A 143,019-nucleotide genomic window follows, 5' to 3' on the forward strand; every position below is an offset into this window, starting at 1 on the left:
GGCTTATTCTGCTCCAAAATATGAGCTTTAGCTATTTTGTAACAGAATAAGCTATTTGTGACAGGATTTGTCTAAGCTTTCAGCCTGACCTGCCTTACAGGGCTATTTTGATAAGAATTAAGAAGGCCAAAGTTGTAAGCCACTACAATCCCCAGTGGAGCAAAAAGTAGAACCTTGTAGCTTTAAAAGGGGCTTGGACAGATTTATGGAGGAGAAGTCGATCTATGGCTACCAATTTTGATCCTCCTTGATCGGAGACTGCAAATGCCTTAGCAGACCAGGTGCTCAGGAGCAGCAACAGCAGCAGAAGGCCATTGCTTTCACATCCTGCATGTGAGCTCCCAAAGGCACCTGGTGAGCCACTGCGAGTAGCAGAGTGCTGGACTAGATGGACTCTGGTCTGATCCAGAAGGCTAGTTCTTATGTTCTTATGTTCTTATACTGTTATGAATGTTATTAATATATGTCTGTAGCAATAATTCTTCTTTAGGAATAATTCTTCTTTATATGCGATTGAAGTAAGTTTGGGGTGCTGTGAGGTTTCTGGGCTGTATGGCCATGTTCTAATCTACCCTGTTTCCCCGAATATAAGACATCCCCTAAAAATCAGACATAGTAGATGTTTTGCTGAAGTGCAAAATATAAGGCATCCCCCGAAAGTAAGACATAGCAAAGTTTTTGTTTGGAAGCATGCCTGACGAACAGAACACAGGAAAAATAAGACATCCCCTGAAAATAAGACATAGCGCATCTTTGGGAGCAAAAATTAATATAAGACACTGTCTTATATTCGGGGAAACACGGTAGCAGCATTCTCTGCTGACGTTTCGCCTGCATCTGTGGCTGGCATCTTCAGAGGATCTGAAGTACGTTTGTTAGGATTTACACTGAATACTGGTTCATTTAAGTGATATGATAGTTTGCTTATGATTTTTGCTACGTATAGTTTCTAACGTTTATTGAAACATCCACATTTTATAAAAAGGAAAGAATACAATAGTTGGCGATTTTTTTAAGCTGCAAAATTCCAACAGCGGAAAGAGATGTGATCAGAAAAGTTCGTAGTCAGAATCTATATAACCTTAGAGTTGCCAGCTCTAGGTTGTGCAATTCCTGGAGATTGGGGGGTTGGCGCCAGGGCACTGGCGTAATGCCCATTGGGCAAGGTGGGCAGCTGCCCAGGGCATCACCTTGTGGGGGGCATCAAAATGCTGGGTTCGTTTTTGGGTATTTTAGTGGCTTTCCATTTTTGGCCTGCAGGGGGCGCAGTTTTTAGGCTAGTGGCACCAAAATTACAGCGTATCATCAGGAGACTGTCCTTATGATACCCCCCAAGTTTGGTGAGGTTTGGTTCAGGGAGTCCAAAGTTATGGACTCCCAAAGGGGGTGCCTCTATCCCCCATTGTTTCCAATGGGAGCTAATAGGAGATGGGGCTACAGTTTTGAGGGTCCATAACTTTGGCCCCCCTGAACCAAACTGCACCAAACTTGGGGGGTATCATTAGGGCAGTCTCCTGATGAGACTCTGAAAGCTTTGAGACTGTGCCTTCAGAAATGTGCCCCCCCACAGCCTGCAACCCCCATTGACAGCAATGCAGAAAACTCAATGCAGAACAAAGATTCTTGGGCAAATTTCTAGGATGTTCCTGCAGGGGGTGCATTTTTGGATGTATCGGCACCAAAATTTCAGGGTATCATCTGGAGATGATGGCACCCCCCCAAGTTTGGTGCAGTTTGGTTCAGGGGGGCCAAAGTTATGGACCCTCAAAACTGTAGCCCGCATCTCCTATTAGCTCCCATTGGAAACAATGGGGGATGGGGCACCCCTTTTGGGAGTCCATAACTTTGGACTCCTTGAACCAAACCTCACCAAACTTGGGGAGTAGCATAAGTACAGTCTCCTGATGATATGCTGAAATTGTGGTGCTGATATGTCTAAAAATGCATCCCCTGCAGGCACCAATGTCCTGGTGCAAAAAGAAATTTGGTCGTGGTGGAGTAGCCGCCCATGGCGGGGGCGGGGGGGGGCATCCAACTCAGGTTTTGCCCAGGGCTACAGTTTTCCCAGGGCTGCCTCGTTACACCCCTGCGCCAGGGGAAAGTTGGGTTGTGGCATTGGCCTGCCTTACAGCACTGTTGCAAGGACTGGAAGAAAATAGACCTAAAGAGCTCTGAAGCCTGAAACAGTTACATGAATGCTATTATTTGATGCAGATGGTAGCTCCTTTCATGCGTTGTTTTTTCAAAGCATGCTTCTAACTTCAGAGCTGCAGGGAAAAGAAAGGCAGGGGAAATCTTCCAGTTGCTTAAAATTTTGTAAATACCCATGGCGAGAAGTACTTAAGCTCAGTTCCAGATGCAAGAGCCAAGCTATTGTGTACCAAGAAAGTCTCCCAACAGCTGTGGAGTTTTGAAAAGCACAAAGAGAGCCGTTCAAGGATTTTAACTAGGGCTAATGCGAAGCCGACATGCCAACTGATTAGCTCATAAAATCTCTCTTCGCTGGCAAATGGTGACAGGACGGGGCACCTGGCTCTCTTGCACTGCCGGACCTACAGTGAGCAGGGTAAATGTAAATCCAATTCCAATTCCAAAGCCTTTATTGGCATTATAAATTACAGAGTTAGTAAAAAGGTGCATTTATCTACTAACTGAGACATTCAAATATTAAAATACATTAAAACAGCGTTGAACATTCACAACATTCATGCACACATAAAATAATTTAGCCATTGCTACTATGTAGGCAATGATTGCGCCTTACCAAATAGTTCCTCAAAAAACTTGCAACATTCTCACATACAAGATCACAGGAACCGTTGAGTAGAAAATTCATAACAGATGGTAGCCTAACATCGTTTGAGCTCTCTATCAATGGACAGATGTATATAGAGCGTAACGACTCGTACATTGGACATTCCAATAGTACATGTTGAACAGTCTCAACAACGGCCATATTACACTGGCATAACCTGTTCTCATATGGAGTGTTATTATACCTGCCAAGAGTCATAGCGTTAGGCAGAGCGTTAAAACGAGCCAAAGTGTATGCTCTGCGATGTTTGGGGTTGCACAAAATGTACAAATAGTTGGCACAATGGTCTGATCGGACAATTCCCAAGGCCTGTGGAGAGCAGCTTTTCCCCCCCTCCTGCACCATTCCCAGTTTCTCTCTTTCGACTAAAACAGATTTGATTTCATTTTGAATTCTGATGGCAGACATAGTTTGGAACTGGTCAGCTGTTAAGCCCATGTTGTTAAGTTTCTTATCTATGTCAGCCAACCATTTCACAGAAGCAGATTCTGATAAGAGTTGATGTATAAAGCTATTGGGTTTGGGCTCAAAATGAATTTGGGTCCAGTACTTAAATGTTCTTGTCCACGCCATCAATTCCATGCTATTTTGTCCAGTTTCTCTACGTAGGGTGTCATAACGGACACACCTTGGTGACCCTAAAATTCTTCGCAAAAAGTATGCCTGTACTGACTCGAAAGGTGATTTAATTTGAGTAATCCATATTGGGGCTCCATATAATAGCTGAGGGATTATCTTTGCATTGAAGATTTTCAGTGCAGCGGGGACAAATTGGTGTCCTTTAGAATAGAAAAATCGGAGAATCGCTGCAGCGTTCACCTTAGCTTTGTTCTCTACTTGTTTGCTGTGGGGGACCCAAGATAGGTTGTAGCTGAATAGGAGCCCTAGATATCTAAACTGGCTTACTTGCTCTAGGACATGGTTGTTCACTTTCCAGCTGTATTTACGCCTAGATTTTGCAAAGATCATAACTTTTGACTTGTCATAATTGAGCGTCAGCTTATTTACATGACAATAATCTGCACTGCAGTTTAGTAGGCGTTTTAAGCCTACTTGGGAAGATGACAAAAGAACAGCGTCGTCTGCATAGAGCAGGGTAGAATATATGTAGGGAACCCTAAGCGTGGTGGATGGCCATCGATTTTGGTTAAGGTTGCAGGAAGTCATGAAGAAATAGACAAAATAGACTGGGTGCCAGTGGGCAACCTTTGTTTAACTGCTTTATTAACCTTAATTGATTCTGTTAACGTGCCATCTCTTGGAGTTCTTATTTGGCAAGTTGTATTAGGTAATGGAAGGCAGCTTTAATTAGAGCTAAAAGTCTCTGATCCATGTTTAGGGTTTTTAATTTATACCATAAAAGTTCCCTATCTACCGAGTCAAAGGCACCCTTCAAATCTAGAAAAGCAGCATAAAGCTTGCTTTTCCTTGTGCCTACTCGTATTTGCTTGCAAGATGTTGGAGAATTAGACAGTGATCTAGAGTGGAATTACCTGCACGAAACCCGATTTGCTCTGGGCGGGTAGCTGGTGTTGGTCTGTCCAGCTCTTTAATTTTTTCAGTAAATAATTAGCATACCTGAATTTGCCTACGATAGATAAAAGGCTGATCGGCCTATAATTAGAGGGACACTGGGGGTCTCCTTTTTTGTAGAGGGGTACAACGATCGCCTTTAGCCAGTCCTTGGGAATCATTAAAGATTTGTTGATGCATGTAAATAATGAGGCCAGCACTGGAGCCCACCAGTCTGGATCAGTTTTAACATCTCTGCTACAATGATATCGGGGCCAGCTGCTTTGCCAGACTTTAGTTGATAAATTAATTCAATAACCTCTTGCCTGTTAACTGGGGCCCATTCAGACTGGAAATCCTCGCCTGGGCTAATGCTTGATCTTTGGTCAATCTCTTGGTGGTATAGAGAATTCCAGAGTAGTGTTTTTTGCCATAATGAAGGAGTGATGTCAGCTGCTATTGGGAGATTTTGACACATGCCCCTATTTGTTAGTTGCCAGAATTGTTTTGTGTTATTGGATAGGGTGGCATGTAGTAGTTGCTCCCAGTTGCGCTTTATTGACTCTTGACGTTTTATTTTAATGAGGTTGCGTAAAGTCTGTTTGAGACTGAACAATTCAGGAGGTGGGAATTTGGCCTTGGAGGCCCTAAATCTGTTGTATATGATCCGGATCTGTTGATTCAAATATTTACACTCAGTGTCAAACCAATCTCTGCCTTTGAGATTCCCCTTCCTTCTTGGTTCCCCTAAAAGGGACACCAAATATGTGACAAGATTTTCATAGTTTCCTATACTGTTGCTAACATTATCTGCATTAACTACTGAGGCCTAAAGACTTGCAGGTGGTATTGCTTAGCGCTTCCTTGGTTTTATTACATGTTTGGATTGACCATCTTATTGTGGGAGTCGTGCTAATTACCTTATGGTTTGAAACTATGGCAGTAGAGGTCTCTGCGAGGGAGAGGATGAGTGGGAGGTGATAAGCTGATCATAGAATCCCCTATCCTAAAGGCTTGGAGACTGGCTAACAAGTGTGGAGACACGAGTATATAGTCTATTACGCTGCACCCATGAGAAGAGATAAAAGTGAATTCACCTGAATTTGGAAACTTATTTAATCCATTTAGCCAAAATTTGTTGTGTAGAAGGGCCAATTTGGCTAAATGGAGCCCATTTGAGTTGGAATTAAGATCCTTAGATCTCCTTGCATATGGTGTAAAATGTAGCTGAAGGAGTTCTTGATCTATATCTTCTTGGGAGCATAATTGGATGGGATCGTTTCCTACCCTGGCGTTAAAATCCCTGCCACTACTAACTCTGACTGGGGGTGCTTGGCTTCTAAGTCACCTATAAAATTTGACAGTCTTCTCCAATCACTGTCATTAGCTACTAGCCCATTTCTTGGGGGGAGGTAAACATTCACTAGGATAAAGCTTTTGTTATTATACAGTATTCTGATCGCCTCTTAATTGGTTCCACACACATCAAGTTCAGTTGAGGCAATTCCTTGAGATATAAATGTTACTAAGCCTCCTGATGGTCTGCCTCTCTTCTTTAAAGTTGAGGCCTGGAGTGCAAATGATTTGTAACCAGGAATATTGATTGGGGGGGCATCCATCTCTCCTGTAAAGAATGATATGAAATTGGGTGAGGTAGTGGGTAAATTCAGAGTTCAATGTCTTATTTGCCCACCCAGCAATGTTCCAGGAGATGATCTCAAGGCCTGTTGGCGGGACATTTGGTGGTAGTAGTCAGTCTGTAGAGTTCAACTTCCCAATTTCTTCATCGATATGGTGTACCACACATCCGTTTCTATTGCTGTTGTTTAAAGAGTTTGCTCACTGGAAGAGAGAGGGTCTGGGAAGTTGTATTTCCCATGCTAGCCCTATACAGACTGCAAGTGACCTCTGTGTTTGAGTCCATAGCAACGTCTTTATATGATGGATTATTGGACGCTGCTTGTTGAAGTAAAGGTAAATCTTTATCCTTGTTGAATGCCTCATAAACTTCAGGTTCAGGTAACTCCTTGTCCTTCTTGGATGCCTCAGAACTTTCAATTTCGATGATTGCTTCTGTTATAAGAAGGGATTCCTCGGGGCACTTAGTTGTACTTGTAGATGGTGGTGGCACCCTTGCCTGCTGTGCAGATTGTAGGGAGTCGGACCAACTGAGTTCAAGTAGTTAAAAGTGTGCCCATGATTTGTGGCTGTTACTTTGGATCAGTGAAGGATATAACGCATCCATGGGTTTTGGGTCCACTTCCATTCATACACCATATTTTAAGAGGGGCTTTGACAATTGTTGTTGCTTTTGATTTGGAGTTTCACGCAAGGGAGCTTCACGAGCTAATGTTGCTGGAGTTAATGTTGTTAAAACTGGGGTGTCAATTGTCAGTTCGTTCTCATCCAAAATCAGGCCACCCCTGTCCTGTAATGTCTTCTTTGGTCCTTCTTCTCTTTGTTGTCTATTTGATATCCCTGTGGTGGTAAGTCGATTTTCTCCCATTCGCTCCTCTGTTCCTGATTGGGATAGTGAGCTGTTGATCAGAGAGAGTTGTGATACCAATTGATTCCAGTCTTTCACTAAACCTTGAATTGGGAGACTAAGCATTGGTACTGTATTCTTAGGTTCCCTTCCAATCAGCTTATTCATCACTGAGTCTTTAAACATTCTTACCACCAGGATATCATATTTTTTCTGCAAGTGCTCTTTAATTTGGAGCAGTCTCTTAGGAGTCTTGCTTTGCGTAAAGGTAAGAGCAAGCCTTCTGTAATGACCCATTTTTGGGAGTGACTCAAATTTAGAAAGATGTAAGCCTCCAGGTTTACACTGCAACAGAGAGCTTAGTGACTGCCTGATTGAATAATGACTGTCCCAACGGTTTGCATTCAGACTGGAGTCACCAATATACAAGGTCACTTGCCCCACTTGCAGTACTAAGGACTGTGAGTTGTGCCAAAAAGGGCAGCTTGGTTTCTGGTCCTTAAAATAGGTGTTGAGTTTTCCTCCTATTGACAGAAGTTGCATACTAAATTGTTCCATTGTTTGACTGAGCTTGTCCAAGAACTCCAATTTAGCTCCTATCTTGTTAAAGTTATCTAAAAGGAGTTCCAGGGTTTTGGAAATTAAAATAGCTTGACCGGAGATAAGATCAGACAGTAAAGAGTCTTGCTTGGTAGTGTTTAACTCCACTCCATGGAGCGGGGGAGCGAATGACTCATTTAAACAGTTGTCTTCTCTATGCTGTTGCGCTTCCTCTAGAACAGCAAACCTATTTCCATGGTCCGTTTCAATTATAGGTCTTTCTTGCAAATAGTTGGCTATTTTGCTTTGTTTTTTCTTACTCTGCCCAACTGAGTTGGGGGAAGAAAGCCGGCGTTTCCTATTCCCCATGCCGTTTCCAAGCTCTACTGTTGCAGCAGTGATTTACAACGGTGATTTACAACTGAGAGCAACTCATTAGCCGCTAACACAGCGTATTCAAAGCCCCTTTCAGCTTGCAGGTATTCAGAGCTTTTGCAGAGTGGTTACAACAGAATAGTTACAACAGTTACAGCAGCTTAAATTTTCTTAATGGCTTAGTGGAAGGGCTAATAAAGATAAGTTGTTAAAGAAAAACTTGCGGAGGAGCTGGAAGCGTGCATCCACTTCGCCTGCCGGAACCGGAACCAATCCCGTAAATGTAAATCAAAGAGTGACAAAGTGAAATGCGAAACAGGGCTGAGAAAGAAACAGGAGTCTTGGGCACCTTAAAGACCAACAGGTCCCCTCTTACAAAATTCCCTCCTACATATTCTCTCCTTCACATTTTTCTGCACATGACTTCAACAGTTGTGGATCCCCCCTCTTATTACTGATGACTATTAATATTAGACCTATTTATGTCATTTTTTAAATATGTTGCACCACTGGGCTCAAATCACTCTCCCTGTATCCTCACATCAGCTATGGCAGGGGTAGGGAACCTGCGGCTCTCCAGATGTTCAGGAACTACAATTCCCATCAGCCTCTGTCAGCATGGCCAATTGGCCATGCTGGTAGGGGCTGATGGGAATTGTAGTTCCTGAACATCTGGAGAGCCGCAGGTTCCCTACCCCTGAGCTATGGGGATCTATTTTTTAAAGCACTCCAGAGGTCTAGACCAAAATGACCACAGTTGGGCATTATTTGCTCTGAGCAGTGATGGGATTAAAAAAAAAGGCTGTTGGGTCTATGATGAATGTTATTCCTGGGGAAAAATGGAAGTGAAATCACGCCTCTCTAGGAATCACTGGAAACTCTGTGGTAAATCCATAAAGCTTAGGGTGCTCCTGGAGAAAACGGAAGTAACTTCTGTGGAAAACCTGAAAGTGATGTCAGTTCTCTATGGAATTGGTGGAAACTCTGGAGTCTATATATTGGGAATGCTTAAAGTGGTATAGAAGGGTATACCCCCTATTTTGTATACCATGCCCTGGTAAAGGACGGGAAATAAATGCAAATAAATAAATAAACTTTCCATGCAGATTTTGACTTTAATGACCACTCCTTTATCCTTGGTTTGAACAAACTGACCACAATAATTCACAACTGACGCAACAAAAAGCTCCCTAAATTTCTTGTGCTCCAGGAGAGCAATCCTAAGAAGACCTACTAAGAAATAAGTGCTATTTTATTCATTAGGGCTGACTCCCAGGAAAGCATTGTTAGGATGGCAGTCATCGTCACTCTGACAAGCAATGCCAAGGCCAAGGAAAGAAAGAAAGAAAAAAGATAATTGCTATGAAACGGGGTAGGAGGGAGAGAGAAGGTTCATTCCTGAATTAAATATTTAGTATAATCTGACAGAGTGGGTGAAAGCCGAGTAATGCTGCAGAATGGCTATAAGGAGACACTGGAGAGTGATGGGTTTAAATCCTTGCCCACCTATGAAACTCTCAGAGCAGCTTTGGTTTGGTGATTCTCAGTTTAATGTCTCAGGTTGTTAGGACAATAAAACAGAGGAAGCCCATGAATGTTACTCTGAGCTACCCGGAGAAAGGGTTTGTGATGGAGGACCAGGTATCCCAACCCTCAGATCTCTCAGAGTTTGCCAGCCCTCATCGGGGCACCTTGGCCGGCAACCCTAGTCGATCATATGATAAACATACAGCCACGATAAACTTCCATCACCCGGCTTCAGAATTCTATAATGCAAATATTTATTGGTTTTCTTCTGTTGCAACTGCCATAATGCCCCACAAAGAATCCTGGGAGCCATGGCTTGGTGATGAGCTTGTTTAATAATTTATATTTTAGATTTATATCCCCCACCCCCAACAGCAGGGCTTCGAGCACGTAACAACATGCAAAATATATATTTAAAAACAGATCATTAACCTTGCACACCCTCCTTCAAACTGCAGTTCACAAAGAAATGTGGAAGTGGTTCATATTGTATGCTTGCACTGAGAATAATAAGTTCTTGCTCTACGCAGCCTTAAAAGCAGAAGGAACCTGGCATGCCCAAATCCATGTATTAACTTTTCTTTGAAAGAGTGAGGGAAATACTGTTGACTTCTCAGATTCTGTTCTGAACCCAGAAAACCTTATGTGGAGGAATGGACTTATGGTAGACTAAAATTAACAGCAGCAAACTAATGCCTGGATTTTCTCCTGCCTTTTTAACAGCCCTTGGTCTGGGGAAAATCAGAAGTTGTTCACAGCTGCTCTTAAAAGTGCAAAAGCTAGAACTGGCCTCCAAGTTGGCAATCCATCTCCACCCCAACTTTTGAGAAGAATCTATATATGCCTGGCTCCCAAGAGGCATGACTTCTTTTAGCCATAATAAAAATTGTAAGAGCTACCGACACATGAAGCCGGGGAATTTGCCGTGTCACTGCATAATCTCTCAGTTAGCAGTGGCTATGCTTTCACCGATGCTGTCCCCTCCCCAGAATTTGTTCTGAATACTGAGGAATATGGGACAACGAGCATGTGCAAAGTATTCTCCTTCTCTGGGATGCATTGGATTTGCCAACGAAAGCTTCTGAACTAGTCAAATTCACTCAGCAAGAAGGTCTGTTCTGAGCACTATCCCCCAATATGGCTCCTGTCCCATGTTTCAGGTAAGTGGGAAAGGCCCTTGCCCTGTGGAGCTTGTGGCTGGCAGCTGAAACACCTGCTGGCAGAACAAGGGATAAGCCGTGAGCTTCCCAGAAGTATAGGTATCATGCCAAGGATAAGAACCTAAGAACATAAGAAGTAAATGGAAGGATGGAAGTAAATGTGGCACTTTGGGTTGATAGTAATTGTAAATGTGGCCCTACGTGAGTCATGGGCTCATTCCGCACATGCAGAATAATGCACTTTCAAACTGCTTTCAGTGCTCTTTGAAGCTGTGCGGAATGGAAAAATCCACTTGCAAACAGTTGTGAAAGTGGTTTGAAAACACATTATTTTGCATGTGCGGAAGGGGCCATGGAGTCAGCACCATTGTTCTCAACCATGAAGGTGCCAGCGAACTCTTCCCTTCTTTTTAAAAAATACCCTTACAACCTGGGGCTAAGCTAAACAGGGTCAACCCTGGTTAGCCCTTGGATGAGACATCAGCAAGGAGGTCTAGGGCTTTTACATACAGACAGGCAATGGCAAATCCCCTCTGTTTGTTCCTTAGTTTGAGCATCTTCTGGGGGTCATCATAAGCCAGCTGCAACTTGATGGCATAAAAAGTAGGGAAGTTCTTAGAGATGCTGAACAGAAAGAGAAAGGCTAGAGGTGAATAGTTGCTAGAAATCCAGGTGTCAACCATGCACTGATTTGAGCCACTACACTAAAACAATTGTGCAGTGTGCTCTTGTGAGTACATGTATTACCTATTGTGAGATCTCAGTGCACCACTTTGCAATAACCAGTGTTTGGGTTTCAGAAGCTTTATGGATTAACAGTCATTACGATAATTTTCAGTAATGTTAAGTGGTATATTTTCAGGTATGCAAATAGGCCTTATCTTGGTTCCTTCGTTGTCTTCTTGCCCTGATTTTGATGCCTCGTGGCTCACTGCTGAAAAAAGGTTGCTGACCCCTAGTTTAAGGGTTTCCAGCTTTCCACTTCTCCATGCTAACACTCTTCCAATGGGCTTGTTAACAAAACTTCATTGCCTTGTAAAGTAGGGCATGCCCCTAAGCCGCAAGCGAAGCGGAACTCAGCCAGCCATTGTAAATACCTGGGGCAGCTGCAGAGGATGGGTTGACCTATTTTTCTCAAATGTTACAAGACAGGTTTACAAGATGATCTCCACCCACCACAAATATATTCATGGGCCCCATAACATGTCACACTAGCAGGCTGGCTCTTGGCCCCATCATTTTTACACCACTAACTCAAAACACTATGTCCTGAACTTGGTTTTGTGCCACATCTCTGCTAAGGCCACTCCTGGCTGGCCTTTTCTTTGCAGATGATTTGTGTTTGACTTTTCTTCGACCCTGGTTCATGGCTCAATCCTTAGCTCTGTAAGATATTCTGCTGCGTGTTTTCTGTGGCTCAGTCGAAGAGCATCTACTTTGCATGAAGAAGGTTCCAAGTTTCAATCCTAAACATCTCCAGTTTAAAAGGACCAGACAGTAGGTGATATGAAATACCTCTGCTTGAGACCCTGGATAGCCACTGACAGTCTGGATAGGCAATGCTGACTTTGATGGCCTGATGGTTGGGCATCTTCATATGTGCATATATATGTGCATGGCTGCCATTCTTGGATATACAAAGTAATGAGTTTTAGCATGTGTGCAGAGTGCTTTCCCTTCAACACCAAGGCTCATTCCGCACATGCAGAATAATGCACTTTCAAACTGCTTTCAGTGCTCTTTCAAGCTGTGCGGAATGGCAAAATCCACTTGCAAACAGTTGTGAAAGTGGTTTGAAAATGCATTATTTTGCGTGTGCGGAAGGGGCTTAAGTAATCACTGCTAGGCCTTATATGAGAGCTGAAATTAATTTGCTTCTGAAAGTTCTGTGTGAATTTGTGATGGAAAGATTCACTAGACAGCCTCTGCAGGGCTGAAATACTTGACCTGTATTCATTGAATATGTGATATCTGTATTTGACTTTCAGTGAGGTCAAGTGGAGGATTGCAGTATTTAATAGCTGACATGCCATGCTTTATCACATGTTGGTCAAGGTAACATGTAGCTCTGCATTTTCAAATCCTTGGAGAAGAATTCAAGGCCAGATTCCTATTTTATGACTGTTGTGATAATGTTTGTGATCAATTGCTGCTCCATCAAGTTCACAGAGGACATTTCTTAGGAATGTGACCCCCGTAGGTGGCCGTGGGTATTTTGGCCTGTCCTTGACTGTCACCATTTAGAGGCCCATACATTTCAGACTTTACCTGTAGCAATGATACCTTGTTTATGTGCTCTTAGGGGCAAACAGGCCTGGAGTAATAAACCTTTTTTTTTGGTCTGTATTGATGATTCTGCTAGGATTGGCAACTCCAGTTTGAAAAATGTCTAGACATTTGGAGGAAGTGCTTGAGAAGGATGGAGTTTAGGGGCAGGAGGAAGATCAACAAGGATGTGATGTCACTCTCAGGTTTCCATTTCTTCTAGACTCTACAGTGTACCATAGAAGCTGCTATTTCCTCCAGGGAAACACTGTAGTCTGGAGAGAAACTGTAATTCTAGGTACTCTTTTGAAGTTGGTAACCCTAGCTTCTTCAGATTGTGGGTGAGGACTTCTCCATTACAAAGAAAAAGAACAATCCACTTACCTCAAGCATTGTCAGTAGGTGTTTCCCCACTCACCACGATCCCCCTTTTGCTGTGCGCTGCTCTCAGAGCGTGTCATTTCTGGTGCGCGCCCGGGCATCCCAAAAGGCGCTGTTTACAAGAGCGCCAGGAATGACGCGCGCTGAGGGGGTGCGACAGCGGCAGCATTGGGGCAGCTGCCCCTGTAGTGGGGAGTGCCAGGGGACCCCGCGCTACTTGAGGAGACTAGCGCGGGGCTTACGGTAAGTGGGGAAAGGCCCAGGGAGAAAGTTTTAAATCTTGCCTTGTCCCCATGTACCAGGTTTTTATGAGTAGGGAATTTGTTCATAATGTTACCATGCCAACCCATGATGGGTTGTTTTAAGACAACAGTGGTCCATTTTGCAAAACACAAAAAAAGACATCTGTGGGACATCTTAAAAAGATGCCTCTTTTCACTCACTACATCCAAAATAAGACGTCTGGGAAAATGTCTTAAAAAGAGGTGGCTTCTGGGTGCTTTCCAGATAGTAAAGACATTAGAGGGAGAAAGAGGCTGTTTCCTGCTTGACTGTTTTGCTCTCTGGTCAGTTTCATCCTCAGTTTGTGCCCGACATTTTGTGTGCAGCTGAGGGGGCATCATGTGAAGGAACGGGGAAACAAATCCAGTTCACCAGATAAACTTTTTGGGCTGAAAATGTGCCCAGGATTGGAGTCTGCAGAGCAAATATCCTGGGACAATCTTCAGCAAATGGCTTCTGTTCTAGCTGGTGTCACTTTCAGAACTGGAACTCAGCTGATGGAAAAATGACATTGGGGCTCAGTATGTGGAATAGTAAGGCTGTATACAGAGAAAGGGTGGTGGAGAAAGTCACTGTGTTCCTTCTGCTATTCTATAGGATGGCCCAAATACCCCACTTGAGATGTGTTTGGGCAGAGTCACATTTAAAGAGCCAAATCTGCTATCTTGTTCAATCTTATAGATGACTTTTCAGACTCAACTCCTAAATATTTTTACCTGGTTCTGGCTCTGGCTCTGGCTCTGGTTCTGGTTCTGGTTCTGGCTCATTCCGCACATGCAGAATAATGCACTTTCAAACTGCTTTCAATGCTCTTTGAAGCTGTGCGGAATGGCAAAATCCACTTGCAAACAGTTGTGAAAGTGGTTTGAAAATGCATTATTTTGCGTATGCGGAAGGGGCCTCTGAAGAGTCCTGAGATGAAGGGATGGTTATCTATGGCTCATTCCGCTCACGCAGAATAATGCACTTTCAAGCTGCTTTCAGGGCTCTTTGAAGCTGTGCGGAATGGCAAAAACAGTTGTGAAAGCAGCTTGAAAGTGCATTATTTTGCGTGTGCGGAATGAGCCTCTGTTTCCTGGAGAAATGGAGGCACATCTCAAGGTAGCTTAAGAAAGGTCAGAATTTTGATGGAAAAGGAAGTGCAGATGTGCTATGTTCAAGCTGATTTGGGAGAGTCTCCAAGAAGTGCCACAAGGCCACAGCCATGGGCTACCATTATTTCCAGTATCCAAAGTTCCTAATAATAACAACAATTACAGCAACTGTAATAATATGTCTAGGGATTTGTCTGGCAATGCTCTAGAACCTATTTTTAAATGCCAAATAAAGGTTGTTGTTGTTCTAGGGATTTGAACCTCATTTCTCTTGCCTTGGGGATGATTCACACCCACCAGTATATCAATCAGTACCTCATATCTCTGTCACTGGATAGCTCATAGAGGAATGTGCAAACTGCTTCCACTGAAAGAAATGCATATATGGTGGTGTCACATAATTCTGTTCAATCTTTGGCAGCCAGGCTCATTCATTTCATATATTTATTGGGTAGATCAATACTCCCACCTTTTGATTGTAACATAATACTCAAGGTGGCTTCCATTAACCGAGACAAGAAAGAAAGAATGAAAACATTTAAAAAAGTCTCAAAACCATCACTTTAAATAACAACCACCCTAGCCTTCTCTAAGGATTTCCAATTTAAACCCAGTTTAAAACAGCCACTGCTGGCAGCAATCATGAAATCTAACAGAAGACCCAGCAGCAGCAAATACATTTGACAAGATCAACATTCACAGAATCGTCAGCAAATTGCACACAAGCTGTTTCTTGGTGTGGCCGTTGTGGGAAGCCAACTTATACTGGCTCAGACTCCAGCCAGCCCGCCCAGTTTGCTGCGACAAGGTCAATAACATTAACCTAAAATAAAAATATGGTCTGAGGCGGAGTCCTTTTCCAGCTCACCTGTCATCTTAACTGACAGGCCAAAGGTCAACCTTAAGACCTTTGGCATCCAAAGTGAGTCCCCTGCCACGGAGCGTTGTGGCCCCTGCGCTAATGATGCACATACCTGTAGGAACTCACCTCTCTTCTCATTGGTATCACTTAAACCATGCTTTTTCTTTTGATGCCCCCATCTGTCTTTCAGTCTCCATAATACCTGTATTTTCATCTCTTCACCTGGGCCCTGAATCCCCTTTAGTCTCAGGCAAGGCTGCCTCTCCTTGGCTACAGGTGAAAGGCCCGGTGTCAGCACAGGCACGTTGTATTGTCGCCAGCATCTCGCTGCCCTCCCTTGCCTATCTTTGGAAGCCTGCCCGGCTTGTGTCTGCGCCTGTGACACATGTTGCCTTCCCCTCACAGAGCGAGAGATTAGAGCTGGCCAGAGCAGCCTCGGCTCTTGCAGGCGCAACCGTCAGACTGAGCTCAGGGAAACTCGGGCTGTTTCACAACTCTCCTCAGACCCAGTCTGCACAGTTCGGGCCACGGTAGAAGCAGCTGGCCTAGCACAGAGAACAATGACACCCGGGCAGATGGATGCAATAGCCACGAAGAGAGAAGGATCGGCAGCAGGGGACCGGTCGGCGGCTTTCTTTCCGCCGCAGCCTTCTGTTACATCATCAGCTCAGAAGGGTTTCCCGTGCCAAGGTAAGGGCTTGAGGAACACCTTTGTCTCGCGACTGAGATAAAGGTAACCTCTGCTGTTTTCCTGCTGTCACTTTCTGTGTCTGTCTGCCTGGGGAAAGTATTCTGTTTTATATAACCAGCTGAAATGATGGAGCTGCAAATGTTTTAATTCCACAGGACGCTTTTGTACATCAGGGGGCTGTTGTGCAATTTAACAGGGTGCATGTTCTTGTTAATATGTCATTCTATTTGTAAAAGTTTCAGGTGGGTAACTGTGCTGGTCTACAGTACAACACCAAGACTTGAGTCCAGTAGGACTTTAAAGAGCAACAAGATTTCCAAAGTATGAGTTTTTGAGAGTCAAAGCTGTCAGATACAGCATCTGTGTAAATTATGGGACTGTTTAAACCACTTAGTTCTTTCGTGAGTGCATGTTAAGATGTGGCATGATCCTAGCACTTGCTTCCCAGAAAATGTACCCAAGATTGTGAGCTTCAATACGCCACAGTATATGTGTAATGGAAACACAACATTCGGAGACCAGATAACGGATGACTTCGTCATTTGTCCATGACGGTGATAGCAAAAGCTTGGCACCGTTACTTGGAAGTAAGTTTAAGTTTCTGTCTAAATGCACTGTTGAAGGCTTTCTCAGATGGCTGTTGTGGGGTTTCCAGGCTGTGTGGTTGTGGTCTGGTAGTTTTTTCTCCTAATATTTAACCCGCATTTACGACTGGTATCTTCAGAGGTAAGTCATGATAAGATATGTTTCTCTCCATGGTTCTTTCTGTGCCATGGAGAGAAACACATCTTACTATAATACACCTCTGAAGATGCCAGCCATAGATGCGAGTGAAATGTTAGGAACAAAACTATCAAACCATGACCACATAGCCTGAAAAACCCTCAAGTAAATTTCTAATTGAAGTTCAAAATCACCACTGATCTCCTTCAAAATATCAGTACCTATCAACTGACTGTTGATTTTAAAACTTATGTTCAAACTGGGGGCTGATAAATACCCAGGTAAACACAAGATTGTTGTTTTGAAAGCGTTGTAGTGTGGGTGGCTGAGGTTTTCATGGCCATTTTCAAATCTGTCTTTCCCACTTACCATTATCTGTATCGTATGAATGTATTTAAAACATCATCTGAATTTCCCATATCTGAATTTCTCAGGCTAGTCCAATCTCATCAGATCTTGGAAGCTAAGCATGGTTGGCCCCGGTTAGTACTTTGAATGGGAGACTACCAAGGAAGTCCACGGTTGCGACACAGAAGCAGGCAATCCAAATTGCCTCTGCCCATCTCTTGCATGGAAAACCCTACAGGGTCTCCATAATTTGGCTGTAAATGGACCGTACTTGCCACAATCACAGGAGCAGCAGTGGCGTAGGAGGTTAAGAGCTCATGTATCTAATCTGGAGGAACCGGGTTTGATTCCCAGCTCTGCCGCCTGAGCTGTGGAGGCTTATCTGGGGAATTCAGAGTAGCCTGTACACTCCCACACATGCCAGCTGGGTGACCTTGGGCTAATCACAGTTCTTCTGAGCGCTCTCAGCCCCACCTACCTCACAGGGTGTTTGTTGTGAGGGGGGAAGGGCAAGGAGATTGTAAGCCCCTTTGAGTTTCCTACAGGAGAGAAAGGGGGGATATAAATCCAAACTCTTCTACCCCGTTTGTACAGTTAAGGCTCAAAACCCCCAAATAGAATTGATGCTCTGTACAATGTTTCTTATTATCCCTCCCCGTTACTGTTGTTTCTCCATTTCCAACTTTCTTTTCTCCCCCCCCCCCCTCCTTCCCTGCCATGATCAAAGTTTAGATTGTAAGATCTGTGAAGCACCATTTTATGCTCTGTAGAAGATCTTGTACACCAACAATGCTGTATAATAGAGGGCATCAAAATTCAGAGGAAGTGATCGACAAAGCCCCATTATAACAAAAGCCTCTTTGCAAAACTGAAAATATACAACTTCTCACTACTGATGATTGATAGACTGACTAACTATCCATAAAGTTTCTGCAGCCCAAGTGTTGTTTGTTGGCAATCTTTATATCCTAGGAAGTGATACAGACAATATGTAGCAAGTACAAAAATGAGAATTCTGTGCAGTTTTTTTTAGTTCACTGGCATAAAATTGGGGCCATTTGCATACTTGTAGTCTTCTTTGCATTGAGTGTACATTCCCTTCAGGTGTGATTCTCACATTTTCCCCACTTCTCAGATCAGAGAATCCCTGGGTTTTTTTGCAAATCTGTTAATGTGAGACTTTCTCTGGCTTTGCAGGGAGAAGGCAAGAAATCACTAGGCATTAAACTTTCTTCAGGTTTTCTTGCTCCTCCATGCCTTTTCCATCCACACAACAGCAGGTTCTCCCACTCTTTAGGCCACCATTTCAAAATGATCAGAAGGGCTTTCTTTTTAAAAAAGTTTAATACTGAAGGTCTATTGCTAGAATGCTAGAACCTTGAAACGTACCTTGAAATTTACATGGTCTAGCAAAGTAATGCTAGACCAAACACAGCATTCCTCCCCAATCCCCCCCAAATATGTGGCAGGCAACCTCCCCAAATGGAGGTTGCATGGAAACAAGGAAGGGGCCGGTCGGCAAAATGGCATACTGGCTCAGCTAAGGACACTTCACAGGGGGAGAATCTCAGGTATAAACAAACAAAAATACACACAGGAAAACCCCACAGCTAAGCAAATGGTATGTAGCGTCTACATAAATGACCTGTATATGGTTTCCTGGCAGCGAGCTGTTTATTCTCTTTTTTTTGTACACCACCTCTTATAAAGCTCTTTAGTCTCATAAAATATTGTTACCTGCCATTTGCTTCAAACACTGGCTATGTTACCGTCTCACCCAACCCTCCAATCTATTCTAACTTAAAGCTTTGATTTTCTTGTCAATACAACCCTACTTGGTTTCAGACTGAGCCACATTTGGTTCTAGAATCATGGGTTGTGAGCCCCAGTGTAGGAAACAGTAAAAACAAAATAACTGAAAAATTCATTGAGGCTCATTAAAGTGTTTATTTTTTTTTTGACTCTGGTATCATTTTAAATGATGCTGTTAGGTTAACAATGACACATTTTTATTTATTAGTAGCCCCCCCCCCCCCCCCCCAGTGGTTTGGTACTGTTTTCATCAGAGTTGGTATATTGCACAACCCTTTGGGAGCCTACTTGGCCCAGAATAGATAAAATCATTTAAACTGAAGATATCAGATAACAGAGTAATTTTAGGTGTCTGCACAGGCGGCCAAAGGTGTGATTTCTCTCCCTTCCTGCGTTCCCATACATGGCTTGTTTTCATTTTACATAATATAGCAGAAATAAATACTTAGAGAACAAAATATCTCCTGTTTCTACAGAGAACTATACTTTATCTGGCAGACCACACTATGTATTTTGTAATGGACTAGATCCAGCCAGCTTTCCTTCTAGTAAAAATGAAGGAATAGGGTCCCTTTGACCATCAAAAAGACTATACATGGGAATCGTGGGACCTTTATGGGCGAAACCCTTAAAAGCTGGAGGCTGTGAGAAGAAAGAAGAAAAGCCAGTGGGCTGTGCTCCAATTTACCAGGGGCAATCCCATTTTGGGGTACTTGCAATTGATTTTTTTACTTTACTAGAATTTTTCAAGTTTACTTCCCCCCTTTAGATAGAAGCAAAATCTTTATGATGAACAAGCTCCCCAGGTCTCCCTCTCTGTACACATGAAGTTTTTTATTTCTGCCAGACCTTCCAAACTTTATATTTTATATTTGAGTTTCCATAAGAAATCACCATATTTCCAAGTTTCCCCTGAATATGGTTTTTCCCAAACCTGTTTTTGATATTTTTGGGATGGATGTAGTTCAAGCACATTAGTGTACAATATGGAAGAAATGGTGTGGATTTTCTTGACTTACAAAGATCCTGATCATATCAACACCGTTTCCACACCATCAGTCCTTTGCCACTTCCATTTTCCCTGCATATCCCTGAAACATTGGAGGATTTTTTTTAAAAAAAATCAGCAATTGCTACAGTTCAGTATACAGTCTCTGGAGTTGAAAGTGATGAATATAATAGAAAAGTGTGTGTTCCACCATTTCACTTTGGTGTTGGCGGCATTGGCAGTGTCTCTCTTGAAATGGAACACGAAAGTATCTTCCACGTGTGACCGCTGAAAGGAATATGTTGAGATGTGCCTGCATAAAGGCACGTCGTAAGAAGGGGATAAGAGATCAGTGAAATAGTCAAGCATAAATCCGTGTGGTAAGATCCCGTGAATCATTGGTGAGTATGGTCTTACAGGCTGCAATACTATTGCTTGTTTTTCTGTATCAAGGACTCTTTGCTTTATAGTTTGGAGAATCAGGATTTCATTTAGATTAGTAAGGCAATCCAGGGAGAAATCTAAAATCTTAATTTGGTTAAGTACCAATAAGTCCCAACTGGAATGGTAAGAGTCTGCCAACATATGCCACAACAAACTACTGGGTTTAGTTCTGAAATGGAGGTGTGTCCAATATTTCACGGTCAATATCCAAATTGGATGAAATAAGGTTTAGCCCCAGTTCCAAGCACGAAGTGTAGCTTGGTGGAGATAAAGCTAAGATCTGGTTACTCCTAAATGACCTATGTCCTCAACGCTCTAATGATGTAGCTACGGTTTTCGTCTTACTTGTACCCAGCAATTAGTCATTCTGAATGTATTGTTCAATGTGTTCAATTTAACTGATGCCTAATAAAGGTAACCGAACTGAACGGAGCTATAGTTCTGTAATGATATGGTGAAGGAAAGCGCCTCTGAAGACCAAGGCTCAGCCTACAATGATATGGCACTATGGCAATGAACTACAACAATAAAAAAGTAAGTCCTCTGGTGGAGTAGTGGGAAGGAAATGCAGAGAAAATGGTGGCCGCTACAAGGGTCTGATGTAGGTTTGCCAGGTCAAGCCTGGAAAATGGTGGAAATACTGGGAACGGGAAGATAGCAGGGCACGCAACTGCAAGTGCATCTTTATTTCACTTCTGGAAAAAAAACTAGAAGTGACGTAGGGTAGCTCTAAAAATTGTCGAAAACTCTGTGGTAGAATCATAGGATTCCAAAAGCTACCTTATATTAATTCTGGTGTTTTTTTCCCCATAAGTGACATAAGGATGTACTTGAGGTTGCGTTTCAAAAAATTCCATGCCCAGGTATAGTCCGGAGTTGTGATGGGTACTCCCCTGCCCCTACCTGGAAACTATCAAATCTAGGTTGATGGAGGAAGGTGCTGCTTTGGCATTTGCAGGAGCAACGAAAGCAACGCAGAGAATCCTCACCATGCGGCACCCTGCCTGGCATTTCACATTCCACAGCTGCCGTGGTATATTTTGAACCTGTATTATATTACAGTTTCAGGTGCAAAGCAGCAAAACCTTCTTTTGGATTTTAAATCAGTGGGTGGCAGGATTGTAGAATAAAAACATCCAGTCCTCTGTTGGTGGAACAAAGCCCTCAGCAATGTGTTATCAAGGATGGGTAGGTAGTGTTGCTCTGGAAGTGCTCTGAGATATGAAAATTGCTACCAGTGTGTTATGTTTCTTTTCTGTGGAATGTTGGAGGGTATGCATTGAATGTGGAGTGATTGGTCTACTAGGAACAAGCTTTCACTGGTCTGCTCAGGGACATATCTCGTCTATGGGATTACTCCCCATGTTCCAGAGTGGAACCCTAGCAGTTGTGGAACTCTTAACAAGATCTAACACCAACAAATTCAGGTTGGACCTAGATTTTTTTGAGTCTTCAGATCTTGCTTGCGTGAGATCCAGTCTGGCGTAGTGGTTAGAGCACTGGACTAGGCATTGGTTCAAATATTCATTTCTCCTACAGTCAAGTCAAGTATTTATTGTTTGAGCCATTGGCTATAACAATACAGAGATACATTTAAATTAAAACAATAACTTAGTTTTACATTAAAATGTAAATTATTTGTATTCGCGATCTCTAAATTAAAATGCCCCATCAAATACTTTCCACGTCAGATGTTTTTGCAGCTTCTTCAGCTAGTCTAAGTTAACCTCCAGTACTTTGGAACATCAGTTCAAATTTCAGAATTCACTGATAAATGTGGCTCAGTCACTCCCTTTCAGCCTGACTTCTTGTTGGGATAAACCACGTGGTGGGAATCATATAGGTCACACTGAGGCTCATTCCGCACATGCAGAATAATGCACTTTCAAACTGCTTTCAGTGCTCTTTAAAGCTGTGCGGAATAGCAAAATTCACTTGCAAACAGTTGTGAAAGTGGTTTGAAAACGCATTATTTTGCGTGTGCGGAAGGGGCCTGAGTTCCTTTGAAGAAGAGCAGGGGAGAAACAGATAGATGTTAACCATGACGACGTCTTTGAAAATGAGCAAAGGGGTTGAGGGTGATGGCTTTAGGATTTAATGCTTTGCCTTCCAGAAGGTTCCACTGAAAGGCAGAGAGAAGCTGAAAAATAACCCCATTTTTTCCCTGGGGGTATTCGGTCTTGGCAGGCAGAAAGGAAGAAGAGCCAGTCTTAGAGCAAGAATCCATTAATAAGGGCAGAGTGAGGAAGGCGGATCTTGTTGCTGTGGGTTGTTGTCAAAGCTAAATGGCTAATTGGGACCAGAGATGGATTAGACATATTCACAGAGGCTCAATCTATCAACACCTAGTCGCTATAGTGGTTCAAGGAAGATTAAACCGATGCTTTGGCCACAGACAGCTGGAAGGCATGAGAGAACAAAAGCAAAAGGAATGGGAAGCCAACAGCAAAGGAGGCAATGTGTTTATCTTGGACCGTCTGGTCGGTGAAAAATACTGAAAGAAAGCTTTCCAATGACAAAGGGCCTCTTATTCAGGCTTAAGTGTTCCAAGCAAAAAATAAAATAGTGGGAAAAAAGTTGTCACATGAGCCAGCAGATGAGTTTAGTGTCCTTTGGAACAGAGGAGCAGAAATACACACTGTGTTTGATTACAACAAGCAAATGTTATCTGTCATGCTAGTTTGAGCGGGAGCTTGGAGACAAGCTATTTCAAACTGTCCGGTTTCGCTTCAAGGAGGCTGCTGAGAAAAATATATTCTCACTCAGTGGATGTGTAACGTTCCCTCCCTGAATTATTTTGCCGTGTTCCATATGGTTAATTCCCCACTTGCTGAATCAACCTAGGTTCGACCTTGGTTTGACCTTGGTACTCGCACAGCCACTGGGTCCGACACGGGTCTGTCCCAGCTTTGCCCCCTCTGACTGTCAAATTTCTGACTCCATCAGGGAGGTACAGCTTTTTTGGCGAACCTAGGTCGAACTCAGGTTGAAGCTGGTAAAGTGGGGAATCGTCCTATGTGTGGCTGTGTTTTTCTCCAAAGAGGAACTTTATAGTGCATTGAGCACAGCCATCCTGAAACATCCCCAACATCCCTGTACTTCTGTTCCCCAACATCCCCATACTTCTGTTCTAAAGAACAGTGGTTAACACATCAGTGCGATGTGTTAACACATCAGTGGTTAACACCTCAGTTTGAACATTGAGCTTTTCTGACTGCAATCATTCATGGGGGAGGGGGCAGGGAGGAGAATGCCCCTGTTTTTGTAGAATTATTTGCTGACCGATGGGGCAGGTGGCTGCTGGCACCTTTCCCCAATGGTCCCAACACTGTCCAGAGTCCTTGTAGTCTCGAAGGCTGGACCCACAGAGTGTGAGATTCTGTCTCAGCAGGGGCTCTAATATCGCTGCGCAAGAGCAACCCAGCACCCATTATCCTGTCAGCAAGGTTATCACTGGAAAAAGAGCAAATCCATGCCCTCCCCAGGAGTAAAAAGGCACCCTTTTCTCCCTCTCTCTATTTACTGAGTGATACTGCAGCTACTGCTGTATAGAGATCTAAACTACCTAATCGAATGCCAACGCATCTATTTCTTGAATAAAGTCAAGACAGGTGTGATTTCTAAAACCAGAGGAGCTGGACATTCAAGCCTGCCAAAGGACAGTCAGTGCCTTATTCGTGCTGTCTTAGTTGGAAAATGGGCGATTTATGGCTGCTTGGAAAACACTTTTGCTTCGGTTGCTGTCCTGTATATCTTGGCTGGGTCACTGGTGCATCCTAGGATTATATAGTCTTACAAACATCAGCTAAGTGGTGAACTTCTTATAGAAGCACAGCAGTATATTTTGGACCAATGTGCTACCACCCCCCCCACAGGTAAGCTCAGGTATGGTGCATTACCACTATGGTGTAGTAGTTAGGGTGTCAGAATAGGATATGGGAGACCCAATGCTATTGCTCTCTCTGCCAGGTGAACTTGCTGGATGACCTTAGGCCAATCACTGATCTCTCAAGCTAATCTATGTCACTAGGAGTAAAATGAAGGAGGAATTGATGTTGAGTCCCCACTGGGGAAAACAGTGGTATATAAATTTCTAAACAAATGGTGTAGTGGTGAAGAGAAGAGGACTCTAATTTGGAAAATCCAGTTTGATTCCCCCCTCCCCTACACTAGTGGCAGACTCTTATCTGGTGAACCAGGTTTTTTCCCCACTCATCCCCATGAAACCTGTTGGGTGATCTTGGTCCAGTCACAGTTCTCTCAGTCCCACCTATCTCACAAGGGGGCTTTCCCCACTACAGAAGGGAGCTAAGGTTGACTCAGTTCCCTTCAGTGGAGGGCGATTCCAGGCTGTCCCCACAGCAACTGAGTTGGCCCCCTGGAACCGAGCTAAGTGGGCGGGATCATCTTGGTGCCTGTTTTGCTCCTCAATCGTGATTGGCGCTTTTGTTACGGCGGGAAACGGGAGTGTTCTTTTTTTTTTTTACAGTTACATGCCCGCCACGACTCTTCCGTTCTGCGCATGCCACAAAAGCGGCTCGTGATTGGTTGAACGGATGAAGTGTCATTTTGATGCTTCTCCACTTCAAAGCTTCAAAGCAGTATCGACCTTTTTCCGGCAGAAAAGTGTGGTTCATAACTGCGACAAGGATGTCACAGTTCTGAGGGGGGGGGGCGGGGCGGGACAAAACAATGTTGAGCTCGGTGGCAGTGGGGATTCACTGAGGTGAACCCAGGTAGAAACCAGTTCAACGCTATCAGTGGGGAAAGCCCCAAGGCGTCTGTTGAGAGGAGGGGAAGGGAAGGAGTCGGTAAGCCACTTTGAGACTGTTTATGGTTGAGAAAAGTGTGATATAAATCTAAGCTCTTCATCTGCTTTTAAATCAGTATATTCTTCTGGGTTGCATCTGCATCAGAATGTAGCACACCATATTGGCTGACTATGCCCTTTGTACGGATTGGGATGTCAAGAGTTAAAAATCTGTTTTCAATTTTTTTTTAAAAGATGAAGTATCACACACATTTTGTCATATCTGATGCAAAAGATGAGAGGGTGTTTGTGGCCAGGCACCTCAGCAGGTTCAACAAAGATTGCCAGTTCCAGGAACTCACAGGAAGTCATATGCAGAGGTGGAATCCAGCAGGTTCTCACCAGTTCCCGAGAGTGGGTTACTAATTATTTGTGTGTGCTGAGAGGGGGTTACTAATTGGGTCTGCTTTTCCATCTCCACACCCTCGCCTCCCCGAGAGGCATACTGCCTTTGAACGTGAAGGTTCCATATAGCAATTGTGACTAATAATATAACTCCCTGAACTGGGTTAATCCCTTTCAGGTACTGCAATTCATTGATTCTCAGCCTTTCGTACCTTTTATCTCCCCAGTCTCTATCAAAGAACCTGTGTGTTTCACCATTGCTGTGTTCAGATTTGTGAGTTGGGGCATTTTCTATAATGTGATGATGATTTAGAAATGACCTGGTGCAAAAAATTTTTGGGGGGTCGTGGTGGGGTGGCTGCCCATGGGGGGGGGCATCCAACTCAGGTTTTTCCCAGGGCTCAGGTTTGCCTAGGTATGCCTCTGCCCCCTTTGCTGAGGGGGGGCTGGCGAGGGAACCTGTTACTAAAATTTTTGGATCCCACCACTGGTCATATGGGTTCGAAACCTGCTCACCCCACAACATCAGCCCAGCTCCTCCACCAGTCAGACTCAGCCCCATGTTCTTCCAGATTACTGCTTTTAAGGTGTGCCCTTTTTCCTTCCCCAGGGAAGGTGGCCCTGCCTAGCCCCTTTGCAAGTTGCAGAATGAACCTCAACCCTCCCTGTAACCCAGCTGGCACTCTTATCTGGTCCACTTGTGGTCCCAAATGCAAGCCATTGTCTTCCCAGCATGCTGGTGCTCTACCATACCTGCCCCACAGGTGTGCACCTGAGGACCGGCTCTACTTGTGCTGCAAGGATGGTCTCCTCAAGTGACAATCTCCCTGCCTCCTGTTCCTGCAGACACCTGTAGGAGCCCTTTTGATGAGCTGCTGCACCACAGCATAGCAAAATGGAGTTAAATAAACCTTACCGTGTTTGACGGCGGTGAAAACGATGATGATGTTCACTTGGTGCTATCTTTTCTCATCTTTGCTTTGCAGTCATCACGGGGAAAGAAAAGTAGTGCACCCTCTTAAAAGGAGACTGGTCAATAAGGTATATGTTACCTTGAGATCCTATTGTAGATTGAAGGGTAGGAGAGAAATTTACACAGACAGATATACTAACAAACCTCTCTGGTCTGAGAAAGAATAAGCCAAAGCTACTCAGCAAGCTTGATGGGGATTTTAAGCTATTGCAGGACTCCCAACCTCTAGGTCCGTGGTGGCGAACCTTTGTCACTCCAGATGTTATGGACTACAATTCCCATCAGCCACTGCCAGCATAGCCAATTGGCCATTCTGGCAGGGACTGATGGGAATTGTAGTCCATAACATCTGGAGTGACAAAGGTTCGCCACCACTGCTCTAGGTGGCCGCTGGAGATCTCCCACAATTATAGTTGTTCTCCGGATGAACTAGATCAGAAAATGGCTGCTTTGGATGGTGGGCTCAATGGCATTATATCCTGCTGAGGTCACTTCCCTCCCCAGACTCCACCCCCAAAACTTCCAGGTATTTCCCAACCCAGAGCTGGCAATCCTAACCTATGGTCTTCCCATAGTGCACTTGGATTCTGTAGCCAGTACATCCCAATGGTTAAACAATGACTGAATGGAGAAAAGTCAGCCTCGCTGTGAGTTGAGGAACACAGCAATGCATTGTCAAAGGCTTTCACAGCTGGAATCAAGTGGCTGTTGTGGGTTTTCTGGGCTGTGTGGACATGGTCTGGTTTTGCTTCTATGGCTGGCATCTTCAGAGGCATGTCATGGAGAGATGTGTCTCTCTCTACGGCACTCAAACACAGTTGCAGTCCTGTAGAGTTGGTACGTATTCAATGCCTCAATAAACTACTGAGGAGAGTGGGGATCAAGTGCAGAATGAGGGAAGGACTGCAAATCACACTTGGCGTTTTCTGCTATGAATCATTGGTAATATTAGCTCGGCAAGCATGCCTCATTCCTCAGAAGTCAACGCACCAATGAAATTGGGAGATGTACGCATCTCCGCAAGAAAATGTTTCAGAATTTCTGAAGCTTCAGGTGATTTGTCTGCCTTGAGTTACTTACTGGAAGATTTCTCCCTGCTTGTTTTTTCTTTAAATCAAGCAGTCTTAGAAAGGAAGATGAAGAACTTGGCTGTAGATGGTAAGACGGTGACTTCAGGGAGTGTTTTTCAGTGCTATATACAGTTTCTTGGCTGTTGCTGGGTTAGCAGCAAATCCCCATGTTATGCCTGTCTGTGCCGGTGATTTTTACAGTGCTGGATTTGCAAGCTGACTCATTGCTGCTGGGGGTGGCTTGTTCTCCAAAGTGACTAATGCACCATATAGCTGGGGAGATGGCCTCACCCCACAAACTGGCCCCTGCTCTGTCATCTTCAAGGTGATGACTCTCAACTGGGATGATCAAGATGGTATTATTGAAGAGTTTCACGACTGGAATCAACCGGCTGTTGCGGGCTTTCTGGGCTGTGCGGCTGTGATCTGGTCCTTTTTGCTCCTAATGTTTCACAAGCAGTCATAGATGCGGAAAACCACAACAGACATTATCAGGAATCCATGCCCCAACCAAAAACTAGGCCTGCTGCTTGTGATAACATTATCAAGAATCTATGCCCCAACCAAAAACTAGGCCTGCCTTCTGATAACATGGGGAGCAAAAACAGGCAATTGTAGACAACCTTGAACACACCACACTTCATTCTTCAAAGAAACTAGGCATGGTGGCACTTCCTGGACCTAGCTAGCATGAGTGCAGGAGATGATGGGGAGCAAAAACAGGCAACTGGACTTCCAGCTCAGCAATTGTAGACAACCTTGAACACACCACACTTCATTCTTCAAAGAAACTAGGTATGGTGGCACTTCCTGGACCTAGCTAGCATGAGTTCAGGAGATGATGGGGAGCAAAAACAGGCAACTGGACTTCCAGCTCAGCAATTGTAGACAACCTTGAACACACCACACTTCATTCTTCAAAGAAACTAGGTATGGTGGCACTTCCTGGACCTAGCTAGCATGATTACAGGAGATGATGGGTTTAGGCTATACCTGTTGCCCAGGGTTATCAACTCCTGGTTGGGAAATAGCTAGATATTTTGGTGGCAGAGCCTGGGTGGGGGTGGTTTGGGGAAGCATCTCAGTACAATATAAAGTCATACAGTCAAGCCTCCAAATCTGCCTTTTTCTCTGGGGGAACTGATTTATATTGTCTAGAGGGGTGTTGTAATTCCAGGAGATCACTACTTAGAGCACAGGTGTCAAACTCGCGGCCCTCCAGATGTTCATGAACTACAGTTCCCATCAGCCCTTGCCAATGCTCATGTTGGGAGGGACTGATGGGAATTGTAGTTCATGAACATCTGGAGGGCCGCTAGTTTGACACCCCTAACTTAGAGGGTGGCAACCCTACTATCACCTCTTCCTATGTTGCCACCAGCCAGGAGCAAACAAAGCCCCAGCAACATGTAGAGCCACTGTGGTGTAGTGATTAGGAGCAGTGAACTCTAATCTGGAGAACCTGGTTTGAGTTGCCACTCCTCAATATGAGCAGTTGTCTTATCTGGTGAACCAAATTTGTTTCCTGCTGGGTGACCTTGGGCTAGTCACAGTTCTCTCTGAACTCTCTCAGTCCCACCTACCTCACCAGGTGTCTGTTGTGGGGAGAGGAGGGGAAAAGAGTTTGTAAGCCACCTTGAGTCTCCTTACAGGAGAGAAAGGGCAGGTTATAAATCCTAACTCTTTTTTTACTCTTCATTGTGCTGTCCCAAGCATGTGCTTGAATGGATCAGGGTGAGGATTTCAGGGCTTCCTTTGAAAATAAGTAACTGAAAAAGTGCTTTGTGTAAGATTCCTGGACAGAAATATATAAAAAACAAAACAGAAAAGAAGATGTCCTGTTTAGGACATTTGCGTAATATATGGTTATAATATATAGGCGAATAATAAATGGTTAAGAAAAGGTTTAAAAAAGGTTCAGGAAGTTGAAGGATTGAGTTGAAATCTTTTGCAAAACGTGTGTGTCTTTTGTTTGTTTTATTTTGAGTTCTAAGGATACAGAGAAGTAGGGTTGGCACTTATTTAGAGTAGTACATATTTTTAATTACAAAAAAGTGGAATTAAAATTGTATACAAAATTGAAAATATGATCAAATGTGGCCAAGGTTCAATTCTCAATATTTAGTATTCTCAGTCTTCATTTTGGTCCACAGACCATTCAGAAGCAGCGTAAAACAGATAAAAAACAGATAAAACACTTATATAAAATTATCTACAAAAAATTGCTCCATATATCACTCATTCTAATATATCCAACAGCTAAAGGGCTAGAATCTTAGGCTGATTCCGCATGGGCCAAAAACAGCGGTGTGAAAACGGTGTGAAAACAGTATAAAGCCTTTAACACCATTTTAAACCCTTTTACACCATTTTCACACTGTTTTCACATTGCTGTTTTTGGCCCATGTGGAATCAGCCTTAGTACATTGTACACTGAATGCTTTTTCAGTTTCATTGCAGAATGCAGAAACTTCACCCCAGAAATGGTTGTTTGTTCTTTCTGCTCTGAGAACATTTTCTCATAAGCCAATAGAGGTTCCAGTAAATCCAAGCCTGCCCATCATCGAATTGACACGTCTCAATTGCAAAATCAAATCTTGAAGGTCTTTTTAAATCTTAAAACAGTTTGATATAAGCTGCTTTCCAACATGTCTTGCTGAATCCATTCTTTCATGCATTGCGCTTCTTTAACAGCCTCAAATCCAACCATATCCCAAACAATTGATGTTGCAAAAAAAGAGAATACCTTAGAAGACATGTTTCTATTTTTGTACTTGGAATGTATGGTACTTCTGGTTTATGCCTAATAAAGGTGATTGGATTGGATTGGATTGGATGTTTCTATTTTTTGCTAGAAATTTTGAGGTAGGAGAATATGGTTTATTCCTTCCCCACCTCCCTCAATGACTTTCAGTTTTAAAATAATCTTGGAAGCAACACACAAATGGCAACAGGCATTAACAGTATAGAATCAAATGAATGTGGAAACCTCTGACAAGTGCCAACCTTAGCTGGACTTCTAACATGCCTGGGATACAGCACTGTGTTTTCCAGTATACCTTAGCCTGCTTCTCCCAGGCACTAGGCTTGTATCTCACTTGCAAAGGTCTCCTAGGGATCTGAATCTGCAGAGTCATTTGCTAACACACATGGAAGAGGCATGAAGGGAATGTTCCCTTGCGGTGTGCAGGATGGTAAAGAGATGCCAACGGGCTGGCTTGGGTCCAGTGGTTATTTAACAATACTCTTCCCCCTCCCTTCCCAGTTTTCCAGCCTTCAGCAACAAAAGAGATGGACGGCTGGATCAAGCCAAAATTCCCCTTCAGCTACAACTAGGGTTTCCAACCTCCAGGTAATGACTGGAGGTCTTCCATATTACAACTGATCTCCAGGCAACAGAGATCGGTTCACCTGGTGAAAAAAAGAGACTACTATGGCATTATACACTGCAGAAGTACCTCCCCTTCTGAAGCCCTGCCCTTCTCAGGCTCAACCCCCCAAATCTCCAGTTATTTCCTAACCCAGATCTAGCCCCAACTCATATGCAAGTGAAAATGCAAGAATAAGAACATGGCAGCAGTTTGCACTGGTTAAAAGAAGGACTGGAAGGGAAGAACTGCTGTCGCATGGTTGGGGAAAGCTGGGAGGAGAGAGGAAACCCAAAGAAAGCAAAGCACATGTTCCCTTCACTTTCCCTGAAAAGTCACCCTTAGGCCCCTTCCGGACCCACAAAATAATGCATTTTCAAACCACTTTCACAACTGTTTGCAAGTGGATTTTGCTATTCCGCACAGCTTCAAAGAGCACTGAAAGCAGTTTGCATTATTCTGCATGTGCGGAAAGAGCCATAGGCTGATTCCGCATGGGCCAAAAACAGCAGTGTGAAAATGGTATGAAAATGGTGTAAAAGGGTTTAAAATGGTGTAAGAGGGTTTATACTGTTTTCACATCATTTTCACACCGCTTTTTTTGGGCCCATGCGGAATCAGCCTTAGAGAGCTTTCGTAAATCACAGATGTTCTCAGATTGCAGAGTGGAGTGAGTTCCAGAGAGGGGAAAATGTTTGTGTAATGGAGAATCCAACCAGAAGGGAACACAAAGGAGATAAACAACACGACAAGTAGCCTTTGATTGCTCGTTCACACAGCAAAGTCATCCGACAATGCTACTGATGTGACGGACACAGTATGTGTAAATTCCCGCCCTAAGTCTGAAGTATGTATTAAATTCAGTGTGTGATGTTATTTGTAAGGGCCTCCTTGTATTATGGTGCCTCCTTGTATTATGGTGCCTCTGGTGCCTACTTTTTAAAAATGCTAAATCATTTATTTATGCAACTACAAATAAAAACGTAAAAATCAAATGCAAATACAATCCCCCTAAAAACAACCACCCACTGAACTACCCCAACTAAAGGAAACTCAAATCTAAATAAACGTTTTCTGGTGGCTACCTGTAAAGCTTTCAGTTGGAGGTGAACTGCCGCCATGCATCGAATTTTGGTTTTCAGCCTGCATCGAAAAGCATCAAAGAAAGCATGGATTTCCGCACAGTGATTTCAGCGGTTGCTTCTGTTATCTCTTTCCTCCCCCTCCATTCTCCCTGTAGGTTCTGTTAGTGAGGAAGACACCAGCTCAGCTACTAACGTGGAAGACGATGAAGATAACGAGGAGTTCTTGGAACAACTCATGACTCTGACCTCTCGTGGCTTACCTCAGCTGGAGGTTGAGGAGAAATACAGCACTGTCAAGGAACTGGGCAGCGGCTCCTATGGACATGTCTTACATGTCCAGCACCACGAGAGAGGTAAGGCTGGTCAAGGACCAGAACAATGCCTTGGAGTCTCTATAATGGTGCAATCTACGCAGCATTATTCCAGTCTAAGCCTATTGATGTTAGTGGATTAAGGCTGGTGGAACTCTGCAAAGAATAATGTGGCAAATGTCTTTTACATCCCTGTCTTTGTCCCTGCATCTCCTGGTAAGGAGGTTTGTTCTGTCTCTTGAGCAGCAGGTTGACCAGAGGCAGAGGAAGACAAGGTTTGCACACCTGTCCAGCCACCCAGTTTAGCTGCCTGAAACCCCCCCCTAAACATTGGCCCTACTTCTTCACCCTCTTATCTTTTCTTCCAAAGATGAGTGAAATTCCCTGTCAGAAATATGAAAGTAAATATGGGGGACTTCTACACTGGCATTGAGTTGACTGTACTTTGAGGTTATTAGAAGAAGAAGAGTTTGGATTTATATCCCCCCCCTTTCTCTCCTGCAGGAGACGCAAAGGGGCTTACAATCTCCTTGCCCTTCCCCGCTCACAACAAACACCCTGTGAGGTAGGTGGGGCTGAGAGAGCTCCGAGAAGCTGTGACTAGCCCAAGGTCACCCAGCTGGCATGTGTGGGAGTGTACAGGCTAATCTGAATTCCCCAGATAAGCCTCCACAGCTCAGGCAGCAGAGCTGGGAATCAAACCCGGTTCCTCCAGATTAGATACACGAGCTCTTAACCTCCTACGCCACTGCTGCTCCTTAGAATATTAGAATATCTCCCCCACCCAGGCATATCTACACTATGGGTTTAAGGTGATTTAAGAACCAACCTCTGTTTCAAAGAACTTTGGGCATGTAGTTCTGTGAAAACTGGTGGGTTGGGGGTGGTGGTGTGTCACTAATAGATGCTTTCTAAATCCACAGGACTTTCCATGAGAAGGCATAAAGTGGTATAAGATGAGTAGACATTAGTAACATAGCAATATATTTAGATTTATTGTTATGTGTTCTGTTGTCTTTTTAATGGGGTGTTATTTACCAGGTTTGATGAGGAGAACTCTTATCTGGCCCCCTTCCGCACATGCAAAAGAATGCGTTTTCAAACCACTTTCACAACTGTTTGCAAGTGGATTTTGCCATTCCGCACAGCTTCAAAGAGCACTGAAAGCAGTTTGGAAGTGCCTTATTCTGCATGTGCGGAAGGAGCCTTGGTGAACTGGATTTGTTTCCCTGCTCCTACCCCCTGCCTGCTGGGTGACCTTGGGCTAGTCACTGTTTGCTCAGGACTCTCTCGGGCCCACCTGCCTCACAGGGATGTCTGTCATGGGGAGAAGGAAGGGAGTTTGTGAGCCGCCTTGAGTCTCCTTACAAGAGAGAAAGGAGACTCGATCCAAACTCCTCTTCCTCCTCCTTAAATCCGTATCGTTGAAGACTGGTGGCAGCTCTTAAGCTCTCAGCCTGAGCTGAGATACCAAAGATTGAAGCTAGAACAGGGGTAGGGAACCTTTAACAATCAAAGAGCCATTTGGACCCGTTTTCCACGGGAAAAGAAAACACTTGGAGCCGCAAATAATTTTTGACATTTAAAATAAAGATAACACTGTATATATTGATTTTTTTTAACCTTTTACTCTGCTCATTTTGAGAAGCGCATGGATGCGGCAAGGATGGGGCCAGCGGCTTGGCCTTGCCGGCCACCGGGAAAGCACCTGCCCCGCTCCAACGGGGCAGGCGAGAGGGGAAGCCCACGGCACGGCCCAGCTGGCTGCAGGCAGTTGGTGCGCCCGCCCTGCTGCCTGCAGGTTGGGCAAGGATGGGGCCAGTGGCTCGGCTTGTGGAGCCGCAGTGCAAGGGCAGAAGAGCCGCATGAGGCTCTCAAGCCGCAGGTTCCCTACCCCTGAGCTAGAACCTTCTGCTTGCCCAGGGGATGCTCTACCAGTCAGCCACAGTCTGCCCCGACAAAGTTGTGACCTTTTTTTGTAAAACAACCGGGGACCGTCAATTCAAGGGAAATTACTAGTGAAAAAGAGAAGTGAACCAGATTCACCAGCCAGCATCCTCATTTCCAAGCTGGAACTGATTCTAGCTTTGTTGAGTCGTGGATCTAGAATTAAAAAAAACAGGGTCTGGGGCTATGGCCCTGGCTCCAATTAAGCCTTGGCTCAGGTTCAATTGCAGCTCAAGTCCAAGCTGTTTCCTGGCTCACAAGTCTTGCAATTAATTAGCTGTGTCATCCCAGGCTTGTGGGCAGCTGCCAACAAGCAGGTGCTGCGCTGGGCATGCCTCGGAGACCCTCCTGGCAAGGCGCAGCAGTCAGAGCAGCAAGCTGGCTAACCTTGAAGCACAGGGTCTTGCAGCTGTGGCAGTAAGAACGTAAGAACCTAAGAACAAGCCTGCTGGATCAGACCAGAGTCCATCTAGTCCAGCACTCTGCTACTCTCAGTGGCCCACCAGGTAAGAAGCAAGGGAAGAGCCAGCCCTATCTACAGGGGACGAATGCCCTATTTTGAGGATGCAAAACTACTGACTCCCCCACCCCCTCAAGTCATCTGCAAGTCATCTCCTGTTGCTGTGCAGAGTTCAGGAAATGTTCTATTTTTCCCACCCGATGGTTAAACCTGCCACTCGTGCCTGACATTTTGGGGGTGCTGCAGGGATTCTCTGTGCCTGCCCCTTTTTGCTTAAGGTTTTCCCGGGACATTTGCTCTGCTGGCTGCACTGCTGGGCACATTTTCAGCCCGAAAAGTAAATGGTTGTACTTAGCTCATCATTTTTAATGGATTTTAAATGTTTGTATATGATTGTTGGACACCACCCTGAGCCCTCTAGGGGAGGGCAGTATACACAAGCAAGCAAGCAAGCAAGCAAGCAAGCAAGCAAGCAAGCAAGCAAGCAAGCAAGCAAGCAAGCAAGCAAACAAACAAACAAACAAACAAACAAACAAAAATTCTCGCAATGTACAGTTTTCCCTTTAATTTTTTCCAATGAGCTGCCTTTGAAATCACAAAGACACGATTTCAAAATCCGTGCCAATTTTCGTATTGTGTCTTGGCAGCTCATAATTTTTTTAAAAAGGGGGAAATCTATATATTGCCGAAATCAGCAGGATGGGCTGAGTACAACCATGTACTTTTGGGGCTGAAAACGTGCCCGGCAGCAGAGCAATGTGCCAATCATGCCCAGGGCAAAATCCTGTAGTGTGTCTGTCAAAGGAAATTCTTCTAGTCTGGAACAAATGAATTAGGTCAAATTGGCAGATTGCAGTATACTCTTTAAGAAGACATGACTTTGCATGGAAGACCCGAGTGCCAGTTTTGAACAACTCTCTACAATTGGTCTCACTCATAAAAATGTCATAATTGCTATTTGTAGTCTGGCAGCTACACACTGTATTATTGTATTACTTTTAACCATAGAGGAAGGCCAGTAGGTCTGTTTTTAAGAATAAAAAAAGTGTCCCTTAGGACCCTGCTGTGTAACATATTTACGATATTGTGTACAAAAGGCAGACTATTATGGGCCTTTTACAAGCATAGATGATTTAAATTTTTAATAAATACATATGTTGTGGTTGGTTTTCTGGGCTGTGTGGCCATGGTCTGGTAAAACCCACCACAACCAGTTGAATCCCATCATGAAAGCTTTCGACAATTCAAATACATATGTGTTTGGAAAATTATCTAACAGCGGCCCAGCGCCCACTTGAGTTTTCCCTTCATTGCTGCCTGCCACTGGCTAGTCGGTTCTGTTTCCTCAAACAGGCGGGTTTGAAGAAAGCGGGTGTTGAGGGACAGCCTACAAGGCTGCTCAGCACCGGATCAGACCCCCATGCTGCGCCTTACGCCTATTCTGTCAAGCCAATAAAATTCTTGGCTATGGCCAAATTTTATACCATAAATAAAGTGTTTGTTTTATTAACTAACATCAAGTCTCTGTGTTGTCAGCAATCTTTCTCTCCCTCTGGCGGCAAAATATCCACCAGATGTTGGAAGAAAAGGGAGAAGGCTATTGTAGTTTTTCTGGGGACATCCAGTTGGAGTAAATGAATCCAACAGGACTGTTCTTATGTTCTTATCACTAGCTGCTAAAATTTTGAAGGTGAGATGCTGCGTGACCAATCTTCTTGGAGGCTAGAAATGATCGGATCCCTCATTTTCTCTGTTTCCGCAGTACAAGAGCCAAGATCCTTGATTTCCTTTTCTTTGTCCAGACAAGAGCATTTACACAGCTGCTGGGGAGGAGACATGAGTGGATGGTCCCTTCCTTCCCACTCCACCCCATGCTAGCCATATCTCTGATGTGGGGAGATCTCACCTGTAGAGTTTGCTGTTTAAGAACTCACGCATGCACAGATTAAACTGCACTTACTTCCCTTCCTAGAGCAATTGCCTACAGCAGCTTGGATAAAGTGGTGTTTTCCTTATTTGCTGTTCTTTTCACAGTACCCCCAGATTTGGTTTATTTGCCCCATGCTGTCCAACCACTGAAGCTTTCTTTCATTGCTTGCAGGCACTTCAATGGCGCTGAAACTGATGTCCAAGGAAAGGACAGGGAGGCGAGAGTTCCTGAGGGAATATTGCATTGCTCTCTGCCTTTCCTCACACCATGCCCTACTCCGAACAACTGGCATTGCTTTTGAGACATCTACACATTATGCCTTTGCGCAGGAATTAGCGCCAGCTGGGGATCTCTGTGCCATTCTGAGTTCTGGGGTAAGAAGTGGGACAAGGTGGACTTTGAGGGTCTTGGGAATTAAAGAGCATCTCACAATGCAAGAAGGATGGCAGTGCTGACATATGTCGAGAGAAAGGCTGAGGATCAAGTCAGACATCATGTAAGGAAAAAAATTCACAGAGGGACTTTCAGCTGTAACGTCAACCCAGGTTTCTCTTGGTTTTGAAGTTCAAATGACAGGAAGCACATATCAGCATGGTTTGATGGTTAAGAGTAGTGGGATCTAATCTGGAGAACTGGGTTTGATGCCCCACTCCTCCACATGAATCCTGCTAGGTGACCTTGGGCTAGTTATAGTTCTCTCAGAACTCTCTTAGCCCATGTGGAGGCAGACAATGACAAAGAACCTCCAAAAGTCTTTTGCCTTGAAAACTCTATGGCCAAAAGAGAAAATGATACACATACCTTACCTTTATTAACAATAAGCTCCTTTGGTCAGAGATCTTGAAGCATCCAATAAAACCACAGTTCAAATATCAGTAACAGTTAACAGAACAGTTGCTAAAAGAAAATTATGCTGCTATACCCTTTCCCACCTAAATAACTAAGTGTGGTTGTATGTGCTGCAGAGGAAGTTACAGCAGCGTGCCAAAGATATTATAACAGACAAGGATTTGGTTCCAGATAGCATAAATGCAGGAGTAATGTCAGCTAACAAAAAGGAAACTACATGAGGTACAAGGCAAGTTGTTGAAAATGGGGGAAGTCCAAAGTTCTTGAAATGGGGACCACAGCTTACAAAATAACAGATCATGATTAGTGGTAGGGAGGAGAAAGTCAGGCAGACAAGAAGAAGAAGAAGAGGAGTTTGGATTTATATCCCCCCTTTCTCTCCCGTAGGAGACTCAAAGGGGCTTACAAACTCCTTTCTCTTTCCCCCTCACAGCAAACACCCTGTGAGGTAGGTGGGGCTGAGAGAGCTCCAAAAAGCTGTGACTAGCCCAAGGTCACACAGCTGGCGTGTGTGGGAGTGTACAGGCTAGTCCAAATTCCCCAGATAAGCCTCCACAGGGGGCAGAGCACGGAATCAAACCCAGTTCCTCCAGATTAGAATGCACCTACTCTTAACCACTATGCCACTGCTGCTCCCACTGTACTTTGAACTAATGAATGTTGAGAAGAACTTAATGCCAAGGAGCTTCTCAAAGTCTTGTTCCCTAGGCAACCGTGCTTATCTCAAACCTTTCCTACTTTTTCTCCTCACAGCAGGGCATTCCTGAGGTACAGCTGAAGAGGTGTGCGGCCCAGTTGGCTGAGGCATTGGATTTCATGCATGGCAAAGCCTTGGTGCATCGGGACATAAAGCTGGACAACGTGATGCTCTTTGACAACAAGTGCCGGCTGGTGAAGCTGGGTGACTTTGGCCTGACAAGACTGGAGGGCACGCCAATAGCTGCCATGTCTGGCACCCTGCCCTACTCTCCTCCCGAGTTATGCCTTCTGGAGGGCAATGATACTCTGTCTCTGGACTCCAGCCTGGACGTCTGGGCCTTTGGGGTGCTGCTGTTCTGCCTTGCCACAGGTTGCTTTCCTTGGGATGTAGCCATGAGCCCTGACCCTCAGTTTGAGGAATTTAGTATCTGGCAGAATCGTACAGTGCCAGGGGAGGCTCCTGGCCTATGGAAAGGCTTTACCATCAGCATCTTGGGCATGTTCCGTCGCTTGATGACTACTGACCCTGATCGTCGCAGCCCTGCTATCGAGGTGCACAAGTACTTACATCTGCAATGGCTGGTGGACAGCTCCAAAGCAACTCAGAGTCCACTGGATGGCCACCTCAAGGAAACAGATCCCTGGGTACCGCTCAGAGGCCCCACAGGGAACAATACTGATTTGGTCAGTGGCACCCAGGAGAAATGCCCTGGACTGATCACCACTGAAAAAACCCATGCCATACAAATAGATCCCGATCTTAGAAGCAGCCCCAGTTTGCAGGAAGGTTCCAGATTAGCAGAGGCTGGACTTCAGCCTTGAACAAGGTCCGAAGTGAGAAAGCTGTAATCTTATATGACAGGCCACCATGAGCGGAAAGACTAAAGTCAGGAAGACAGAACTTAGCAGTAGTCTGACCAACCAAGAGGGTAGGTTTTAGAAGCACTGAGCAAGGTAGATCCACCCTTCCATCTAGCTACTGAATAGGGCACAGTAGAACTGAGTAGATCTTCTCCCTAAACGAGATGGTTGGTGCACAGCTGGGCAGTAGTGATATCCAGTTACCAAACATGAAATCCTACAGAACAAATCCTATAGAAATTCTACAGAGCAGGGCTATAGGCAATAATTTCAGGAGTTCCAGCTTATCTGAGGTGATGCTGCAGATAGGGCAGCTGGCAAAGGCTACAAAATAGCTCGAGTTGGCTCTGGTATCTAACACAGAAATATGATACAAGCATGCTATACTAATGGATGTCAGCGACTAATGCCAGTGTGGGGTGCTTTATAGGGACTTCTGTTTAGTATGAGCCTCAAGGCAAAAGTTCTTTGGCACAAATAATAGGATTGGGAGTTTCAGTTTGTTTTCTCACCTGTTTTTTTAAGGTTTTATTTTTCTTAATTTAATGGTGCATACTTCTTCTGCAATCTTTCCTAACAGAGACATCTTGATGACTTTCCTCACCTTTTTTTATAATAATAAAGACAGTTTCCCCCATGTTCCTTGGTTCCCCCATTCCCTCCTGAAAGTTCTTGTAAATATAGTAGTGTATTTAGAATGTAAATTGCTGCTGCAGCCATGAGACAGCCCTTGTATGAGGCAAGGTGAAGTGGCCATTTCAGGTAGAAAATTTTGGGTGTCTTCAGAGTGGAAAACAGACAGCTGCACAATATGACTGGAGGTTCTGTGCAAATCCCTTAGCTGACATGGAAATTCAAAAAATGGACTAGGCTTCTGTACATTTCAACAAGTCATACACACATATAACCTTTAATGGCACAAGAGGTCCAAAGTGAAGATAAACAATTAAAAGAATATAAGACACTTCTCAATAAAGGCATAGTAAAAATGGTAATTACAAATATCCAAATCCAAATCCAATACAAATGTAATGCTAATTACAATTTTGGAGCGAATTGTAATAACGTAACAAAGAAACTTGGCTGTCGTTTCCAAAATATGTAAATCTTCATGATTCAGTGAAAATACAGTCTTATGCAGATCGGATAGGCCAGGGGTAGGGAACCTGCGGCTCGAGAGCCACATGCGGCTCTTCTGCCCTTGCACTGTGGCTCCACGAGCCGAGCCACTGGCCCCATCCTTGCCCACCCTGCAGGCAGCAGGGTGGGTGCACCAACTGCCCATGGTTGGCTGGGCCGCGCCGCAGGTTTCCCCTCTCGCCTGCCCCATTGGAGCGGGGTGGGCGCTTTCCCGGCAGCCGGCGAGGCTGAGCCGCCGGCTTCAGCAGGGCGGGCGCATCCATGTGCTTCTCAGAATGAGCAGAGTAAAAGGCAGCAGGGCGGGTGCATCCATGCGCTTCTCAGAATGAGCGGAGTAAAAGGTTAAAAAAACCCTATATATATAGTGTTATCTTTATTTTCAATGTCAAAAATTATTTGCGGCTCCAAGTGTTTTCTTTTCCCGTGGAAAACGGGTCCAAATGGCTCTTTGAGTGTTAAAGGTTCCCTACCCCTGGGATAGGCAATCAGTGCCCACAAGTAGGGGAAGTAATAGTTTTGCCCTAGCAATACTATACAGTGGGCAGTGGTGTAGTACATGTACAACAGGTTCTTCGCAATTCTTGGTGCAAATACAATGTCTTTCATGATGTGCGAGTTTTAGAACCCACCCCTGACATAGGGCTGAGGGCAGAACAGTGCATCTTGTGAGAGTTAATGCACGCCAGAATTTGAGTTCAACTAATCAATATAAATACTTAGCTGTTACAAAAGGGCTGAAAGGAATCCCGAGAAAAAGAGGGCAGCAAAACTTTTTCTGCTTTGCTAATTAGGGACATGTGCTCCAGATCGAAAAGTATTTTCCTAATGATACTATGTATTTCACTGGGGGGCAAAAGAACATCCTGGTGGACATGTTAATGTGTATGTCATTTAATTGTTTTGTTTGTTTGTGGAGTCATCAAAATACTAAAATACTAAACACAAGTCAGGGAGCCTCTCCCCCAAACAAAAACTTGCCAAAAAACTCAAGGAAGTGAAGTAAATACTATTTATGGTGATCAATACTAAATATATATACACATACAAGCTAATATAAAAAAACCACGGTACTTATCATGTAATCAATGCTTATCACGCTCAGTCCATTCATAAGTGCGAAAACTTTTTCTGAATGACGTGTGCAAACGGGAGTAGCTGAATGGAAGCCGATGCGAAGAGTCGCTGGTAGATGGAACTAAATCCTGACGAAAGGAAAGGAGTAGGCAAGCTTCTTCGCAGTGGCTAAGCTGGAGTGTATTAGATCTGGTGGTACAAACTGCACCGGCCACAGCAAACTCCTCCATTCAGCTACTCCCGTTTGCGCACGTCATTCAGAAAAAGTTTTCGCACTTATGAATGGACTGAGCGTGATAAGCATTGATTACATGATAAGTACCGTGGTTTTTTTATATTAGCTTGTATGTGTATATATATTTAGTATTGATCACCATAAATAGTATTTACTTCACTTCCCTTAATTTTAACAAAGTTTTTTAGAGAAACTGTGTTGTATTCGCCAGTCCTAGCGCGCCTTTCATTTGCTATTATTGTCATCAAAATACTTACATTTGGCACAATCAACAGCATCTAAATCTATCCTCCAAGAAGCCTGTCAGCACTGTAAATAAATGGTTGGGTAATGCATTCTATTAGAACCAGCCAAAATATCACAAAAATCATCTGCATCACCCAACAGCGAGCCAGATTTTGAGAGCTGGCTGTTGTGGGTTTTCTGGGCTATGTGGCCGTGGTCTGGTCATTTTTGCTCCTACCATTTTGCCCACATCTATGGCTGGCATGCACTAGGGATGAAATGTTAGGAGAAAAACTACCAGACCACAGCCACACAGTCCTGAAAACCCACTACAACCAGTTGATTCAGATTGTGAAAGCCTTCAACAGTACTTTTGAGATCTTTGCCAGAGTGGGTGTTCAGTACAAAAAAAAAAAAGGGCTTGTATGTAAAGTCCCAATACATAGCCTATAGTCTGCAGTGGAGAATAGAATGGGCTGCAAACTAAATTCAATTTGGCCAGATTATGCTAGAGGCAAAACGTTACAAATTGAACAAGCGGCTGGAGCAAAGGAGACGGGTGAAAATGCAATTCTGTTTGTGAATATGAAAAGCAGTTGTGTGACAAAAGTGTTTCTAGGACTCGCAAAATGTGCTGCACATAGAGCAGTGTGCATTAAGAAACAAAAACCCTGAGAACTGTAATGGAGACATGGGCAACCATAACAATGTAAGGGGAGCCCTGCTGAACGAGAGCAGGAATCCATCTGGTCCAGCAGGTTTTTTTAAATCCTGCAAGCAGCCAGGTAGATGTCTTTGGTAAACTTACATATAAGCCCTGAAGGAAATAACAATTTTCTGCTCCCAAGCAACTGATCTTTAGAGTATACTGCCTCTACCTTGAGTATACTGCCTCTACCTTGGAGGTTCCAGTATACCTAGAAGTTCCAGTATACCAGTATACCTGGGGCCTTTCCCCACTTACAGTTTCGCGACCGCGCGCTACTCTCAAGCGAGGATTTCCATGAAGGGTTGTATCCCAGCGCGCTCTGCGCTGAAACAGTCAAAAGAATTACCCGTTTTCTTCCAGAAAGCGTCAGAAATGCGTGCGCTGAGGACATTACGGAAGAGCACAGAGTCAGGGCGGACTCGCCGTTAGCCGGCTGCCTTTCGGACTGCGTGGGGAGCGCTGCTGGACCACGTGCTATTTGGGGACAGTAGCGCGCAGCAAACAATAAGTGGGGAAAGGGCCCTAGAGTATACTGCCTCTACCTTTAGAGTATACTGCCTCTACCTTGGAAGTTCCATTTAGCTCCCATAACTAATAGATGTGTGGGTGTGGATCCTTCTTCAGAAGAGTGTATCCTTTTGTATCCTTCTTCAGAAGGGTGATATATTTGTTATCTATGGCTGATTCCGCATGGGCCAAAAACAGCAGTGTGAAAACGGTGTGAAAATGGTGTAAAAGGGTTTAAAATGGTGTAAAAGGGTTTATATTGTTTTCACACCGTTTTCACACCGCTGTTTTTGGCCCATGCGGAATTAGCCTATATAAGGGAGCTACATGACTATTGATAGAGAGCTATGCATGTCTGCTCTGGAGGTGAGTTCCACTGTATCCAGTGGTGTTTACTACTACCGGTATGTAAGGCTGCTAAGGACTATACTTTACATTTAGGATTTGCTACCAAAATCCTGCATACAGAAAAGTGAGCAGGAAACCCTGTCATTAACTCAGCACTGAACTCTGAACAATGTGATCATACACTCTGGACATGTTGCCATTACATGATGCACTACTGCAAAAAATGCTAGGATCGTGGGACTGAATAAAGCTAAATCGGAACCCGCTACTGACTGGATCCTAGCTCTGGGACATGTGATGAAAATAATAATAAAGTTCTTTTTGAGTCTGTGTGAAGTGATTTTCTTCCTGTCTTTCATTACCAAACAACTGCATGCTGGTTGCTATTTGTGGGAACAGGATTTGACACAATACAATCAAGCTTTCAGGTTAGGGTCGCCAACCTCCAGACGGTACCTGGAGATCACCCACTATTACAGCTGATCTTCAGGAGACAGAGATCAGTTCACTTGATGGAAAAGGCTGCTTTGAAAGATGAACTCCATGGCATTGCACCCCATTGAACCTCCTCTCCCCCTTAAGCCCCGCCCTCCTAAGGTTCCATCCCCAAAATCGCCTGGTATTTCCCAACCTGGAGCTGGCAACACTATTTCATGCAGACTTGGACCAAAACACCTCTCGTAGAATTTAAACACAGGCTCATTCTGCACATGCAGAATAATGCACTTTCAAACTGCTTTCAGTGCAGGATACAAACTGCTTTCAGTGAAGCTGTGCGGAATGGCAAAATCCACTTGCAAATAGTTGTGAAAGTGGTTTGAAAATGCATTATTTTGCGTGTGCAGAAGGGGCCACAGTTTCTAAAGGAAACTGAGGAAGAGGCTGCTTCCAAAGTTATGGCTCCAAAGTTTGGTGCCTTGAGTTTTACTGAAGCAGAAAGCAAGGGGGGTGGAGAACTGTGGCTGTGGAGTGAAAGCGGAAACAAGGGAAGTGTTGCAAAACTGCCATGTAAACATTCCATTTCTTCACCAGATCATCTACATTCGCAACAGCAATGAAGGTAACATGAAGCTGTATTCAGAAACTGTTGCAGATTCCGCATAGACCAAAAACAGTGGTGTGAAAATGGTGTGAAAACAGTTTAACAGGGTTTAAAACGGTGTAAAAGGGTTTACACCATTTTCATACCATTTTCACACTGCTGTGTTTGGCCCATGCAGAATCAGCCTAAGTTTTAGATCATTTTTTAATGTTGTCTGTACCCATTCTGCCTTCCAATCAACCCTCAACCACTTTACGCCATGTTGACTGGATCTCAGCATTTGTACATGACATACCATTGTGGGGGTGGAGGCATAAAAGTTACATGAGCTGAAAATAAATGGGGAGGGGGCAAGAGGCATTCTCATTTAAATGGGTATGCACAAATGCATCCATTAAAATCTTAATTTTGAAACTCACAGCATGGGCCTCAAAATTAGCTACCTTCGTTTACTTGGGTATACAATTTCAAGTATGGAAATGGATTATTTGAGGTTATGACCTTCATAATCTTCCCAATTTACACTTTAAAAAATATTTTATCAACAAAAGATTACAAGTAAAGAAAGTTAACATTAAAAGCAATAATAGCAATAATAATATATTTTAAAGGAAAAGATAAAAAAGAAAACAAAAGGAAGACTCATAAGAAGAAAAACAAAGGCTCATTCCGCACATGCAGAATAATGCACTTTCAAACTGCTTTCAGTGCTCTTTGAAGCTGTGCGGAATGGCCATTCTGCACAGCTTCAAAGAGCACTGAAAGCAGTTTGAAAGTGCATTATTCTGCTTGTGCAGAATGAGCCAAAGATAAGTGGGAGGCTGTTTCCAAGAGCTCAATGGCTCACTCACACTACTGAATCTGGATCTCCCCCCCCCCCAAAAAAAAACTAGTGGTTCTAAAATACAGACCCTTCCAGTCCACCCCTTCAATTTAAGGTCCCCAATATCTGGGGAGGTGAGAGCTAAGAAAAACTTGCTCTACAGCTGGCAAAAATAGCCCCTATTAGCAATGTGTCGTTTGAGAGCCCTCAGCGGTTCAACAGAAGTGAAACACCATTCCACTGCCTGCCCAACTTACACTTAAATAGCATTATGGGCAGAAAATATGTATACTTAGTCAATGCTAAACATTTTATGGCATAAATCTCTAACATGTACATATTAATAAGACTTACACAGGCTTAAGCCCTATTTGTGTGACTGGATTAACTTAACGTCTACCACAGAAGTTCCACCAAAACTTCCATTTCACTTCCTTACATCGCCTCATGCCCGTTTGCCTGGTGCTGACCCAGAATGCCCCTCATTTTATCCCAAAAAGCTGCCTGGGCAGCAGGCTCCTTAGGCCAATCTAGGTAGGTGTTCCTCTTCACCATCTTGGCCAAACGGTGATATGCTGTGAGCTGATTTCTTGAAACATGTTCCACGAACAACAGGATCAGTGTGTCTTCTTGTTCAGCCATGAGCCGGTATGTGGCCAGGCTTAGCTCCAGAGAGCACCAGTGACTGCCCAGGGCGTTGTGGCTGATCACACAGATGGTCTTGCGGCTACTATAGAGGCTCTCTATGATATTGTCCACCACGGCCTTACCTACCACAAAGTCTCGATTGTGCAGACAGAGGTTCAGGAAAGGTGGTCCATTCTGCTCCAGGTTGGGTACAAGGTGCTGTAATACCCACTCCTGGTCTTGGCTGCTGTAAGACACAAAAGCATCAAACTCAAATCTCCGGTCCTTGTTGCGATCCAGTAAACCCTTCCACCAAGCCCTCAGCATGTAGACCAGAAACAGGAAGTCTGAGCCACAAGTGGCATTCAGAAGGGGGAGTGAGATGAAGAAGAACAGGAATGAGAAAGTAGCTATAAAGAGGAGGAATCCAGCATTCTCACTGCAGTTCTGTTCTACAAAGGCCACAAACTTTTGTCTGTTATGCCTCCACCATGTTACATCCAAGCAGTCCGCTTGCTCCAGTCCTGAGACATAAATCCCTTTCATGTTGGTTGCCCAGCCAATGATCCAGGCACTAGAGCAGTCACACCTGAAGGTGACATTTGAAAAGTGCAAGTAGTGGGGAAGAGTGTGGACCTCTATCTGATATTGAATGTCACTGTCAAGAGCAAGGAAGTTCTCCTTCTCCAACACCAAATTCCTGAGGTTGTTCTTCCTGTGGAAGAACGCGGCTGAGATGTACCTGAGGTTGGAATTCACCACCTTTAGGACTTCCAAGGATGGCAAGTCCATGAAGTAGTACTGAGCCTCCTCTGGAGAATAATTATCTTCAGGGAGATTGTGCACCTCGAGTATTCGCAACCTGGACAGGTGTGACAGGTTGAAATTTTTTGATGAAAAAAGACCACCATCGATATGGTGCTTATAAATGAACTTCTCAAGCAGGGGGAAATGTTGATGGAAAGGCTGAGAGGACTGACACTCATGAAGAGCAGGCTCCCAATGGAGCATCTGTACACTGGGAAAGAATAAGTTTTTCTCGGCTTTTAGGAAGTTATAGCACCCACTTAAAGACATGTTCTGCACTGAAGCAAAGGCAGTGGTGACCATGCTATGGAATGAAATTAGGAGGTATGTCTCCACTCCAAATGTTGTTACGTTAGGCACTGACAAATAGATTTCAGGTAATGTATCATATGAACCTATTTGAAGGTCTCTTAAAAAAGTCAAGTTCTGAAAGACTCTTCTTGCAAACCGTTCAACGTTGTTGTCACGCAGGTCCAACGTAGTCAAGAGAGGCAGATTAGAAAACGAGTCAAGAGGCAGGTAGTTAATATGATTCTCTCTAAGATTCAAAACCTTGAGACTGTTGAATCCGGAGAAGGCCAATGGATCAATCTTCTCAAGGCCACACCTGTTGAATGACAGTTCTTGTAAATACGGCAGGCAGGAGAAAGCAGAGGCCGGGAGTGTACTGCCATTGTTACCAGAGAAATCCAGGACCTGCAGGCTGGAGGAGAAATTAATTGTCTTATACCCTGCCGGACAAAGATCCCAATGCAGATGGTTTTCAGAAAGATCCAGGAACAGCAGTTGTGGTAGTTTATATAGAAGGAAAGAATCCACATTCTCCAATTCGTTCCCTTCTAGCCCTAAATTCTTTAAAGAATGGCAGTCTGAAAGCTTTTCACCAATGAAGCTTTTGTAATAATTATGGGAGAACGTCAGTGAACGGAGGGAGAAACGGGTGGCAAGAACACAGAAGGAGTAAGCCTGGGTCTCATTTGGTGGGTTGGTCCTGTCTAGCGAGAGGGAGTCCAGTGCTTCTATTTCCAAGGCCAAGAGCTCACTCAAAGCCAGAGGGGACTGGCTCAAACTGAGGGACTGAAGAAGATCTCCCTTTTGAGCTTCAGGATTCATTCTGTCCTCCTGTGGCCAAGAGGAGGAGACAGCAAGGATTGGACGGTTACGATGTTGCTTTGAAGATAAAGAATAAGGCATCCCCTCCATCTTACAATTATTCACTGTCACCTGAGGCACAGACCTCAACGACGGGAAGATACTGAATAGTTCCGAAAAATGTTCCAAAGAGCAGCTGGAAACGGAGAATGACTGCAGTTGACTAGGAAATGCCACCCCTTTCTGTCCTGCTAGACAGACACCCTTCATGTCCAACATCTGCAGCTGGTGTAGCGGTTGGAAGACCTCAGCGGGGAGGGAGACGTTGGAGCAGCCCACATCTATGTGGTGGATTGACAGATGTTGCAGTTTGTCCAGGCCCAGGAAAGCCATAGGTGAGATGACTGACACGTTCATGGTGATACTCAAGTAACGAAGTTCTGGAAAAGTCAGGAACACTCCTTTATACAAGACATTAATGTTTCCTGATAGACAGAGGGTATTCACCTGCTCAGGAACAGGTGCTAGGTCAGCCGGCAGGGAGGTGATATTGCTGCAAAGCACAACCAGACCAGTATCTAGAGCAGAGGGACACAGAGAAAGAGGTTCTGCTGTGTGGGGCTTAAGCCATCCCTCTGTAACCTGACATTTGCCAGTGAGCACTGCCATGGATAAAGGCAGTTCCAGACATGAACGGAAGAGGATGAAGATCATCATTGTTTGGTCCCAGAGGAGGAATTTATGAGAAGGATTCATTCCAATCTGCTTGAGAGAAGACAAGTAATCAGACATTGTCCAGACCCAATGACCTATGCATTTATTTCTACAACAGGAGCATCACCATTGCTCAAAATTCATTCATTCATTCATTCATTCATTCATTCATTCATTCATTCATTCATTCATTCATTCATTCATTCATTCATTCATTCATTCATTTATTTTGATATACCGCCCCATTCCCGAAGGGCTCTGGGCAGTGTACAGCATAAAATCACATAAAATCATCATAAACATCCATAATTATAATAAAAACAGCAGTTATTATATCCCAAGATGGTGTCCCACCTGAACCTAATCCTCCTAGGAGGAGGAGGGCGGGGTAGTGGGTCCTGATGGTATTAAGGACCCATAAATCCCGATAATGGGTCCCACTGATATTGAGGACCCCTAACCTGGGGGGGGGGGGCACACTCAGCGGCTGGTTTCTCCAAAAACTTAATAGGCATCCTCCACATTGTCTCTAGACCCTGTCTGACTATGGACCAGCTTCCTGACCTTGATTCTTAGCTTCTCCTTGTTGCTGTGTACATGCCTGGCTTTTGATTCTTGGATTGATGGACATTACTCTGAACCCTTCCACACACTGGGTATCTCTTGAATTATTCATTGCTAAACAATTGTCAGCACAGCCATGACTCTGAGCCCCCTCAGTGCTGTGTGTTCTGTGACAGCACATCAGTTCTACCCCGCCTGCACAGTTTGGTGGTTAAGGGCAGGTTTGATTCTCCACTCCTCCACTTGAATGACAGACTCTTATCTAGTGAACCAGATTTGTTTCCCCACTCCTACACATGAAGCCTATTAGGTGACCTTGGGCTAGTCACAGTTCATTCAGAACTCTCTCCTGGGAATGGGAAATAGGGATGGACTGACCTCTTTCATTACATAGAGAAAATATTCACGAGGAGCGACAATTTACTTGCACAAAGCCCTGCATGGCCTTGGACCCTCATATCATAAGAACATAAGACCTAGCCTGCTGGATCAGACCAGAGTCCCTCTAGTTCAGCACTCTGCTACTTGCAGTGGCCCACCAGGTGCCTTTGGGAGCTCACGTGCAGGATGTGAAAGCAATGGCCTTCAGTACTGTCTCTCCACCAACTTTCTGCCATTACTTGTGATCATCTGCTCTGGGCCTTCTGCCACTAGAAAACAGGCAAAATCAACAGCCACCTGTGAGTGTGTTTTTTTCTTGTTGTGGCCTTGAGTAATGTTTTCTGTGATTCAGTTCCATTCTCTAGCTTACAGCAGATCAAGGAGACAAATAAAATAAAGAATGGATGCAAAGAGCAATTCACTAAGCAATAAGACCATCTGCAGGTTAAAGACGTTCCTCCTCAGGAAATGTCTGATTCAGAAATTAAATGTAACCATTAACACAGTGTTCAAGTAGCAGACCACAAAAATTTCATCTCATTGAGGAACAATGAGAGCGGGTTGTCAACAGATCAGGGGAAAGAACATACTGCCCACCTTGTATGCCTTTTAAACCAGTGTGAATTGCAGACAGACAGCAGGTGGCAAAGCCTTTCATAGAGGGGCAGTTAGCATCACCTCCTGCTGATGTCTGCAGATCCAGGTGTGGCACAACACAGGTGTCGCATAACACAGCAGGGTCTGATTAAAGGGAAAGACATTTAACAGTACCTCTTGACACCCCTGGGATAGAGGAATGACATACCTGGATCTTCTCTTCAGCTGATCAGCTCTTCTCTGAGCTGATCTTCTTCCAAAGTTTTTAAAAGCAGCCATTGGCACAGCAACAGCATATTTTGATAGGAGAAGGCTTGTTGCATTTCCTCTTCACTCACCACATCCTCTTTCATGTTTGCTGATAGACTTTAAGATAGGTCACTCACCCACAACACTATCCCCAACTGAATTTTGCTCAGCCTATTGAATGAAAGGCAGTTGAGTCTTGGCTTTGACCATCGCTATCTCACCACCTCTACGGCAGATTGTCCAAGACTTGCCTGCCCTGCTATTCTCTGGCTTTGTTTATTCCTCTATCGACAGCACAAGAGAACACCTGCCATTCTCTGCCTTGCAGGATATTGATTTCCACTTATTCTGATTTCTTCACCTGAATGGTTATTTGCCCTCGATTTAGGTTCCAGCTTTCCCCCCCCCTTTTGGTTCTACAGCCCAACATTGATTTTGAAAGCTGAAGTCAAAGTCTTTTCGAGGGTTCTCTTCAACTCATCTTCAAAGAGTTGGCTTTGGTGATAAGAAGCACAAAGGAACCTGAGTGAATGCAAGAAACATTTGTTTGAACAATACCTGCTTCTTGGAGGAAAAAAACCCACCTATCCATGTGGACCTCTCTTCCTACCCTACAGGTAAGAACCTGAAACTGTGGACCTATAACTTTCTAATTTTTTGTTGGGAGCAAACCCTCCAGAGCAGAAAGGGTGGAAAACAAAGAGCCGTGGATCATAGTATTTAAGTAAAAATGGCAAGATCAGGTTGTATAAACATAAAAATGAGGAGAAAGGGATGAAAACACCCCCATACAACCACACTGAGCCTAACCCAAACACAGAAAAGGGTCCAGCGAGTTTTTAAAATTGATCTTGCTGAATTTTCTCCCCTGCTACAGCCCTCATCACACATCTCACGATCCCCAATGTAGTCTTTTTGGGTGGTCAAAGGGGACCCCTCTTTCTTTTTCCACTAGAAGAATTGGTAGTTGGATCCAATCCCCAAAATTCTCTCTCTCTCTCTCAGTGGCATCTTGCACAGGTTACCAAGGCCTCAGAAGGTTGTAGTTCTGGAGCAGAGATGCCATCTTCCAGGTGGCAACCTTACCGTGGACACTTGCTGCTCAGTTGGGAAATGGGGGAAAATTCAGAGGGGAATGGGAAGGGGCGTTGATAGACTGTCTATGTGATGTAAGGCCCTGACATTCTGTATACGATGACATCACTTCTGGGTTGTGCTGGAAGTGATGTCACTGTGCCACCAATAGCAGGAGCACCCACCATTTGGTAAACTCCTGCTGGGTGCCAGACCAAGGCTAGCAGGCCTACTTGAAGCCCTGATACCCCTCTCCGATTAGAGCTGGACAGAGGAAGGAATGTACACTTGTACAGAATGATATTGGGGGCTGTAGACCTTGGGCAAGGATCAGAGCTAGAAATCTGAATAAAGACATTTGAAATACATTAATCTATGGCTCATTCCTCACATGCAGAATAATGCACTTTCAAACTGCTTTCAGTGCTCTTTGAAGCTATGCGGAATAGCAAAATCCACTTGCAAACAGTTGTGAAAGTGGTTCGAAAATGCATTATTTTGCGTGTGCAGAAGGGGCCTAGGTTACCAATTTTAAAATGGGCCTGGATTTAGAACTACAGACAGAAAATGGCAGCTTCCGAGGACAAATCTGGTATACCATAGAGATAACATCCCGGCTGAGCTCCCTCATCTCTGTCCTTCAAGAGTATCATTCCCCTCCCCAAATCTCCAGGGATTTCCAAAACTGGAGCTGACAGCCCTATAAAAGTCTTGCCTGCTTAAGAAAAAGAAGAAGATAATCTTCCACCCTTTCACTACTGCTTGATTTCCCCCCAGAAATTACTAGACCTATTCTTTGAGGATCAGGACAAATATTTGGGTGTTTAAAACCATGTGTCTATTTTGTGAAAATGCTTGACTCCTTACTGATGAAACTTGCAGAATGACCTTGGGCCGGTTGGTCCCACATAGCCATGACTACTTTACATAGTCCTGAGAATGAAATGGGGTAGGGAGAGAACCAGGTATGCGGCTGTAGGCTTTGGTCTCAACCAATATCACTCAAACAAGAATGGAACATGGAGCTAGGCAGAGTGATTTCAGTAGTGGAGATAGTTCTGAGCATGTTCAGTTTCTGAGAGTGTGGTGTAGTGGTTAAGGACAGATGAACTCTAATCTGGAAAACCGGGTTTGGTCCCCAACACTTCTACATGAGCGGCAAACTCTAATCTGATGAACTGGATTTGTTTCCCTGCTTCTTCACATGTAGCCTGCTGGGTGACCTTCGTCTCGTAGTTCTCTCAGAACTCTCTCAGCCCCACCTACCTGACAAGATGTCTGTTTTGGGGAGAGGAAGGGAAGGAGTTTGCAAGTCCCTTTGAGACTCCTGACAGGAGAGAAAGGTGGGGTATAAATTCAAAACTCTTTTTCTTCTGAACCATTTATAGTTTCAAAGATAAAAAATACCATACTGTATAGGGAGAGGAAATGGGCTAGAGATATGCCCATCATAACGATGGGTGAGTGGTCTGTGGAAAGACATTGCAGACTGCAGTGCCCCCTGGGGGATAGGCAAAACAGATGCCATGTAGCAAGCTTTCTGAATAGAGTTTGTAATGATTTTTTAAACCATAGAATGTACTTGTAGGCCACCATTCAGACAGTGCAGAGGGAAAGACTGAACTACTCCCCTATAAAGGTGGTCCTGATCCAAAATGAACCTCCACCCACCTGCTATTTAAAGGGAAAAAATGTAGATAGCTCCTTTCATCTATCAACTTTGGTTTGTCCCTTTAAAAGATCCGTCTGAAATCCTAAAACCAAGAGGCTCTGGAAGTCTCTCAGAGCAGTTTTGGATACCGTGGCTTCTTTGATTCCCCACTCCTCCACATGAAGTGACCTTGGGCCAGTCACAATTCTTTCAGAACTCTCTCAGCTCACGCAGAGGCAGAACGGCAAACCACCTCCGAGTGTTCTCTTGCCTTGAAAACCCTAAGGGACCAATGTAATTCAGCTGTAACCAGAGGTGGGATCCAGCAGGTTCTCACAGGTTCCCGAGAGTAGGTTACTAATTATTTGTGTGTGCCGAGAGGGGGTTACTAATGGGTGATTTTGCCACGTGATTTTTGCCTTAGTTACGCCCCTCCTCCGCTCCTCAGCAGGAGCATGCAGAACTTGAAGTAGTCTAGCAGGAGGTGCGTGGCAGCCTGCGCCTGCGTGCATTCGTTTCCCACCCAAGGACTTGCGCAGCGGCTGCATCCTTGCCACAGCCCCGCCCAGCAATGCCCCACCCCAAATGCCCGCCCACGCCCCCGTCGTGCCCCGCCCAGCCCCATTGGCGCTACGCCACTGCTTCAATCCCACCACCATGGGAACCTGTTACTAAAATTTTTGGATCCCACCACTGGCTGTAACCTGTCAGCACTTTCTACCGCCACTAGACCGCTACATAAGACCACAATCCTTCACTGTGTTTGTTTTCCTTTGGTAGGTAATCCAGTAAGAGATGATCCAGACTTTTGAGCTACGGAGCAAAGAATGAAGCAACATACACGAACCATGCTGTCTCTCATCATGCTATTTTGGCTGGGGCTACCTGTACACCTTGCCTTGATGAGCACACATTGCCGGCAAATTGAAGGCCCGCTGCATAAATATGTTAAAAAGTTTTTCTTCTTCTGCAACCCTCCTGTCAACACCTCCCTGGTGGTCGGTTGCAATCGAGTGACTGCCCTGCCAGAAGATATCATTGACATCCCCAGAGGAGTCCAAGCACTGTGTTTGTTTGGGAGGATTAAAGTCTTGAGGGAATGGGCTTTTCAAGCTTTTCCAGACCTGCGCTATCTGAGCATCCCATTGGCCCCTTTTGTGATCTCACCCGGGGCTTTCCAGGGTCTAAGGACACTGCAACACCTTGCGATAATGCACGGAGCTCCAGCATCGCAATGTATCAACATCACCAGCCTACCTGATATATTGCTATCCATGCATTCACTGCAGACGTTGTACCTTGGCAATATCTGCCTCACTAAACGAAGGGCAATAATGCTTCCTAGCACCTTGCGATCACTTACATTCTCTGTCTGTTCTCAAGTTCAACTTTCTGTGTGGCTCGACATCTTTCCGTCATTGAGGTCAGTATCTCAAGTGACTGTAAAAACCTGTAGAAACTTAGGTCCTTTTTCTGCGAGGCATCATAATTATACAACTCAGCCTGCCATAGCCTGTCGGAATGAGGAAGCAAGCCCTGAAGGCCAAAGAAGTCCTCTAAAGTCCCTGAAACTCATCCATTTCCCTCTGACTCTCAGTGACCTTCTGAACTTAGAAATAGAAGAACTTGACTCCCTCTCTTTGGATAATACAGATCCAGTAAAAGAGAACAAAACTTCATTGGTCTGTGCTCTAGCTTCCCGTTTCTCCCTCCGCTCTTTGAAACTCTCCCGGAATCACTACAGAAGTTTTGATGGTGAAGAACTTCATGCGTGTTGCTCTTTGAAGAGTTTGGTGCTTCAAGACAACAAAATGGAGAATGTAGATATTTTGCTTCTATCTAAACTCCCCCAGCTGCGGCAGTTGGATCTTTCGGTAAATAAGCTCCACTGGGCTCTGTGCCCAACAGTTTATAAGAGCATGAACTTTGCCTCCAGACTACAGACACTGGATTTCTCTAAAAACAATATCACCAGTCTCCCAGCCGATGCCTTCGACTGTCTGACATATTTGGAGAAGCTTTCACTCAACTCTTGCGGAATTAAAAAAATTGACCCTTTGGCCTTCTCTGGACTCAACAACCTCACGGTTCTAAATCTGAACAGAAACCACATTAAGTATCTAGAAAAAGAGGTATTTTCCAACCTATCCAAACTCGCCTCCTTAGACCTGAACGACAATCCCATTGAGGTGCTAAGGAAAGACTTTTTCCTGCATCGGAACATGCTGAGAGAACTCAGTTTTGGTTCTCCAACGGGAGACTTGGATGTGGAATTTTCAGTTTTAGACCTTAAAGTGTTACAAATTGCATGCAAATCTCGAACTAGGTTCTGGGGAGGAAGCATCAAGGTTTTCTCCACTCTGGAGAGACTAACGTTAAGCTGCCATCAGCTTGAGGTGGATTCATGCAAATACCCCCTTTTCCCTCAAATGAAGGGAATCTCTTTGACAGGCCTTCATAGAGTCACGGTTTCCTGTAACAGCTCAAGGCCTTTTTTGCATCATTTTCCTCTGCTAGAAAACTTTGACTGCAGGATGTGCCTCTGGAAAGGATTTAACTTGTCTCATTTACCAAACCTAAGGATCCTGGTGATGGTCAATGCTGGCATTACGTTGAATGACGTTTCCCAAGATGATGCTCAGTACCTCTTCCGGAACCTCGCTAAGCTGGAGGTGATGTCCTTGTATTCTTCAGGTCTGCAATACATTTCAGCCGTTCTATTCCGAGATATGAAGAATCTGCGTTTGCTTCTTCTAGAAAATGAATTACTGCTTCGATTGGACAGTGGCTTTCAGAATGAACTGATGCAGCTCCGGTATTTGTACCTGCAGAGCATCACTTTTGGGTGCGACTGCTCCAATGCTTGGTTGGTTAGTTGGGCAGTAGGGTTGAAAGACCTGCATGTATCCATGCGTTCTTCAGTCCAATGTCAGGAGCTGACTACGGTGAAGAAAATTCACCAGTTCTTGCCCTTTGTTGAGCAGAACTGCAGCCTCAAGATAGACTTCATCCTCTTCCTCGTCACTTTCTGTCTGGTCTTGTCTCTTCTGTCAGTCCCCTTGGTTCATGCTACTTGGGGCACAGAGCTCCTCTTCCTCATTTACTTGCTGCGCGGTTGGTGGCGGAGGCTGCGTGGCGAGATACGCAAGGGGACGAGGTACGGATACGATGCCTTCGTGTCCTACTGCAGCCAGGACCAGGAATGGGTGCTACAGTATCTGGTGCCCAACCTGGAGCAGAAAGGATCACCTGCCCTAAAACTCTGCCTGCACAGCAGGGACTTCATGGTGGGCAAGGCCACTGTGGACAATATAATGGACAGCCTTTACAATAGTCGAAAGACCATCTGCGTGATCAGTAGACATTCCCTGTGCAGCCACTGGTGCTCTCTAGAGATGAGTCTGGCTACATACAGACTCTTAGCTGGGAGAGAGGATACACTGATCCTCATATTCTTGGAGCGCATCTCCAGGTACCGCCTTTCAGCTTCCCATCGCTTGGCCAAGCTGGTGAAGAAGAAGACTTACTTGAACTGGCCCGAGGAGCCAGCTGCTCAGCTTGCTTTTTGGCATAGTCTGCGGAATAGTTTTAGGAGGCCCCATGGAGAGGAAGAGAGCAGTTTTTAGAGAGACTTGTCTAGGCATTGGCCAGCCTATAGGATTACGAAGAACCTGGATGACATACTGGAAGATCAGCCCTTCGACACATTTTCCTTCATCAGAAGCAGTCTATTCAGAATAAGACTGTGATGTGGAAGGGGTGTATGTAATGCTTTCCCTCCGCACCATTTTCACAGTCTGTGTTCTCTCTAGACTGACAATCAGTGATAATCCCTGATGATTTCCAGGAGCCACCTAAAGACTGGCAACCCTATAAAGGCTGTAAGGCAGCACAACAAGGGAGCAGCAGTGGCGTAGGAGGTTAAGAGCTCGTGTATCTAATCTGGAGGAACCGGGTTTGATTCCCAGCTCTGCCGCCTGAGCTGTGGAGGCTTATCTGGGGAATTCAGATTAGCCTGTGCGCTCCCACACACGCCAGCTGGGTGACCTTGGGCTAGTCACAGCTTCTCGGAGCTCTCTCAGCCCCACCTACCTCACAGGGTGTTTGTTGTGAGGGGGGAAAGGCAAGGAGATTGTAAGCCCCTTTGAGTCTCCTACAGGAGAGAAAGCAGGGATATAAATCTCAAAAACTCCTCCTCCTCCTCTTCTTCTCCTTCTCCTCCTCCTCCTTCCTCCTCCTTCCTCCTCCTCCTCTTCCTCTTCTTCTTCTTCCTCCTCTTCCTCTTCTTCTTCCTCCTCTTCTTCGTCTTCTTCTTCCTCCTCCTCTTCTTCTTCTTCCTTCTCCTCTTCTTCCTCTTCTTCCTCTTCTTCTTCTTCTTTCAACGTAATCCATCATGTTAACTGTTTAAAGCTGACTGTTCAACCTGAAGAAATATTTGAAGGTTAATCCTAGAAACAGGAGAGTTGAATTACATAGGAAGGCACCTACTGCCATCTTCTGGTGTAAAGCAGTGTAGAATCCTTATCAATGAGATCGGCAGGAGGTGAGTTAGAATGCTGAGCGGGACTCTGGGTCACACCCAACACAGCAATTGTTGTGCTCTTAAAAGACATTCGATGATTGTTATATTCTTCAGATTAGAGGGTCAGCTCACAGCACTTCCAGTACTTAAGGGTACTTTAAATACTGAACGAGCAGTTCTGCCTGCTGCACCAACAATTGAGCAATACTACGGGCATTTTCGCACATGCAGAATAATGCACTCTCAATCGTCTTTCAATGCACTTTAACAATTGTTTGCAAGTGGATTTTGCTATTTCGCACAGTGCACTGGAAGTGGATTGAAAGTGCATTATTTTGCATGTGCAGAAGTGACCTAGGTGAAATGGAAGCAAGATTGGTCATCTTTTGCTTGCAAGCTGTAGACTCTAACCCAATTGGCCATGCTGGCAGGGGCTGATGGGAATTGTAGTCCATGAACATCTGGAGAGCCGCAGGTTGCAGACCCCTGCTGTAGACAAAAAAAATTTAATTCAGTTTTTTACTTGTACTTTAAAATAAAAATCCAAAACATATACAAAGGCAAAAGGGGACCAAGTTATAAAGTACTTATTTCATAGAAATTTCAAGTTTTTTCTGCAATGAATATTAACCCTTAAACTCTAAACTTTCAGCACTTGACCATTAAACATCATATCTTTAACATCGTTATTGATTTTAAAGATCTCACTTTTCTCTACTGGATTTTGTTTTAACAGGCCTTGACCTTCAAAACCACTAGTCATCAGTTTATTTTCCCTGTTTTATCTAGGTGTTTTATCAAGGGTTTCCAATTGTCCCTGAATGAACTGACAAAATTAGTTTTTAACAAATGTCATACTCTACCTTCCTCCCTTACAGGATTTGGGCAAATATTCATAATTAGCAGAGTTTAGCAGATACCCATAAAGACCCAGATACTTATGAGTTGCGTTATATAAAAGTTCATTAGCTAAAAGGGTAGAGAAACATGGAGAATAACAATAAGGCTTGCTTTCCTGGCCTCAGTTAATCCTTGAAGAGCCAGCATGATATAGTAGTTTAGAGCAGGTGGACTCTAATCCAGAGAACCAGATTTGATTCCCCTCTCCTCCACATGAATGGCAGACTCTTATTTGGTGAATCAGATTTGTTTCCCCACTCCTATGTTCCTGCTGGGTGACCTTTGACTGTTTCTCCACTCCTACATTCCTGCTGCACAATCTTGGGCTAGTCTCTGTTGGAAACTCTCTCAGCCTCGCCTCTCTCACAAGGTGTCTGTTGTGGTGAGAGGAAGGGAAAGGAGTTTGTAAGCCTCTTTGGGTGTTCTTACAGGAAAGAAAAGTGGGGTATAAATCCAGACTCTTCTTCTCCTCTCAGGAGCCTCAACCAGTTACTCACACGGAGTACACATGCACAGGGGAAATGCTGATGTAATTAAAAACCTCTGGCCCTTATGCATGTCCAGAGGCAGCCTATATTAGTGTTCCTCAAGTAACTAGTAATGTTGGAGCCTGGACTTAACTTGGAGTCTTGGTATGAAGAAGGGGAACACACTTTACATGCACATGAACAAGTTACATGCATGTAAACATGCACAGACCCAGGGTGGGTTTATGACAGATATCACTTCTGGGTTTGTAACAGAAGTGGTCTTGCAGTATCGATGTGATGCCTACTTCTCCATATTTCCCCCTGCCAGGCTGCTGAATGGTGCAAGAAGAGAAGAGAAGAGTTTTGGAATTATACCCCACTTGTCTACAGCCAAAGGAATCTCAAAGTGCCTTCAAACTTCTTCCCTTCCCTGAGAGTTCTGAAAGACCAAGGGGCTGACAGTTCTGAAAGACGCAGGTCACCCAGCAGGCTTCAAATGGAGGAGTGAGGAAACAAAACTGGTTCACCAGATAAGTCTGCCATTCATGTGGAGGAGCAGGGAATCAAAACTGATTCTCCAGATTGGAGCCCACCTGCTCTTAACCACTACACCAGGCTGGTTTTCTAGCACTCCCAGGTGGACAGCTCCAAGTTATAACCTGAGGAATAATCATCTATTGTCTGAAGCAGGGGTCTTCAAACTATGGCCCTCCAGATGTTCATAGACTACAATTCCCATGAGCCCTACCACTTGGCCATGCTGGCAGGGGCTGATGGAAATTGTAGTCCATGAACATCTGGAGGGCCATAGTTTGAAGACCCCTGGTCTGAAGCATTAAGCTGATAACATTGCCTCTCCTGAAAAGAAGAAGAAGAGAAGAAGAGTTTGGATTTATATCCCCCCTTTCTCTCCTGCAGGAGACTCAAAGGGGCTTACAATCTCCTTGCCCTTCCCTTCTCACAACAAACGCCCTGTGAGGTAGGTGGGGCTGAGAGAGTTCCGAGATGCTGTGACTAGCCCAAGGTCACCCAGCTGGCATGTGCGGGAGTGTACAGGCTAATCTGAATTCCCCAGATAAGCCTCCACAGCTCAGGCGGCAGAGCTGGGAATCAAACCCGGTTCCTCCAGATTAGATACACGAGCTCTTAACCTCCTACGCCACTGCTGCTCTCACTCTACGCTACTGGATTCTGGTGTCTCTTTTCTGCTGTCTTTAGTTGTATATCACTTTGGAATCCCTGCATCCATTTTCCCCTGAAGATGGGCAGTCTAGAAAGATTGCTGTGGTGTTTTTTCAATAATTGTAACCGAGGGGCTCCTCAGCATCAAGCATTTGGTGCCTCTTCAACAAGAAGGTACAACAAGAAGACCAGGCCTCCCACGTTGGGACGCTTTGGAGTCTAGGAGGTGACTGTTTCCATCATCACTGTGTGTTGTGACTGCGAATGCCAGTAGCTTGGGAGCGATACCAGAAGATTCCGGAGCAATGAGCTCAAAAGAGATGACCTCAGACCACAAGAAGCCCTGTCAGTCGGCACCAGCAGCAGCTGGCTGCACTCAAGACCTGGCAGTTGAAAAAAGGATCCTGAAGGGAGCTGCTTGGCTGCTCATCCTCTGCCCCCATCTGCTTGCAGAGGGGGGGGGGATTCCCAAATGCTGGAGAGATAAGTGAAGGAGAATGGGTAGTGTATTGTCAAAGGCTTTTACGGCCGAATTCAACTCGTTGTTGTGTGTTTTTCGGGCTGTGTGACTGTGGTACCAGGGCCACACAGCCACAACAGTGAGAGTGGTTAGCTTTGGCCTGGTGATTTATTAACAGCAGGAGAGTAGGAAAACACTCTGTAATGCCCAGAAAATGGTGTTCTGCCATGGTAACTGTGGTGTGACGTGAACAAGACCAGGTCCAGACAATAAGGGTACATCCAAGAGGGCTACCCTGTTTTAATCTTTATATTGCTTTTCTTTTGTATTTAAAGTATTAGATTGATAGCCAAATTTCTGCACGATATAAAGACTGGTTTTGTCTTCTTTATCCTAGGCAACTTTCTCTTTAAATGAGCTCTTTACCCATATTTTCAGGCATTCCAAGCTCAAACTGGACAGAAAGGGAAAACCCTGAAGTTGTGCTATACCTTTCTAGGAATTACTGGAAACACTATAGTAAAACTATAGACTTTTCATTGATGATGCCACTTACCAGAATTGCATGCTGTGTGATGTAATCTTTTGGGGGGGGAAAAACCTGGGAATAATGTGGGGCTGTTCTAGGAATCGCAGTGGTACAACCACAGTTTTACCACAGAGTTTCCTGGTGTTTCCAGGAGTACATGACATCATTTCTAGTTTTCCTTGAAAATTATGTCACACTATGTGCAATGCCAGCACCCTTCCATGTCCCTGCTCATATCTCCTACTGGGTGCCAGCCACTGGCTGACAATGTTGATTTCCTCCAAGCCAGGATGCAAATAAGACTGCAGCGATGTTCCATCTGCAGCAGAGGTCACCTTCTGGAGATGTTTCATCTGCAGCAGAGAGACCCCCAAGGAGTGGTGTCACAGGAAGAGGCACATCTCCTCCATACCTCTGCTGTCTGAGTAGGAGGTGGGTGGGCTGCAGATATACTGTACCTGCAGTCATTTAAACTAGTGAGCATAGAGCCACACTCTGAAATGTATAGCACATGGCTACTCAGTTGTGAGCAAAAGACACTTTGCGCCTTACGCATGTTCCAAGACTGGACACTGGCACTGAAAGTAGCTCTGAGGGTAGCAAGGGGGACTTCCCACTGAGAAGGTTTGTTGAAAAATAATTAAAAAGTAAAATAATAAAACCCCTGCCAGAGTTGTGCACTGTTTGACATCACTTCCAACCAAGGAAAGCCTGGAAATGACATCCTGCCTCTCTAGGACTTGCTGGAAATTATATCATTTTACCACATTTTCCAGTGATTGCTAGAATGATATGATGTCATTTCTAATATTTCCCAGAAGTGATGTCACAGCGCACAAAATGGCAGCCTGTCTCCTTATAGTCCAGTGGTTCTCAACCTGGGGGTTGGGACCCCTTTGGGGGTCGAACGACCCTTTCGCAGGGGTCGCCTAAGACTCTCTGCATCAGTGTTCTCCGTCTGTAAAATGGATAAATGTTAGGGTTGGGGGTCACCACAACATGAGGAACTGTATTAAAGGGTTGCGGCATTAGGAAGGTTGAGAACCACTGTAATAGTCCTTCCTGCAAAGTTCCCACCAATTTCTGGGGATGGCCTCTTTATAAAATACTTACCTACATCACAAAGATTGGAGAGACACTGCTCTAGTCTCTCTCCTCTAGTAACAGAAGGATTCTAGTAACAGAAGGATCCCACCTCCTCCTCTAGTAACAGAAGGATTCAGTACCCTAATGAGAATACCCAGTGGTGGGATCCAAAAATTTTAATAACAGGTTCCGATGGTGGTGGGATTCAAACAGTGGCACACATGCACCTCCAGTCCCTATTGGGCAGGGAGGTTGCTTTAGTAACTCCTTCTCAGCACTCAGAAAAAATTAGTAACCACTTCTACAGAAGTGGTGAGAACTGGTTGGAGCCCACCTCTGAGAATACCCATGTTTCACAAAACTCCCTGGATTTTTTTCCTTTCGTGAAACTGGGGTTAATTCAACAAGAATTTCAATGGCAGAAATTCCAGGAATTGATTTGGAGGAAAGCAAGATAGCTACCTTCTCCCATTCAGTTCGGCAACGGTTGCTCGCGAGAACTTCCCGAAGTCTGTGCCAGTTATTACGATGTGAACCTCTCAATCGCTTCGGGGCCTTGCTTCCCTATATGGCCTTTTCATATGTGATTAGGCAAATGCCATTAGACATGATTACAACATTGGGAACAGAGCTCCAGTCATCCCCTTGAACGACATCATCTCTCAACCCCAGGCCTGGACAGCTGTTAGGGTGATACTTAATCCAGATCACTCAATGGCTGCTTGAAAAGCTCAACAATGACCTCAGCTACCAATGGATCAACAAACAGGCCTACTGGACTGTCACACATTCCACGTTTGGATGGAGTTAATCAGCCTGAACTAAACTGAAGGTTCTGCTGTGGCTTGGTGAATTAGATACAGTTTGAGATGGAGAAGTGGGAGAAATGTGTTACCTCTGTGGCCTAATGGATATCAGTGTCTCTGGAAAGAACTGGTAGCCCGAGGAGGAAAAAGGGCCCGTGGATTGTTAATTCCAAGTCAGGCATTTCCTTCAAGTTTATTTGCTTCATTTGTATCTCACCCACTCCTAAGGGCCGAGGGCAGCAGCTGTTAAAATTGAAAAGCACAACAATGCAAATCCCAGTTGTATTAAAATTACCCTATGTCTGTTTAATGCCAGGCATTCCACCTTCTGGAATGAGCATGTTAAGTAAGAGTCCCCCTCACTCCCAAGCCAGCCATTCTATCCAAAAGTGCACTATGGTATCAAAAGCTACCGGGGGTCCAGAAGACCCCTTCGCTTCCTGGTGAAAATGATCTAGGGCAGTGGTTCTCAACCTGTGGGTCAGGACCCCTTTGGGGGTCGAACCACCCTTTCACAGGGGTCGCCTAAGACTCTCTGCATCAGTGTTCTCCATCTGTAAAATGGATAAATGTTAGGGTTGGGGGTCATCACAACATGAGGAACTGTATTAAAGGGTTGCGGCATTAGGAAGGTTGAGAACCACTGATCTAGGGCTTGAAATTTTCCCAGATTCCCTGCTGCTGTATCCCCTTTCTGCTTGAATACCTTGTCCAAGAATGGAATGTTAGTCCATGAGCAGTATTTGTTTAGGCAGTTTGGGCCCAGGAATCAATACTGACCTCACAATAACCTCCTCCAAATTGATCAGAACAAGGGCTGTGCACTTGGCTCTGCTGAACTGAAAAAAACCCTTTCATACACCTTTCTGGTATGTATTATCGAAGGCTTTCACGGCCGGAATCACTGGAGTGTTGTGGGGTTTCTGGGCTGTATGACCTTGTTCCAATAGCATTCCTGACGTTTTGCCTGCATGTGTGTCTGGCATCTTCAGAGGATCTGATGGTAGTAAAGCAAGTGGAGTATATATACCTCTGGAATGCCAGGGTGGAAGAAAGAACCATTTGCATTGGTTAACAAGTGTAAAGGGTGCAATTAGCAAGTGTGAATTGCATGTGTTGAGTGGAATCCACCCATTTTAGCATATGTAAGTAATAATGAAGTTACATTGCATACTTAGCAATGAAGTTGCGTACCTTTCTGGTATTTTTCAGTTTTTTTTTTCAGCTGGTTTTTTTGTTCTACCCTTAACAGTAGCTGAACATTTTTCAATTAAAAAAACACACACTAAACAAATCAGGTCTCCCTTCCAGCTTTTTGTGATTCCCTATAGGTTTCAATGGGAGTTTTAAAATCCCCCTGACCCATTATAGTTTATGGGGAATCTTTCTGGATCTGATGGTATGGGAGGCTGTTGTTTAAAATAAAGGCACCAAATTTACAGCATAGCTGTTGGTGACTGTCCTTACAAGAACTCCCAAGTTTGGTAAAGATTGGGCCAGGGGTCCAATTTTATTGACCCCCACTTTTCTTCCATTCAGGGGCCAGTAAAGATGGAGCCCAAGACCCAATCTTTACCAAACTTGGAGGTCCTTGCAAGGAGAGACACCAGCAGCTGTGCTGCAAATTTGGTGCCTCCACCTTAAAGTAAAATTAAAAAAACAACAACTCCCAAAGTCCTGGAATTATTCCCCAGAGCGTACAATGGAGCCGAATTTGTGGAAAATTCCCACAAAAAGGCCAAAACAACCCATACTGCAATGGAGATGTGACTTTTTTTCAGAAATACTGAAAAATGTCATGTCTAATAGAACTCTATTTTTTTAAAAACTGATTTTTTTGTGTGCACCTGCTTAGTCAGAACTACACCCTTTTCACCCTCCCACAGAGAGGACTCATACCTTCCTACTTTATTGCAATGTCCTGGGCGGGGGCGGGGGGGTGTCTGTGTAATCCCTAATGAGGCCATTTCAGATTAGGAAAATAGTTTGTGGATAATAAATTTGCCATCCTTTGGTGGTGGTGGTGGGAGGAAATCGAGGTTTCCCAGAATTGCAACTTATCTCCAGACTACAGCGATCAGTTCTTACGAGAAAATGGCTGCTTTGCGGGATGGGGGTGGGTTCTATGACATTATATCCTGCTGGTCTCTCCACAAATTATGCCCTTCCCAGTCTCCATTCCCAAATCTACAGACATTTCCCAACCTGGTGTTGGCTACCCTAGTAGAAAAGGTCTAAGCCCCTTCTCTCTGTATGCTGAGATTCCAATATGAGTTGTGCTCGCTAAGTTGGATAAAACTTCAATAACCTATTTGTACACTGGTGAATCCAAAAAGTACGAGTTAAAACAAGTGGCAGAAACTTCCACGGGGCAGGAGGAACTCCTTGCTATACATTTGGTTGGTAGCTTTCCACTCAGTTGAGAGGGGGGGGCATGTTCCTTTGCTGTTCACAGCATCTTGGCATGCAGGAATTAGTAGGTGAAATTTTCACAGTCTGGAGACTAGCATTACCACCTGCTAATGAGCACCCATCAAGCGGCTGTTACCGAAACAAGACAGAAGGTGGTAAAAGGATCTGGCAACCCTTGGACAAGGTTTTGGATATCTTGAAGACAGGCTGTGATCCTAAGCACATTTTAAAGAGTAAAGAAGCCATTCTTCTTAGAATCTTACTCAGATATATTCCTAGGGACTTACTCTAAACAAGAATTATTTTTATGCAAATATGCTCAAGACTTCCTTGCTGCTGAATTTCTATTTGGTTGTTACTATTTTTCTATTTTAAATACATAGCATGTTTGCCCACTATTAATGGAGCTGTACTATTTGAGCCTCGGGGGAATTTTTTTTTAAATATCCAAACAAGGTAAGGAGTGAGGGGAAACTATTAAATTCTTGTGAGCTAGAACAGCTGGATTGCGATCCAAAATTGGCCGCGTGGCTAAGAATCATAACAGCAGTTCAGATCGAATAGATACGTGAAAGGTTGTGCTACCTCCATGAAACTCAGTCCTGGGTATCTCTCCCCACGCCATACCAAAGATCATGTATTCCTCCAAGGCAATCAGCAGCTTTTCCAGGTCTTGTGCTGATGGAGAAGCCTCTTTGCACCTTGGGAACATTTCCATCCACCTGCTGTTGTGCTAACCAGCTGAATGATGAGATTAGCACTTGCTGGGGAAGAGCCTGGTCTCCATTAGAGAGCAAAGAGAAAAGAGATACCATGCTAGAGATGGGCGCCAAGAAGATGGACCCAGAAGAGTGCCAGCAATCTGTACTCTTCGGATCGGAGGATGTTTGCCCTTGTTGAAAGGCTGCGTGGCACTGTGTGAAACACAGCTGGCTCCCGTTTCTGAAGAAACCATCTGCCTCCCAAAATGTCAGTGCCTTCTTAGTGACATTCAAGTCCTAATGGGGTTCTTGGAACAGTCTTCTCTTCTACTTGGGCACTTACAGATGATCCTAGTGTTATGGGTGAAATTAAGAGTTGTGAGAAATACAGAACTTATAGCTGATCAATATTGCCAGGTAGCTTGCTTTGGGGAACTTGCTTGCTTTGGGGAATGTTGACCAGAACCAGTCTCTCAGTCATGATTTCTTAGTTTTCAAAGTTCCATTCATTACACTAGCTGTTCAGATTTGCCATTGTGGAAAATGTGGAGCAGGTACAGAAGGGAGCTAGACGAAGAAGAGTTTGGATTTTTCCCCCTGTCTTCCACTCCTGTGAGGCAGCTTACAAGCCCCTTTCCCTTCCTGTCCCCACAACAGACAACTTGTGAGGGGCTGAGAGAGCTCTGAAAGGACTGTGACTAACCCAAGGTCACCCAGCAGGAATGTTGGAGTGCGGAAACACATCTGGTTCACCAGATAGGAGTCTGCCACTCATGTGCAGGAGTGGGGAAACAAACCTGGTCGCCTAGATTAGAGTTCACCTGCTCTTAACCACTACACCACACTGGCTCTACAAGGGTTATCTGGGGCTGGGAACCCAAGCCGTATGAAGAAAGTCTGAAGGGATTTGGGAATGTTCAGTTTAGAGGAGAGGAGAGTGAGTGGAGGGAGGGACCTTTAAGTATTTCCTTTCAATATTTCCTTTAAGTATTTAGAAGGCAGGGAGCTGTTCAGAGGTGGGATCCAGCAGGTTCTCACCAGTTCCTGAGAGCGGGTTACTAATTATTTGTGTGTGCCGAGAGGGGGTTACTAATTGGGTCTGCTTTTCCATTAGAAATTCCATTAGGTCCAAAAATCATAAAGTCCTGTTGTTTCCTATGTGGCTGGTTAGCAAAGGTAGAAAACGGGATAATTCTCCCTGTTGGGCTGTTTTAAAAACATGTTTTAGAAATATGGTAAAAGTTCCTTGTTTAAGGAAAGTATCCTTCTTTTGATTTCTAGAAACAAAATTAAGTATTTGAAAGTATTAAGTATTTGACAGGCAGTCAATTAGAGGAGAAGTAGTTGTTTCTGTTGGCAGTAGATGATAGGACTTGCTATAATGAGTTTAAATTATAGACAGAAAGATTCCAGCTGGAAATTAGGAACTTTTTTTTTACAGTAAGAGTTTTTTACAGTAACAGATAAATTATTAATGCCCCGTCCCTGGAATGTCCGGCCCCACCCCCGTTGTGTCCCGCCTAACCACATTGGCGCTACGCCACTGTTTGAATCCCACCACCATGGGAACCTGTTACTAAAATTTTTGGATCCCACCACTGGAGCTGTTCCCATTGGCAGCACAGCATAGAACTCTCAATAATGTGTTTAAATTACAGCAGCAGGAGGAGGAGGAATCAGCTTGGTATTAGGAAATATTTACAGATAGAGTAGTTCAGCAGTGGAATTGGCTGCCCAGGGATACCATGAGCTCCCCCTCACTAGCAATCTTCAAGCACCAGTTGGATAACCCTTCTCAGAGATACTTTAGATTGATCCTACATTCAGCAAGGGGTTGGACTAAATGGCCTGTATGGCCCCTTCCAACTCTATGGCCCCTTCCACACATGCAGAATAATGCACTTTCAATCCACTTTCAATGAACTTTGCAGCTGGATTTTACTGTGCAGAATAGCAAAATCCAATTGCAAATAATTGAGAAAGTGGATTAAAAGTGCATTATTCTGCATGTGTGGAAATGGGCCTATGCTTCTCAGAATAAAGCAGGACCAAGGAATCATTTTACAGAATCTACTCTTAACCCTTCTGATTGGGCAGATTAAAAAAAATCATCTAACTCCATTAGAGGGCTGTTGTCACCTTCCCGCATTAAATTAAGTCACTACTCACAGATGTATGAAAGTACCAATAGTTACTTGTCGTTCTGAGCTGCTTTGTTTATAGCATGTCTATTGGCCATCACAGTGTAAATGTCAGGCTCTCGAACGTGGAAATAACAGACCGTAGGAAAGTCCTAAAGCAGTTTATTTCTACAAGGCGTAGAGTAACAGAGAAAGCTGAATTGAAGCTCTCCCGCTTAGATTCAGCGATTATATCCTTCAATCCCCCCCATTTGATTCCCACCAAATGTTTTTCACAAAGTATATAACATTTGCACTGCAGAGCTTCAAGAAACCTGGGAACGTTCGCACCTTCCCGCAGGAGGGCTGGTGCCAGGGAATTGCCAGGGAGGGGAGAGGGAAACAGGAAAGCAGTTACAGGAAACATTTGCAATTCTTACACAGCAAGACATCTGGGCATTGACAGGCTTGGACCTGACAGTAAAGAGGATGGCTACAGGTGTTCCCTGGTTTTGCCCAAATCAGCAAAAGTTATATCAATTCCCAAAGTGGTTAGTTGGAATAGTTGAAATTCAGCAGATGCTGTTCCTTAAGGTTTATCCCATGACAATCAGAGAGACAGCAGCATGTGGCCGAAAGCCTCATTTCACTTGGCTGCATGGCTTAATCCATTCCAGGGGCTCCAAATCCAGGACCTGTTTTGTACACAAGAATTGAACCCAGGTATATGTGAGGTGCTAACAAGAGATGGAGCTGGGTGTTGTGGGTTTTCTGGGTTGTGTGGCCATGGTCTGGTAGATTTTGCTCTGAACGTTTCGCCTGCCTCTGTGGCTGGCATTTTCAGAGGCATATCACAGTAAGATGCTCATGGAGAGAGGCACATCTCTCTGTGACATACCTCTGAAGACGCTGGCCATAGATGCGGGTGAAACATTAAGAGCAAAATCTACCAGACAATGGCCACACAGCCCAGAAAACACACAATACCCAATTGATTCCAGTCCTGAAAGTCTTTGACAAGACAAAAAGTGGAGCCTCTACGAATGTACAGATTATGTTTCCATTGCCTCCAAGAAACCACAAACAGCCCTGGAATGTGATGGGTGGAGGGATGGGTGGAGGAAGGGGAAAGTGAGGATGGGGTATGAGTCTGAAATGGTGTGCATCGAGGAATGCTGCTGTAAATTTCGTTGTGCGTGCGCAATGACCATAAATGCTTATGCTTATGGAACAGAGGCAAAGGTTCAGAAGTCATGGTGCATAGAATATTTAATTTTGGAAATTAACCATTTTAATGTACTATCTGTGCAATCTTAAGAACACTTTCATGGGAGTAAGCCCTGTTGAATAGTCGCATTCCGAGTAGCCCTGTTTAAGATTCCTCAATGTATTCCCAGGGAAGCGTTCTTAGGCATGCACCATAAATTTATCAAATTGGGTTTGTTCCAAACTTCTGCCGAATGGTTTTCATTTTTCCCTATTGTCGTGCTTTTCAAAAATGGTACATCATCCATCTTGAATTTAATGCAAACCACTTTCTTGGGATAGCTCCATAGTCTAGTGTTTCAAGAGAGCAGCAGATTCTTCTCATGAATTCCCTCTGCGCAAGTCACAGTTTATATAAATTGTTCCCATGTGCCCCAAACTCAGTTGTCTTTCATGCCCCAAAGTTCCAGCTGCTTCTTCCCCTCCCCTTCAGTAAAGAAGACGATCAATCTCCTCAGAGAAGTATTCGCTCTCTTGGGTTCTGGCCCCTCTCTCATCTGGTTTGCACTTATTGTAGTTGTGAGGTAAGATATAAAATGTTTGTCCCCACTCTATTGAGGTAAGTTGTGAGGTAAGATATAAAAGGTTTGTCCCCACTCTATTGAGGTAAGTTGTGAGGTAAGATATAAAAGGTTTGTCCCCACTCTATTGAGGTAAGTTGTGAGGTAAGATACAAAAGGTTTGTCCCCACTCTACTGAGGTGGCCAGCTCTCAATAGACAACAGGCTGTTCCAGCTCTCAGCAGACCGTCTGGCGGGCTACCTGGTGCTTGTCAACTGGCATTAATAGTGTTGAAATGAAGAGGGGCTATCAAGGGATAAATATATATAGAAGAAGAAGAGTTTGGATTTATATCCCCCCTTTCTCCCCTGCAGGAGACTCAAAGGGGCTGACAATCTCCTTGCCCTTCCCCCCTCACAACAAACACCCTGTGAGGTAGGTGGGGCTGAGAGAGCTCCGAGAAGCTGTGACTAGCCCAAGGTCACCCAGCTGGCGTGTGTGGGAGTGCACAGATTAACCTGAATTCCCCAGATAAGCCTCCACAGCTCAGGCGGCAGAGCTGGGAATCAAACCCGGTTCTTCCAGATTAGATACATGAGCTCTTAACCTCCTACGCCACTGCTGCTCCCTACACAGAGATATATTTTTTTCTTAATTGACTTCTCCCCCCTTCCCTTGTAATGAAAATACATGGACACAGGATGTCACTCTATCACAAATGCAGCATGAAGGATTATGGGACATGGCAGAGGACCATAGAAAAGAGGCAAAAGGCCTTCGAGGCTTCAGGAACAGGAGTCCAAACGCTGTTGGTTCAGGAATCCTGGCAGATGCCACAGTCCGGCCTGAATGCTATCGGGCGGAGCAGCCTGCCTTGTAGATTCACTCTTTCATCTGAACTGAAGAGATAGATGACAATCGCTCCTTTGCGCTCCCCCGCCTCTGTTCAGGCTTGAGCTCTATGGGGCGTGTGGCACAGGAGAAGAGGCGGAGCGTCACGCTTAGCCTGGTAATGCCTGGCAGGCACCCCAGCTGCACTCCACACGGTCACACCAGACAGCAGCAGAAGGAAGAGAGAGGAACTGGGCACCCCAGAGGTCCTTCAGGAGTGCAGTGGGAAGTGGGTAAGTACCAGGTAGTTTGTGGGGCCGTGGTAACAGTGGAGAACCTGGCCTGGAGGTCACCTTTCTTACCTGAGCTATGGAGGGTGAACTCCCGGCAGGTCTGGTTGCATATAAACAATTAGATTGTTGCCTGCAAATTTTATCCGGTGCAATACGGAAGGTTGCAAAGGTATATCGGATATGGGTGGGGGGGGGAGTTGAATCATGGCTGCGCAGCAGGAGAGAGAGAGAAAAAATATAATACCTACACAGAGCATTCAGCACGCAGTGTTCGTTCTAAGCAGCGTCTGGTTTTTATCTGGGGACTTGATATATGGGGATTACAGCACAGCGGCCGAAGCGGGCAGGGGCAGGCAGGTGTGGAGAACCAGTCAAAGATGAAAGAGTTCCAGCATAACATTTTTCACTCAGGTTGATCACCACACTGCCATATTTCTTTCTCCCAGCTTCCTCAGTGATGTTTATAAGGACCAAATGCACGGAGCGACATGATGCCATTGACCCACAAAGTTCACTGCCTTGGATCACGTAACTGGCTGTTAGCGGTGTGGTGAAACACAGAGCACAGTGATGCTGTGTTGTGCATTGTGTTATATTACATGTTCTCAGGAAAAGCAGGAACAGGGAGGGTCAGCAACTCCATTTTTTTTCTTGGAATATCTAGTTGCAACCTAAGTTTACTGGCAAAAGATCATGTCTATTTGAGCAAAACAGTACCGCAATCAAGGTTCACTCTGAATTTTTTTACAAAATAATATTTGGTATTAATTTTCTCAAATATAGTTTTAAAACAGATAAGAAAGTATAGAAAGAAAGAAAAGGAAAACACGGTTACCCATAAACTATATGTATATTAGCTCCAACACTAATATCGTTCAGAGAGAACATTACACAGTTTTAAAATTCGTTACCTTCCCTCACACTAAATGCTGATCTGTATTCTTCTAATGCTGATCTGTATTCTTCAGATCTCTGATATCCAGTGAGAACAGTATATAAACATAGAAAACCTCAAAATGAACCTGTAGATAAGTGGTGGTTGTGAGTTTTCAGGGCTGTGTGGCTGTGGTCTGGTAGGTCTTTCCGGGCCATACAGCCCAGAAAACTCACAACAACCAGTTGAATCCGGCCATGAAAGCCTTCAACACTACAGATAAGTGTTCGTATTTTTTTGCCACTTTTTTGTCCTTCACATGTCAAATAATATGTATACATATTTCCAATTAAATGCAAATTTCTTCATCATTGTTCACCTTAACAAAAAAGGCCAGCTAAATATTAGTTCAGCGACAAACTCAGATTTTATTTTTTGACTTGAAAAACTGTTCTAAGGAGGAGGCCTTTGTGATATCACAAATGACAACCAGTCAGTGCTGGGCGCAGCTGGCTCTTGCTGGAAATAACGGAACGGGTTGCTCTTAGGTCAGCCCTATGGGGAGACTGTAGGTTTGACCCTATGAAGATGAGCCAGGCTATTATGTAAGTTTGTACACACTCAAATGTGAACATATGATGCCACTTAATTGGTCCATCTAGACCAGTGGTGGCGAACCTATGGCACGGGTGCCAGAGGTGGCACTCAGAGCCCTCTCTGTGGGCACGTGTGCACAGAGTTCATCTCTTGGGGGGTGGAAAATCCCCACCCCACACACACACCTAGCTGGCCTGGGCCGCTGGGCATGATGTGTAGGTAACACTGTTAAGTGCTGTTAAACCCCACGGATTTTCATGGGAAGAACTAAAGCACAATCCTTTACCTGAGAGTAAGCTCAGTTGCTGGCAATGGGACTTGCTTCTAAACCCTCCTAGGGTCGTGATTCACCCATTCAAAGCATTGCACGGTTGCTTCAAAGCAAAGCCACCGACTACCACCAAGCTTACTCCCGAGTAACGTGCGCCTTGGAGCCAACCGTTTTTTCTAAACAAAAACCTCAGTGTTCAGGTTAAATTGCCGTGTTGGCGCTTTGCGATAAATAAGTGGGTTTTGGGTTGCAGTTTGGGCACTCGGCCTCGAAAAGGTTCACCGTCACTAATCTAGACCACTGTTATTTACTCTGCATCTGTCTGTCACAAGATCCTAACGGTGGCATAAATAATTCTCCCTTGAGCTGGTGTTATCCTCTAGGAGAAAGTGATTGGCCTGAGGTTATCCAGTGAGCCTCGTGGCTGAGCGATTCCAACCCATCTCTCTGGATCCTGCTGCAACACGTTCGCTGCTGGACCATGCTTATTCTCACTGACTGGTGGCAGGTCTCCTGAAACTCCAAAATGTCACAAAGTCATAGTTGGCCCAGCAATCTGAGTGGAGGCATCACACGGACTGCCTTTTGCCTTTTGCCTGCCAACCATGCATTCTGTCATTGAGTTGTGGTCCTCCCCCAGTTTAAAAAACAGAGTCCATTTAGGGATGTCCTTAAAAGAAGGTCTGTTTCCCCCTGGAGTCCTCCATGAACAGAATGTGGTGGCTTGCAACCATGTAAAAACAGCGGGCGATTTTATGTTGGTGTAACAAGAAGAAGCAAAAAAGTTGCCTCGGGAGTTCCATGAAGAGGGCGGCCACTCACCCCTGAGTTTCCGACCCTTGCCCATGTCAAGGCGTGCATGCCATCCTTAACGTCGTGGTATCCTGTATGCGCACACTGGCATCCCTAACACCCCGGCCTAAGTGTATCATCAAAAGGCACCATTAAGAAGAGTGCCTGGGATGCTGCGTGGTGAGGGGGCTTAAGGTAAGTGGGGAAAGGCCCGTTGATATTTTTGTATGCATTATTTATTAATTAAAACTTTTGTATCTTACCTTTCACTAAGGTGAAATACATAATTTTAAAAAAAGCATATAACAATAAAACTTAAATTCCCACCCACCCTCAGCAACTTTATAAAGTCCCGTAAAAAACCTGCAACCTGTGATCCATTGGCACTGGCACAGTGAGAATGTGAGTCAAAGTATCATACTGTGTGGGGCTGCATGACATTTATCATTACTCCCCTACAAATGCAACGGCAACTCTGCCTATAGTAACTCACCCAACACATAGTAAAGACTGAAATACTCTAGAACAAGCAAAGCCATCCAGAGCCTTAAGGGCTAGAATCTTGCTTTTAAAAAGCTGGCTAAATTATTCAGGATGCTAAGCTTTTCACACAATATAGATTATTTCTATGCTTAGGAGGTACATTTTTTGTGAGGTACATTTCACACCACTCAATTATCAGGGTAGATACAATCTACAATGGTGTGTGGTGTAGTGGTTAAGAGCAGGTGGACTGTAATCTGGAGAACTGGGTTTGATTCCCCACTCTTCCACTTGAGTGGCAGATTCTAATCTGGTGAACCAGATTTGTTTCTCCACTCCTACACATGAAGCCTGCTGGGTGATCTTAGGCTAGTCACAGTTTGTTCAGAGCTCTCTCAGCCCCACCCATCTCACAAGGTGTCTGCTATGAGGAGATGAAGGGAAAAGAAGTTTGTAAGCCCCGTTAAGTCTCCTTACAGAAGAAAAAAAAGGGGGGATATAAATTCAAATCCTTCTTCGTATATATGATCCAAATTAATTAGGTGACCAAGCAACAAGTTGCTCTCCTGAGTGACTAATTTTTTGGAAATTTTAGGTATACGGGAGGGGTGGGACCAAATGTAATAAATGAACCATTCGTGATTCTTGAATCCTATGGGGAAAGCAGAAGATAGTTCTGTCTGAAATGCCACTTCACCTAGTCCATCTTCCCATTCCATTCCTACCTTGGGTTCTAAGCTGTTTGAGAGAAAGCCACATACATAATTATTTTAAATAAATACATATCAAAATTAGCTTGTTAATCTAAACCAGTCACCTTCCTGACATGAACTGATGGAGTGAAACACTAAACGCGAGAAGAATGATGGATTTGCCACAAAAAGCGCTTAATGACGTGCAGAGTGGCTAGGTGATAGGGTTGCTACTTGCCAGCAATACATGGACAAGCCCCTTTTCCCACCCCCTCACAGTATTCTGAGAAATGGGGCAAAGAAAGGCAGGGAAAACAGTGTTGTATGATACAGTAACATCAACTCTAGCTAGGTGAAGACCAGAAAATGATGTTACCACACTGGACAGTGCTCTAGGATTTTTCCTGGTCTCTATGATTTTTGCCACAGAGATTGGGGGACTTTTTTTTTAGAGAAGCACAGCATAGCATGGCAATGAACTTCTGGGAGTGATGTCATCATGCATGGGATGCTCCCTCTCTCTCGGCTCCGCCTCTCCTAGGAGCTCCCATGGGTTGCCAGTGCAGGGCCTATAAAACGTGAATTGGCATTCCATGTCAGAAGGAAACCACAGGGATTATTTCCTCGACAGATCCTTCCATCAGAGAAGCTGTTACTTGTTGGCTGTGGCCTTGTATAACCCAGAGCTCAGTTCTCTGTCCAGGAGACACTCTTATTGCTGCGGAGGGGCATTCTTGCTATGAAAGAGCTGTCGCTAATGAGGATTAGGTCTCTTCCCCCTCCTTGATGTTTGTTCCCAGTCCATCTGTAGGCCTCGCATGCCCTTTGCCCCTCCGGTGTCAAGAGGCAAATGACCTGTTTATCTAGAGTGGCCTTAGAAGGCCTGGTCTATCTGGCAAAGGGGCTGCCAATATTCCAAGAACTTTCCAAGACAGGGAACAATGTTTTTGGAAAAAGCACCAGCTCCCTTCTAGAACGGCAAAAATAGATGGACTTCAGGTGAGAACCAGTCTGTGTGTGAAGCAGGAGACCCCACGACTTCCCACTTTTTCAAATTATTTTTATTTATTTATTTATTTATTCAATTTAATATACTGTCCCATCCCCAGAGGGCTCTGGGCGGTGTTCAATATAAAACGGTATACATAAAATCATTAAAATATAGTTATCATATAATTTAAAACAGGGAATATTTCTTAACTTAGGCATCCCATGAAAGTCAGTGCTTAGCAGTGTGTGTGTGTGTGGGGGGGGGGTGTCTCATCACACTGAACATACATTCCCTTCAGGTTTGATTCTTGGTTGTGCACACTCTTCCTCTTCTTCGGCACTTTCCCCATCTTCACATCAGAGAATTCCCACAGTTTCTAAAAAAAACTGGGCAAGTGTGGCTTTTCCTGTTCCTTGGCAAGAAAGATGAAGGAGGTCAGCATGTGATTAGCTTTCTCTCCGTTTTCTTGCTCCTTCCTGCCATCTCCAGCCACAGCAGTTTCTCCAACTTTTGGGACAGAAGGATAGGAAGGGCTTTCTCCCCCACCCCTCACTTGTTGAAGTGATACATCTAGTGAAATTGACAAGAAATTGACATGATCTAGCAAAGTAGTGCTAGACCAAAGATGGCAGAAACAAGGAAGGAAGGAAGGAAGGAAGGAAGGAAGGAAGGAAGGAAGGAAGGAAGGAAGGAAGGGAGGAAGGAAGGAAGGAAGGAAGGAAGGAAGGAAGGAAGGAAGGAAGGAAGGGAGGAAGGAAGGAAGGAAGAAAGAAAGAAAGGAAGAAAGGAAGAAAGGAAGGAAGGAAGAAAGAAAGAAAGAAAGAAAGAAAGAAAGAAAGAAAGAAAGAAAGAAAGAAAGAAAGAAAGAAAGAAAGAAAGAAAGAAAGAAAGAAAGAAAGAAAGAAAGAAAGAAAGAAAGAAAGAAAGAAAGAAAGAAAGAAAGAAGCAGGCAACCTCCCCAAGTGAAGATTACACAGAAACAACAAGGAGGTGGTGGGAAGGCAGGCAAAATGGCAGCTCAGCTAGGGACATTTTGCAGAAGGAGAATCCCAGTGCAAACAAAAAACTGCAGAAACCCCCCACTGCAAAGCAAACAGCCAAGGGTTTATAGTGCATGCGGAAGTGGCTGTAATCTCCCTGCCCCATCATGCCTGATGCAAACCCATTGGATCTGAGCAGGACAAACTGCGGAGATTTACCCAGTTGTCTCAGCAGTCACCTCCCCTTCCACTCATTCCCTTTGCCCTGCTTTGCGTGCAAGGATTGTCCTCAGATTGGGTTCCTTGCAGGCACATACGATCGATCACAGCAAGTGGCGTGCAACAGCAGGCCGGTATAGGAAGGGCAAACATTTCTGGCTTTGCTTGTAACAGGAGAATATTCTAAGAAGCCCCGGTAGGGTCTCTGGTGCCCTTTAGTAATGGGTATGGCATCAGTGAAAGAAAGGAGATATTGCCTTTTAAGGAGGAAGATTTGAACATATAAGAAAGAATTCTAGTAAGTTTCAGGTACCACATCATACATTTTCTGTTCTGCTGGCACCTTCATTAGTACAAAGACTCATAGACAGCCACTGATATTGTGCAAATCAAATCAGAAATGTTTAATGGCATTTAAAAAACAAATGCAGGTCCAATAGGTACTCATTACACATAATAATGATACCAGTATCTAAAATATACATAACAGTGCCTACTCTGAAAGGCATTGTTTGAAAGGCTAATCCTCATTTTTCTGTTCCTCTTTCTAGTTCAGGCTATTCTATTTCAGATTTTTTCTATCAGTCCTGTGGCCAGAAAAAGTACCACTGAGACTGTTAGTATCTCATTCCGGTCAGTCCGGAAAAGATTGGATAAGTGGTCTATCTGATCTTTCCTTTCCTTTGGTAATTAAATGCCCCATTATGTGGTAATGGATTTCTTTGTGAAGTGTAGTTTAAGATGAAATGCAATCTTGTATCTGGTGTGTCAGTGTGATAAGGGAATAGCCTCCCTCAAGGCGATTCTACACGATGACGGAAGTAAAAATAGGTTCAACCCTATGCCCCTGGAGAAGGGTACTCAACCTAGGTTAGCCATTGTTGTTCCCCACTGCAACCAGCTTGATCCCATTCTGAGGGCGGAATCATCGTGTGCCTCTTCACCGCTCCATTCTGGAAAATTGGACATACTGTTCTACAGCCATGTTCCGCCTATATCCTCACAAGATCGCTATAAAAAAAAAAAAACTGCCACAGAAATGGAGGGATGAATGGTATATTTTTTTTTGATTAATAGCCGTAACGCATGCCCCAAACACCAGATGTGATTGGCTTCGAATGGGGGACTCCTGGCACCAGAGATTCCTCACTTTAGTGGAATCGAGCTGAGTTCGAGCGTGGTTCCCTGAAAAAGTAGTAGTTCCCAACTGGAGTCGGAAATTTGACACGGGGCGAAGCTGGTACAAACCATCACAGATCCCAGAGGTGCTGTTGTAAAGGAGCACTTAGGTCGAATCTAGCTTTGAACTTTAGGTTGCATAACGCTAGGCGCGGAATTGACCCCAGAATGGAGTGTGTCCGAATCTGCCTATTGGAATGAATGTGCCACTGGAAGAGGATCCCTCTCTACAACTGAAGGTATTAGTTCTCCCTCTATAGCTACACAGCCCTGAACTTCTGCCACTGCTTAGTAGGACAGCATGGGGAAAATGTGTTGAAAAGTACTGTTACTTAAATGGCATGAAACACTTTTGGGGCAAACTCAGAAATGACATCACTGCGACAAAGTAACATGATGAATCTTAGAATGTCATGCTGATACAGTGACATCACTTCTGGGTTCACCCTGGAAATAATATTGCACTGACAGCGCTATGTCACTTCCCACTCCACCCCCACCCCCATTTTCCATTGGGGCCAGCCATTAGCTGACAACCCTATGGCGAACATGCTTGTAAAATCCAAGTTGATGACTCCATTGTCCCATTTTTACAGGGGGAAAATGTGTGTGTGAAATTCCTCCCTCTCTCTGGTGACAATCTGGAAAGAAATGATCAGAAGGAATGTTAAATGTGTGTGGAATATTTTGGCTTATGGACAAAGGCCCCTGAGCATATACAAAGTGCTTTTTGCTCACCAACAAATAACTGAAATGAAATCCTGAAGGTCTGAGTTTAAGAGTAAAGTATTTCAGAAATGACTTCTACCCAGATTTGAACTATATCTATATCTGTATCCATATATTTAAAGCATTGATAATTATCTCCATTTCTACACTTGCATCTGTTGCTCAAAGGGTCTTTCTCCAGGAGCTGCTAAGGCATGTGAAAGGAAAAGGCAAGGCTGGGTGGATCTAGCTGGTTCATGCCCTTTCCCTCTGCCTCCAGAAGCTTGGAAATGGATCTCTAGCAGCATTAGGAGTGTGTCAATCCCATTTAGGCCCAAATCCCCATGAACTTTCCTAGCATGTAAGAGAGGACGCTTGGCAAGGAATCAGAGAGCAGGCACTCCAGCGGCAGCTAAGCGAGAGGGCTGCAGGCGACCGTGTCCGTCTTTAGGGGGGCGCCAGAAATGTAAGATAACATGATGCAGAGTCTGTCTCCAGTGCTCCCACCTGCTGGACTTGGGCGAGAACCAGAGTGCTTCAAAAGTAATCGTGAACTAACCTGTTTTCCATGCTTCCTTTGCGGGTCCAACTAGCTTCTCTAACCAGCACAGTAAACTTCTGCCTGCGGAAGTAGTTAGGCATGTTAGCACAAGCTGTTTTGATTTTACTGTGCATGTATGATGTGGAGAAAGGGGCAGGATTCAGGAGATGAAAGATTGTGGCAGAGATAACAAAGATCTCTGACTTGGATCCTGTGAATTAGTTCCGCGTGAGCTGCGTAACCTCTGCCATGGAGTGCTTTTCTGCTTGTGCTCATGCAAGGGCTTGGTGAAAAACATTGGTCTGGCGCAAATGAAAGTCCTGTTTCAAGAGGAAATGTGCTCCACCACAAAAGCTGTCAGGTGAGCAAGGAACTCATTCATACAATCAAAGGCAGCCTTGCCATAGGACATTCAACCTGCGCATCCTGGTTGTCTGTTGGTGGAAAAGGCTGAAGGACCACACCATCTGCCTGCCATCTGCTACTGGCAGGTAAGAATTGCAGCAAGGACGTTCACTGTTTTCTCCAGGGATAGCTGGGCTTGTCTCTGAGCATGCCCAAAGTGTTTTTCAATGCTCATAGCTGCTGCCAAAGACAGACTTGAGGCTATAGCTTTGAACAGGATCAGCTGGCTGCGTAGTGGTTAATAGAGACCTGACTATATACTCGAAACTTTTTTTAGTGGAAAATGACATCAGCCACCCCGGTATGCCTCTTATTTGATTATTTACATTCCCGTGAGAACAAAACCACAGCACCATTTTTTTTTTACCTCCTTCACTTTGTAGTCTCCTGTTCTGGCAACTGACCAGGAAGATGAGATTGTGTCATGGATATTAAAACTCGAACTGCTTGCGAGTCTAGGATTACTTCCTACAAGCACAGCCAGTGTAAAATGAATGACTCTGCTGAGCAAGGGACACCTATTAAGCTACCCAACTGACATCATGCAACTCAATCCTCATAGACCATTTTACTGCAAAAGCTAAAAGGTGACCGGTGTGGTGCAGTGGCAGGTCTGAATGTGCTGCGCATTGAATTCAAAGAATAAGTCATGATGCTACGATCTGACTCTGAGGACGTCTTACGTCTCGGTCCATATCTGTTCAGTCCCTGTGCTCACCACGTCCACTTTAGTTCAGAGTCAGCGTGATGTATTGGTTAAGAGTGGAGGACTCTAATTTGCAGTCAGGAGAACCGATTCCTCCACTCCCTCACATGAGCCAGTGGTGGGATCCAAAAATTTTAGTAACAGGTTCCCATGGGGTTGGGATTCAACAGTGGCGTAGCGCCAATGGGGCTGGGGACTGGGCAGGGTACCTGGGGGGGGCGTGGCCGGGCATTCGAGGAGGCCGAGGGCATTCCCTGGCGGGGGCGGGGCTGGTGGCAAGGTGCAGCAGCTGTACCGGTCTTTGGGCCGGAAACTTGAATGCACACAGGCGCAGGCTGCCACGCACCTCCTGCTAGACTGCTTCAAGTTCCTACTGGCTACGCTGAGGAGCAGGAGGGTAACTAAGACCATAAACTGCTGAGAGGGAGCAGGAGGGCGCACTAAGACAAAAATCATGTGGCAAAATCACCAATTAGTAACCCCCTCTTGGCACACACAAATAATTAGTAACCTACTCTCGGGAACCTGTGAAAACCTGCTGGATCCCACCTCTGACTCTAGCCTGTTTCCCCCTCTGTTGCACATGAAACCTGCTGGATGACCTTAGGCCAGTCACAGTTCTCTCAGAACTCTCTCGGCCCCATCTACCTCAGAAGGTGCCTGTTGTGTGGAGAGGAAGGGAAGGAGTTTAGGCCGCTTTGAGACTCCTTACGGTTGAGACAAGCAGGGACAAACTCTTCTCTTCTTCTAGTTGCACAAATGGATCTGGATTTGAGATAATTTTTCCTGTCTTTCCTCTTCAAAAGATGCTAAGAGGGTTGCTGACGAAAAGCACTTTGAAACTGGGGTTTACCAATTTGCAATCCACTGAGAGGAGCACAACTCAAAACCCTTTCCGCACCTGCAGAATAATGCACTTTCCATCCACTTTCAATGCACTTTGAAGCTGGATTTTACTGTGCCGGGTAGCAAAATCCATTTTCAAACAATTCTGAAAGTGGATTGAATGTGCGTTATTCTGCATGTGCGGCGGGGGCCTCAGATGTGAGAAACTGAATGCAGAGTGACATCAGGTTTCTGCTTTGTACCACGCCCAACCAGTCCAGAGCTTGTGACAGTGCAAAGAGCGGAGCAGGATTTGTCCCGAACTACTGTTTAGGACCTGAGTATACAAGGGAGCCTCTAAAAACCATAATCATCATCATTCTAAAAATACTGAATTGCCCTTGTTTTGTTGGAATGCTAAGAGGCCTCTTAAACTTGGCATAGTTTAGGGCTTTAGTGTGTCTTAATCTGGCCTTGGCAAAGAGGGTGCTGGGAATGTTGTGCTCCTCTGTTTCAAGGTCATTGAGAGGTTTCCTGGGTATTCGGACACCCTGGGGAGCTGCGGGGAGGCGAAGAAGGGCTCAGACAAGGTTTCAGCCGAGGGGGCCTCTGCAGCTATAGGATGGCTCTATTTATTGCTTCGGCCCAAGGGAGACCACATAGTGAGGAGGATGCGTCATCGCTATGCGTTTAGTGGAGTGGGGGCCAAGGCACTCCTTCCCCCTTGCTCTGCAAGTGTGACCCAATTTGTGGTGGAAAGCAGGATCTGTCTGTTTTGGAAATACCTACTCCCAGATTGATCTCTGGCTGCAGATTTACATGAATCCTCATCCTGGTGCAACGAACGCAGGAGACGTTTTTGGTTTCCATACCTGCAAAATTTGCAAGCAAGGTTTAGGACTGGAGAGGCAGGGCAGAGGTGAAGCAGAATCACATTGCAACGTGCCTGATCTGTGCAAGAGAGGGGGACCCGGAAAAGGTGGTGCGACTGTGAGCGAGCATGCACGGCTGAGGTCCCATTGGATGACGTGAGCCGGCGATGTGAGCACATTCGTGGATAAGTGTTTAAGGACCCTCTTGGAACTGTGTGTATCTCCCATTTTTTTTGGCTCTTTCAGCTTCCTAGCTTACTGCATGCCAAACAGTAGCAGAGTGAAAGAGAGCCTCGGCTGAAACGTGGTTCTCGTTTTGCACATTATGCATGCATCTTGGCTTCATGCAGAGACTCCGTGCATGAAAATAAAGTAACAGGCTCCGTGGCTCTTTTGCACATCTTGCCTATTATCCATCTGAGCAGTCAGCTCTTGCTATGTTCTTGCAAGCGTGGCTCATGTGAACCACAAGATCACCCCCTTTATTTAAAAAGATTCAAGCCCAGTAGCATCTCAGAGACCAATAAGATTGCAGAGCGGGGGAGGGGGGGTGGCATAAGATTTTAAGTCAAAGGTCCCTTCATCACAGCTTTGACTCTCAAAGGCTCATTACCACCACCACCCTCAACAAAAAATCTTGTCGGTATCTAAAATGAGTTGGAAGTGGGTTCAGGAACGTTGGATGATGGGTCCCCCTAGTATGCTGCTGCTATGAAGATGTGAAGTAAAGAGGGAAAAGGGTGTATGGTATAGTGAGAGAACTTCATGCAGAGGTCCCAGGTTCGATTACTGGCATTTCTGCTCAGAGGACCTCAGATTCTGATATTATTATTATTATTATTATTATTATTATTATTATTATTATTGTTGTTGTTGTTGTTGTTGTTGTTGTTGTTGTTGTTGTTATTTATTTGTTAAGTTGCAGCAGTTGTTGTTTGTTGTTTTATTTTAATATAAGCCCCATCCCAGAGTTGGCTTCTAGGTGTACAACATAAAACCATAAAATCATTATAATGTAGATTCCATAAATACAGTTAAAACAGCAATTACTTCCTAGGATAGGCATCCCACGGAGACCTTATTTAACTTAAACTTAACTTAATCCTCCTAAAAAAGGAGGAGGGGGGAGACAATGGGTCTTGATGCAGGCTATGAAAGCAGGGGTTGGGGGATGGAGTGGAGAGGCCACACTTAAAGCAGCTAGCCTCTCCCAAAGGCCCAGATTGGAACAACTCAATCTTACAGGCCCTCTTGGAAATCGCCATAGGAGTCCATGGGAGGGCCCGGACAGCTGGAGGGAGAGTGTTCCACCAGGCAGGGGCCAGAGCCGTAAAGGCCCTGGCCCGAGTGGAGGCCAGCCGCATCATTGAGATTTTGCTCTCTCTTCCTATCTTGTCTTTTTGTCCTGTTTGGCTTCTGAGCAATGCAGAGTGGCCTATATGGACCTTCCTTTTTTCCATGTTATTCCCACAAGAACCCTGTGGGGTAGGTTAGGTTAAGGAGAGAGTCAAATGGACATGTGAATCCAGTTCCACCTCTGAATGAATCGGTTTGAATCTACGGACTCCATACCCAACACAAGACATGTCAGCCATGCTGACTGAATGTGGCTGAAGCTAAGTACATTTGGGTCTGCCTGGATGAGAGACCTCTTTATACTCCCGTCATGAAGGAAAGGCACACTGTACACTGAAGAAAGAAATTTAATGTACCAAATAGATTCCAAGATGCCAATACCATCTAACAATAGGATGCCTGCTATTATGATCCGAGCTATGTGTTAAGCGGACAGCTCTTCAGATAGCTAACTAGTCACTTTTTCCACAATGATAATAACATTTTGGAAAGCTATGGATCTCTGAGTTTTGTAACTTCTATAGGTTTCTCCAAGAAAGGTCTAGGAAATATCAAGCGGAGAAAGCAGAGGGCAGAAACAGAAGAGTTTTGTATGGACTAAATTGGTTCCAGGTCATTTCTCTTCGGTTTCCTGTCTTCACAGAAACTCTCCGTGACCTATAAAACACTAAGCATACATCAGGGAAAAGTGGGGAAGGGGGATAACAGCAGACTATATTTCTTGTGGGAGCGAAATGGTGTCTTGTTTTGACTTGGAGACAGCTTCAAAGCAAAGCTAGCTGGAAATATTTCAGCAATTCTATCAGGAAAGGCAGATGCTGACAATACATTTAATGAGGAGAAAGGACTGGCTGTTCGAAAAACTGAAAACTTCTCAAATCGAGCAGAGAGAATACCATATTAGGAAACCAGAAAGGCTGAGAGAACAGATTATAATTGGATTTAAGAAACTCGGTGTTTTTTTTAAATGCTAGGGTAATGGATGAACTGTTTAGAGAGATCAGAGTAATATAAGAGGGAGCAGCAGTGACGTAGGAGGTTAAGAGTTTGTGTATCTAATCTGGAGGAACCGGGTTTGATTCCCAGCTCTGCCGCCTGAGCTGTGGAGGCTTATCTGGGGAATTCAGATTAGCCTGTACACTCCCACACACCATCAGCCTTCTGGGTGACCCAGGCTAGCCAGGGTAGGGAACCTCATGACTCTCCAGAATGTTCCAGAACCCTGTTCCCCATCAGCCTCATCCCAGCATGGCCAATTGGCCATGCTGGTAAAACTGATAGGAATTGTAGTTCCTGAACATCTGAGAGCCGCGAGGTTCCCTACCCCTGAGCTAGTCTAAGCTTCTCAGACTCTCTCAGCCCACCCACCTCACTGGGAGTGTTTGTTGGGAAGGGAAGGGCAAAGGGAGATTGCTTAAGCCCTTTGCCCCCCAGGTCTCCTGCCCAGGAGAGCAGAAAGGGGGATATAAATCCAAACTCCTCCTCCTCCTGCCTTCTTCTTCTTCTTCTTCTTCTTCTTCTTCTTCTTCTTCTTCTTCTTCTTCTTCTTCTTCTTCTTCTTCTTCTTCTTCTTCTTCTTCTTCTTCTTCACTTGTCCTTCTCTTTCTCTAGTTCTTCAATAGGCTCTCAAAAATATGGCTGCATGTGAAAGATGAGACCAGCATGGTCTTGGCGGTTGAGAGGTGTTTGGGCTGGGGCAGAGTTAGGCAGCTTTACCAATTCAAAGCGGCTGGACCCGCTTTCCACAGCCTCGAGATCTACCGGTGGCAGGAAAACGGAGCCAACTCTGGTTTAGCCCCTCCAGCACTCACCTTTCCTTCTAGCACTGGGAGGTGGAGACCTATAGGGAAAGAGCCCTCTAAGCCTGACGGAGTGAGGCAACCATGCCTGCTCCAAAAGTAGGGGGCCAGAGGGATGGCTGGAAACTACAGGGATGGCAAAGGGGAGGGATGAAGAAGAGAAGCTACTCTGGAGGACTGAGTGCCCATGCTTGCCTCTGACCTCCAGGGGTCAGAGGGCAGCATGGAGGCATGTCCCTCAAGCAGCGCTAAGAGAAAAGAAGAGAGGTGAAGTGGAGGGACACAAAAAGCGGCACCCTCACACCAGGAGCCAGCCCTTCTCGGTTGGCCCTCCACTCACCTTTCCCTTCCAGCTTGCCTTCTATGGGAGCTGGGAGGGACACGGCCACACTACCCTCCGACTTCCAGGCCATGCGGAGCCACAGTATAAGGCTGAAAGAGCCGCATGTGGCTCCGGAGCTGCGGGTTGCAGACCCCTGGGCTAGGGCAGGGGTAGGGAACCTTTAACACTCAAAGAGCCATTTGGACCCGTTTTCCACGGGAAAAAAAACACTTGCAGCCGCAAATAATTTTTGACATTTAAAATAAAGATAACACTATATGTGTGTGTGTGTGTATATATATATATATATATATATATATGTATGTATGTATGTATGTATGTATGTATGTATGTATGTATGTGTATATATATATATATATATATATATATATATATATATATATATATAAAAACACGTATTTTGCTTTACTCAGCTATTTAGAGAAGCTTGATGGATGTCTCCAACCGCCTTTGCCAACCGGCCAGGAAGCCCTCGGCCCAGCTCTAATGGGGAAGTGAGAGGAGAAGTCCTCATGTGGCCAGTGGCCCAGCCGACCCGATGGGGAGTTAGTGCATACGCCTGCACTGCCATGAGGGTGGGTGGCAAGGATAGAGACCAGCTGACTCGGCTTGTGGAGCTTCACAGTGCAAAGACAGAGATGCAACATAAGTGACTCTCGAGCCGCAGGTTCCCTACCCCTGGGCTAGGGTCTCTTCCCCATAACAACCAGCACTGTACTAAGCTGAAGAAAATGGTTGTGGAGTTCAGCTGGTGGTCTTCTCGCCAATTCCACATGGTTGCCCTCCAACCCATGTTGCCTGTCTCATGGAACAAGGCCAAAATAAAGCATCTTTAAGATTTTTCATCACAGCAAGGGTTGGGGAAGACTATGGTGTGACCGCAGGGGTGTGCATTCCAAAGACGAGCCTTATTTTCTGTTCCGAAATGTTGGCAGGCATGCTTTTGTATTTCCTGCAGTGTCTGGCTATGGATCTGACCTTGGGAATGGAGGCTCAGGCTCTTCTAGAAGACATGTTGGAGATCACGTCTCAGAACCTGGTGCACATGGAAGTGACTGAACACTACCAGGTCATCAAGGAGCTGGGCAAGGGGAAATATGGCCAGGTGGTACTTGTGACACACAGGAAAAGGGGTAAGGATTAACTGTGTGACTGGGTAATTCTACTCACCCATGGACCTTTTCACACTGATTAGACTAGATTAGATTAATGGAGGGAAACATCTGAAAGGGTTGGTTGATGTTTTGTGTTGTGGTTGTTTTTTTGGAGAAGATGGACACAACTAACCATTAGATTTAATAGCCAGTTCAACCTGCTTTGTTTGCTGCAGGTGGCATCAGGTACAATGGGCCCCTTTTTGAGTGGAAAGGTAGCACGGAGAAGTTGTAAACAACTAAATACAATTAACAGCCACCCACGAGCAGAAGTTAATCTTTTTCGCACATGGTTACAAATTGCCCTACAACATGTCTTTTGCGGTATCCGAAGCAGCTTACTGTTTTCTGTGACAGCATTTACCGGGTTGGTTCATTGAACCACATTTTTCATGGGGTGGGGAGATCAGGCGGCTGGGTGGGAAAAATGAACTGGTTCTGCTCCTGTGGTGTTTGCATGATAGCGGGTTCACTGCGGGATTTTTGAAAAGAATTGCTAAATTGGTGATTTTTGGAAATCCTGGGATGAGGGAAATGTCATGGGACAAACCCAATTTAGGACCGGGAACTGTGTGAACTTCTTAGTTGAGCCGGGATATTTCCAGTGGTGGGATCCAAAAATTTTAGTAACAGGTTCCCATGGTGGTGGGATTCAAACAGTGGCGTAGCACCAATAGGGATGGGTGAAATTTCTTGAACATTAGTGGAGCATTTCGAGAATGAACATTGTGTTCTCATTACTGTAAAAAATAACACTTGAAAAGTTCCCTAATTTCCAGCTGGTATCTTTCTGTCCATAATTTAAACTCATTATAGCAAGCCCTATCATCTACTGCCAACAGAAACAACTGCTTCTCCTCTAATTGACTGCCTGTCAAATACTTAATACTTTCAAATACTTAATTTTGTTTCTAGAAATCAAAAGAAGGATACTTTCCTTAAACAAGGAACTTTACCATATTTCTAAAACATGTTTTTAAAACAGCCCAACAGGAGGAGGAATTATCCCGTTTTCTACCTTTGCTAACCAGCCACATAGGAAACAACAGGACTTTATGATTTTTGGACCTAATGGAATTTCTAACGGAAAAGCAGACCCAATTAGTAACCCCCTCTCGGCACACACAAATAATTAGTAACCCACTCTCGGGAACTGGTGAGAACCTGCTGGATGTCTCTGGATATTGGATATTTTCTGTGGTGGGATCCAAAAAATTTTAGTAACAGGTTCCCATGGTGGTGGGATTCAAACAGTGGCGTAGCACCAATAGGGATGGGTGGGGCACAACGGAGGCGTGGCCGGGCATTCCGGGAGCGGGGCATTAATAATTTCTCTGTTACTGTAAAAAACTCTTACTGTAAAAAAAAAAGTTCCTAATTTCCAGCTGGTATCTTTCTGTCCATAATTTAAACCTACTATAGCAAGCCCCATCATCTACTGCCAACAGAAACAACTGCTTCTCCTCTAATTGACTGCCTGTCAAATACTTAATACTTTCAAATACTTAATTTTGTTTCTAGAAATCAAAAGAAGGATACTTTCCTTAAACAAGGAACTTTACCATATTTCTAAAACATGTTTTTAAAACAGCCCAACAGGGAGAATTATCCCGTTTTCTACCTTTGCTAACCAGCCACATAGGAAACAACAGGACTTTATGATTTTTGGACCTAATGGAATTTCTAACGGAAAAGCAGACCCAATTAGTAACCCCCTCTCGGCACACACAAATAATTAGTAACCCACTCACAGGAACTGGTGAGAACCTGCTGGATCCCACCTCTGGATATTTCCCATGCTCAAGCCGGGATATTTAGACCATGTAGAAACGACATTAGGCTGCATGTGTACCATATTTCAGCTGCTGTCTGCTGTGCAAGGATGTGTCTTGGCATGATGTGGTACTCATGGGTCTTTGTCCCATCCATCTGCCTTCCTCAGGAACCCCCATGGCTCTCAAGCTTCTGCCTAAAGCCAGTACCAAGCTGCAGAACTTCTTGTATGAATACTGCGTGGCCCTCTCACTCTCTGCCCACCCTGCCATCATTGGCATGTTCGGTATTGCTATTGAGTCCAGCCAGCACTATGGCTTTTTGTACGAGGCAGCCCTGCACAGAGATCTCATCTCCATTATCAAGCCAAAGGTAAGACACACAGAGGTTTGCTATGTCAACACTGCAGTCCTAAGGATGATGCAACTGGCCTCCACTCGGGCCAGGACCTTTTCAGCCCTGGCCCCTGCCTGGTGGACACTTCTCCGTTGTCCGGTCCTGTGGGACCTTTTGGTGAATTCCGCGAGGCCTGTAAGACTGAGTTGTTCACCGGGCTTTTGGAGTGTCCAGCTTCGAGAGTGCCCCCTTTATTCTCCGCTCCCAGAGTCTCCCATCAATTCTATGGGACCCACTTTTTGTTTTGCTTCCCCCCTCTGGGAGGGTTTTAATTGGGGTATTGCGGGACGTCATCTTTGTTAATTTTATTGCTGTGTTTTAATCTAATTTTAATGGGGTTGTTTATATGGGTTATTGTACACTGTGTAGAGGAAGTTATGTTGTACACCGCTCAGAACCCTCCGGGGGTAGAGCGGTATAAAAAGCCAATCAATCAATCAATCAATCAATCAATCAATCAATCAATCAATCAATCAATCAATCAATCAATCAATCAATCAATCAATCAATCAATCAATCAATCAATCAATGCCCATTGAATAACAATGGGCTTGGTTTTGAATAGGCCTGCTTAAGACCCTCCCAAAGGATACATCCATACGAGTTTGGATATTGCGCTATCTTTGCACTACAGTAATCATAGACAACTGGATTGTTTTGTCCACGTTAGGAAAACGCAGATGTGAATGGCTTTGGAAGCACAGTTATAGCACACCAGCATCAACTATGCTTAGAAGCAACCTAATTATTCCATAGCAGCTAGCAAGGGAAAGAGCTAGTAGGTCAGAGTTCTGGTTGGGTCTGGATTTGAAGAATCTAAATCCTATTGCATCGTTTATTGGGTGTCCCATCCTGTTGATTGTACTGACTTACTCTGTGTAATCCACTTTGACTTCCAGTGAAAAAGGTGGGCTATAAATAACGTAGAAGTGAAATAAAATAAAGATCACCACGTCGTCGTCGGTAAACAAAATGTCTCTCCTCTCTGACTAGGCTGGCATACCAGAACAAGCAGCCAAACTCTGTGCCAAACAGCTGGTGAGCGCACTGGATTTCATCCACAGCCGGGGCCTTGTGTACCGAGATGTCAAACCTGAGAACATCCTGCTTTTTGACCGCCATTGTCGCTGCATCAAACTGACCGATTTTGGCCTGACACGACCCCAGGGCACCCTCCTGCGTCTCGTGGCTGGGGTCATCCCCTACACCGCACCTGAGCTGAGCCGTGGTACTGGAGAAACCCCAGGCCTGCCCATTGATGCCAGCTTAGATGCTTGGGCATTGGGGGTGCTAATTTTCTGCCTGCTCACTGGTTACTTCCCTTGGGAGAAGACACTCCCTGAAGATTCCTTCTTTGAGGACTTTGTGATCTGGCAAGAATCTGGTCTCGATGAAGACTTGCCGTTCCACTGGCGCCCACTCTCAAACGATGCCATCTCTATGCTGCGGAATCTCCTAGCCTTGGAACCGAAAAAGCGTGGTCCTCTCTGCAGTGTGCTCAGCTATCTCGACCGGCCGTGGCGAGCAGAGGCAGCGGCCAAAGGCCACTAACAACAGCACCATTGTATCAAAACGAATTTGATAGGTGCAAAAAAAAGCATTTTTTTCTATCTTGTATTTGCCTGTGCAAAATCCAAGTAGATGTTTCCTTTTTTTATACATGCAGACAGGAAGCACAAACTGATGACTTAAAATGTCAGTGTGCCTGTGTTTCTCTTCCTGACTTTATAATTTAATAAGGAACAGAAATGATCAGGGACATAATTTTTTTTTGTAAATTAAAAGAAACTTTAAAAATCGGAGAAACTCTTCAGTTTTCAATCTGAAAATTTGGATTCGGATGTTGAAAATATACCTATTTTTTTGAAATTTTACAGAATGTTGGTTAAGTTCCATGAGACAGGACCACGGACTGCAAGGCCTGCCCCAGTTGGCTGTGGTGGGTTTTCTGGGCTTTGTGGCCATGGGCTTGTAGCCTTTGCTCCTACCGTTGTGCCTGTATCTGTGAGACAGATTTCTCTCTATGGCACACTGTGGAATGATGGAGTGGTGGGATGTATGTTTTTGTTCTGAAGGGGCCAAACACAGATGCAAGAGAAAGATTAGGAGCAGCAGTGGCGTAGGAGGTTAAGAGCTCGTGTATCTAATCTGGAGGAACCGGGTTTGATTCCCTGCTCTGCCGCCTGAGCTGTGGAGGCTTATCTGGGGAATTCAGATTAGCCTGTACACTCCCACAAACGCCAGCTGGGTGACCTTGGGCTAGTCACAGCCGAGCTCTCTCAGTCAAGACCTTACACTTTCACAGGGTGTTTGTTGTGGGGAAGGGCAAGGAGGGGGTAAGCCCCTTTGGGTCTCCTGCAGGAGAGAAAGGGGGAGGGGAATCCAAACTCTCTTCTTCTTCTTCTTCTTCTTCTTCTTCTTCTTCTTCTTCTTCTTCTTCTTCTTCTTCTTCTTCTTCTTCTTCTTCTTCTTCTTCTTCTTCTTCGAGCAAAAACTACCAGACCATGGCCACACAGTCCTGAAAACCCACGCAGCCAGTTGCTTTCGGCCATGAAAGCCTTTGGCAATACCTTGCCCCAGTTGATCTCCTTTTTATTAATTATAAAGCACACATAGCAAAATCACTGCTGTGGCATGCATGTCTGGACATATGCCCAGGTGGTCATCTTCTGGCCAACAAGATTCCACAGAGGAATTTGACATTTTCCAGGACTTTTTTTTTTTGGCATGACCTCAATGGCCTAGCCCAGCCGGGTCTCGTCAGATCTTGAACATAAGAACATAAGAACGAGCCTGCTGGATCAGACCAGAGTCCCTCTAGTCCAGCACTCTGCTACTCGCAGTGGCCCACCAGGTGCCTTTGGGAGCTCACCTGCAGGAGGTGAAAGCAATGGCCTTCTGCTGCTGCTGCTCCTGAGCACCTGGTCTGCTAAGGCATTTGCAATCTGAGATTAAGGAGGATCAAGATTGGAATCCGAGATCAAGGAGGATCTTGGAAGCTAAGCAGATTTGTGCTGGTTCATATTTGGGTGGGAAACCACCAAGGAAGCCCGGGGTTGCTCCACAGAGGAAGGCAGTGGCAAGTCACCTGCGTTTGACTCTTGCCATGAAAACCCCATGAGGCATTGCCGTAATTCAGCGATGACTTGATGGCACTTTCCACCAGCCCACTTTTTAAAGTGAAGAAGATCCAAGTTCTGGAAATTTCAGCGAGATTATAAGTTCTTTTAAAAATGGATGTAAGAAAGTTATGAACTGTGCCGCACATTTAGCCTTACCGTCGATTAATCAATCATTCATTACTGTTATGGACTAGCAGACTTAGCATTATTACATCTGCTGTATATTTCCTTTCATTCTCTGCATGGTTTCTTATCATTCTGTGATCTGTAAATTTTCAAGACTTTAGCTTCCATGGGAAGAAGGAATATCTCGATATTTTCTGGCTGGAGAGTTTTTGTTTTTCATTTGGTACTCCTGTTCTCCATGACCCTCAGGAACCACTGCTGAGATACTGTGCCAAGGTTGGTTCTTCCTCTAACCTGTCATCCTTTTTTTTCTACCCAGGGAAAACCCCAAGAAGTGCCATCCTAAACACAGTTAGACCCTTCTGAGTCAATTGGCTTAGAAGGGTATAGCTCAGTTTAGAATGGCAATGCTGATAACCTTAGCAATATTACATCAAAGCTTAGCATGAGGACAGATATAAGCCTGGAAAGGTTCAGACAACCTTTGAACACCTCTCTTGAGAATCTGGATTTTCTCCTGTCCTGAGATCTTTTCCTGGACCATTTGCAGCTTCCACCAGATCTAGTGTTCGGTCTTGGTCAGTGTCCCACATACTTCACACTGCAGTTAATACCTCATAAAAGAGGTACTAACTTGATCATGATGTCTCCTAGTGCTCTGAATGACCTTTGGACAAATGTCTCGCAGTTCCTTTACTTCTAGATATTGTTCTATGTCTCATCTTCTATTTTTATGAAGCCTCCCCTCCCATTCAGTAATTTTAACGCAAACTGCATATACATCTATCTACCTATCCATGTTGATGTTAGACCTGATTTCTATCATTTCCACCTTTCCTACCATAACATTAATCCAATATCTTTCTAGACTTTGTGGAAATCCCAAGGCGATGTATTGCCCCATCCTGGAGGGCAGGGGGAGAATTGTTTGAACACTGTGGATCCTGAGAATGAGCTAGGAGATCCACTGATCAAATCTTATCTCTGCCACAAACTGACCAGACAGTCTTAGGTAAGCCTCACTGTGCATCTCCTCATCATAGTATTGCTAGACCTGTCCCTGATCACCTAGGACAGTGGTGGCGAACCTTTGGCACCAGACGTTATGGACTACAATTCCTATCAGCCTCTGCCAGCATGGCCAATTGGCAGGGGCTGATGGGAATTGTAGTCCATAACAACTGGAGTGCCAAAGGTTTGCCACCACGGACCTAGGACATTCTGGAGATGGGGCTATGTCTGACCCCAGAAATGATACCACTTCTAGTCATCATTCTAAGAACACCCCCCAGTATGGATGGTAAAAACCATCCAAACTTGCTCCAGCCTTTTGGCTGTTTCCAGTCTGTATCCCTGTCCCTTTTTAGGTATGACATTCCAGAAAAAAACTTTTGTTCTTAGTTAGGCCAAATCCATTAGCATAATTAAGAACGGGAGAATTCTGTGCTATACCTAATGCCTTTAGTAGGTCCATCAAGAAAAAAAATCTTGAAAAGGCAAAAGGTCCTTCATGTGAAAATTAAAAAAAAATGCATTGAAAGAGATTTTGCAAAACCCAGCATACTTTGAGTGCATATCTCTTCATTAAGAGATAGAAGAACTGGGGGGGGGGGGGATCTTGCATCTAGAGTAATTTCTCTGATGCTCTGCTCCAAAAGGCATTCGTGCAAGGATAACTAAATAACCTCTGGGAAGCTGTTGAACTTACTCAGCCATCCTTAACACAATTATACTTCAGCCGAATTAAACCATGGATTAAGGTGTTGTGGGTTTTCCAGGTTTTATGGCTGTGTTCCGGTAGCATTTTCTCCTGATGTTGTGTCTGCATCTGTGGCTGGTATCTTTAAAAGATCCTCTGAAGATGCCAGTCACAGATGCAGGTGAAACATCAGGAGAAAATGCTACTGGAACACGGCAATACAACCCGGAAAACCCATAACACCCTAGTGATTCTGGCTGTGTAAACCTTAGACAATACATTAAACCATGGATTTCAATTAGATGGGTGTGACTCTGCTAGGGTGGCACTGTAATATGCTACCACACTGGAATTAGAGGGGGGGGGGACACAGTAGCCTTTACGCCCCTTCTGCACGTGCAGAATAATGCACTTTCAATCCACTTCCACGATTTTTTACAAGAGGGCTACTTTGCACAGTAAAATCCACCTGCAAAGTGCATTAAAAGTGCATTATTCTGCATGTGCAGAAGCGACTTCAGATTAGCACAACGCCAGGGTTACAGTATTTATTTTAAATCTTTCTATACCGCACTCTCAAGTTAAGTTCCTGAGATATTGTATAGCTTATAACAGATTAAAAATAGCACCAAATAAAAAGCAATAAATCCAATTCAGTCAAACTGCAGAATAACATTATAACCCAGTAGCCAGTACAAATTAAATTAGTAAAATGTCCCTTTGGAACATACAGAATTTGTCATTGATTTTCAAGTATTTTAATTAGCGCACCAGGTATTTTTAGAGAGTAATCCTAAACAGGTCTATTTGGAGCTTCACTCAGTGGGGCTTAATCCAAGGAAAACATTTTAGGATAGCATCCTCTGTGAACCATCTAGTCCACATTTGCTTTATTTTAGTTCTATAAATGGACAGCTGTGAGTTCCAGTTAGCACTGAGAGAACGCAAGAGCTGAATAAAGAAGAAGAAGAAAAAAGAAGAGTTTGGATTTATATCCCCCCTTCTCTCCTATAGGAGACTCAAAGGGGCTTACAATCTCCTTGCCCTTCCCCCCTCACAAAAAAACACTCTGTGAGGTGGGTGGGGCTGAAAGAGCTCCGAAAAGCTGTGACTAGCCCAAGGTCACCCAGTTGGCATGTGTGGGAGTGTACAGGCTAATCTGAATTCCCCAGATAAGCTTCCACAATTCAAGTGGCAGAGCTGGGAATCAAACCTGGTTCCTCCAGATCAGAGTGCACCTGCATGTCTTGCTGCAATCTGGGATCTTTTGGCCTTAGCACAGCCTAATCTATCGAAGCCTGCAAAATAGCTCCTCCATTCCATCTTGAAGACAATTACTAGCTGCAAATTGGGGATTTTCAGCACGTTCATCAACAGAGTACATTCTCTCCCCAGTTTATTTATTTATTTATTTGCTTTGCCTTAGCATTGAAGGAGAGTTCTGACGGACTTGTAAACTTGCTTGCTTTCTTGTGACATTTTAGTTCTCAATAAAGTTATTATCCTACTGTTTCTGTTCAGGATTTTCTTCCCCCCCCAATGGAGCACAAGATATTGTTCTCCTGCCCAACTTGCTGCTCTGAAGAAGTGCCGGAAGGACACGAGCACTGTCTGGGTGAATCCATTGAGCTTCATTACAGGGGGCTTAAGAAGTTGAGTGTAGGATGGGCTAGAATTTGCTCTTCTGCAAACTCTGATCCCAATCAGTTCCAGCTGACATTTCCCTCCGGCCTTTCTGCCGCTCTCCTGTTGCTCAGTTGCTTGCTTCTTGCTTGTTGTCCAGACCCTCCTTAAGGTCATTGCAATGTGAGAATTATTTAGCCCATAAATGAAGGGTGGCATTAGAGATTTTGCATTGAGTGTAAGCGGCTCTGGGACTTGAGGTATAACCTGGCTTTGCAGTCTTCCTTGAGTCCCAGCTCCCAGTGAGGAAGTCAAGATTAAGAGTTGGTGTTAAGAGGTATCAAACACTAATGTGTCGTTCCTTGATTGGGGTGAGCTTTATATTCAACTTTTCTCCTCAGTTGTTTACATTGTTCATTCTTCCTCCATTTTATCCTCACAACAGCAATTTGTTGAGGTAGATTAGACTGACGGTGTGTGGCAGGTTGAAGGCCACCCAGTGAACCTCAAGGCTGCGGGGGATTTTGAACTGACATCTCACCAATTTTAGCCTGACATTCTAACCAGTATACCATACCAGCAAATTCAACTCCTCCTCTCCCAAAGCCCCTCCATTCAACAATGTCTAAAAAGAATTCTAACTGAAGAACATGTCAAGTCATAGTTGACTCATGGAGGCTTTCCCCACTACAGAAGGGAGCTAAGGTCGATTCGGTTCCCTTCAGTGGCGGGTGATTCCAGGCTGTCCCCACAGCAACTGAGTTGGCCCCCTGGAACCGAGCTAAGTGGGCAGGATCATCTTGGTGCCTGTTTAGCTCCTCAATCGTGATTGGGGCTTGTGTTACGGCGGGAAACAGGAGCGTTCTTTTTTTTTTTTTACAGTTTTTACAGTTTACAGTTTAAAGTTACATGCGCTTTCTGCCCATCATGACTCTCCCGTTCTGCACATGCCACAAAAGCGGCTTGTGATTGGTTGAACAGATGAGGTGTCGTTTCGATGCTTCCCCACTGCGAAGCGTCGAAGCGGTATCAACCTTGTTCTGGCAGAAAAGTGTAGTTCATAACTGCGACAAGGATGTCACAGTTCTGAGTGGGGGGGAACTGAGACAAAACAATGTTGAGCTCAGTAGCAGTGGGGATTCACTGAGGCGAACCTAGGTAGAAACCAGTTCAACTCTGTCAGTGGGGAAAGCCCCATGGTGACTCTATCAGTGAGGGGCTCCAGGTAAGAGACAAGCAGAGGTGGTTTGCCATTGACTTCCTCCACATAGCAACCCTAGCCTTCCATGATGGTTTCCTTTCCATGACTGAACCTGTTCCACTTCCAAGTTCTGAGCTAAGCTGGGCGATTCAGGCTGCCAAATCCCAAGCAAGAGATTACAAAATGCAAAGTTTTGCAAGAAAATATTGACTAACCCACATTCCTCTCACTGCTGTATGGAAACTCTTGGTCCAGAAGCATTTATTTCATGTGGGGAAAGAAGGGGTTAAGATCCTTGGCTTTGCCTACAGATGGGGCCATTATCACAAATACATCCATCAGCACTTGCTAGTTTCCCTGTGCTGAGCAGTGACAGTCGGGATTGCTTAAATCAACTCAAACAGCCCTGCCGGAATCCATTCACCAAAGAAGGGAAGAGGGTGGGAAAAGCATTGGCAGGGCTGGATGTCAGAGGTCTGGAAATGGATCTTTCACCCTCGTCACCCTGGCATAGTAGCAGCTGCTGTGGCTGCAAAGCGGAGCGGAGGTGTTTGTAAATATGCTGGCCTGTTCGCAGCTCTGCCACTTGTGGGATGGGAGGCCACTGGCCTTGTGCCTGGATCCGTGAAAGGGCAACACTTCAGCTAATGCTGCGGGGCGGATCCAGTAACATCCCCAAAGAGGCATCGAGTGGCTGTTAAGGGGGAGGGAAGGATCAAGAATTCATTCCTCTTGAGGACAGAATAAAGAGATAACAAGGAGGGCAAAAAAAAGAGAGAGGAAACATCGTCTGTGGTGAAAGCAATAAGTTGGTTCATTTCCCTAGATGGGTCCCTTTTCGGCTGCACGGTTTCTTAAGTATTATTATTTATTATTATTATTATTAATTTAATTTAATATGCTGCCCCACCCCCAAGGGCTCTGGGTGGTGTACAGCATAAAACAGTATATATAAAAACAACATAAATACAATTTCCATAAATACACTTAAAACAGTAATTGTTTCCAAAAAAGGCGTCTCACAAAAGCCTTACTTAAACTAAAACTTAAACTTAACCCTCCTAAAAAAAGGAGGAGGGGGATAGGTAATGGGTCCTGATGACATTGAAGACCCAAATAATAATGGGGGGGGGGGTGCACACTCAGCGGCTGGTCTCTCCAAAGGCCCGGTGGAACAACTCAGTCTTACAGGCCCTGCGGAAATCACCAAGGTCCCGCAGGGCCTGGACAGCTGGAGGGAGAGTAGCCCAAAACACAACAGACTACCAAAGAATTCTAAGTCCACAGTCTCTTAAAGTTGTAAGTAAACAGGACAATGAATCTAAGTACCAAGATGTGTTGGAAACTGGTTCCCAGTTCCTCATGTGCAGTTCCTACTCCTTGATTTAGTTTGAAAGGGTAAGGCTGCATACTTCACCAACTCTGCAAGAACTGCACCATGCAGTAGGCCCTGAAGTCTGAAAGCAAGAGGGTTACTGGGAGTTTGTAGACTTCAAAAATGCGTGATTGCCCTTTCAAAGTCTTTGCTTGGCCTCTCTTCTCCAAGACTAGGTCCAAAGTCTATATCTGTAGAAGGTACTGTTTCCCTTTGCATTTCTCCAGCAGGCACTCTGACCCAGCAATAAGTTTTCTAAGGCCCCTTCTAAGGATTATTCTGATTATTCTGTTTGTCTTCAAATAAATATTTTTGGTACATTTAATTAATTTAAAAAAAATAGAAAGAGCCCTTCAATCAATTAGGGCTAATTCATAGGTTATATCTACATTTAATAAATATATCCCATTTTTCCCATTTTGTTTCTTGTGAGTCAGACACACTGTTGTCTTTGCTATTAGCTTGTAGGTGGTGCGAAATCTGGTCAACTTTATTCAGTTCTTGAACTTCATGGACCCGTTCTTCAGTAGAGGGAACTGCCGACGTTCTCCATTTCTAAGCCAATAATAGTCTTGCTGCCAATGATAGATAAAAGAACAGTTCTTGGGTTTTAACTGGAAAAGACAGATCTGACATAACAGGACTTAAAAGGTAAGTTTCCATGTTTAGATTGAAATTTACATTAAGGATGCTTCTTTCCTTCTGCCCAGTGCAGCAGTTAGTGGCTACTGCAGCCAAGTAGTAAACAGGGAAAGAGAAGAAGAAGAAGAAGAAGAAGAAGAAGAAGAAGAAGAAGAAGAAGAAGAAGAAGAAGAAGAAGAAGAAGAAGAAGAAGAAGAAGAAGAAGAAGAAGAAGAAGAAGAAGAAGAAGAGGAGGAGGAGTAGGAGTAGGAGTTTGGATTTATACCCCCCCCCGAAGGAGACTCAAAGGGGCTTACAAACTCCTTTCCCTTCTCCCCTCACAACAGACACCTTGTGAAGTAGGCAGGGCTGTGACTAGCCCAAGGTCACCCAGCTGGCACATGTTGGAGTGCACAGGATAATCTAGTCTCCCAGATAAGCTTCCACAGCTCAAGTGGCAGAGCAGGGAATCAAACCTGGTTCTCCAGATTACAGTACACCTGCTCTTAACAATTACGCCACTGCTGCCCATAGGTACATAACAAATGTTGACAACTAGCCAGGAGACAAATGACCTGTCTCTTTAATTGGGACTCAATTTATGGAAACGGGCAGTTGAGGCCATGGGGTTAAATAAAACCCCAAATATTTGTGGCTTACACAGTGGGACTCTTTAGTGTTGGTTCAGTGGGCAGACTATTCCGGGGTTAGCCAGTGCCCAATTCAAAATCCTCCCTTTCCAATGATTAATGTCCCAATTAGGTTAGTATCAGAAGAAAGGCTGGCTATTAAATCACTAGGGAGGTCATGTCTCCCTGGGACTTTCCCCACTTACCTTAAGCCCCATGCTACTCTCTGAAAGTAGCGCGGGGTCCCCCAGCACTCCCCACGATAGGGGCGGCGACAGCGCAACCACCCCGACACTGCTGCTGTCGCACCCCCTCAGCATGCAGCATCCCTGGCGCCTTGTGATGACCCCGCGCAGAGCGCGGGGCCGTGGGGACACCCAGGCGCGCAGCATAGGGGGGATTAAGGTAAGTGGGGAAAGGCCCCCTGACACCTGCAGCCGTAAGGTCTTATTGCACAACAACTCCAAATCCAGGAGCAAGTCTGCCTGTTCTTTTGCATTGAAGGTCTTGTTTGAAGCTTACTGGGAATCAGAGAGCCACAGCTTAGTTTCATGTACTCTTTGCACATAGATAGCATTATTTCCATGAATGCAATAGAACCCGGAGATTGTAGACAACTCCTGTTTCACTTGTTGAGCTTTTCAGCCAGCTGGGACGATCAAGACCCCTGAGACTTCTAGTCCCAAATGCTCAGGAAGTCATGGGATTTTGTCTTGATGTCTACATTTCAGACTCCTCAGCCAATGATCAGACTGGTAATTCAAATCAGTATGCAAAATGCCACCTGTTGCTGCTCTGGCAAACTTACTTTGCAGCATCCCTGGACTCCACAGTCTCCCTACTGGTCCATTTCCTTCACACCAGTCCCCCCAGACTCCTGACAATTGCTCCCAAATGTTGTTTTCAGATGGCTGTAGCCCCCTTTTGCCTCAAAAGAAACTGCCCCCCTCTGTGGATCATTCTGTGCCAGCTAGCCACACTCAAGTCCGGCCTGTAGATTCCAGCACAGGGAGATGTTAGAAAGGACTTTGCCACTGGGATGTTGTGTAGTTTCCGGGCTGTACGGCTGTGTTCTAGTAGTATTTTCTCCTGACGTTTCGCCTGCATCTGCGCTGGCATCTTCAGAGGCTTTACCACTGTTTCAGATGGCGGACACAGTTGCCATTCGTCAATGTATTTTCTCCCTGAACAGTTCTAGCCCAGCCTGCTTCCTCTATGCTAGTTTTTACTTGGAGGAAGTTTTTTTGAAGAATATAACATGAACTGCCTGCCCCCTCTGTAGCCCCCAAGACAGTTTTGCCATCTTCAGCATTCCCTGATCGCTGATACCATCCATTTTTGGGCAATGCTGGCCCTCCTGGCCTTTGGGTTGGGCGCCATCTGTGCATGCATCTGGGCATGTATTTTTATTTGTAATCTCTGGAATTGCTGCTATAATGTATTTTAATGAATTTTAAAGTTTTATCGTTATATTGTATTTATGAGAACTTATATTGTATTTGTTTTATGTCTCATTGTACACCGCCCAGAGCCCTTTGGGGGTTGGGCAGTCTATTAAGCCTAATAGTAATAATAATAATAATAATAATAATAATAATAATAATAATAATAATAATAATAATAGTTGTTGTTGTTGTTGTTGTTGTTGTTATTATTATTATTATTATTATATTATTATTATTATTTCCGCTGCAGTCTGTAAGAAACATTATACAAAGCAAAACTGCAATGCTTTTCCTTGATGGACTCAAACATGGTAGAATTCTAAGGGTCTTAACTACATCCCGGATTTCCTGGATTGAGTCACACGTAGGTTTGCCAACTGTCTGGAAATAAAATGCCATTTCCCTTTAAGAGAGGTGTAATAGGACATGATTTTCCAGGAAATGTTTACCTCCATGTCTTGGAAAGCTTCAGCTGTCCGTGGACTCTAATGTGGTGAACAGGATTTGTTTCCCATTTCTGCTCATGAACCCTGCCGGACAACCTCAAGACAGTCAGAACTCTCTCAGTCCCACCTGCCTCACAAGGTGCCTGTTGTGAGACGAGGAAGGGAAGGAGCTTGCAAGTTTGTAAGCTGCTTTGAGAAAAATGGGGTATAAAACCAAACTCTTCTTCTCTTCTTCCATTTCCACGCATTAAGGCTCTATTAAAGGGACACAGAATTTTCCCACAATGCTTGATGCAAGCCTAGTTCATGCCTCCTCCTAGTTCTTCTGGAAAATGGTGTCCTTTGCAGCCTAAATCTGAGATGGAAATAGTCATTGTCTCTTCACCTGGATGCTTCATTGGCAGATTGGGGTTGGGGGGAAGCCGAGATGGAAATGAGTTAACATGAAGAAGAAGAAGAAGAAGAAGAAGAAGAAGGAGAAGGAGAAGGAGAAGGAGAAGGAGAAGGAGAAGGAGAAGAAGAAGGAGAAGGAGAAGGAGAAGGAGAAGAAGAGGAGGAGGAGGAGGAGGAGGAGGAGGAGGAGGAGGAGGAGGAGTTTGGATTTATATCCCCCCTTTCTCTCAAAGGGGCTTACAATCCCCTTGCCCTTCCCGCCTCACAACAACCACCCTGTGAGGTGAGTGGGGCTGAGAGAGCTTCAAGAAGCTGTGACTAGCCCAAGGTCACCCAGCTGGCGTTTGTGGGAGTGTACAGGCTAATCTGAATTCCCCAGATAGGCCTCCACAGCTCAGGCGGCAGAGCTGGGAATCAAACCCGGTTCCTCCAGATTAGATACACGAGCTCTTAACCTCCTACGCCACTGCTGCTCACTAAGGCTAGGGATGTAGTCTTGTGGCAACATCAAAGGGGGGTGTCTTGGGGCACCACATTTTATGCCTTTATAAGCATCCTATTTGCCAGTTGGTCCCCGAGTACTGTAAAAAGTGAAGTCAAAGGGAGTTTATAACACTTTCTAAAAAAACTTGGCAAGCAACAGAAATAGAACTGGCAGGCACCATGGTGCCCCAGGAACCCCGTTGGAGAGCCATGCTCTAATCACTACACCAGTGGTTCTCAACCTTCCTAATGCCGTGACCCTTTAATACAGTTCCTCATGTTGTGGTGACCCCCAACCCTAACATTTATCCATTTTACAGATGGAGAACCCGACCCCCAGGTTGAGAACCACTGCACTACACCATTCTGAATCTTACAGGGAGATCGGTTAAATCAATGAAGGAAGACTTTCTGCATCATTATGCCAGAGGTCAGAAAATATTTGCTGGAGGCAGTATTATACATTGGTTGCCGTGCTGGGCTAGGACAGGGAGATCTGAATTCAAATCACCCCTTAACTACGATGTTTATGACTGATCTTGGACTCCTCAATTCCTTTCAGCTCAATCTACTTCACAAGGTTGTTGAGGAGGATATGAGGGATGGGAGAACAATGAGTGCTATTCTGAGCTCCTTGGATGAACAGCAGAAAATAGGTGAGGCAAATTTCTAAAAAGGTTCCAAGACAATTTAATTTGTGGTCTTGAGCAAGCTGGAGACTTGCTTTTGCAACAGAACAACTTGGCTTTGCTCTACCTGTAGCTTTGTAACACCAGTGTGGTGTAATGGTGGAGAAGAGTGGTAGATTCTGGGCGAATCCCCACTTGAAATTGCAAGCGGATCCAAACCTGTTCCTTGTGAATCCGTGTCCTCCTCATCGCTGTTTCTCCCTCCTCACCGCAGCGAGCACACAGCAGACACTCCCGGGTGCAGGCATCGTTGCAATCCCCACAGCCATGTGATCGCGCTTCATTGCCCTAATCTGATTGGTCGGTGTTCAGTTGGGCGGGACCTGTTAGCCACTTCAGAAACACTATCCATTTTTACCCATTAAAAAACCTGTGCAAACGCTGAAGTGCAACCACTATGAATACTTGTCATTTACAGTAAAGCAACTATTTTCTGAAAGTTTTACCATTAAATCTGTTACCAGGCGACCGTTTACTTGTATTGCACATGCTCAGAAACGTGATCGTTCCATCAACCCGGAAGTAGACTACGCAAGGATCAAATCAACCTGATTGGCTGTGCGAAATGCACGTCACGCTCTGGGGTGGGGAACAACTCCAGGTTCCAAACCTTGTTCCTCCCCTCGGAACAGCCGTAAACTGTGATAATGGGGCCTGAACCACTTGCATCCAGGTTCTGCCAGAATGCGGATTAACAGGGCGAACGAGCGTCAGAAACGGTTGCTGCCACAGAAGTCATGGGGAGGACGTCAATGAAACCGTGTTAGTAAGTGGCCCGAAACCGTGCTAAGGAGGCAGTGGGAATTCGCCCTCTAATGTGGAGAACCGGATTTGATTCCCCACTCCTCCACATGAGTGATGCGAGTCTTAACTGGTGCACCAGATTTGTTTCTCCGCATCTACACCTGAAGCCTGCTGGGTGACCTTGGACTAGTCACAGTTCTCTCAGAACTCTCTCATTCATCCTCCCCTTCCTCACAAGTTGTCTGTTGTGGAGAGAGGAAGGGAAGGAGTTTGTAAGCTGCTTTGAGACTCCTGACAGGAGAGAAATCCAAACTCTTCTTTTACAGACTCTTCTTGGTCTGACAGTACATTAGCTATCTCTGCTATTGCCTCAGTTCAGACATTTCTTCCATTATCATCTATGTTAAAATGGAACCTGCACCTCAAATTAGGAAACATTTAAGAGGGTCTTGAAAGCAGCAACATCTGTCTAAACCATCACCTCTCAAACCAAGACACCTACCTCTGAGGACAAGCAAGGGCCCCAAAGCTTGCTCCATCAGAGAAAGTGTGAGGGAATTGGATCTTTCTCATGACTTTTCAGCTCTTTGATTCCCCTTGGCTTTCTCCCATCTAAGAAAAGAGCCATACACACAAACACCCATATGTGGTTTGCTATCTGGGGGTGGGGTGGCTAGGTTAGTGATGGATGGTAGGGTTTATTTACAAGCACTATGGCGATGGCGACCTACATGGGAGGCTGGGGGGTACAAGCTGGGAGAAGGCTGGCAAGGCCCAAGGTGGTGACAGAAAGTGCTTTAATAATTACCATAACATGTCCCAGACTCCAAAATAGCCTTGCAGCCGTGTTACCCGCTGGGGTAGTGTTAAGCCTTCCCAGGACATGGACGTTGCATCTCTGTATCCCAAGGAGACAGCTCTGATACCTGAGAAGTGAGGCCACCCAAGTCTCTTCTTTCTTGCTTTCTCTCTACCGCACGGCACCCAAGCCGACACTCTTTGGCCCATCTACGCAGCATCTTTTCCTTGCTTTGGCGATTCTTTCCCTCAAAACATGGTTCTTGTCCTCTAATTGTAATCGCATCAGGTAGCCAATTGATGGGCGGAGGGCGACCACATTTTGTTCTGAGAACAAAATGCAAAAGCAGAAGGCAGCTAACCAGAGGTGGGATCCAGCAGGTTCTCACAGGTTCCCCAAAGTAGGTTACTAATGATTTGTGTGTGCCGAGAGGGGGTTACTAATTGGTGATTTTGCCACGTGATTTTGCCTTAGATTCACGCCCTTCCCTGCACACACTCAGCAGTAGGGCTTATGGGAACTTGAAGCAGTCTAGCAGGAGGTGCACCGGCGTGCGGAGCAGCCTGCGCCTGCGTGCATTCGTTTCCCACCCAAGGACTGGCGCAGGGGCTGCGTCCTTGCCACAGCCCCGCCCAAGAATGCCCCACCCCCAGAATGCCCAGCCATGCCCCCGTTGTGCCCCGCCCAGCCCCATTGGTGCTACGCCACAGTTTGAATCCCACCACCATGGGAACCTGTTACTAAAATTTTTGGATCCCACCACTGCAGCTAACCCTATTGATGGTGGTGGAAAGCGCCATCAAGTCACAGCTGGCTGAAGGCAAGAGGCATTCTGAGGTGGTTTGGCCTTGCCAGTCTACATATGAGCTGAGAGAGTTCTGAGAGAACTCTTAACCGCTACACCACGTTGGCTCTTTAACAATAAATGCAATAAATAATGACGCTGTTAAGACCAACCGAATAACATGCTGTGAAGCTTTCTGATCCAGAACTACCCATAGTAATTTTTTTAAAAAGAAAAGCACCAGGGTGGGTAGAGAATCCCGACCTTCACTGAGGAGGGGGATGGGGTTTAATGCACCTCAGGTACAAAAAGGAAAGCACGGATAATAATGGAGAGAAAAGGGATTACCCTCTGCCACATGGAATCAGTTTGAAAGAAACTGTGGTTTCACCCAAAATTGTACCAGTAACCTAGCCACTATGGAAAACCACCCTGGTGTGGATGCAGGCCTAGTTGATTCACTGGATGACTGTATAGGATTGTTCTAGAAGAAATAGGGTTGTTGTCTGGAATGTGCCCTTTGAGATTTATATCGCCCCTCTTTCAGCCATCAAGTCCCATCAGAAATGGCTGGGGAAATTTTCCTGTGGTTTAAAGTAATTTGCTGTGTAGCAGTGTGTGCCCATGAATTGTCCACTAGATAGCCAGACTCAAAGGAAGGCTGGATTCCCATATCTCTTAAGCCCCTTCTGCACATGTAGGATAATACACATTCAATCCACTTTCACAATTTTGAAAGTGGATTTTGCTATTCCACACTAATCCAGCTTCAAAGTGCATTGAAAGTGGATTGAAAGTGCAGTATTCTGCATAAATTGCCTTAGACAATTCTAGAAGCTTCCAGATTTTCCACCATTGGCATGATAAGCTACATATTTCAAAAGTAGTCCTGTCTAGGGTTGCCAATATTTCAGCTTGACTCTGTAGTTATGCCTTCAACAGCGGTGGAGTGTGCATCTCTCAGCACGTGATAGATTCGTTTCCACGTTATGGAAAGCCTTCCTTGCCTATTCCTGCATTTCATGCTCAAGATGGAAATACAGCTACAGAGACAGGCTGAAAAGTTGACAAACTTAAACAAAATTGTTGTATTAGTTGCAGGATTTGGGGATCATCGTACATTCGAAGCTGCTGTGCTGTAAAACGGCTGCTGTCTATTCTGAGAAAATAACTTTAGGAAAAGAGGAAGGCAGCAAGACAATCAACCAGGCTGCGGCCATTTCCATTTCAACAAGCAAGTGTGCCTGCGTAGTTAATTGAGTAAGCGAAGTCTGCGCATCTGCATGCAAAATAACTTTAGGAAAAGAGGAAGGCAGCAAGAAATTCAACATGAGGTGGGTTGACTCAATGAAGGAAGCCACAGCCTTCAGCTTGCAAGACCAGAGGAAGGCTGGTGACTATGGGAACAGGAAAACACGCTTGAATATTATATTTGATATAAAAGAATAAGGAATCTATATAAAGTGAAAATCAAGGAGCCTCTCTATCTATTGTAAAAGTAACTACCGGTAGTCAGAAAGTTATAAAGAAGGAAGATCTTATCATATCACTAAGGAATTTATAACATCCCGGTATAGGACTAAAAAGACATGAGATGGAGAATGTCTTAGACCTAAAGACATCCTCAGCTAAATAAGAGGGACTAGCTCTTGAATAATTCTAATGCAGAGATCTCGGACGCTACATTTTTAATTCGTGTCTTACAAGTTGTATTACAGTGATTCTTTTAATGTATCTGGAATGTTCAGTATTTCTTGGATCTTATGCCTAATAAGGGTTTTTGGATTGGATTGGATTAGATAAGAGGGACTAAGTTAATAAATTCCAAAAGGAAGATGTCAAAGGTTAGATGAGACATAAATCTAGTGAGATAACTAAAATGTGTTTTTCTATATTTTAATGAATTCTGAAATGATAGTGAATTAAAGGTATGTATAGGATGTTTTCTAGGGAAACCACATGATAAATAATTGTTACAATCTTTTTCACCTTTTTAGTAAATAAGATGTATGTGAAATCAGGTTATCCTGAAGAAGTTCCCCTTTGGACATCGTCCCCTTCAGGAATGTTGGAAACTGGTTATCTGGATTGAAACCAGGAAGGCTGGAATTAGTTGTATTGCCTTATTTATGGAAGAGACAACAAGCCAAAGAGCAAAGGAAAATTCTAGCTTTGTGTAAAATGAGAAAATTTGATTTTAAGGTGAAGGGCATGTATGCAAGGAAATCAGGAAACCATTTTTGGAGGTTTGTCTGGTTGGGTGTGACTCTCTCAGAGAGAGAGAGAGAGCGGGCGAGCACTTACCCTATGATAGATGTTGGATCCATGCAGTAAAAATAATTTTTTTCTTTTAAAACCTGAGTCTTAGGTATTCTTTTCTTCACCTATCTTTTAAACCGTAACTGAGCTGGGCAAGACTGAATTCTCGCCCCACATGACGAGATGAAATTTTGGAGGTCATTAATACATAAGTCAAAAGCCCACAACACACAAACACAGGTTACAGATTCATCGGCTTGGTGGAAAAGCCAGGATGTGAAAGCAGGTGGGTTTTCATACAGCACTTTCTGCTGTCATCTAGTGGCCAGTTTCTAAAACACCAACACTTTTAATCTCTCCCGGCTGTAGCGATTGCTGCTTCTCCTCAACCCATATATTTAAAAATCAAGAGATTTTGATGTTACCTAACATTTTTGCTATGGGTTCAAAAAGGCACTCAGCCCTTCAAAAGCAGTTTTGAATTGCTTAAAGTATCCTTGTACGTGTGAGATTTGCTCACTACAAATTTTTAAAATTCCTCCCACTTTTTTTTGTTTTGTTATATGGGGGAAATATATCTGGACTGGTTATTTCGCCCAGGCTTGATCAAGCCTATTCTTTTCCCTGGGTACAAGTCAGCATTTTCCACATTAGCCACACTGAATCCATCGGGAGATTGGTGGGAGTAAAAATGCAATAAAACAAAAAATTAAACAAACATTTTTAAAATTTTTAAAAATGTTTATTTATTTATTTAATTGCATTATTACCCCACTAGTTTCAAACCCCTAGGACCACAGCAGTGGTGTCGGAGGTTAAGAGCTCGTGTATCTAATCTGGAGGAACCTGGTTTGATTCCCAGCTCTGCCGCCTGAGCTGTGGAGGCTTATCTGGGGAATTCAAATTAGCCTGTGCACTCCCACACACACCAGCTGGGTGACCTTGGGCTAGTCACAGCTTCTCGGAGCTCTCTCAGCCCCACTCACCTCACAGGGTGTTTGTTGTGAGGTGGGAAGGGCAAGGAGATTGTAAGCCCCTTTGAGTCTCCTGCAGGAGAGAAAGGGGGGATATAAATCCAAACTCTTCTTCTTCTTCTATGTGTGCCGTCTTTCCCAGACTGCAGTTTCCCAGACTGTTATTGCCTGTTGTATATTTTCTTTGTAAAGGCAGTTAGTTGACCTATTACATACCTTTGCCTGTTGAATATTTTTCTTTGGCCCAACATATATATTTCCCTGTATATATTCATTTATTCTGATGACATTTGCATATGCTTGAGCGTTTCCACTGTACACCAGCGAGTAAAAAGGTGCAGAGTGGTGCGACTGCTACCTAATGGTGCATCTGCCCCCATTATTGTGATGGTTGGTTCTCATGGAGAGACGCAGAAGGAAAGATCTACCAGGCTTTCCTTGCAGAGCTGCTGATTTGCACAGGAAAGCCGCTTGTTCGAATCCCCTAGAACTGAAAACCCCCAGCAAACCACTGAAACTGGTTGCAAAAGGTGGGGAGGTGGGAGATCAAACCCGGACGGGGTTGCGCCCACCCCCATCCACGCCTCCCTGGGGCTGGTTTCAGGGTGTGCGTGTGTGTGAGTTAGGCACGTGACAGACTGGGCTCACGGTCACATGACAAAAGCGAAATCGAAACTTAAGCGGCTGCTTCGCTGGCCCCTGCCTTTGTTGGGAGCCTCCCAGTCTTTGCAACTTGCGCTGCTCCTTGCAGGGAGGCGAAGAATATAATCCAGGTAAGGAAAGCACTTGATTTTACCTTTTTTTAAAGTGGATTGTACTTTTAGTGCCCAGGCTCGTTGCAATCGGGGGCACTACTTCCGCAATGTTAGAGTTAGCCGGCTTCCTAGACCCCATTTGGTGGCACCCAGCAAACGCACACAGTTCCGTGTCGGAGGAATCCGCCCCTTGCTTGGGGATCTGGAGTGGCTCCGAATCGAACTCCTCTTTCCCCTGTCCCAGAGAAGGGAGCAAAGCCAACGGGGGACGGCAGGCAGTAGCAGCCACGCTCCAAAAGTAGACTTTTGCTGGCTGTCGTCGTCAGTGGGACACCAGTGGAAATGCGGGTGGGTTAGGGCCTCCCATTTCCCTGGCTATAGGAGCAGAGGCGAGCCCCTCAAGCAAGCCCTAAAACAAAGAGAAGAGACTCACTTAAGGAGGCGTGGGAAATACTTTGGGGGTGAAAGGTAAAATTTCCAGGCAGCACTGAAGCCCCAGACTTTTTCTAGGCCAGGGGTAGGGAACCTTTAACACTCAAAGAGCCATTTGGACCCGCTTTCCACGGGAAAAGAAAACACTTGGAGCCGCAAATAATTTTTGATATTTAAAATAAAGATAATACTATATATATTGGGGGGTTTTCTACCTTTTACTCTGCTCATTCTGAGAAGCGCATGGATGCGTCCGCAAGGATGGGGCCAGAGGCCGGCCGCTGGGAAAGCGCCCACCCCGCTCCAATGGGGCAGGCGAGAGGGGAAGCCCACGGCATGGCCCAGCCGGCCACGGGCAGTTGGTGCGCCCGCCCTGCTGCCTGCAGGGCGGGCAAGGATGGGGCCAGCGGCTCTGCTCATGGAGCCGCAGTGCAAGGGCAGAAGAACCGCAGGTTCCCTACCCCTGTTCTATGCAGTCCCTGAAGCAACCCATAAAGAGTTTGTGCATGTGCCTTTCTACTCCGCTTAGTAGACACATTCACTCCCCTGTGTGGGCTTTGGGGGTGAGAGAAGTAAGCTTTCTAGGCAGCATGGAAGCCCTTTTCTCCTTTTTTAAAACTTAAAAATAGCAGTAGTATTTATTGCATTGGCCATAGATCGTCACAATCAATATATAAACCAAACGTTAAAAAAAAAAACCTATACCACCACAACAAACAAACTATATTCAAAGGAAAGGGATCAGATCTTCTGCAATGAAATTGACTGAAACAAAGCAGAAATCGGAAAGAATTGCAACTAAACGTACCCTTTATAACGTCCTGTTCATTAATGGATTTGTTTGGGGGGAAGGGCAAGATTTGGAGGCCGCAGAGCAACCCAGCTCAAGGTTTTTGCATTCGAAGGTGGAGCTGCCCCCGAGTTGCTTAATTTTAATTTTTGCCTGCTTTGGACCAGTTTGCACTAAAACCGTGCTTTGGACCAACATATGTCACCTGGCAAGGTGGCCTGTATGCTTTGTGGAAGTTCAAAACTTACTTTGTATACTCTTTGAAGGATCTAATGTAATGATAATCATCAGCGTGTCATAACATCTCAGGATATAAATCTCAAAATTTGCCATGATGGTAGGAATGGCAGCGCCTAAAACAAAGATGGCTACCAATCTTGATCCTCCTTGATCTGAGATTGCAAATGCCTTAACAGACCAGGTGCTCGGGAGCAACAGCTGCAGAAAGCCATTGCTTTCACATCCTACATGTGAGCTCCCAAAGGCACCTGGTGGGCCACTGCGAGTAGCAGAGAGCTGGACTAGATGGACTTTGGTCTGATCCAGCTGGCTTGTTCTTATGTTCTTATGTTCTTAAAGAGAATTGGAGCATGCTGGCTTGGATTCTCTTCTGGACCCTTCACCCACCCAATCCCCAGCTGCTGCTTTTGGCGTTTTGAAGAATGCATTAACACTTGCATTGTTGACTGGATTTTTATGCTGCCCGATTGCATTGTTCTTATATTCTGTAATCTGCATTGAGTCTCAGTGGGAAAGGCAGAGCAGGAATGAATGAATCTATTTTGCCCACCAACTTTGCCTTAAACCCCGAAAGCCTTATTTTTTTGTGCCCTCAAGTCACAACTGACTTACGGCAACCCTCAGTAGTGTTTTCCAAATCCAAATCATTTATTTACGGTCAACGACCAGAACAACAAAATAAAAATACACAATTCAGCAACAATAAAACACAGGTCAGAGATAATACATATTCTGTATTGCTGACAGAGAGGATGTTCGCGGGAATTAAGTAATATATATATATTTTTAAAAAATTCAGTGACTTATGTTTGGAGTCCCGTTACCAGTAGTGTTTTCGATGCAAAAGACCTTTGGAAGTGGTTTGCCATTGCCTGCCTCTACATCTTGATCCTGGTACTCCTTGCCCATCCAAATACTTACCACGACTGAGATCTGACAAGATCAGGCGAGCCTGGTGCTATCTAGGCCCGCTCCTAAGTCTAGATTGAGTTCACTTTAAAAAGTCTCCAGGGGTGGTCTCTCGTATGCAATGCAATCTTTTAAAATTGTCTGAGTTTTCTCATCATCGAGGCATGGGAAATAGAATATTTAAACTGTTCATGAGCCTTGGAGATGAAGTAAACTATATGGCCAAATAAAATACGGGTAAATAGGAAGTTCCCAGGGGTGAAACATGTTGTTATGCAGCGCCAGGTGTTCCGCACACATCTGTCTCTTCCAGCATGACCATTTGATGGTGTAGAGCCGTGGTGGCGAACCTTTGGCACTCCAGATGTTATGGACTACAGTTCCCATCAGCCCCTGCCAGCATGGCCAATTGGTAGGGGCTGATGGGAACTGTAGGCCATAACATCTGGAGTGCCAAAGGTTCGCCACCACTAGTGTAGAGTTTTTGTTAGTGTGTATTGTTAGCTGTTGTTTCTTTCTTTGTTTTTCCAAACTTTAATTATTTTCCCAGGAAATTTGATGGCTTCAGATGTGGCTGATTCCGATCTCTTGAAACGCAACACGATCCATTTGTTGCTCAAGTACCCTCAGGGGATCAAAAGTGGAGATTTTGCTGGCGCTTTCTACAAGCTTCATGGCCACCACCCCCAGCTGGCTTCTCATGGGTACAGCTCGCTCAAGTATTTGCTGGATGACATGAAGGACATGGTGGTTGTAGAAAAGAATTCCCAGGAAACAGTCATCAAGTTAGCTGATGGTTCCCTTAATCACTGGTTCGATGGAGAAGGATGGGTCAGCTCTGGAAGAGAAAGTAAGGAAGGGCAAGGGAGAAAGAGAAGGAGAAAAGAAGTGGGGGGGAGGGAAGAGGAAACAAATGGTGGGAATGTTGGAGCTAAAAGGGATTGGTGGAGAGATGGAACAGCGAATGTAAATTTTATACATGTTTGCAGCAGAACAGTACAATACCGGGATGTGATTGTGATGTATATATTATACATGCGATGTAATATATACATGTGTATATATTATACATGTGATGTAATATATACATGTGATGTATATATTATGTTTGCACACGTTCAACATTCCTCCCAGTTCTCTTATTTTGTCTAATTTTATCTGGTGTATTTCTTTTGATGCCTAATAAAGGTTACTGTACTGTATTGTACTGTACTGAACTGAGTAGTTGTCAGTGGCATTTCCTCGGGGTGGAGGAAGGTGCCCATTGTAGGGCCACAGGGCTCAGTTCTGTGTCTGGTGCTTTTAAGTATTTTTATAAACAATCTGGAGGCAGGGGTGGAGGTACTATTAATTGAACTTGCAGATTACACCAAATTGGGAGCAAACATCCTGCAAGCTAAAGATGGAATTCAGTGAGATCTGAAAATATTGGAAAAGTGGACAGATGTAGACAAGATGCAATTAAAGAAGTGCTGAATTCTTCTGCGAGTCCGCAGAAGGCAATAGTTCAGCCGCAGAAGGCAATTGCTTTCACATCCTGCATGTGAGCTCCCAAAGGCACCTGGTGGGCCACTGCGAGTAGCAGAAAGCTGGACTAGATGGACTCTGGTCTGATCCAGCTGGCTTTATCTTATGTTCTTATGATTGCTACAGCAATCTCTCAAGATATAAGGAAAAGATTACTATTTTCTTGTTGACATGCGTGGATTTTTTCCTAAAGTCCATGAATTTGTGCTTAATGCTGTAACAGTAGTAAGGTAAATACTTGCCCCAAAATAGGGGAAAAATATAATCCCAGAAAATAAGTGATTGAAGAAGCTGATGTCGTCAGGGGGATCGTGAATTTAACTTGGAGACATTCCAGTGTCAGCTGAGCTAAGATAACGACGTCCAAAATTGCTGAAATAAGACACGGCAAAGATTGTGATGCTGTCATTTGTGATTTCCTTCTTGTGTCGACGTGGAGATTGGGGAGGGGGAATCAGTCACATTATTAGAGGGGACAAGTACATACTAAGTGGCCTTTTCGAAGATGAGAAGCTATAATCGTTATTACAGATGCCTTTGTACTAATTCGAGAAGTTGTTGGAGTGTACCCTCTGGGACTGAAACTGAAGAAGCTGGAGGAGATCCTGAAAGGAAAGCACAGCTTTGACCTGGAGAAATTTAGGTCTAGCCAGGGTTACAAGGACGCACTATCTTGCTTGCAGGATATTCCGGGGCTCCTCATCCCCCAATGCCAAAAAGTCGAGAATTGTGTTATCCAGCTTCAATCAGGTAGGGCAGAAGTTGTTATCCTGTTGACCGTGAGTGATCTCTCAAGATATAAGGAAAAGGTTACAATTTTCTTGTTGACGTGCATGGATTTTTTTCCTAAAGAAGTCCATGAATGTGTGCTAATGCTGTAATAGTAAGGTAAATACTTGCCCCAAAAGGGGGAAAAATATAATCCCATGAAAGAAGTGGTTGAAGAAGCTGATGTAGTCAGGAATCATGGATTTAACTTGGAGACATTCCAGGGTCAGCTGAGCTACAATAATGATGTTCCAAATTGCTGAAATGAAGCGGGGCAAAGATTGTGATGCTGTTGTTTGAGTTTCCTTCTTCTGTTGACATGGAGATTGGGGCGAGGCGGGGGTCAGTTGCATTATTAGAGGGGACAAGTACATACTAAGTGGCCTTTTTGAAGATGAAAAGCCCTAATCGTTTTTTCAGATGCCTTTGTACTAATTCGAGAAGTTGTTGGAGCATACCCTTTTGGACTGAAACTGAAGAAGCTGAAGGAGATCCTGAAAGCAAAGCACGGCTTTGACCTGGAGAAATTTAGGACTAGCCAGGGTTACAAGGACGCACTATCCTGCTTGCAGGATATTCCGGGGTTCCTCATCCCCCAATGCCAAAAAGTCGAGAGTTGTGTTATCCAGCTTCAATCAGGTAGGGCAGAAGTTGTTATCCTGTTGACCGTGAGTGATCTCTCAAGATATAAGGAAAAGGTTACAATTTTCTTGTTGACGTGCATAGATTTTTTTCCGAAGAAGTCCATGAATGTGTGCTAATGCTGTAATAGTAAGGTAAATACTTGCCCCAAAAGGGGGAAAAATATAATCCCATGAAAGAAGCGGTTGAAGAAGCTGATGTAGACAGGAATCATGGATTTAACTTGGAGACATTCCAGGGTCAGCTGAGCTACAATAATGATGTTCCAAATTGCTGAAATGAAGCAGGGCAAAGATTGTGATGCTGTCGCTTGTGGTTTCCTTCTTCTGTTGACATGGAGATTGGGGCGGGGCAGGGGTCAGTTGCATTATTAGAGGGGGCAAGTACATACTAAGTGGCCTTTTTGAAGATGAAAAGCCCTAATCGTTTTTTCAGATGCCTTTGTACTAATTCGAGAAGTTGTTGGAGCATACCCTTTTGGACTGAAACTGAAGAAGCTGAAGGAGATCCTGAAAGGAAAGCACGGCTTTGACCTGGAGAAATTTAGGACTAGCCAGGGTTACAAGGACGCACTATCTTGCTTGCAGGATATTCCTGGGCTCCTTGTCCCCCAATGTCAAAAAGCCAAGAATTGTGTCATCCAGCTTCAATCAGGTAGGGCAGAAGTTGTTATCCTGTTGACCGTGAGTGACTTCTGCTGTCGACGGGAGGCAGGTAGCTACCCCTCTGTCAGAAGAGCAAAGCAAAGCTATGTGTGGTGGGTTTTGGCAGGGCCAGCTGCTCCGGGGTAGGTTTTGTGATATGGTTTTGTTTCTATGTTTAACCAGAACTCGATGGGGACGGCACAAAATAGCAAAGTCCCCATGCCACCTGTTGAGGATGTGAGTCTTAACACTCAGTAGAGTCTTACAGGTTCCTCTGCAAAGAGAAAGTGCTTACATCTTACACTGATTCTCCCTATTCTTCTTTCAGAACCTTGCAATCCTGCTGTTTCCCTGGATACAGATTTCTCTGTATGCAACTCTGTACCACAGAAGATGAGAGAAAAGAAATCTGGTAAGACTGTGTTCTGCATAAAAAAGTAGAATACGCTATTCACCTGTAATACCTTTCTATCTCATTGGCATGTGTTTTGGATGAGCTAAATGAAAAACAAAAACTAAATACCTCTTTGGGGGTTGGAGTGTTTCTTCTTCATATGGTCTGTCCCCCCCCATACACCTGTCACATTTGATTCTGCAAAACAAGGATGCTTGATTGTCATCTGGTTTATTACCACCACACCAAAATGCCACTGTCCCCTCGGTTGAGTAACAGAGGCCATCCCATGAGGCAGTGAGAAAATTCTAGCCGAAGGCACAAAATCTCACCCTGGCTGGCGTATCTCGTCTCTTGCTTCCTGCTTGATGTGGAGGGGGTGCTATTAGGGTGGCTTTTTTGGCCAGATGTGGAAGCCCGTCTTCTTAGGGTTGCAGACGAGATCCTGCTAGTGTAACCTCAGCTTGTGGGTTCTGTGGGGCAGAACTTGGAATGAGTTTGCAACAACAAATTTTAAAAACAAAATGGTTTGCTTTCTTAACACATCACATATAACATCAACATTTAACATCACATTTCAAGGTCCTGTTCAGGTTGCATTTTCAAGTCCTTCTAGTTACAGTCTACTGATACTGCCAAGTCCAATTCTTCTTTGCAAGTGGGTTGGCTCCTGAAGACTCCAAGGGCTTGATGAACAGGATTCAACATGATGAAGGTTTCCAGGAGAACTCTCACCCATTACATACACAAAAAGAAACCCTTAACACCTTATACAACCAAGGTCCGAGTCTGGTAGCCTTGTCTCCTCCAACTACATGAGGTCTGCTGCAGCCTCTTGCTGCTTTGAGTCTCCACCCCTTACTGGGTCAACCCATTCTGAGCATGGGGGTTACACTAGCATGAAACAAAAGCACAATCAGATTATTACAATGTGGGCAAGAACTACCTTACCGTGTTCCTCCGTGTTGACATGGAGGAAAATAGAAAGTTGGTTTGCAACTGACTAAAATGCATCCCTGCTTTCCCTCGATTGAGCACGGTCCTCTTTCTCAGGTGTCTTCTGCTTTGTGTGTCTTTATGCTTTGTCCCAGGTCATTTGAGGGACTGTCAAGCCCCTTACTTCTCCTTAAATTTACTGCAACTAAGCCTTACTTTGTACTATCATGAACCTGTTCTCACTTCTGCCCTTTCTTTTGGTAGAATCTCAGATCCCTACTTCTTTGGACACCGCTGCGGCCTGGAGACTGCCGGGGAAGAAACCTGGTAAAGTCATGACTTTGGACCTGGAGGGGTTTTCTGAGTAGCAGGATGAAATCTGGGCTTTAGCCCATAGATGGCTTGCCTGCTAGGTTGTAGAGTTATTGAGAGAATGACTGTGAAACATCTTGCACCCTCAGTAGTGCCCTTTGAATGCTATATTATAAAGTACTTTAGAAGATTCAAAGTACTTAAGAACATAAGAACATAAGAACTAGCCTGCTGGATCAGACCAGAGTCCATCTAGTCCAGCATTCTGCTACTCGCAGTGGCCCACCAGGTGCCTTTGGGAGCTCACATGCAGGAGGTGAAGGCAATGGCCTTCTGCTGCTGCTGCTGCTCCTGAGCACCTGGTCTGCTAAGGCATTTGCAATCTGAGATCAAGGAGGATCAAGATTGGTAGCCATAGATTGACTTCTCCTCCATAAATCTGTCCAAGCCCCTTTTAAAGCTATCCAGGTTAGTGGCCATCACTACCTCCTGTGGCAGCATATTCCAAACACCAATCACACGTTGCGTGAAGAAGTGTTTCCTTTTATTAGTCCTAATTCTTCCCAGTATGTGGGCGCAGAAGAGCTGTTGATATTTCTCCTGCACTGGTTTTTTTAAAAAACATGTGATTCTGAGTCACCAGCAGTAAGGTTTGCTGTCATCTCTTTACAGCTGTCATGGCTTACGGAGAAAAAGCCGAGAAAATATACAAGATCAGTAACCAAACTGAGTTGGCAGAGTGTCTTTGGGTCTGTAGGGACACATGTTAGCATGAGGGGAAATGTTTATAAGATAGTCCATAGTATTTTAATTCCAGCTACACAATAAAGTGTACAATAATAATCAGTGTATTTTCTGGAAGAGTCCTACACTTCTGAGGCTACAGTTGTATGCCCCAAGAATCAACAACCTACTTCCTTCACTTCCAGACCTCTCAGTTGTGCTGTGGGTCTGCAAAGTGCCACATAATTTGGCATTTATATGGCTTTCTGTAGAACTGATTTTCATTTGAAGAGATAAAGACATTTTGACGACTGGGTACTCACAGTTCCTGGAGGCATGAAGTAGGTTGTTCCTTCAATTGCTGGTAGGATGGAGCCTGCCATCCTCAGTTCTGTTTCCTCCTGGTTGCAGGACAAGGAAAGGCCTCCACATTTCTTCATTGCACTCTGAGATTGTTTCCTTCTGTTGTGTGACTTCCACATTTCATGGGTAACTCTGTAAATTACTCATGGAGAGGCGAAGAGGAATTGTTTAATGGCAAGAGCACCTTCCTGCCCCAGCACACTAAATGACTTTCCCCCTGAGAGAAACTCCCTGTGCTCTTCTATATACCTCCAAAGTTCTCAGCTCCCGAGGCCAAATAGCTACAGGATTCAAAGGAAGAAGAATCAGATGAAGAGAACCTGCAAGTTTTGTTAGACTCCAGGGAGCTTGGCACTATTTTCCCATTTATTAGGTTGTTTACCACTGATAAAGAACGGACCACTCAGCATTCTCGAGGTTTCATGTTGGGCTTTATTCTGTTTCTCCTGGTCTACTGAAAATTCCAGTTGTGGACCACTAGCTAGTCTGACCTCAGGTGTATGGCTCCCTAAGGAGGGAGAGGGATCCTTTAGGGATGCTGCTGACTTCAAGAGCATTTCAGTCCTATGAAGCCACTGTGCCTTTGGTGATTAAAGCTTCCAAGGCTATGCCTGCCATACTTGGAGAGTCTCCAGATCTTAATGCTCACCTGTCAGCTTATCTCAACAGATTGAAAAGAGGGACATCTTGTTACTTAAAAAATACTTAAAGATAAGAAGGGCCTTTTGAACCCAACTTGTGTGTGTGTGTGGAGGGGGGCCTAGGGTTTGGACCTCTTGAAAGGGATCAAAGCCAATCTTGTTTATCGTGAGTTCTGTTCATCTCTGTTCATTGACTGTTCTTATCCCTCCCATGTGTATACTCTGGGAGGTGGTTCTCCTACTAAGCCAAAGTTCATTTTTGATAAGATAATGAGTTACGTTAGCTATGGAAGCTTCCAAGCTGATGGGCACTCCTTTCCCACTAGGATCAACCTATTGCCTGCCTCCAGGGATTGTGGGAAAGAGAGTATCCAATTGTCAGGGCATCCTTCTCTTTTTCAAGTAAAAGGAACCATCATGGTGAATCCAGTGTTCCATTTTCTCCACCCCATTCAGCCAGTTTCTTAGTAGAGTTCCAGACGTGTACTTTCTCTATATGAGGCCGACACAACACTTTGTAGACTGAAATATTTTCTCTTATCTTTTCAGTCTTGGCTGCTGCCCTGGGATGTATTGTCAGCATCCTTGGAGACTATCCAGAGGGTCTTCATTTACAAAAGCTGATGGAGAACTTGAAGAAGCGTGGGTTTGACTGGGAGCGTTTCAGCCAAGATATGGGTTACGGTGGCGCAGTAGACTGCCTGCTTGAGATGCCGGGGCTCCATTTGACTTTTCGGAATGGCAGGATATCCAGCGATTGTGTGGTCCAGCTTCTTTCAAGTCATCACAGCCTCCCAGCCTTGCCACTCAGTGCACGTTCTTTGGACAAACCCTTGTCTTCCGGTGCTGTGGGAACAAAACCAGGTAAGAAGATAATGTCTTGGTCGTTTTGTTCCAAAGTGAGATCTAAGCAGGGCTGAGTTCATGACTAATGAATATCAGTCACGACTGCTGTCCTGCCTTATAAGCAGCAGTTGTCCTCTCTTTCTGAAATCGCTGGACGCCAAGGGTATCGCAAGCCTTAAGCCCTGAAGCAGAGGAGAAATACAGCACCAGCATTTAAAGTAGTGGCAGTCAGCTGAATTATTTCCAACAAGAAACGCGCTCATTGACATCAGGGAAGATCAGCCAATGGCATGCTGAAGAAGTTTGCTAGGTTGCCTGGCAAAGGTCCTGAGCAGACAGCTGTGGGGACCTGGTGCCCACAATGCAGGAGTCTCTGGATCTGCCTTATGTATTTCAGACAGTGGGTTGACCTCAACCAACTTTTTTGGCTGTTGAAAAAGGAAGGAGGGGTCCCCTTTAATTATGTCCATGAGACTTGCATAGATCATATCCTTCTGACACGGAAGCGTCAGTGAGCAAGAGAACTGGCTGAGATCCAATGGGCAGGCTGTCACACCGTGACTGCACTTTTCATGAAGCCTCCTCCAGCTGTTGTGACACCTGATATAAGTTGTATGTGTGGAGGCATACATGAGAGCAGACTTTCCATGTAACAAGTGAGGTTAACTGTCATAAGAACATAAGAACTAGCCTGCTGGATCAGACCAGAGTCCATCTAGTCCAGCACTCTGCTACTAGCAGTGGCCCACCAGGTGCCTTTGGGAGCTCACATGCAGGATGTGAAAGCAAGGGCCTTCTGCTGCTGCTTCTCCTGAGCACCTGGTCTGCTAAGGCATTTGCAATCTCAGATCAAGGGGGATCAAGATTGGTAGCCATAGATCGACTTCTCCTCCATAAATCTGTCCAAGCCCCTTTTAAAGCTATCCAGGTTAGTGGCCATCACCACCTCCTGTGGCAGCATATTCCAAACACCAATCACACGTTGCGTGAAGAAGTGTTTCCTTTTATTAGTCCTAATTCTTCCCCCCAGCATTTTCAATAATGCCCCTGGTTCTAGTATTGTGAGAAAGAGAGAAAGAAAAAAGTGAAGTGCCTGTCAGCCAGCCCTCTGAGAAACTGTGTGAGAGAGACCATTTGCGTAAATGTGAAGGCCCATAGATATTAGGGCAGTATTGTGAAAACAAACAAACGCCTTCCTTCTAGCCAGTGACTGTCCCATTCACATCCCTTTTCATGGTGCAAGGATAAGTTATCATAGGATCCTGCTGTTTTATGAGTTGCTATCAGTAGATTTAGGTCTAGATTTTAGTACTGTTATTAGCTTATTGCAGTGTTTTATTGTATTATGTTTTAAATGTTTTTGAGCCGCCATGAGCCCAGCTCCGGTTGGGAGTGGGTGGGAAATAAATTCAATAAAATAAAATAAAAATAGATAGCTGATTAGCTATTTAATGTAACTATTTACAACTGTAAACTTGTGGATTTTATTTATTTATTTATTCATTCACACACACACACACACACACACACACACACACACACATATATATATATGAATGAATGAATAAAATATATATATTATTTATTTATTATATATATATTATTTATTTATTTTATCTTTTATTTTTATTTTATTTATCTTTTATTTTATTTATTTATATTTATTTACACACACACACACACACACACACACACATATATACCGCCCTCCCCTGGAGGGCTCAGGGCAGTGAACAACAGAACAGAAATAGAGCACATAAACCAAAGACTAAAATCCGTTAAATATTAATTAATTTGGCTCCATATAAAATAAACCCCACCCCATTAAAACGCAGCATACTAAACCCCACCCCACTAAAACGCAGCCTTTTGTGAGTGTTCTACTGTCACATGTTTCAGTAGCCACAGTCATATCACTGTAAAGCCATTATCAAATGCCTTGATTTGTATAGGTGTGTATGTATATTCATTCAGATATTTCCCTATTCAGTTTTTTCTCCTCTGCTGTACTTTTTCAGCTTCCAGCAGCTCCACAGCACCACAAGCCAGCGCTTCTCTTTCCTGTGACTCAGCTCCACCTGCCAGGAAATCTGAAACTGTAAAGCAAAATGTGCCGGGAAAGAAACCTGGTAAGAATGTGTTGTAACTGGGAAAGATTCTAGTCCAGTACGTCCACACACAGGAGGGGGGAGCAGGTGTATGGGCCAACTGGCATCATTTTTGGCAAAATCCATCCTCAATAAGGTAAGCCTCAGCACTCAGTTGAGGAGTGTCCATGCAATTATTATTATTATTATTATTATTATTATTTATTATATTTATAAGCCGCCCTCCCCCAAAGGGCTCAGGGCGGCAAACAACAACAATAGAGCACAATAAGATCAATAGCATCAAAATATAAAATCATTAGGAATAGCTCTATATATTAAAACCCAACCCCATTAAAAGCAGCGTTCTGACATTAAATATATTGATGGCGTCTCTCTAATCAATCCCCTAAAAGGAAAAAAAGCGGGGGGGGGAAAGGGGCGGTAGGTCTATAGATGTTATAGAGAGAAGCGGGGGGGGGGGGACCATCAGCGGCCGGACCCCTCAAAGGCCCGGTGGAAAAGCTCTGTCTTGCAGGCCCTGCAGAAGTCATTTAGAGATCCCGCAGGGCCCGCGTAGCTGCAGACAGAGCATTCCACCAGGCAGGGGCCAGAGCTGTAAAAGCTCTGGCCCGGGTGGAGGCCAGCCGCGTCATTGAGGGACCAGGGATCACCAGTAAATTGGCCTCTGCTGAACGTAGAGGCCTAGTTGGGACATATGGGGCAAGACGGTCTCGCAGGTACGGAGGTCCCAGGCCGCGCAAGGCCTTAAAGGTCAATACCAACACCTTGAAATAATGATTTGTCTGCATTGTGCAGGCTGCTAGGTTTTATGTGTGAACTGTCAGGAAACCGAGTGTTTGAAGGACTGCTTGTTCATCTGCAAGCCTTCACCCCTACTAAGATCCTGAGGTCCTGCTTTTGGGCTTTCCATCTTCAGAAGAAAGGTGGTTGGCCATCAGGGGGAGGGCTTCTTCTGTGTTGGTTGTTGGACTATGGAAGTCTCTTCCTAAATATGTTCATGTACCACTAATGTCATTATCCTGTAGGTGCCAAATGAAAGCCATTTTGTTTTACCAAGCTTGCCTTTTCTACTGCCTTCTAGAACAGTTCTTAGTTCTGCTACAACTTAGTAGAGGGCTCATGAGGAACTGTGGAGAAATAAGCACATGACGTTCTTTTCCCCCTGCCCCCGTGGCAGGGATGCTGACATGGAAAGCCATCTTGCCTCCCAGTTTATTTTTTTCCACAAGGCCCTCCTGATGACTAATGTGTCCATCGAGCCTCTGTGTGACCCAGCCTATTCTAGCTGACAGCTCTGTGAAAACGAGGACACAAAATGGAGTTTATTGTAAACCGTTGGGCCCCCCCCAAACTGATTAGTTCACTGTGATTCTGTAGTTTGTATAGAACGTTGGGGTTACACTTTCTGTTAGGAGGCCAGATGGGACTGTCTAGAAGGTGTTTCTCTCTTCTCCATGATATCTCCATAACAACCCTGCATGATGGGAAGTAGAGAGAGAGTACCTTCACAGCTTCGCAGAATGGAGAGCTGAAGTTGAGTCTGATATTATAGGCTTTTGCTAGTCTCGTATGTTCATGTGGCTACCTTCACAAGGTAAGATTAAGACTTTTTCCAGTTCTTACCGGCTTAATTTCCCCAGGCAACTTCTTGCTTTACCTCTCACTGCAGGAGTTCTGGCCACTACATGCTTACATAATCTGCTGGTGGTTTTCCTGATTGATGAAGGCTTTCGCTGAAATGTCTAAAGAAAACACATTTGGGTCTGCATTGGCTTGTTGAATATTTGTCCTGGAAAATGTTTCAGATTTTTTAAATTGATATGCTTTTTGGTTATTTTGTTTTTGCTCCGACAGCCGTTTCGGAAGTCTTGGCAGCACTCACCGACCTCCTAAAAACCTATGCGACAGGACTGAGGGTTGAGAAAGTGCAGGAGTTTCTTCTGGCCTCGAAGGGACTCGATCTGGCCAAGTTCAGCATTGCCCAAGGCTATAAGGATACACTGGAATTTTTGGAGCACAAAATGCCTAAGCTAAAGATCAAGTACAAAGCGAACAGACTCAAATGTGTTGTTATGCAAGGTGAAACAAGGGGGGGGGGGGGCATGGCAATTTGGTTCCCTTCTGTTTCTTAGGGCAGGCAACCCAATTTAATTGACCTGAGTTCCCAGTCTTGCTTAATGCCCTACATTCAAAATACCTCTAAAGCTGACTCCATATCCTGTTGCCTCTGAGCTGCTAGCATTAGTTGTCATAGTCATGATAACCAGAAGCTCTTGATTGAATAATAATAATAAGAGTTTGGATTTATATCCCCCCTTTCTCTCCTGTAGGAGACTCAAAGGGGCTTACAATCTCCTTGCCCTTCCCCCCTCACAACAAACACCCTGTGAGGTAGGTGGGGCTGAGAGAGCTCCGAGAAGCTGTGACTAGCCCAAGGTCACCCAGCTGGCATGTGTTGGAGTGTACAGGCTAATCTGAATTCCCCAGATAAGCCTCCACAGCTCAGGCGGCAGAGCAGAGAATCAAACCCGGTTCCTCCAGATTAGATACACAAGCTCTTAACCTCCTACGCCACTGCTGCTCATGCCATAAGGATGGCATGCTATGCCTTCTGATTTGTGTGACTGCTGTTTCCCTAAAATTGTTCAAAGCCATGCAGCAGACTGATGATATTGGCCAAATCTAGGCTTTCTGACAGCTGGAATAATCTTAGAAGCCTTTCCTGAAAGCCCTCAGCACAATTAGCGTCTCGCTTTTGCTTGTGTATTCATTTTGGCAATGTATATTACAGGGCTGCTCTAAACAGGGTTGCAGTTATCTAGGGGCCCAGTTAGATGTCCTACCTGTGGATGCTGGTGCAATTTTAGTGCTGAATTTTGGCCACTTAGAACTGCCTCAGTGGGCCTGTCACATGGGACAATCAGGTGATCTTGTTTCCACCACGTCCCTTTTCAAGTACCAAAATGGCCCTCAGTCTGTTGAGGTCAGTGGGGTTGGTAACACTGCCCTGGATTTCACTCTTATCAAATGGATCTTGGATTCACTAACTCACTCTTGAGCATTTTGCTCGATAAATAATAACTTGTGAGTCTGAGTGAGGTCATGCTTCACTGAGAATAACCCCATGTTGTAGGCAATTGAATCCACTTTAAGTTTTTTTTAACAAAGAAATTCTTCTCTTCGTCTTAGGAAATGGCAAAAAGAAGAGTCAAGACTCTCAAAAGGAAATGAAAAAGGGCAAGGAGGAGAGTCCGTCGCTGCCTCACTCTGATATTCCAGCCCAGCAATCAAGAGCATGCCAGTTGGGTAGACAGTCTGAAGTCAGAGAGTTGCCTTGTCCTACCGATTCCCAGCTGCTAAGCACATCCAGCACATCCCCTTGTTCTGAGCACCTGGATGAACTAAAACAGCAGGTGGCCCACATCCTTTCTAGGCACCCTGAGGGCATGTCGCTGTTCCAGTTCCGTGCTGCCTACAGCGCCACCTATCAGCATCACCTGCCCCTGGGAAATGCTTCCTCTGCAAAGCAGCGTCTGCTGGAAATGTCAGACATTGTTTGCATGAAGGGCTGTGGCGTTCAAACGTTACTACTGCCTGTGTCTCCTGCAGAGCCACCTACAAAATCTGGTAAGTTCTGTCACGTACAATCTGGTTTAACAGTGTTTATCTGTGCACATGTGTGCATAATCTGATCTTCAACCTGGCCTTCAGCGTACAGAACTGGAAACCCGTACAATAGTGGCGGTATGAACTATTTATGCCAAGCTTGGGTGAGTTTTCGGGTTTATTGAAGTATCTTTGATGTAACAAACAAGTGGGTGCTTTTGTACCTTAGTCTCACAAGATCTCAGCAGCCATTTTGGGAGACTGATGTTTTCTGAGGTTGCCTAAAATGGATGCCAACATTTCCTGAGGTAGTTTTGTCGTGATTTGGGGGATCTTTTATTCCATTGTGAAAATGAAACACGAGTGGTGGGAGAGGGTAGCACTGAAAATTGTGGGGAAACAGAACCTTGGGTTGTGGAAGAAAATTAGTCTAAAGTGCGAGGGATGGGGGAAAGGGGAATCTGCTCCCTCCATGGACTTTTCAAGTCCATTCAAGTCCATTCAAGTCCTTTCAAGTCCACTTCTAGTGTATTTAGATGGATTGTTTTAAAGCAAATCAACACATCCTCCATAAATAGGAGCTAGGATCCCCCAATTGCCTCTCTGAATTCTCCCAGTGCTACAACTTTACACACAATTCAATCTGAAGAATTAGAACTGGAGAGGCAGTATGTAGAGCAACAAAATGTATGGGTGGGAGAAACACTGAAGAAAGAAATACATCCCCCAGTTATCAAGAAAGAACTTCTCTAACTTGATGATGGGAAGGGCCATGACAGAAAAGGTCAATATATTGTGTACTTCTGGTTGAGTAGAGTCCAACAAGCTTTACCTGCGTAGCTGAGGTAAATCCTTGAGTAAAGCACTGAAACGTGACTGTCTCTATGGGCAGTGTGAGAGGCCCAAGAGTGGCCAGCAGAAATAAGGCATACTTATTTTACTAGCACCTGACATTTATTCTGACTGAGGGGATGTGGTAGCAAATAGAATTTTTAAAACGAATGGCCAAATCAGAAACCTGCCTGTCTTTACCCAGTCATCACTACCATTTTTTTTAAAGAGCCAGAGATGGCATTGCTTGTTGCGATTCAGCACTAAAGTTCCAGGCTTTGGCCTAAGCAGCGAACTCTGCTAATAACCTCCTCTGTGGACCTAAAACTTCCTTCAGGTTTCAGTTTTCTTTGTATTGGGCTTTGAGGAGACACGTGTGCCCTGAAGATTATTTGTTCTCGCATCTCGCAGGTGCTGCTGATTTATTATCTGCATTGTGGTCTGTCAGTAATTTTTTTCCCTGTGTCTTTCAGGCCCACGTATTTCTTCCAAGGTGGAGAATGGTGCAATACATCCGGCTGACTCTTTGCCCAAAGCTTCGGTGAGTCCTGTACCTGCAGTGGTCCTCAAGCCTTCTGTCCTGGAGACTTGGATGGAGCCTCCGCCCTGCTCCATTCGCCCCCTGGCTTCAGATCAACTTCGTACGCCTAATGTTAAGGAGAACTGTATTCTGCCTAAGGAGCAATGCCAAACAGCACCAAAGAGGGCAGCTCTTTTACAGGAGTCGGTGAGGCCCAAATCAAGCTCGGGAGGCCATCTTGCTTCGTCGAAAGCAGAAGAACCTGCAGTGAACCTTGGCAATTCTTTGCCCAGAACTGCAGTGATTCCACCACAGGCTTACCCTTCCCAGACTGCAGCAGCTCCTGTGCCTCAGCTCCATGCTTCTGTTCCCTCTACTTCTTCACCAGGTAACCAGGAGAGTTCCTTCCTCCCAGAATCTCATCTCCCAAAACCACCTAAACCATTAGTTCTTGTGGAAAAGGATGCAAGGGCCAGAGCCTTACCAGGAGATAATGTTTGGAGTCACCACTCCCCTGTAGTCTTCTCTGGATGGGCCAGAGCCGTACCAGGAGATAATGTTCGGAGACACCACTCCCCTGTAGTCTTCTCTGCTGAGCCCCAAGTTGGAAATGTGCATGGGAATTGTATATCAGGTGGCTTTGCCTCCAGGGACACACATCTGGTTCATCCTTCCTTTTCCGTCAACATCCCAGTTCCTTCCCTCTTTCAGCCTGTCCTCACTAATATCATAGCCAGGCCACAGCCGGTTGTGTATTCTTCTCCCATACATCTTCCAAACACGCCGGCAAACCCCTCTCACAGATTAGCGTCTGTGCAGTTGGTTTCTCGACCCCAGGTGCAGCCGGTGTCCCAGAACAGACCTGCTCGGATGGCACCTCCTAGCCGCCAGCTGACAAGTCCCAGTCAAAGTGTAGAATGGGCTCGCGCTGCCGACGGGCTCGATCAATTGCAGAGTGCTTCCAGAGCACAAAGCAGACTTGCTCGGGTGACGCCTTCCAGCCACCAGTTGACAAGTCCCAGTCAGACTGTAGAACGGACAACCTGTGCTCGAGCTGCCGATGGGCTCGATCAATTGCAGAGTGCTTCCGGAACACAGGCCCAAAGCCATAGCCCAGCTCCTGCTTTCTGTGCAGGCGGGCGTCCTGTTTCTTTGCCTTCTGTAAAGCCACCAGGCCTTCAGTCCCAGAAATCCCCTTCTCTCCAGGAACTGGAAAACGTTCACCATGCATGGCCGAACACTATGGCTTCCACCTTAGTTCCTGTAGCTGGTAATGGCCAGCAGCCAGCCTGTTCAGCTAGGGCTAAATCTGATGCTCTGCCTTTGAAGCCTCTCGCCTCGACGCCTCAGTCACATCACCTCCCTGTGAATTCCGCCAGGACCTCTTCGGCCACACAGCCTGCCGCCTTGTCACTTTCCCCTTCATGTTCTCCCTCCAGCGAAACAAACCAGCCTGCCTATGATTCTTTTAGGTCTGGTACAGGTAATGATGCTTCCTGTCAAAGCATGACCTTTCCAGGAATGTCCAGCCAAGGTGGAGATGAGCACAGCCACAGTTTCACTTTGCCAAATAACCAGAGGAACCACTTCAGGGAGGAACCAACACAGCCTTCTGCTCTGCAGAACAGCCCGGCCGCCAAAAGCTCTAATAATTGTGTCCTCCTCTAAAATCAAGCAGTTGGGAGATTGCACAATTATTTCTTTTTGTCTTTGAAAGGATGGCAACTAAGATACGCTGGAATAAGAGCATTGAAAACAGTAGTATGTAACTAGAAGGTTTATGTGGTTATAATGTATGATATGTGTCTACGAAGAGAGTTCTCAGGTATTTTATATTAATTTTGTATTACTTGTTTCGTGCTTGTCTTGTTTGTCCTAACTTTGTGTTAAATGAAGTAGTTTTAAAAAGAAACAAAAGGACTCACAATCCACATAACTTTGTATACCCTTTCAACCCTGATCACCCATGTGCGAGGGGTGTGTGTGGGTATTGTGGTTTGTGTGTGGGTTTGGGAGAAGCAACATCAGCCTCAGACACATCCTATGGGCAGTTTGCGAGTTCTTCTGTTACTGAGGCATAAAACAGGAAGGTCCCATGCTGATAGGGAACATCCAAGCTGCTGACAAAACAGAAACAGCCTCAATTTTCCTGTAGGCTGGCATGATATCTGTGCTAAATGACAGTCAAATATTAATTCTGCACCAAGAGAACTCAGTTTTGTGACCTATGTCCAAAAGCTAATCACAACAAATTTTACCTCACCTAGCCATCAATGACAAGGGCCACTGAGAAGGAAAGCCCCCTTTGGCTCTGAAAATCCTATCCAGTCCTGCACCTCTAGGATTTTACCAAGAGAAGAAGCTCTATGCTCTTTTGACAGGTCTGTGTCCCTGGCAGCCATGAGGGCTAGAATCTTTTTTTCTTCTTCATGCACAATTGCATGTTTTTTTAGAATTTTTTAGAAAACATAGTTTTGATGAAAAATCTAGTTCTTCCAGTGCCTTTGATTATTGAATCTAATTGGAGCCATGGGGTAGTCATGTCCATTTAGTGCTTATTGTGGGGAAGGAAGTGATGTAAATAAAATTGCACAAAGGATTTATATCCATTGGTATGCTTAGTGCAGTGATTGTCCCAAAAAGATGACCTCCACCCCTTTGTGTTTGTTTGTTTTTCCTTTGAGTACATCCTTTTTGTTCTTGTGATCAATAAAGTCTATTTTCTCATGTCACTGAAAACCGTTCTTTTAAAGTCATTACTTGCTGAAGTCAAAAGGCTAAGTGGTGATGCCTCTTTCTGAAACCATCTTCTTGGAAAACAAGAGCTTATTTAGAATCGGTTCACTGAAGGCATTCAGACCTTTGTTTAAACGTACTTGTTTGTTCTTTGGAATTTGATATCCCCACACATACTGCAGTCAGTTTTACAGTTGTGTTCACAATGCTGTCTGTGCCACAGCACACCTCTATATTGGAACCGAGCAAGCCTAGAAGATCAGATAAACTTTAATGTCATTGTGCACACACAATGAAAATACAAACATCCCCTGATGCACGTTTCTGCAGTCCTCATACCCCATTTTCCACAATCCCCCTTCCAACCATCCCGCCACAGCCACGTCAATGCAACACCATGGAGGTCAGCATAGCCACATCTCTAGAATAGAAGCTGTCTCTGAGCCTAGTTGTCCTTGTTTTTATGATCCTGTACCATCTGCCAGATGGTAATATTTCAAAAAAAGAGTATGCAGGGTGAGACGGGTCTTTCAGAATATTCTGAGCTTTCTTTAAGAAGCGGAAATTATAGGGTGTTTCCCCACTTATCTGCTGCTGCGTGCTACTCTCCCCAAGTTCCCCGGCACTCCCCACTACAGGGACAGCGACAACACAGCCGCCCCGATGCTGCCGCTGTCACGCCCCCTCAGCATGTGTCATTCCTGGCCCTAAAGAAAACGGCACCTTTTGATGACGTGGGGAAGCCTGGGAGCGTGCCAGAAATGATGCGCACTGGAAGAGTAGTGGGGCACTCTATCAGCAACGGACACTCCTGGGTAAGTCTGGTGGAAACTTGACCCATCTTCATACAGGCTCCCTGCGTGGAACTCACTCAAGATCCTCGCGAGGGTCTGACAGCTGGAGGAAGAGTGTTCCATTTCATAGAGGGGAGAGGCTGTAAAGGCCCTGGCCTGCAGAGGCCAGCCACGACTACGCTGAGCTCTGAGCTTTAAACAGCATCTTCCGCCAATAATTCTCTGGACAGTAATTATCACCCTGTGGAGCGCCTTCCTATCTGCCACTGTGCAACTGGCAAACCATACACAGATAGAGTATGTCAGGACTCACGTCCAGCCAATTGCCACACACACGGCTTGGGATGGGGCTTAACGCAACCGGTAAAAAACAACACAAAACATTGTAATTCAGTGGTTACTTTTTGTATACACAGCAGACTGTTTTGCTTCTGAGATCTACTGAGACTGGGTTAGCTTGGACCATCCAGGTCAGAGTACCCCCCAAGTTATAACTAGAGAGGGGGGGGGGGATTTTGAGCTGCAGGGAGGGGAAAACGTGCCCTTCTACAATACTTGTAAAGAACATTGGGGCTGAAATGAAAAGGGGTTGTCCACTAGACTACATTTAAACTCAAAGATCTCACTAAAATAAACTAAGAAGTCAATTGCCAGAGTTGCACACGGGGATAGAAAAAGAAGGCCAACTGTAGCTAGCCCAAGGTCACCCAGCAGACTTCATGTGGAGGAGTGGTGAAACAAATTCAGTTCAGATAAGAGTCTGTCACTCATGTGGAGGAGTGGGGAATCAAACCCGGTTCTCCGGATTAGAGGCCACCACTCTTAACCAGTACACCATGCTGGCTGATCACTAGTTTGCGGATACATGGCCCATCAGCAGTCGCTGGTTGCTATGGCTAGGTGAGTGCAGTGGTGTTAGATCTTACACTGAACTACCAGTCATCAGGTGTTGTCCCGTATTTATGGTTGGTGCCAAGAGCACCTGGAAGGCTGAAGACCATCGGTCTCTCAGGGTCACTCTTGTCTACTTTAAACATCCAGGGTCTCAGTCAAGAGGTCTGTCTTACCCATTTAGATACCAGGAACTGAATCTTGGATTTTGTATTTGCAAAACACCACTGAAATGAAGTCCAACCCATAAACCAGGACATGGAGTCAGAGTCGCTTCGCACGCTACTTATGGGTCAGCCGCATTACGACTACCGCATAGTTCACACGGGTAGCAGTTGGAAGCCGCTAGCCTAAAACCTCGCCAGTGCTGCAGGTGGGAAACGGCTACTTCATCGCTGCTTGGGAGGCGAGGGTGGCGCTGACTGCTGCAGTTGCGCTTGCGCTTAACAGCTCCCGATTTTATTAACCCTGTGGGCTGTTTATGGTCTGCAAGGAAAGGGCCTGAGTCTGTCAAAGCACCATCCCTAGACCTGCATTCATTTAAAATATGTATGCCTTGCCTTATCTCCTTAGACTTGAGACAGCTAACAGTATGGCAACAAACTGCAAACACCTAAAATCAATGTAACAGCCCATCAACAAAGAGAAGAAGCGCGCCCAGACTTACCTGGGGCGCCGTTTGCGGCAGGGGAGGTTTGAGCGGACAGCTCGCCTTCCCCTGTGCCGGAGGGACGGGTCACGTGACGGGGGAAGAACAAGCCAATGCCCGGCTCGGCTCAGCCTCTCCACGAGGCTGTATTCAAGCAGACCCACCCTCCCTCCCTAAGTTTGGGCAGTTGAATTCTTGAACATTGTTTATTGTTATACTTTTGTCAGTCTGGGCGGTTTTTAGGGCATAGGGGCACATCCTTTGTGAGTAGGCAGGCTTGCATGCCAGACCTTCCACAGCGGAATAATAATCAATAAGAGGTCTGGGGGTTGTGGAGGGCTTTGAGGGCACAGGCCTGGAAGTCCTGTCTCGAGCTCTCCATCCCCGGCAGGAGGGGGTGTCACAAATGGGTAGGCCCCAAGTGGCATCTAGAAACCTCCTGTCCCGGTGCCAGGTCAGCGGTTCGCTGCCCGAAGGGCCGGGGGTCAGCAGTGGTCTGACAAGGACCAGGGTCAGCGGTTCGCTGCCTGGTTGGCCAGGATGTGCCCCGTTATGCTTGCCCAGCTTCCAAAAAGTTATATGTTATTTGTTAATAAACCGGGCTGCGGCCATTTCCATTCCAACAAGTAAGGATTATGTGTGATTTATTGGGTTAGTGAAATCCACACATCTGCCTGCAAAGTTCATACCAAAAGCAGACAGATTTGCCTGAACATTTTATTCTTCACCAAATGCCCTATGGAATAAAAGCATTTTCCACGTCTTCCTGAACTCAGAATCTGAAGGCACTGTGTGCATCCACTAAGATGAACTTGGAATAAATCTATTTATACATCCTTGGTTACTCTTGGTTGTTGTTTTTGTATTTGGGAAGCATTATTCTTGCTGGACTATACAAAACATTTTAAAAATACTACCAATATAATTCATTTCCCCCCTCTAACAAGTTAGAATGGCCATGAGTGAAATTTCATAAGTGAACTGGAGAGTCTTTTGAGAAGGGGATGGGGGGGGGGGGGGACATCCCAGTCATTCTCCACTATATTAACGTTTTTCTGCTCAGGTTCACTTTCATTATATCAAAATTTTGACTGATGGGGAACTATTTACAGAAATGGCCTCCCTGTCTGACTATAGACTTTGCCTGGGTATCATTACAGTCCATTTGAGCTTGTTATTTGATTAGCATCTTTAGATCTATAAAAACAATAATACTCTTTTGTTGTCCTTGTTCTATAATTGAGCTGGATAAATGATCAAGGGAAATAATGTCCCAGTAGCCAAATCGAGCATGAGGATGACAGGTCTCCCAGCAGCAAAGCTTATATTTGTTTCTCCGAATAAGTGAGAAACAGAGGCCATGTGCAGAGTGTAATATGTGTGCCATGTAGTTGTTCCAGTGTCCTGCACATGGACAGAGCAGATATCAGAGCTAATTAGTTAGAACTAATTATAAAGGGATACATTGAAAGGCAATTAAGGGAAATGTTTTTCAGAGCAAGGGTTCTTTTTTACGCTGACTGTCACGTAAGCAGGACAGCAATGAATTCAAGCACAACTCAGCAATAGGTAACAAACTGACACAAGATGAAAAATCATCATCTTTAGAGGTGTCTCGTGTTGGAAGGTGAGTAGGAAAGAGAGAAAGAAACTGGGAATACCCAAATGTACTTGCATGTTCATAGGTATAATATGAATGTGAAAAGAGAATTTTCCAGCGCAACCCTATGCAGAATTACACCTTTCGACAGCCTTTGACTTTAATGGACTTAAAAGTGTAACTACTTAAGACTGCAGTGTTCATCAGCCATTGAAAACTCTTCAAGGAAAGAAGTGATTTGACATATTAAGTAAGATGAAAGAATATAGAACGTAAATACTTGTTATTTTATGAGAAATATTTTTAATCAACATTCTTCTTCCTCCAACTGTCACAACTAAATGAAAAAAAAATGTCTAATATAAGCACCACAAATGATTTCCTGCTTCTGGGATTTTCAGATGTCCGAGAGTTTCAGATCTTATATTTTGTGTTGTTTTTAGGACTATACCTGGTTATCTTTATGAGCAATCTTCTCATCATTGTCCTGATAACTCTCAATTCATACCTCCATACTCCGATGTATTTCCTTCTTCTCAATTTATCCATTATTGATCTTGGATCCGTAACCATTACCTTTCCCAGAGCCATGGCCAATGACCTCACGAACAGAACACAGATTTCCTATTCCGAATGTGTTGCGCAGGTATATTTTTTCACCTCTCTCATCTCAACAGATGTTTCCCTGCTCACAGTTATGGCTTATGATCGATATGCTGCCATCTGCCAGCCTCTACGTTATCCTTCTCTCATGGGCAAGAGAGCGTGCTTGATAAAGGCAGGTGGAGCATGGGTTGCGGGCTTTCTGAACGCAGCCTTACACACTTGTGCGACTTTTTCAGAGCCCTTCTGCTCCAACACTGTCAACCAGTTCTTCTGTGAAATCCCGCAGCTCCTGACATTGTCTTGCTCTGGATTTAACTTCACTGAATATGCAGCTCTTACCTTTTCCTCATTATTTGCCACCAGCTGCTTTGTTTTTGTTATTGCTTCTTATGTACAAATCTTTTCCACGGTATTGAAGATGCCTTCTCTGGAGGGAAAGCGAAAAGCCTTCTCTACATGCCTCCCTCACCTCATGGTGGTATCCTTGTTTTATGGCACTGCCTTCTTTGCCTATATGTTGCCAACTGCCAGTTCAGATCAAAGGTTTACCATGCTATATACCATATTACCACCAATGCTGAATCCAATCATTTATAGCATGAGGAACAAAGACGTGAAAACTGCTCTGTGGAAGCTGTTCAATGGGAATGTCCTAGCTCAGAGTCAGAAATTCCACTTTTGAGTCTGATTGTAGTTTAGATTAATTTAAAAAATAGTTCATGGATATCACTGGTCTCCTACAGACTACTGAACTAAGGGATACTGTTCTAAAGACTACTGAACTAAAGGATTCTGTTCCATGATGGGGAAGAAGACGGTTTTTCGTTTACAACCACCAACTTCGCCCAGTGGTAACATTTGAAATGTGGCTATGTTGTAAGTCGTTTACTATTTTCACTTTGTATTGTTGTTCTTTCTTAGACAATTTGTCAGTCTGGGACACTTTACAAGAAATACAATAAAATATTCTATTCAGATGCTATTCTATTCAGATAAATAATTCTATTCAGATGCCCTCAACTATTGACCTGGTTGCCTTCTTTGTTACTCACAGATAATGTTTCTCCACCCACCCTGGACACTCCAACAGATATATATACTCCACTTGCTTTCCCAACATCAGATCCTCTGAAGATGCCAGCCACAGATGCAGGCGAAACGTCAGGAGAGAATGCTGCTAGAACACGGCCATACAGCCCGGAAACCACACAGCACCCAAATACAATAAAATAGTTGACCATTCTGCACCTTGCTTTGAATTTGGCAGTAGGGGTGGGGAAATTGATACATTGCTGAACTTTTCAGCTGAAATGGCTGAACTGAAACCAAACAGGCAGAACTACTCAGTATTGTACACAATGTTCCCTGTAAGGTGTGCAGGTGAGCATCTGCACACTCTTGATTTCCATGCAGTTAAAAAGTTTGTTCCCTATTGAGTGGGTGTGAGGGGCCATCCAGGACGGAGATCTCTTCCAGGAGGAGACAGGTGATCTGCCTCAATCCTGGACAGGGCAGGGAAGGTGCACTGCACTCAGTCAGGGGAGAAATGTGAGGGTCAATGCAGAGGCACAAAATGTGGTTTGACGTGGCTGGGAGGAGGTGCTGTCCAGTGTGGAGGCAAGAGCAAGGACTCCAAAAAGAGAGGTACGGTGGGTTGGGGCAGTGCCTGCTGCTGGTCTTTAGGGAGTCAGTCAGCCTCCTGTTCTGTGTGGAAGCAGTGCTAGTGAGTGGGGGCTGGGGGATATGGGGAGGGGAGGTTACAGTTCTCCTCTGTGTGAAGGTAGGGGAAGGGGCTGGTCCACCTCTGCCTGGCTCTTTCTTTCTCTCGTTCCCCTGTTTCTTTCTTTTCCCTCCCTCTCTCTTTTTCTTTCACATCTCTCCCCCCATGTGTTCTTGCAGGTCCCAGTTATTCATAGTATGGGCCAGTGTGAGGTATTCTGTAGATTCTTTGCCAAAGGCATTTCCATTGCCTTTTTTATTTTTAAAAATTTCTAGAATAATATTACTGCCTTTATCACATTCCTGTGGTTGAGAACTGGACACTCATCCCTTATCTTGTTGTTATGAAGTTCCATGAAAATGTGAGCAGAAAATATTTTATACCAAGATTCACAATCAAAGAAAACGTTTTCATGACAAGGGCATAGAAAATATGAAAACATTGGTTCTGGTGGGTTTTCTGGGCTGTTGATTGACAATGATGGATCATTGAGGCAATGCCAAACAAAACAAAAAAAGTCTTCGTCCTGTGGTAGGAAATGGCAATAGAAGTAGACAGATGAATCTCCCTGGAGAGAGAATTCCAGAGCTTTGGTGTCATGATGACCAAGACAGCCAAATTGGGGGTGGGGAGCAGGGAGGTTGCCCAGAAAGCATCTGATTTGATGCTCAAGTTTTGATTGGCTGTGCAGATGATGATGACGATGATTAGAAAAGGTTGCTTTTACAGCAGCTGCCACTATAACATAAGGATCTTTCCTATGTGACTGATGGTAAGCTGCAGCATATCCATTTTTGCAACTGGGTCCATCTCCTGCAACTGCCATTTACGTGATTGTACCAGCCATCCTGTGACAGAACTCTGAAGGTGCCTACAATCTCAAAAATGTTGGGAACCCCACTATGAAGCAGCTAATACTACACAATGCCAACTTTCCTATGCAGAGTAACAACCAATAAAATAGACAGATAGGCTCATTCCACACATGCAGAATAATGCACTTTCAAACTGCTTTCAGTGCTCTTTGAAGCTGTGCGGAATGGCAAAATCCACTTGCAAACAGTTGTGAAAGTGGTTTAAAAACGCATTATTTTGCGTGTGCGGAAGGGGCCATACTTAGGTTTCACCATTTTGTCCCCACAGTATACAGAAGATCTACATGCCTGCTCTCTAGGTACAGGGGCTGCATAGACAAAAGGATGTATTGGATTTTACTCCTGTACCTACGTTGTCCTTCATCTGGGGCATGACAATATTTGCATAAGAACCAAGTTGCACACCTCATTCATCTGGTTCTAAGGTCTAACAGTTTCAACCATCATAATGTACCTTTGGTAACATCAATCTTTATTGGTTGTGGTGGGTTTGGCGAGCTGTGTGGCTGCGGTCTGGTGGATCTTGTTCCTAACGTTTTGCCTGCATCTGTGGCTGGCATCTTCAGAGGTGTATCATAGAGGGAAATCAGACTTCCCTCTGTGATACACCTCTGAAGATGCCAGCCACAGATGCAGGCGAAACATTAGGAACAAGATCCCCCAGACTGCGGCCACAGGACCTGGAAAACCAACCACAACCAGTTGAATCCGGCCGTGAAAGCCTTGGACAATACGATAGATCTTTATGTTGCAAACACTTGGATGGCTATAAAGTAATGGTTTCTGCAGAACACATAGGCACCAATCCTTATGTACCTGTACATACTCAGCTTTACAAGGCATGCTCCGTAAGGATTGGCTCCTTTCCTCTTTTTGCTGGTTATTTGAAGGTGGGAGCTGGAATGTGGATAGGCTCTTCTCCCTGCTTCTGCTTGCAGAGATGATGGAAGGGCCAGATCTATTCAATGACCTCTTGACCCATTCTTGTGGGGGGGGGCAGGAGGTAGATGAATGGTGGCCTCCAAAAAAGACTGCAAAAGTGCAGGGAGCAAAAAGAGAAAAATCATGGAGCACAGTAAAATGTCCTATGCCAGTGGGCTCCACCAGTGGTGAGATTTAGCAAGTTTGCACCACTTCGGCAGAACCGGTTGTTAAAATGGTGCTTGTTAAACAACCAGTTGTTAAATTAATTGAATCTCACCACTGGGCTGCACCACCTTTTTTTGCAGGTGAAACTCCATGTCAGCAAAAGGGGGCATTCCTGGGCTGAAAAGTCACAGGAAGCTGACTAAAGTCGGCTCCCTCCCTGGGAATGCCTCTATTGGTTCTGGCATTGGTTCTTGCATAGGAGAAGTGCCAGCGCAGCTGTACCACTCCCTGGAATAACATAAGTGACCCTGCACCTATGTGGATGCCACTTGCAATTCATGGGGTGGCATCTATGCGTCCTGGGCCCCTTCGTCCCCCCACTCAGGATTGCACTGTTAGTTTCCTTTACTGCCCCACTTCGTTCTCTCTGTGAAAAGCCAAGTGTAAATGGCAAATTTACATGGCAATGAATCCTTGTTTTTGCATGTACAACCCATTTATAGAATGCATGAGATGAAACCTTGGCCCTTTTCACACATGCAGAATAATGCACTTTAAATCTACTTTCAATGCACTTTGCAGATGGAGTTTACTGTGTGGAATAGCAAAACCCGCTTTCAAACAATTGTGAAAGTGGATTGAAGGTGCATTATTCTGCAGGTGCAGACGGGGCCCTTATTTCGCAAAAAATCTGGGAAACAGATGTTGGAACCATCCTGCTCTTTTACTCAGTATCACCCCATCCACCTCGTTAGTCCATTCCTAGCCTACAAGAATTTTGACCATCAGTCTCAGTGTGGTGGAAGCCATCCATCTTCTTTTCACCTAGGGGAAATCTGTTTGGATTGAGCCCAGAGTTTTGCCTCCAATTCGTTGCTGCTGAGCTGGGAAAGACAACAGGGAGTAAATTTGTAGATGCTAATTAGTCCCACCCGCAGTTACAAATAAGAAGAGGTTTAGTGCTGATAGGAATCAGCCAAGAAGATATTTTTGACCCACAAAGGAAGATGTGAAATATTTGGCATGGGAGCTAATAAAAAGAAGTTTCTGCCTTGCCATACTGGAGTCAGGAGGAGAACCTGTAAGGTCAAATGGAGAAAATTTATAGACAGTAGTAAAATTTGTTTTATATATATATATAAACAACAGATATATATACCTTTGTTCCTTTATACTTCCTCTATGGTTTTTCAATCTCTTTTTTTGGCAAATGATTTAAATATTCAATATCTATTTGATAACCAGATGGGATGATAGCTGCATCAGCAAGAGAAAAAATAGAGAGATTTTTGACAGGGAATGTGGATGTTACTTTGGCTGTTGCAATGCTGTTGTTTTTTCATATGTTACAGAAAGTAGAAAATGATTTTAAGATGATATTTAAGCCTGGTTATGCAGATTCTAATGTGGCATTACTCAAAACTTATAGGTGAAATGAGTAGTATAATTTAAGTTCTTGAGTTTAAAATATATATTTTATTTTAAAATACATGCCTTTGTTCCTTTACACTTCCTCTTTGGTTTTTCAATCTCTTTTTCCCAAATGATTTAAATATTCAATATCTATTTGCCTTTGGCCAATGGGTGCCCCCCCCCCCACGGCATCTGCCTCGCTGTCCGTGCTGTCGTCTATCCCGTCCAGCTGGTGGATATTTGATAACCAGGTGGGAAGATAGCTGCATCTGCAGCAGAAAAAGTAGAGAGATTTTTTGGCTGGGAATGTGCATGTTGTGTTTTTTCACACATCATGTTGTTGCTATGTTTTTTCATACACCATAGTAAGTAGAAAATGATTTTAAGCCTGGTTATGCTGACTCTAATGTGGCATAATTTTGATTTCAGTATATATGTATCTGTGTAACTTTAATTTCAGATATACCCATCAGAAGCCTCAAAGAACTGTTGGAAGTTGATTGAACATACTGGCATACTGAGGAAGAGGCACGAAAAACGTTCTATACGCGTGAGACGTTTTTATGTAGAACCTACAGAATTGGAATATGGACTATATGGAACTGAAGCTTTGTTTCTGAACAAAGAATTGAATGGACTAAGTGATTATTTATGTTTAGTTATAAGAGTTGGAAGACTTATGCTGTATCTTTAAGAACTTTGTCAGAGAAATAAGGAAATGTAAATACAAATAGAAGTGTTAAGTTGTTTAATTATATGTAAGATCAATATATAAGATTGGACACAGCCAGAGTGCAACGTGTGTATTTTTGAGTTTATTTGGGCTAACGTTGACATTGCACTCTTAAAGATAGTGGTGATTACTCACAACATATACATTAAAATGAGTAGTATATTTTAAGTACTTAAGTACTAATAATTAAATAATAGTATCATTCCACAGGAAGTATGCTATTTTAAAAATAAAAAATTGGCGCTACTGTAGCAGATTTTTATTTGTGCCTAGTTCTGTGGATTTTTATTTGTGCTCAGTTCTGTGGAAACCAGAACTATTATGTTATCCACACTTACTTGTGAGTATGGTTTATTGAATTCTGCAAGATTTACTTCTAAGTAAATGTTCTCAGTAGAGTACCCAGACCTGATATGGAGGAACATACCCGTTCAAATATATTATTGAAGTAATGAAATAATCTTGAATAGCTTCAACATATTCATTGGTTGCAAAATTTAAAAAAAGTAATTTGAGTAAACTGATATTCAGATTCTGAGAGAGGGAAGAGAGAAAAAGGCAAAGCGTCACAAATATTAGAATTAGGGCATCAAGTTCAGCATTCTGAGGTGAAAGTGAACATCACTAACAGAGACCATATTCCCCGTCTGGCAGGCAAGAGTATACACCCTCCAATCTGGTGGCTCAAGTCTTACTTTAAAGGAAAAGAAAGGAATTCCTGCACAGGACAGAAGGGGAGGTAGAAAGAAAGGGGACAATTACAAAGGCTGATTCCGCACACGCAAAATAAAGCACTTTCAAGCTGCTTTCACAACTGTTTTTGCCATTCCGCACAGCTTCAAAGAGCCCTGAAAGCAGCTTGAAAGTGCATTATTCTGCGTGTGCGGAATCAGCCAAAGCAACTTAAGAAATATAAGGGAGCTGAAAAAGACAAAGGTGAAAGACACAAGGTACATGGTGAGTTACAGTCCAAGAACTGTATTTTTCAGCTAAGGGAATCTTGTAAATAATGTTTGGGATCTATTTATTGATTTTTTTTTCTTTAAGAATTTATGATCTTTTCAAGGATTTCTAAATTATGCTTTTCAGCAGCATGTGCTAGCTCTGTGCTTTACTGACATATAAATGAATATCAGGTTTGTCTGAGTCCTTTTAAATATTTTCCACCAGTTTTGAATTAGTATTAAACATGAAAGAATGTCTGATTCCAGTCTCAAATCTCCTCCCAGCATTTGTACCCCTTCATCGTATTTTAGGATGTGACTAAGCAAAATGGAGAAATGATTTAAGTCATTTGATTTCTCAGCATATTCTGTTTAATTTATTGTTAATGTTATTATATACAGCCCTCTCAGGGTGGTGTACAACAAACAACAGATAGAGCCCAGGGTGGTGTACAACAAACAACAGATAGAGCACAGGGTGGTGTACAACAAACAACAGTTAGAGCACAGGGTGGTGTACAACAAACAACAGATAGAGCACAGTTAAAAATCAACAACCATAAATAGATACTATAGGCCCTATTCACATTAAATATTAACCCTATTTAAAAACAGCACATCAAAATCAGTACATAGCAGATGGCATTTATATGTGTTCCCCCAATTTTTTTTTGTGCTGCCCTGGGGGATTTTAGAGGTTTTCACTTTTTTCACATATGTCCAAGGACTTTTCAATTAAAATAGCAGCATGAAACTTAGAGGGAACAATTTTACTTCTTTGAAGAAGAATCATATGCTTGTTTATTAACCAAAAGTTATATTTACATCTCCTTCTTCCAGCCTGCTATGTCCAATGTTACCATCGTAACGGGTTTCCTGCTGCTGGAATTTTCTGAGGAAAGAATGCTTCAGATTCTACACTTTGTCGTCTTCTTAGCAATGTACTTGATGGTCATGATAGGGAACCTCCTCATCATCATCTTGGTAACCCTCAACACCCACCTGCACACCCCAATGTACTTCTTTCTCATCAACTTGTCAGTGGTTGACCTTGGATCTACCTCTGTTACGATTCCTAAAGCCATGTTCAATGCACTCATGAACACAAGGTGGATTTCATTTTATGAGTGTGCTGCACAAATGTTTTTCTTTGTCCACTTCCTGTCATCAGATATATTCCTCCTCACCATTATGGCCTATGATCGATATGTTGCCATCTGTTACCCACTGCACTATGTATCTGTCATGAACTGGGGACGCTGCATCCAGATGGCAAGTGGGGCATGGATTGGAGGGTTCCTAAATGCTCTTCTTCACACAGGGACAATTTTTTCAATGCCCTTCTGCTCTAACATTGTCCGGCAGTTCTTCTGTGAAATTCCATATTTAATGAAGCTTGCCTGTTTTAATTCCTACCTCAATGAAATTTGGGCACTTGTTTTTAGTGCATCCATAGGCTTTGGCTGTTGTGTCTTTATATTCATGTCCTATGTGCAGATCTTCACTGCAGTGTTAAGAATGCCCTCAATGGAAAGTAGACAAAAAGCCTTCTCAACTTGTATCCCCCACCTTATTGTTGTCTTCCTGCTAACTGGTACTGGTATCATTACCTACTTCCTGCCAACCTCCAGCTTTCCATCCAGTGTAAATCAAATGTTTGCTGTACTCTACTCTGTGGTCCCACCGATGATGAATCCAATAATCTACAGTATGAGGAATAAGGATGTCAGGGATGCTCTGCGGAAGTTGGTTGGCAGGAAGCGTCCAGTAGAGAGTAAGATGTCTTATGCTGACCTATGATCCTGCTGTTTTCTTGTTGTTTTGAATCAGCTTAATTTAATAGTAAAATGTGTTTTATCATTTTGCATTTCTGGGTTTTGTTTTCATGAAAATGATAAAGGTTCTAATAAAGGTTTTGAATCTGTGTATGTTCAATTCATATTAATTAAAAAAACCCCACAGACACATAAAGGAATACACAATGTTTAGCCAATCAAGAAATGGACTTTTTAGACTCACAAATCACTGAAAACATCTGGAAAATGTTTTTAATCGCCCTACTTTTTACCACGATGTATTCCTGCACTCACCCCCTTGGAAAAATTATTGACTGCCATTACGTGATTTCCACCTTTTATTGTGAGTTTTGTGTTGGATAAGTGCTTCAGTGGCTCAAAGCTTCTTGTAGAAATTTTCTGTTCCTAGTATAATTAAAGCATCAAAGGTTAGCTCTCCAGAAAGTAAACAAAACAAACAGGAAATGATTGAAATAAACAGGTGGAGTAGAATAAAGTAAGTTCAGAAAGTAGTGCCATGGTGGATGTTCAGGGAAGCAGAGAAGCATGCAGAACGTAATCAATAGATTACACAGCAACTGAGAACGTTTTCAAAACATTTCAACCAGAGAATCATTTTAAAAGGGAATTCTTATAACATGTTTTGAGGCTGCTAATAAAATGTTTGGGGGTAAAACAGTGAGGAACCTGATGGAGGAAATGTTTCTGTTCCTGCCTCAAAAAGGCTGTGTGGAAAGGACCACTGTCTTGCATGATGGATCTACTAACAAACACTGTGTCCTGTAAAGAAAGACTTAGGCAGCTGGGGGATGTTTTGTCTCGGGAAGTGGAGGTTAAGGGTGGACATGATAGCTATGTTTTAATA

The 143,019-nt window shown here is 44.5% G+C and overlaps 6 protein-coding genes across 10 annotated transcripts in view; 5 read left to right on the forward strand and 1 right to left on the reverse strand.

Moving 5' to 3' along the window:
- The first annotated feature begins 15,693 nt into the window (after positions 1–15,693).
- Positions 15,694–40,162, forward strand: LOC125445333 (uncharacterized serine/threonine-protein kinase SBK3-like). Of its 2 annotated transcripts, none has more exons than XM_048518369.1 (4): positions 15,694–15,988; positions 32,111–32,308; positions 36,775–36,977; positions 38,206–40,162. In XM_048518369.1, the coding sequence occupies exons 1-4, from the start codon at positions 15,859–15,861 to the stop codon at positions 38,971–38,973; spliced, it is 1,299 nt and encodes a 432-aa protein (XP_048374326.1). In that variant the 5' UTR covers positions 15,694–15,858; the 3' UTR covers positions 38,974–40,162. The 2 variants fall into 2 exon arrangements, with proteins under 2 accessions (XP_048374326.1, XP_048374327.1); XM_048518370.1 differs by having other exon boundaries at positions 38,209–40,162.
- Positions 40,163–45,550: 5,388 nt separating this feature from the next.
- LOC125444055 (toll-like receptor 12) lies at positions 45,551–48,433 on the reverse strand. Its single transcript, XM_048516493.1, has one exon. The coding sequence runs from the start codon at positions 48,431–48,433 to the stop codon at positions 45,551–45,553; it is 2,883 nt and encodes a 960-aa protein (XP_048372450.1).
- A 5,286-nt stretch (positions 48,434–53,719) lies between these two features.
- Positions 53,720–56,497, forward strand: LOC125444056 (toll-like receptor 12). Its single transcript, XM_048516494.1, has one exon. The coding sequence runs from the start codon at positions 53,720–53,722 to the stop codon at positions 56,495–56,497; it is 2,778 nt and encodes a 925-aa protein (XP_048372451.1).
- Positions 56,498–70,828: 14,331 nt separating this feature from the next.
- On the forward strand, positions 70,829–91,023 carry LOC125445071 (serine/threonine-protein kinase SBK2-like). The gene is made up of 4 exons (XM_048517901.1): positions 70,829–70,950; positions 86,542–86,716; positions 88,680–88,882; positions 89,900–91,023. The coding sequence occupies exons 2-4, from the start codon at positions 86,551–86,553 to the stop codon at positions 90,455–90,457; spliced, it is 927 nt and encodes a 308-aa protein (XP_048373858.1). The 5' UTR covers positions 70,829–70,950; positions 86,542–86,550; the 3' UTR covers positions 90,458–91,023.
- Positions 91,024–108,965: 17,942 nt separating this feature from the next.
- On the forward strand, positions 108,966–129,047 carry LOC125445258 (endochitinase A-like). 4 transcript variants are annotated; one of them, XM_048518218.1, is made up of 12 exons: positions 108,966–109,091; positions 111,995–112,294; positions 113,503–113,721; positions 114,160–114,378; positions 114,817–115,035; positions 115,354–115,437; positions 116,620–116,682; positions 118,944–119,258; positions 121,259–121,369; positions 123,206–123,430; positions 124,541–124,978; positions 126,262–129,047. In XM_048518218.1, exons 2-12 carry the CDS (start codon positions 112,003–112,005, stop codon positions 127,974–127,976), a joined length of 3,900 nt encoding a protein of 1,299 aa, XP_048374175.1. In that variant the 5' UTR covers positions 108,966–109,091; positions 111,995–112,002; the 3' UTR covers positions 127,977–129,047. The 4 variants fall into 4 exon arrangements, with proteins under 4 accessions (XP_048374175.1, XP_048374177.1, XP_048374176.1 ...); XM_048518220.1 differs by lacking the exon at positions 114,817–115,035; XM_048518219.1 differs by lacking the exon at positions 113,503–113,721.
- Positions 129,048–141,204: 12,157 nt separating this feature from the next.
- Positions 141,205–143,019, forward strand: part of LOC125444057 (olfactory receptor 1020-like) — a 7,970-nt gene continuing 6,155 nt past the window's right edge. Inside the window, exon 1 of the mRNA XM_048516496.1 lies at positions 141,205–141,630. Within this exon, the coding sequence (XP_048372453.1) occupies positions 141,205–141,630 (426 nt within the window). The remainder of the gene's footprint in view (positions 141,631–143,019) is intronic.

The sequence above is a fragment of the Sphaerodactylus townsendi genome, linkage group LG15, assembly GCF_021028975.2.
Source record: "Sphaerodactylus townsendi isolate TG3544 linkage group LG15, MPM_Stown_v2.3, whole genome shotgun sequence".
In the NCBI taxonomy this organism is placed as follows: Eukaryota; Metazoa; Chordata; class Lepidosauria; order Squamata; family Sphaerodactylidae; genus Sphaerodactylus; species Sphaerodactylus townsendi.

Bases quoted from the DNA above. Each gene is read 5' to 3' on its own strand.
- LOC125445333 (XM_048518369.1), top strand. From the start codon at position 15,859: ATGACACCCGGGCAGATGGATGCAATAGCCACGAAGAGAGAAGGATCG. The intron at 15,989-32,110 runs GTAAGGGCTTGA...TTCTCCCTGTAG, and splicing joins GAAGGGTTTCCCGTGCCAAG to GTTCTGTTAGTGAGGAAGAC. The intron at 36,978-38,205 runs GTAAGAAGTGGG...TTCTCCTCACAG, and splicing joins GTGCCATTCTGAGTTCTGGG to CAGGGCATTCCTGAGGTACA.
- LOC125444055 (XM_048516493.1), bottom strand. From the start codon at position 48,433: ATGTCTGATTACTTGTCTTCTCTCAAGCAGATTGGAATGAATCCTTCT.
- LOC125444056 (XM_048516494.1), top strand. From the start codon at position 53,720: ATGCTGTCTCTCATCATGCTATTTTGGCTGGGGCTACCTGTACACCTT.
- LOC125445071 (XM_048517901.1), top strand. From the start codon at position 86,551: ATGGATCTGACCTTGGGAATGGAGGCTCAGGCTCTTCTAGAAGACATG. The intron at 86,717-88,679 runs GTAAGGATTAAC...TGCCTTCCTCAG, and splicing joins TGTGACACACAGGAAAAGGG to GAACCCCCATGGCTCTCAAG. The intron at 88,883-89,899 runs GTAAGACACACA...CTCTCTGACTAG, and splicing joins TCTCCATTATCAAGCCAAAG to GCTGGCATACCAGAACAAGC.
- LOC125445258 (XM_048518218.1), top strand. From the start codon at position 112,003: ATGGCTTCAGATGTGGCTGATTCCGATCTCTTGAAACGCAACACGATC. The intron at 112,295-113,502 runs GTAAGGAAGGGC...TCGTTATTACAG, and splicing joins GGTCAGCTCTGGAAGAGAAA to ATGCCTTTGTACTAATTCGA. The intron at 114,379-114,816 runs GTAGGGCAGAAG...TCGTTTTTTCAG, and splicing joins TGTTATCCAGCTTCAATCAG to ATGCCTTTGTACTAATTCGA.